Source organism: Scophthalmus maximus, chromosome 11 (genome assembly GCF_022379125.1).
Source record: "Scophthalmus maximus strain ysfricsl-2021 chromosome 11, ASM2237912v1, whole genome shotgun sequence".
Classification (NCBI taxonomy): Eukaryota; Metazoa; Chordata; class Actinopteri; order Pleuronectiformes; family Scophthalmidae; genus Scophthalmus; species Scophthalmus maximus.
In genome coordinates this window covers 12,895,714-13,001,720 of record NC_061525.1, presented here as the reverse complement: position 1 = coordinate 13,001,720, position 106,007 = coordinate 12,895,714, and the positions used below count along the sequence as shown (strand labels likewise).

Genomic DNA, 106,007 nt, shown 5'->3' with positions numbered 1-106,007 from the left:
AAATATTGTTTGGTGCTTTATATTAATATTGGTAAAACCACAACAAAAATACTTTTCCCAACAAGAAGCATTTATTTTTTTTACTATTCTCTGTTAATAATTTCATCACTTTCATGTTTAGTGTTAAATATTCACAATGTGAATCCTCCAAAGTTCATAGGTTAGCATCATATCATGTGCCAAGGAAATTATGTGAACAAAGGATGATCTTGTATCTGGCACGGAAATATAGAATCAAGTATATTATGTGTAATGGATTTGAAATAATAATGAAAGCATTTTTGTGAAGACTATTGTTTGCTTGATCTATGTAAAAACCTTATATTGTCCCCCTGCTGCTTGACAGAAAATCCCATGAAAAACAAACTTTTTCTTAAACATGGACTTGCAAGTCACCAATTCTTCCATGATCACAGAGAACAGATTACAACATGTATGGGCAGAAAAGTAAATGGAAGATAAAACAACACAGAGAACTACAGCACAGAACCAGACAGGAAAGAGCAGAGCAGGGGCAGAGATAAGCCCTCAGCCCTACAGTAAAGATTTACATTCCTCTGGTTGTTGATGGAGGCACAGCTCTGTAAACTTGCCTTACCTCATTCACACCTCAATTGCAGGTCATGTATTTTATAATATCTTCAAGACCATGCAAATGTGTGACTCACATGCAGTGTCCATTAAATCTCTAAGTTTCAAGTCAAGGCCTGGACATACAAATGAAAGTTTTAAGTTTGTATTGTTGTAAAAAAGAGGGAAAAATAAATATTAAGGTAAGTCCTCGATTTTCTCAACTCGTCCAAAGACCTTTACCTGATTTACAGAAAGTTTCACCGTTTTGGTTACATATTTATCACAAAGACGTTGCAATGGGTTCTAGGATGATCTCTCCAAACATTTAGCAAGATGTATTAATGTACAGTTTGGCTTAATCATGTCATGTCTGTTTGTACCATTGGGAAACCGCCTCAGACACACCAAACCGTGTGATCCAGAACTGAGATGACAACAAGTCTCACCTGAACAAACACTGAAACGCTATCTTACAAAGGCCTTATTCAACACACACAACAGGTGTAATTTGAGAGTGCTATTTTTAATCTCCATAAAGAAGATTATTAAATGATCCCAGGGATATTTAATTAAGACAAACATGTTTATCTTTATGTTTATTTCTTTAAAAGAGACAATGTACCATGTCCAACATGTAAATTATTAAGACATTATTACTTGGATATCAAAATACTGGCTGTAAACATGTGTAGTTTTAGTAGGGTAAAGTCCTGAATGCAAGACTTTTACTGCTATTGCAATATTGTAATATTGATTATTTTACTCAAGTGAAATATCTCATCACCCTCATCAGCCAGATGTTTGTGAAACTACTACTACTACTACTACTACTGATAATAAGAATTATAAGAATAATATTATTAATACAATAATAACAATGAGCTTTATTTGTACAGCACTTTTATCAACAAAGTTACAAAGTGTTTCTTAAAAGGATAAAACGACAATGAAACAACAATACGTGTATTGCCATGCGACAAGTATCAACCAACAGCAAATGTGACATTAAAGATATTACAAAAAAAACGTGAATGTTTCGATGTTAATCTTTGTTTGGACAAAGGCGCGAGTTAGAAAAGGGGCGTGGCAGCTGGTCGTCTGCGGGCACATTCAGGGTCTGGTGGAGAATGGGAGAGCGCAGCGCTGCAGAGGGCGGAGGAGGAGGAGGAGGAGGAGGAACTACGGGTGGAAAAAAAGTTAAAGTAAAAATGGCTTCCTTGTCTTTGGAGTCTACAGAACAATCCGAAAACAGCCCAGAGGAGCCGACGGCGCCGGAGCCCAAAGAAGAGAAAGATGCGCTCCAAGTTTCGGAGCAGTTACTCCAAAGTTTCCAAAAGTCGGCTCTGAGTTTTTCCACTGACCAAGTAGCATGTCTGTGCGAGGCCCTTCTGCAGGCGGGCAATGTGGATCGCCTGTGGAGATTTCTATCCACCATACCGCCTTCGTCCGAGCTGCTACGTGGCAACGAGACCATGCTGAAGGCGCAGGCTCTGGTGGCCTTCCACCGGGAGGAATTCAAGGAGCTGTACGCCATCCTGGAGAGCCACGACTTCCACCCGTCGAACCATGGGTTCCTGCAGGACCTGTACCTGAAAGCCCGCTACAAGGAGGCGGAGAGGTCCCGCGGCCGCAGCCTGGGCGCAGTGGACAAGTACCGGCTCCGGAAGAAGTTCCCCCTGCCCAAAACCATCTGGGACGGAGAGGAGACCGTGTACTGCTTCAAGGAGAAGTCGCGGAATGCCCTGAAGGAGTGCTACAAGAACAACAGGTACCCCACCCCGGACGAGAAGAAGAACCTGGCCAAAGTCACCGGGCTGTCCCTCACACAGGTCAGCAACTGGTTCAAGAACCGCAGGCAGAGGGACAGGACCCCGTCCGGCACCCACAGCAAAAGGCAAGACCCTCCACACTGCAGACACAAGTCAGACCAATCTTTTAGGTTCAGGTTCGCATGACAAAGACAGTCAATAGTACCTAGGCGACAGATGCCCTAAACTGTCCCTCTTATTGTAAGAGCTATAACTTCATGTTGTGTTTTATAACTGGGGTCACTCAGTAGACCCGCTGGAGGCCACGGATCAAACCTTTATGGGGATGAAAGCCTACAGGCCGACACAGGGGGCCTACTGTAGGACGATGCACACATTAAACCTTTAAGTAACAAAGCCCACAACTAATAAAAGACAAGGAAAGGGAAACAAAGTAAGAGGATGGTTGAACAGAGGAGCTGACTTTTGACAGCAGTGAAGCCACACAGGTCTGAGACCAAGAGCATGTTGCTTTGTTATGAAATGTGAGCTCCAGGCGGCCAACATGGCTCAAGTTTCCTGAAAGCCTGCACCGCGGCTCAGGGCCTGCAGAGCCGGGGTGACTCGGGTTAACGGCAACCAGCTCATTCTCGTGGAGGGAAAACCCTCTCACAGAGGCCGATATCTCTGAGTGATTGTTTCTCCAATCGGAGAGGAGGCAAGCTCTGAGGAGATAAGAGAGAATAAAGACTTATCTTATCACACTCGAGGGTTTTGTGGTGGTCTGCAGAGAGGGGATCTGCATGAACGACCAGGGTGATGTATACTTTCTAACTTGACGGCCGTGGGGCCCTGAAAGAGTTTCTAGGAATCTGTCTTTCTGTCTTCAAAGAGAGTTTCTACTGATCCACTGCAGAATGTGGTTGGTTTAGTTGAAAGAAGGGAGGACGGTGCATAATGATAATAACAACAGTGACCGGTTGGTGTCTCTTCCAGCATATACCACAATCTATCCACTGAAATATCTATTCCTCCCAACGGAAGGCAAACAAGAAGAACATTTAGATTGTTAAATTGAATGTGAAAATGCACAGAAGTTCCATTTACTTTTATTTTGAAACGGATGATACACATTGAAAATGTCATAAGTTTGTTTTCTAAATAGTTTGGTGACTAATAATGGATGTTACCATTACATCTACAAACCGTGTCACACAAAATACTATACTACAAAAAACATTCAATAATCAACATTATAGTAGCCTGATCAAATATTTATTTATTTATTTATTGGTCTAATCAGCAGAGATGGGGCATATATATATATATTATAAAGTGTAAACATAGCAGAGTTGTCTAAAAGACAGATATTACATTTAAATGACTATTCAGTCATTGAAATATTTTGCCCTGAGTATCAGTTGTTAATTTGTTTTCAGACACGAACTCAAGGAAATGTCCGTAAAATTGGGTCTGGACATTTTCCGGAGTTTGCCATTTCCAGGAACATTCAGACGAGGGGTGGTGCCTTGGTAGAGCGCCCACTCGCTCGCCCTGTATATCCTGGAGATTTTCATCTGCCTTGGGGCTGAGCAATCCTACACTTGTATATGCTTATTCCCCCAAATTCCTATCTTGCAATGATGAAGAATCCTTAAAAAATTAGCTTGATAAAGATCAGGATTCCTCTCAAAATGTATTCACATTTACCACGACCAAGACCTATATTTGAAAAATCTTTCATGCAAATCCCTCAATAACTCTTTAACAAACCCACAGACAAACCAAACCAATCCAATCACATAACCTCCTTGTGGTGGTCATGATAATCAAATTGCTCTGCCACCCTAATGTCATGAGCTCAAAGCAATAAAAGGGTAAAAAAAATGTGCTCAAGTTGAGCTCTGACAAAAGGATTGAGCCGAGTATGCAGCACTCTAAAGCCGAACACATTCCCCTTTTTATGTGACCTATTTGTTTTTCCTCCATTTCAGTGAGTCTGATGGAAACCACAGCACAGACGATGAGGCGAGCGCCATGGACGACACCCCCGACAAGCCTGAGGCTGCTGGCTCTGCGGCTTCCATCATCTCCCTCTCTGCAGTCCCTTGTAGCACGGGAGGCCAGCTCATCCTCAACGGCTCCAGTGGCTTCCTCACGGCCTCCCAGCCATTACTGCTCAACGGCAATTCCCTGATCTCTAGTACTGGTGCTGGTGTCATAATCAATGGGCTGAGCTTGGGGGATTGCCAGACAGTCACACTGAGTCCCGTCACAGCCAACCCTCCTTTGATACTTAACGGGGCTCAAGTAATAACCAAATCTGGTATCGGTGTGCAGCAGCAGCAGCATGCCATTTCTGTGGCAGAGCAGGTATCTGCCATGGAGGCAAAGACGGGCAGTCTTCCATCAGTTGTTTTTAGCACTAACACCACAACAGTGTCAAACCCTCCATCCATAATCTCTCTTCCACTGCAAACCAAGACGGACAGTTGCAATGTAATAGATTACATCGGTGTGCCTGAATCGGAGGGCTGCAGTCAGACAGTATCTTCCTCCTCCTCTTCATCTTTATCCCCTTCTTCGCCCACTTTGTCCTCCCCAAACAGTCTCCCTTCGCTTGTCTTAACACAGAACACCCAGGAGTCCCTCGCTCTACCAGCCTCTCTGTCGTCTGCAGGCATGGTCATCTCCAGCTCTGCCATGCCTCTTTCAAGTCAGCACGGGGAGTATCTTGTGTTTGCCGGCTCCCAGTTAAATCCCTCTAGCTCCGTGGTTTCCACCAGCAGTTCCACCCCTCAGGTGTTCTCTTTGCCCCAGGTTGTGCCTTCCATCCAGGGTATACCCGTATCCCAGCTGGTCCAGCACTCTTCAGGAGCCCAGGTGTCGCAGTGCCCTCAGTTGGTCCCAGTATCGCCCCTCACCCCTTCAGCTCCACACTTTCAAACCCCACAGACAGTGAACACAGGCAGCAGACTGGCGCAACAGCAGCAGGATGCTCCAATGACCCTGCCTGAAGGTGCCACTAATATAGTCTCGATCTCACAGCTCAACAACAGTCAGCTTCCACAGCGAATAGCACACCAACTGGGGGACCAAACCACAAACTCCACATCCAGCAAAATCCACGTCCCTCAGGTTATTTCCATCTCTTCCCCAACTCAAGTAGTCCCAGTCCCCCTGTCCAAAGGCAACACACCGACACAGCTCGTCCCGCTCTCCATGCCTCAGCTGGTCCCAGTCTCCTCCATCCAAACATCCTCCACCATCTCTTTCCCCCAAGTGGTACCTGCCAGCCCCTCTCTCTCCATCCCCTCTGCTGGAGTGCCCTTACAGATCCTGACTTCAGCTCCTACAGCGGGAGCGATCGCACAGGGTCCTCTCAGGATAAACCAGCTGCGGCCCTATCAGAGCGTGGGGCCCCCAACCAGCATGGGCCCTGGTGTGCAACTCCTCAACTCTGGGATCATTCAGCTGCCCTCTGCTGCTCCAGGTAAACTGAATTCAGATGTAAATGTTGCAGAACTGAAACCATTATAGGACAGAAAAAATAAACCACCAACTGTTTAGATACACAATGAAGCCTTTCAATTATATATTTTTTAAAGCAAAACTGCTCCAGCCTCACAAATATCTCAAAAGGTTTGTTTTTCTTTGTCATATGTGACACTGGTTACCTCTAGGATTTGGAATACTGGTCATAAAGCAAGTAATCTGATGACATGAATTTAGCTCTGGGGGATTATCGCATAATGAAGCGTGGTGCATCCCTTGTTTGAATGTTATTACACAGTCTTACCTGCTGTCAATCTATCATTTGTCACAACTGTAGGTAACCTTCTCCTCGGTGGAAGCCCCTACCTGAGTGTCCAGCAGGGCAAGCTGATTCTCACCATCCCAGCAGGCATCCAACTTACCAGCTTGCCCCTGAAAGCTGTTCCAGACACTCCAACCGTCTCTACTAACGGACTGAGCCCCGCTCTCGCCCTCTCCACCCCTCCTATGGCCTCCCAGCCATCAACCACCTCAGGACAAACCCCCAGTGGCCTCACATTATCTCCTCTGAACTTCATCAACTCCTCTCCACCGTACTATGCCCCAGAGACTGGGCTGGCAACCATCCAGTCACCTGCCGTCCCCCCCCCTCATACGCTGGACCCTTCGGTTGCCTCCACATTGCCAAACACTCTCATTCCAGAAAGCATGCTCACCCTCAGTCCCATGTATAGTGGAGTCACACCCAACAGCCACTTGTCCCAGCCGGCGTGGAGCCCTGTGCCCCTCTCCACATCCGCCAGTCTAACTCTGTTTGATGTACGCGGCAAGGGGGACTTACCCGTAGACCCGGCTTTGTTGGGCCTCCCTGGAGGAGAGTCGCTGCTCTTGGGCAGCCCCTCTCCAGAGCAGGACGTGGAAGCCAGCTCACCACTGGGGAACCCAGAGGATATGGATGGGGACTCCAAGATTCTCACCCAGCTCCAGTCTGTCCCTGTGGACGATGAGCTGGGCTTGTGAAACACACGTGCATCGAAAAGATGCAGCATACAGAAGGGTACAGACCCTGCCATTTGTTTTTTTTAACGTGATTTTATTCCATCTTGTCAACCCTCAAAGACTTAAATGTCCTTTACAATATGCCGAGGTTCTGACGCGTACAATGATGCCCTCCCGGCGGGGCCTGATGCCATCATGGCCTATGCTGGCACTTTTGAGACAAACCCTCTGCAGCTCTTTTTTTCACATGGATGTGCCGGGTTGTATGGCATATTCACCTGCTGGTTAACATCTGAATATTCTTCTTTTAATTTTTTTTATCGGTATGTGCCTTACATGTTGTCAGATCCAGACAGAAGAGCGGACACACGAGTCAGCTTGCTTTAAACAAAGCATCATGGCTCTATCAAGTCTGTCAGATCTTCTTTGCAGTTTTGTGTACTGCAAACAAAGCTCAGCTGTCCTTGGAACAAGATCCCTGTTTTTTTTTTTCCTCTGGCAGTAGAAGTAGTTCATTGAGGATCCAACAAGATAACTATCCCGGACTGTCTGGCTAAGGAACAAACCGTGAAACAGTTGCCTGCCTGTCCAGAGGTCAAGAGATTCAGGAGTTTATTTTTTTCTTTTTGTTGCTCACAGCCTGAACACATTGTTCTACCAACACTCCAGGATTATAGTGAAAGATCATATTCTTCACAAGCGGAAGTGAGCTGAGTTGGTTGAACTTCATGTGAATCGGCGGAAATTTGTTTTCTTTTAACTATAATTACTGAACAGCCTCAAGGGCTGTACAGTGTTTTATTAATACATGTTACTGAAGTCTGGGTTTAAACATGCAGCCTATTTCCATTGAATCAGTAAACTGTTTTAAATGACTCTCGCAGTTTTCCAGTGAGAACGCTGCTCTCTAAATATACCACAGGAAATAAAAGGGTTCATACTCTATGCAATGCATGTTTAGTACTTTATAGGACACTAAGTGGCACAGTGGCTGAGTCAAAAAAGCCAAGTGCACTCGGGAGATGAAATGGAGCTTTGAAATACTGGTCTTTTAAATGAAGCGCGACGGCGCATTACACTAAAACGTTTGCTGTGATCCCACTAAGTGACACTTGTTGTCAAATGCATAGAAAATCTGTCGATATTGATAAGTGCCTTATTCTAAAGCTTACAGGTTTGATGTTTTAAAAAAAAAAAATCTGAAATGTTTGGATGTTTTACGTACACCCACATTTCTGTAAAAGTTTGATCTCCAGTGAAACATAATGTGACAGCTTTGGTTGCATAGTCAAAGCTCGATCTCCTTTTTGTATATTTTGCACATTTCATTCACACGATGTTTACGTTGTGTTGCCGTGATGTTATGACAGTGGTACAACTTTAATTCGGTTTGGTAATGTCCTACTGTTTCTTAATTGGACAGTTGTAATCCCTAATTGGATGAATTAGTTGAATCAGAAAACAGAAGAATGATTTCCTGATGAAATCTGTGGTAAATTGATTCATTCTATTGAGTTCTACTGTCATAACACAGGTAGCGGTCAAATATTTGGCCAGTTATGGTACACGAAAAATATACTTCTAGTTACAGTAATGGCTTATGTGTTGTTGTTGTTGTTTTTTATTGGTATGTTTGTTGTGTTTGTCTTTTTGTACATTTAATCTATTTAAAGCATTTATCAATCAGTTTTTGAGTTTTAACTAAGAAAATGAGTCATTGGGGAAAAAAGATGATAGGAAATGATATTCATTTTCACTTGGAACGTCACATTGTTGTGCAAACTGAGGTTTTACAATCTCAGACTACAGGTATTAAAACAATGTTTGAGGTCATTAATACTTATTTTGAAATGGGTCATCCCCCCAGTTGCCTTTGGATAGCTAGTTAAATGGCTCCGACAAATCAAATGTAGTTTGAATTTTACTGAACAAATTCTTTTAAGGGTAAAGGGAAATGTGCTCTTTCATATATGAAATATGGTAGCTTGCGTTTGTTTATACGAGCCATCTCTTGCCAAAGTATGTTGACATTAAAGACAGTGAGGGCACATGCACATTTGTGGCCCTATTTGTTTGTAGTGTGACATTTACTCTCCTTCCTCACATGTAACGTATATGACTCCCAGTGTAACCAAAGATTTTGTATGTTGATCAACTTTTTTTATTGATAGCTATGAAAGGGATCATTCGTGTCTGTCGTTCAAGGGTTTAGTTTTCTCATTTTTGTATTCAAATGCATTCTATTTTTTATATCATATGATATTGTAATAAACTACATTTAAAAGATGGCTGTGTGTTCACAAGTGTGAATTATTGGAGGTTTACTTTCCTTCTAATTTGGTAAGAACATTTTATTCAAATGCTTTTTCTATCTGCTTTGTGAAACCGCCATGCCAGTACAATAGCAAAGGTCCAAAATGGTTGTGAGGGTCTGTGAGTATGTGTTCGTTCCAGAGAGGGAGGGATGAATGGGGTGTTGTCACAACCCTGATGGTCTCATATTACCTGTGATTTGATTCTGCCAGGGCACAGTGATGATGAATAATGACAAACACATGCAAGCCACAATGCTCCGCAGAAGCTTCAGACATCGTCACACAGCCAGGTTCGGTTCAAATTGCATCTCGGGGCTTTTCTGGACCTCAATCCACTTTCCACCGCAATGATCTTCACGGCCGAGCAAGGTGGTCTGTGTGTGCGAGGTCCTACTGCAGAGCAGTTGGATGGATCGTCTTCCTGGCTTCCTCTGCGCTCTCCCTGCTCCTTCCCTCTCTCTCGTCCTCTTGCCCTGGGGAACTGGAGCGTGTGCTGAGGGTGTACCCATCTAAACTTCAGATGTAGGCTTGGACCGCGCTACACCTTTTTGGGCTTCGCTATATTCATTCACTTCCTAAAAGGGAATAAAATCTCGGAAGCAAGAAGAGAAAACTAGCAAATATTCACATTTGACAACCTGGAATTGGTGCATTTTAGGCAATCAGTTATCAAAAAAACAAGAGTAGTTTAGTTTCTAGTTCTAGAAATTATGCTATGCTAACCTCTGTATTATTGGTTCTAATGGACCAAGGATAACTCATTGATTTTGGAGAGTTAAATCTTCATGATGCAATGCTGTGTTAATCAAAACCATATTTATAGCACAGAGCCCAGTGGTCCATTGATATTTTTAGTGCCATTGTTTTATGGTTTTCCTGTTAAAGAGTGCAGTCAGGTTTTTGTGTGTTAATGTTACCGGAGTATCTGTAAGACAAATACAGGAGAATCGTCTTTCCAGTTCAACCAGCCCTTGCAAAACTGTAAACGAGACGACTGCCAACTCAAAGTAAAATTGGTATGTTTATCAAAATTGTACACAGAATAACAGCGCTCTCTTGTGACTGAATTAGGACATGACTTAATATTTTTTACTTTGTGGTCGACAAACACTTTGCAAGTAAAACAACGCTCAGCAGACATTGTACCTCGTCTTATACGGGCATGGAACACGATACAAGACGGACATTAGACGCAAGCATCATATGACTGGATTAAATTCAATGTACCGGTTCACAGATGTGCTGTAAAGCCAGAGCGGATTCAGCTGGTTAAATGGAACATAAAACGGGATTACGCATGTGAAATGTTCCGGCATGTACCGTATCTGGAAGTTACAGGACTTTTCCAGGAACAGTGTTTTTCACTTCCCAACGCTGCGTCGCATTCTGCGAGAAACTGAGTAAACCATTTAAACTTTATAGCAGACATGTCACCACACCTTTCATGTGGTGAAAAATGCACATTTGTTGAGATTCTTCACTCTAATATCATTAAACTGACACAAAGTGTGTGCAGCACAGTCACATAATATAGCGAGCAATGTAACACAGCTGGTTGTAAGGCCAAGAGGATCTTCGGTCAAGTGAAGGAGGCTCACATCAGATCAGCTCAACTGATTGTGATGTCTGTCTTTAAGAAGACATTAGTGCATCTCGATGGAATTTACAGGCTAAATAACGGTATTGCTACGATTGATTTAAAAAAAAAAAAAAAATCTAATTGCATTTAAAATTATAATGATATGATTCCCAGCTGCTTCTCAGGCACCATGCTCATTAGTTAAAATATTTTAATCATTACTCTGTATCCACTTCACATGCCCCCAACATTTGAATAAAGGAACTCCCAACTCCTCCATGATGTGAAACCAAGGACCAACCGTTCAGCAGAGACAAGTCTTTGGTAAAGTTCAGCTGGTATCTCAGTTCAGTTCAGTTCAGTTCATTTCACTGGGGGCTCCTCTAGTTCATCTGGTCACTTATTGGTTACCAGTGTGATCAACAGCACTATTACTCCAGTGCAGGGTAGAAGTGAGCAGAGGTCTTCAGATAACAAGTGTGTGGACCACAAATATACGTCAATGTTTGTGTCCTTTGTTCAGAAGCCCAGGTATTCAGCCAGAAACACGGCCATGATCTTGGTCAGGTTCTCGACGGTGGGACGGTGCATGTTCTGCTCCGTGTCGTCCAGCGTGTGCCAGAACTGTGGGAAGGGAGTGGCGATGACATGTAGCACGGGGACACCTGTGTTGGATGGACAGAGGCAGGTAGTGATGATATAGTATATAGTATAGTTTATTGAGATAAAGTACAGCTGGCACCAAATTTTATACACCAACCATTCCACCTTCGCCTCATCACATTTTTTAGATATTTCTTTAATTGAAAATGTGCAAAAACGGGTAAAAACCTCGTGCTATCACTCACCCTTGTGAAGGAAGGGGATGTGGTCGTCCTGGACAGGCCCCAGATACACATCCTTCCTAAAATACGTCTGCTCTGAGGGATGAGACGTCAAAAGACCCTGTCGATGGAGTCTCTTCTCTGAGAAGGAGGGATGAAGACAGAGTTAGAGCTTGTTAAGTTACAGTTTCGTTAAATATTACAGCCAGCGCTCACCCGCGGCAATCAGACGGTCAAACCAGCGCGCTGTGTTGTCAAAGTGATTCGCAATCAGGGGATCAGGACCGCCAAGCAGGTCGAGCAGCACAAAAAGGTCCTGGGGAGAGAGGTCAAAGTCAGAAGAGACAGGTCAGTGGCTGGATGTGGCTACTGAATACTGAGTTAACAGTAGTGTTAGGTTACATGACTAAAGCTGCCTTCAGATATAAACCTTTCTGTTTGGCATTCACATATAACAAATGCAGCAGGAGATTGTCCAGGTCAGATGCGTTCACACCACTCACTGTGAATCTTCCTTCTCCAGTTGTATTCTCACACGGGCTCACTCAGACATTTTGAAGACATTTTATAGGAGGGCTGGCATGAAAAATGTCCGGTGCAACATTTGTAGACATTTGCATTGTCACTTACAGCTCCTCCGGAGAAGTTCATGAAAATGTCTGGACTACAGTGCATTTCTGAAAGCAGCTTAAATAAGAGACAAAAATATCTGATGTTGCCCGTTGAACATGACTCAGCACCAACTATTGGGCTGTGTTCCTGCTAAATTTAGCCTGGTCATACATCATTTAGCATGTTTCTGGATCAGGATGAGAGGACGATGGTGGAGGACGTGGAAACACAGTTTCCTCACCATGGCATGGAGCATGGTGGTGTGCGAGGAGCCTGCGGGGTGAGGCGTGTTGGCCATGCGCTCAGCCAGGTGACGAGAGCCGTACAGCGAGTCAGTGGCAGTCCACTCTTCAAATGACTCCTCGCCATCAAAAAACACGAGCTGAAGGGAGACGGGGAGTTTCTAAGAAAGGGAGGAAAGTTAATCAAATTAAAACGAAGTCCCGTTTCTATTTCTGCAGGGTTGTCTCAGTGTGTGATATGTGTGTAGTTCGACAGTGACTATATAAAGCACAGCCTCTGAAAAGACACTGCTGTACACAGATGACTTCTGCACCCAATAGAACAGGCTGGAGTCAGCATTTACTATCCTATACTGCAGCTGCAGAGGCAGAGGGACAAAATGAGGGTCTACGTTAAAAAAAGGAAAGAAAATACTCGTCAGCAGCTTAGATCTTTACTATTGTCATGAGAAGGAACAGAGGGAAGAATCAAACAACAATGATGGCGCATACCTTCCCCAAGACCCAAATGTCTCCATATCAAACAACATTTAAAGCCACTAGATCCAGATTTTTATTTGGATACGCAGAAAACTGCACACACATAGATATCAGCCCCCAAAATATACCTAATTGTTAAAGAAACTGATCAAATATCTAGCATCTGCCCCTTTTGTCCATATCCGCAACAATGGGCACTTTCTTGGCTCATGTCTGATTCTTCCACCAAGTTTCATGGAAATCCATTCAGTATTTTTTGCATAATCCTGCTGATAAACAAACAAACTAACCAAACAAATGGACATGGGCGAAAACATAACCTCCTTGACAGGCACTAATAATTATAACTCAAACAACTTAACTAATAGGAAACCAACCTATCAGCATCTGCTCCGACTGAGACAACATCAAAACACATGGGAGAAAACATTACGGCTCATGTACCTGCTGTTTGAATGATCTGAGCTGGGCGTCCAGAGAAGTGGCGAGCTCCAGGATCATAGCACAGGGCACTGCTGAGTCACTGGCCCCCAGAAACACCTTTCCCGGGGCACGGGGGTCTGGAGGCAGGACCTTGGAGTCGTAGTGGCAGGCCAGAAGCAGTCTGCGAGGAGCTGAGGGGTCCAGATTGGCGATGATGTTAGTAAAGGTGACCGGGCCACGAGGGGTTGGAGACTGGAAGGAGTCAAGGTCAACGGACCAGCCGGCAGACAGCGAGGACAGGGTGGAGGTGATGTGCTGAAGCAGAGCAAGATAGGTTTGATTAAAGATAAGGGAGATAAAAAAAAATAAAGAAAACGTGCATGGAAACGTTTTATTTTTAAATACAAACACCTGCTGTACAGCCAGGCTGCCCTGTGTCCCCGGGAGCCTCTCTATCAGGATGGGCCTCAGGTGAGTCTCCCACAGACGAGTCCCGTCCACCTGAGAGGCCAGGCGGCGGATTTGTGCTGGTGAGCACTTACTGGGTTTGTGGGACAACTGGAAAAGAGTCGATGAGATCAGTGATGACAAAGGAAGAGAAATCTTAATCTAATTTTGATACTTGATTAACTATTGGGATCATTTTCCAACTAACATTTGCAGGTTGGACTAAATATATATATATACACTTATTCTGAAGGACTAGATTATTACATATGCACTACTGTAGATGAACATTTCATATGATTAAGGTAGGTTTAATTACATTCACTGTTGGGTAGTTTAATGCATAACAGTGCATCATAATTAATAAATTGGCCATACAGCTTGTATGTAAATCCTTGATATATATATATATATAAATCCATGAAGTAACTAAAGCTGTAAAATGAATGCAGTGGAGAAATAAGTACAGTAGATGCATAAGGTAATAGATGATATAAATACTCGAGTACAGCCAGTGCAGTACTTGAATAAAAGTCCTTCCATCGGACTGTGATTATTGTCCTCCATCCCTCTCACCCTGTCTTTGGTCAGGTCTGCAGCGGGCACGCGGCTCACGTGTCCACCGCCGGTGTCGTTGGACAGGTACACTCCCAGCACCACCGCCAGCACCAGCACTCCGAGGAGGCAGAGCAGCAGCACCCGAGCCCGGGGCATTCGAACCCGGTCACAGATGGGCAACGAGCCGCCGCCGTTGCTCTGCTGCAGAGGCTTGTAACGCCGACTGGACCGGGACATGACTCGTGTCTGTCCACCGCCTCCGGGCGGTCCGCCGGTCCGCAGGGCGACGTGTAGCTACTGACGTGTGGGGGGGATATCACACAGGAAGTGGAGTGCTACGGGCAACGACAGTCTGTGGCACAGCTTCAACAGGATGATCCATCCTTCGCTTTCAGGTGTCTGTGTCCTGCGGTGCAGATGTCAGGGCGACTCCACGAGCCCCACTCTCTGCGTGCGTGGCAGACTTCACTACACAAACATATTATGGACAGAGTTTTCTCTGTCGATCTCTGGCTTCTGCTGCTCCCGTCACAGTTATCGATGAGAAGAACGACATCACTAAGTGAGCAGGCAGCGGGAAATTGTCATCTCTCCCCTGCAGCTGACTTCAGTCTTAGTCCCAAACAATTGTACAAATGGTAGTTTTTGATCAAATGGCGTAACTTCTTCTATTTTTATTGTGATTGTGCGATTGGAAAATAACAGGGCGGTTCACCACCAGCACCACCTATCGGACGGGAGTAGAAACTACAGTCATTTCCCCCCCGATCCACAGCATTTATCATTGATAACATCAAAAACATACGTCCACAGGGGCGCGATGCATCAAACTGAATAAATACATAAAAAAAACGACCGCAATAAATTAACTGCGTAATATATAACAACAACTTTTCAAAACCTGAAACGTTCTTGTGCTTGCTCTTGCTTTTCCTTCACACACACACACACACACACACACACACACACACACACACACACATCCAAATCATCACCATAATATTATCCATATATAATTTCCCCACGTGTTTTGTTTATTAATCGAGGATTAGCATACTGTTAGCATACACCGTGTACTACCGTCCCATAAATTTACTAATAATACCGGATCGTCCACATCGAAAATCACTGTTTCCGGTTCAGCCGCGGAAGTTGCGCCCATTATTCACGCAAGGCATCATGGGGACGAAGGTCGACTAGCTATGCTATTTATTTACTTTTTCCGTTTTTTAAATTTACAATAAATTACCATTTAAGCGATGACACTCAGACATATTACCGATACTTTCTTTTTTAAATTTTTCAGCTGAAACAGGGAGTTTCATGACCTACCTTTCTTTCTCTGTTTAGATTAAAATCTAAGGTTTGTTGAAGACATATGTAAATATATAATGCAAGGTAAACATCGGGTACTATATTAAAGTGTGTATTTAAATATAAATATGCATAATTATATATACTGTAATTTCTGAATCATTTGGCATAAATGAGGAAAAAAAAATGACCTACTTCTCTGCCCCGCCAAATTTAAGGAACAAAAACGGAAGTTGACTTTGTAAACGCTTCTGATTGGTCCTCAGGCTTGAAGGCCCGTGTTCTCTTGCTTCGGATTGGCCGAAATAGCTTGTCGATCGCCAATGTCATTGCTGACGCCTTCCGTACATAAACGACGTTAGCGGGGTTTTCGCGAGTCGTTCGCGCGTTCTCCACTGGGTCTGACCGGTCGTATCCCTCCTGCTGCACACCGTGACACCGACGAGAGGCTGAACGTGAAGCCGGAGAGCTGCTGTTGTCCCCGGGAGACGAGTAACACCACACCACCATGCACGTGTTTAAGCGAGGTGAGGTATTCTCACGTTGTTGTTGTTGAGCAGAGTGAGCAGAATGAGCCACACCTCTGGTCGGTTTTATAAAGTGGATCTGGCAGATCAGGTTTTAAAGAAAACAACCGAAACTAACGCGGTGCTCGAGTCAACTCATCCAATCGGATGTTGACTTATCAAATTCAGATGTAATGCCTGAGTCCATATACTTCTGGGCTTTTAAAAAACCCCAAATCATTGTTTATGACTCAGCCATGTTGAGCCTTTGTCACAGTTGGCGCCAAAAGCTAAGTTTTACAGTCCCACCTCTGAGTCCCAGTGGACCACAGCGTGGTTCTGATCGAACACATGCTGATAACCGTTGTCCTCTATTAACAATCAGGACCATTATTAGAAGAACCGCAGAAAATATCAGGCTTTTATTAAAGACAGGCTTGTAACAGAGGCGGGTCCTCATCTTTCCCTCCTCAGTTGGATCCTCCCCCATTTGCCCAATTAAAGTTGCTGCATCATGGTGTGAATAATAACTCAAGCATTCATGTAACTTTAATCTCCTGTAGTATTTCACTGGACAGAACCCCATCATCTATTAACAGTGCTTTATTTAATTTCAATGCAATGCAAATATGCCATTAAAATAAAGACAATGTTTGACAAAGAGTCCAAACTTGGATCTTTGACTTTTTTTGTCATGAATTATGTTTTTGCTGACATTTTTCCTGATATCAGAGTGTAATTTTTGGTTTGTTTTTCAGATGGACGCCAAGAGCGTGTCATGTTCGATAAAATCACATCTCGTATCCAGAAGCTTTGCTATGGACTGAACTCGGACTTTGTGGATCCGGCCCAGATCACTATGAAGGTGATTCAGGGTCTGTACAGTGGGGTCACCACGGTGGAGCTGGACACGCTGGCTGCAGAGATCACCGCCACTCTCACCACTAAACACCCAGACTACGCCATCCTTGCCGCTCGGATCGCCGTCTCCAACCTGCACAAAGAGACGAAGAAGGTGTTCAGCGAGGTGATGGAGGACCTGTACAACTATGTTAACCCCCTGAATAGATGCCACTCCCCCATGATCTCCAAGGAGACCCTCGACCTGGTTCTGGCGAACAAAGACCGCCTCAACTCTGCCATCATTTTCGACAGAGATTTCTCCTACAACTTCTTTGGCTTCAAGACCCTGGAGCGCTCCTACCTGTTGAAGATCAACGGCAAAGTGGCCGAGCGGCCGCAGCACATGCTCATGAGAGTGGCAGTTGGCATCCACAAGACGGATATCGACGCAGCCATCGAGACCTACAACCTGCTGTCGGAGAAGTGGTTCACCCACGCCTCTCCGACGCTCTTCAACGCAGGAACCAACAGACCGCAGCTGTCCAGCTGCTTCCTGCTCGCCATGAAGGACGACAGCATTGATGGCATTTATGACACGCTGAAGCAGTGCGCCCTCATCTCCAAATCGGCCGGAGGAATCGGTGTGGCGGTCAGCTGCATCAGATCAACAGGGAGCTATATTGCCGGCACCAATGGCAACTCAAATGGGCTGGTCCCCATGCTGAGGGTTTACAACAACACGGCGCGTTATGTCGACCAGGGTGGCAACAAGCGACCCGGAGCCTTCGCCATATACCTGGAGCCGTGGCACTTTGACGTGTTTGACTTCCTGGAGCTGAAGAAGAACACGGGGAAGGAGGAGCAAAGAGCCAGAGATCTCTTCTACGCCATGTGGATCCCCGACCTGTTCATGAAGAGAGTAGAGAGCAACCAAGACTGGTCTCTGATGTGTCCCAACGAGTGCCCCGGGCTGGATGAGTGCTGGGGGGAAGAGTTTGAGGAACTCTATACCCAATATGAGAAGGATGGGAGGTTCAAGCGAGTGGTGAAGGCTCAGCAGGTGTGGCACGCCATTATCGAGTCCCAGACGGAAACTGGTACGCCTTACATGCTGTACAAGGACGCCTGCAACAGGAAGAGCAACCAGCAGAACCTGGGCACCATCAAAAGCAGCAACCTCTGCACAGAAATCGTCGAGTACACCAGCCACGACGAGGTAGCGGTCTGTAATCTGGCCTCTGTTGCTCTCAACATGTACGTCACCCCTGAGCGGACCTTCGACTTTAACAAACTGGCATATGTGACCAAAGTTATCGTCAAAAACCTGAACAAGATCATAGAAATCAATTACTATCCAGTGGCCGAGGCCGAGAAGTCTAACAAGCGTCACAGGCCGATCGGAATCGGTGTCCAGGGTTTGGCAGACGCCTTCATCCTGATGCGTTTCCCCTTCGAAAGCCCCGAGGCGCAGCTGCTGAACATACAGATCTTCGAGACCATCTACTACGCCGCCCTGGAAGCGAGCTGCGAGCTGGCCGCTGAGCTCGGCCCCTACGAGACGTACGCAGGCTGTCCCGTCAGCAAGGGCGTCCTGCAGTACGACATGTGGGAGAAGACGCCCACGGACCTGTGGGACTGGAAGCTGCTGAAGGAGAAGATCGCCACGCACGGCGTGAGGAACAGCCTGCTGCTGGCCCCGATGCCCACGGCCTCCACCGCCCAGATCCTGGGCAACAACGAGTCCATTGAGGCATACACCAGCAATATCTACACCCGCAGGGTGCTCTCCGGAGAGTTCCAGATCGTGAACCCCCACCTGCTCAAAGACCTGACGGAGAGAGGACTGTGGAGCGAGGAGATGAAGAACCAGCTGATTGCTCACAACGGATCCATTCAGGTAAATCCACGAGGTCACATCATTCACAGGAATAACACTTTTTTTTTTCAGGTATTCTCAATATGCTAGTTTCATTTTTTTTCTTCTATGGTTAAATTTTAAGATGTCACAATAGAAATAAAAGCTTAAACTTGTCGCAACTTGACTTCATCATGACTGGAACTAAACCGCCCAAAACATTTGTTGTGACTTTGACTTTTTGATAAACAAAAGATTTGAAGAAATCACTTTGGATTCTAGCAATTGTTTATCGATTTAAGAAGATGAGCGTTGGTTGCAGACTTTTCAGAGTGTAACACTAAATAATCCGACGTGTTTTTTAATTTGAACAGGCCATCGATGAGATCCCGGAGGATCTGAAGCAGCTGTATAAAACCGTGTGGGAAATCTCCCAGAAGACCATACTGAAGATGGCCGCCGACCGCGGCGCCTTCATTGACCAGAGCCAGTCCCTGAACATCCACATCGCCGAGCCAAACTACGGCAAACTGACCAGCATGCACTTCTACGGCTGGAAACAGGTGAGACAAACCTGCGGGACAAAATCGGAAAAGAAGGATTAAAGGGTAAATGCAAACCAGTGTGAAATTCTCTCCTTCCTCTCACCACAGGGTCTGAAGACAGGAATGTACTACCTGCGAACGAAGCCCGCCGCCAACCCCATCCAGTTCACCCTGAACAAGGAGAAGCTGAAGGAAGCGCAGCCAGCCAGCGCCTCGGAGCAGGAGATCAAAGAGCGCAACACTGCGGCCATGGTCTGTTCCCTGGAGAACAGGGACGACTGCCTCATGTGTGGATCCTAAGTTTCCTCTCCTCACTAATTCCACTCTTGTCCTGCGAAAAGCTTGAGGTTGTTAAAGTGACTGGTGATGGTGAAACTTCGGGTGACGACGTGCCTGATGTTGTGCATATGCTTCTCTTAAGATTCACAAAAGGACAAGGCATTTTTCACTTATCGTTCTTTGGTTCACTGTGGGGAGATTGTCTGAATGTTATTAAGTGTCTTGTTAACTCACTGATGTCAGGAAAATGGCATGTACTAACTATAAAATGTATTTTACGATGGAAATAAAATTAAAATTTGTGATTAAAAAAAGTTTTATATGCAAGTGGTTTTGTGTCTGTCGGTCAAGAAAACTAAATTGACTTGATTTAAAGTAGTTATGGGAAACAAAAGTAATTGGTTCTGGGCTGATGATCTTTTCCATCAATGAACTGACTGATTCAACATAAGCACAGTGAAAAAGGTTTATCACAACATTTTAGAGACTGAGATGATGAACAGTGACAAGTCCATAACTCAAACTGAATGATTTGCTGTAATAAAGATCACATTTCAGAAAACATCAGGGCTTTTTCCCCCCTTGAAAAATAACTAAATCAATTGATAGACCAGTACAAAATATTAGGCACATACTGGGTACACAATTGTTCCAGACTATTATACCTCACTTATTTTTATATACAAACAGAATAAACTTATTTTGGTGTTTTAAACTCTTGGTCACAAATATCCAACAAATAAACTGATTGCATCCATAGTTAACTACCACTTGTCTAACTTCAGAGGGAAAGAAGTATTTTATATTTCAAAGAATGAAAATCAACAAATGATCTGATCTGAGTTACTTTTTTAATATATTTTTTATAAAATAATGAAAACATAATTTACACTTTTGAATGTACAAGTCATTACAACCCAAAGAAAACTGCTCAACCGAAATGTTTGTCTGAGCGCCCCGACGCACAGATGTCATGAAACGAAAAACACAGGAATCATACAAAATCAATTTTGTACGGAAATCAGAAGTAAAAACGGCACACAAATAAAGACAGCCCCCTCTCGTCGTCACTACCGTCTGCAACAGTGGCCAATGTGTTAAAAAATAAATTATCAAAATATTTAACATCTAGAAAAACAAACTCTGCGATACAGTATTACTATTAACCTTAATAATGCATTATCGATTTGTTCAACAGGGTGTGGTCGTGTATGCTATAAATAGCTTAAAATTATACATAACATTAACAAAATTTATATATATAAAAGAAACCTTGCACCTTTTACATAAGCAAACTAAAGATTAAGACTTGCAGATACTAAAGTCACAGCTACACCTGCGAAGCTGCACGAGTGGAGGAGCAGGAAATGTGTCGTCTGGAATCCATCCCATAAAAAATCCCAGACTAAACACGGGAGATTTCTGAGGCATATTTGAACCACATTGATGCATGAATTTGTTCATGACGGACTGGAAAGAGAAGTATTTCTGAATCAAATTAAAAAAAAGTCCTGGTATCAAAGTCACATGGATGAAAACTGCCCAACTTGAAGTTGTAAAAGACGGAGGAGGTGGTGACATCCAATCAGATGCAGTATTTGGATTTTTTGTTTTGTTTTTCTTTATGGGCTGAAGAGAAGCAGGAGAGAAAAAATAAAAGTTGTCTGTCTCTGTGATATGGATAAAAATCCCTTATCATAAACTGTGTGGAACATCTATTGAAGAACTGTTCATTTTTATCAATTCTTAGAGCGGCAAATTAATTGCAAACCAATTTGCCTACAACAAACTGATAAAGCCAGAAATATTAAAGGGATCGCCACAAGAGTACAAATTAAAATTGTCTCACAGTACAAAGCATCGTATCGCCCTCCTCTACTTGATGGAATAGAGTTATCTTCAGCATATTGAGAAACCTGAGCGAGTTGATGAGTCCAAACAGACGGATCCAGTCGGACCAGGGATGAGACCTCCTGAGGAGGGAGGAGAAGCTGTTCAACAGGGCTGAGCAGGAGAGCAGAGTTTATAACAAAGTGGAACAGGAAGAGAAGTTTCATCCTCTCCAGGGTACCGGCATCCAAAAACCACAGGCGGACATTTCTGTATGAAAAATAGATATAGTAGACAATATCGTTCAGCGAGCCAGCAGTATAAATAGTGTCCCATGTGTTCATCACAGAACACGTGGAGCGAATCCTCACACACGCACACGGACTGGTTCTGATATGAAGGAGCTTCAGTGTCGTCCAGTGAGTTTCATGTACAGTAAATGTTTTTCCACACACTCCGGGTTACGTAGCCTCATCCTGATTAGTGCGCACAGGAGACTGAGTTACGCAAATAGTCGAGGCAATTTTGAGAAACACACTTGTTCGCTTTCTTGCAGAGAGTTAAAGGATTGATGCCACCCCCTTGTTGGTTATGTAGTTTGGCCCATGTATCAACACCATTTGTCATAACTCAGTTAAATATTTATGTACAGACACGATACACATATTTTTAGACTCATTGTGACTTGAGCTGTCCAATGGCAGTCAACATCCATAAACCCATGCAGAGATCATAGAAAAGGACTCTCCTCATGACTCCAGACGTTGCCTGAGAACCATCACATTTTTAAGATTCCTATTTCAAAGTCATTGAGTGATCGTTTCATGTATTTAAATAACACACAGCATGAACAGGAACTGCTCATCGAAAATTCAGGGAACTTTATTTCCCAAAATGTAAACAAATACAGACTAAAAAAAACAGGCTTAATACAAAGCCCACAGAATAAATTACTGAATCCAAGTGAAGACCTTTTAACATTTGAATAATTTAATTATACTGATATTTAAGCCCATAATATATAAGATGTACTAAATACATCCCTTTAAGTATGTAAATATGTAAATGGTCACGGCTTTCAAACTCAAGTATGTCATAAAGTATTATGTTAATAAATATTTGCTGTAGATACTTAAAAAAAAACCCAATGAGATCACATCATTCTGTGTAACACCAGGGCCAGTTGCCAGGCAACCAGGACAGACTCCAGGAGGTTACTGCTACTAGGAAAAAAATAAAAATAAAATAAAATAAAAGTGAACGTGTCATCAATCTTTTTAACCAAATACTCTGCAAGAAAGCGAGTAGGTGTATTGTTTAAAAAACAACAACAACACGATTCTCTACAAGTACTGAACTGTAATAATGTCCCAAAGTTAAAATAATCATTCAGTACTTTGAATATGAGATGACGCGTCACTACTGGAAACAGTGATGATTAAAATCAAAACAACGGACCACATCAGATATGATTCTGGTTTCTGACATGGACCAATCACACTCACACACTCTGATGGCTTGTTTCACATCTGTGGTCCTCGGTTCATCCGTCGTGTTCGGAGGAAAAGGAAAATGTTCAGGCCCACAGGTTTCATGTTACAGTAAACTCATTTGATCAGTAATCATTTGTCCTATAACAGACCATCACATTCAAACACTCTCTCTCTCTGACTCATACACACACCTCTTTAGTATTAATGTTATGCAATATCAGTACGGTATAGATCAAATATCGTTACATGACAATTGTACCACACAGGCGTCTATCTACAGTACCATGTTTGTCGAGCTTCCATTACTTCTAGTGCATTCTGGGAGATGCAGTCCGTGATGAGTGTTTTTTTTTTTTGGCTGATTCACTGCAGGAACAGTATTAGGCCTCTCCAGGTGATGTAGTGTTCTCAAAAACAGTCAGGTTCTCCTCTCCAATTCGCTCCTCTGGCATAGTAGCATACACAGTATATTTATGCATATATATGACAAGTACTGTATATAAGACTTTTTGACTTCAGTTTATAAAAATAAACAGGCTCAGAGAAAAGAGAGGGAGTGTTGCTTCTGTTTCTTCCTCTCTCTGGTTTAAGGCGGTCAAGTGGAGCTGAGTGAGGTAACGTCACGTGACCTCTGCCCGCTGACAGATGATCTCTCACACAATCGCCCTCCCTCTGGCCTGAATCACACACTCCTCTTCTTCTACTCATGCCGTGGCTGATCACTCCCTCTTCGAGTCCGCCTCGTGCGTTAAGGAGTGAGCCTCGTTGTCACTTCCTGTCTTGTCGATGTTGGTGAAAATCCTGCTGAACTTGCGCAGCTGCTCGCTGGCCGTCTGGCTTTCCTCCTGCAGACGCTGGTTGTTCTCTCGCAGGTTAGCCATCTCCGCCAGCAGGACGACTTTATCCTGCTTCTCCTGATTGAAAACAATGAGGAGCGAAGAAAAGAAATCACGACTGTCAGCTCAGTGTGACAGAAGGTGACTTGAACTTTAAATAATCGCTGTTATTAAAGAAGTGATAGCTTTTATTCCTTTTCTTGATGAATGAGAAGTTTGTACATATATAGTGTGTGCATATAATTGTATCATGTTCTGGGTTAAAATCTGGCCCAAGACTTTCTACTTTCAACTCCTGAATTAAAAATAGTTATAAACAAAATATTCTCACTCTCTCCAGATCATTGTTCAGCTGTTTCAACATGACCTCCAGGTGGAAGAGTCGACCAGACACATCGTTGGGCGCCTCGTCACTGTGAACACACAAACACACATACTCACACAAAGATGTAGGTGATAAAGACAGACAGGGTTTCCTGATGTGTTTGTGTTAATGACGTTTTTTACTTTCTAAAAAAAAGCTCTTCAGTTTTACGAGTGTGTTCTTACTCTTGCAGCTCAGAGAATAACCAGAGGCATAAAACACCCCGAGGATTCATTTTAAATTCTGCCACCTGTGTGACAAAGTAGCTGCACAGCATGCACTCCTTCACAAAAGGAACATGTTGTTTCATGTGTTTGTCGGTGAAATCGACCTACCTGCTGAGAATCGGTGTTGTTCGTGGTGTCTGAGGAGTCTGGAACTGAACTGGACTCACGACCGGCCTCGTGTCGGGACCTTCGACCTGCGGCTCAGTCAGTGAGAAGAGGGAAACTGCTCTTTGTGCTGCAACAGAGACACATGATCCTACTTTCAGAAAGGTGCAGAGAATGAGCCTTTTTTACGAAAGAGTCCCTCGAGATACATGACAGAATTACACCTAAACGCAGGAGGACCTGGCAGCAGGTAGGGCCGCGGCTGAGTGTGATAGCTTCAGTCTTAGTGTGTTTGTCTGTGCTGTGATATTCTGTGGTGGCAGAGGACACAAGGGACAACAGAGAGACCTGGATTTGGGAACAAGGTGGAGATTCATTCACAGATTCCTCTTTCTTTCCCAAGATAGTCATGTGACAGCAGAGACATGGTAAAACCAGTTAACTCCCGACACCCAGACAATACTGTAAATCTCACAACCACCAGGGATTTAGGATTCAAAGGTTAATGAATCCTGCTTTTTTTAATCTTGCAAATTCATCACTAAAACAAAGTGATTAGACTTTTGTGCAATTTAGATTTGTCTAACATTTAAGTGGCTAATAAAATCATATGTAACTCGGATACTGAGTAGTTAATCAAGCAGTTGTGAATGTGTGTAAATGTAAATGTAAGGACTCATTTTAATAACATCTGCACTCAGCCATGGCAGTGCAGGTTTCTGGTGCAAACTACAAGGCAATCTTGACGATCTACTGCTCTTTCGTTTTAAACGCATCACTGCTGCTAGCAGTGAACGTAAAACATTGTAACCCCTACTCAAACTTTTTACCACTTTTGTTTCTCATTTGTACTATTTTCTGTTGCTAAGTAACCAACTTCCTGTTATCATCGGTACTCTCAGGCCCAGTGTACGTGAATGGTCAAGTGAAATAGGTTTTCAGGTGTGTCAGTATTGATACAGAACTAAAACGCCTCTGGACGGAGACCGAGTAAATCGTGTAAAACTTGCATTATTGATGGAGCCTGAGCTGATCAAGTGTCTCCTTCCTCACCTTCGTAGGCTTTAGCGGCGCAGACCAGGCTGGACCACTCCAGTCCACAGGCGGTGTCAGGAAGAGGCATCAGCCCAGGGTCGAGCCTCCTCAGGGGGGGAACTTTGTCCCTAACTTCTGTGAGGGACAGCTCTGATGCAGACAGGGGCCCTGGGGACAGTTAAGGACAACAGTTGCAATGAGTCAACAAACCTCTGCATGACATAAGGGCATCTACTGAAGGCAAGAGAAGCTACGGTTCTCGTCGACCTGCCTGAAAACAAAATGACAGCAGTTGTTGTAAACGCACCCTTCTTGCTCTGCATGTGGTTGGAGGAGATGCCGTGTCTGCGTATGGGCAGGGTGCAGGTGAACAGCACGTCGGTCGGAGTCGTCTGGTTCTCAGAGTTGGCGAAGCTGGCGTCTCTGCGGCCACTGCACAGCGATTCATCGGAAAAAGTGCGCTGCAAAGTTCGTCTGGGAGACTACAGGGAGACAAGTGAGAGAGATCAGAGCTGCGCAAGTACAACGGTTCACTTAATTTTTATGTGATGTTAGCATCTTCCTCACTGGATCTCTTTGAGGCAGCTCTCCCGGGTCCATGATGATCAGTTTCTTCAGGTCGTCCTCGATGGTGCTCTTGTACGTCCGCCTTGGAGAGCGCAGGTCCCTCAGCGACGCTCGGAGTCGAGGTTGTCCAAACACGTTCTTTGAATTTGTATCCAGATGCCTGGAGACACGAGACATGAGCATGAAGAACGAATGATCGAACAGATTTTCTTAGTCATGTCTAATTCATAAGTCTCCTCACACTGACACAAACCATCTACAGCTCCAACTGAGGAGGATCATTAATGTTCCATGTTTACAATTATTTACTAAATGACGTGAGAAACATGGTGTTTGACAATGTTTCCCAACCTCTGGCTCATGGCTCCAATAAAGAGCCACACACCTATGTGTATATTTTCATACTTGCAGTAAATCTTTTGAATTGTTATTTACTTTGTAACAATTTTACCGTTACAAAGCTCGAAGATAATGCTGTTTTAGATTCTGGTTCGCAGAAATTATGGTATAATCAGACCTTAAAAAGGAGATTGTTTTTCACTTGCCTGCTTTGCAAACTCACTCCATTACAAAGATTTATTGTATCATAGATTTTCACCACTTCAAACTCTCAGCCTGTTCTTCCCACTGAAAAGCTTGGTTAACCCAGGTACTTGAAACCAATGAATGAAGATAATGTTTCTGTCGAGGGAAAACTGCACTCAATCAAAGCTGATTGTTTTAAGATCTCCATCTCTCTTACTTCTTGCCGTTGCTGCTGTCGGAGCTGGACCCTGTGGTCGTGTTTGATGGCGATGGGCTGTTGTCTTCAGTCTGCCATACGGTTTGTTTGCTCTTCCCGTATAAGGCCTTTGGGGCGGAGCTGGACAGAGGGAGGGAGCTTAACTGAGCAGAAGTGGGAGTCATTGTAGCGGTTCGGACAGGCCTCGCTTTTTCCGCCGTCGGAGTCTTGTAGCCCTGCGGCGTGTAGGCCCTGAGAGGTTGGACAGGACACACAGACACACACACGTGTTTAATGCATCTAATTTAGCAACAGTATCGACAAACCGCCACCGGAAGTTAACTCTGTTTGCATTTCACCGGCTAACGCCGATTAATACACAAACGACCTGACAGCAGGTCGACAGCTACTTGGTATGAACAAGTAGCTTTGGTTTTAGAAGCGTAAAAAAAATACATATTGAAATAATAAATAGTAATGTCATAATCATAATAATGATGGTTATTGTGGTCATAATAAGGGGAGTATAACAACTGTTATGTAACAGAACTTTTAGTTTCCTGTCCAGGGAATTTTCTGATTTTTTTCTTATTATATAACTGTGAGTGAGTTAATTCAATATTCATTAGAGGACAGGAAACATCTGCCTGTCTAACCCCTGTTGCATGATTTTTTTTAAATTTATAGTCATATTAGCTCAACAGACAGATGTCACAGATGGCTTTGGACGCAAGGTGCATTAATCAAATTGAAAACATATTATGATCTCAGGAAGCAACAGAACAGCATCTACGGTGATTTGTTCTTGGCTCGAATACTGCATTCTACATAAATTTGAGCAAAAAAATATTTGCCTTTTGGAATAATCTATAAAATATTTCAAGTAACAAAAAAGACATGTCTGCAGCTTGTTGAGATAATAAGAAAGATGAAATACTATTGTGATAGCATGCTGTAAAAAAAAAGAAGGGTACAAATACTATTTTACTAGTTTTGGTACTTTAAGGGTCACATATATGCTATATAATGTGATTTACAGTAATGATGTGCGACTGAGGGGTAGTGTGTGTGTGTGTGTGTGTGTGTGTGTGTGTGTTGCACTGTGCTTCCACCCTGCAGGGACAGTGAGCGTGCCAACCGCTTCTTGTTTTCATGGTGACAACAAGACGAGAGGTGTGGCTGCTAACACAAGTTTTCCTGCTGACCACTCACGGCTCGTCAACAAATCAGACGCGAGAAGCGAAATATGGCATTAGTCGGGCGAGCCCACGGACACCAGAGAATTTGTCTGTAAAAGATTTCTAAAACCTGAGCAGAGCGAGAGGGCAGACACGTCAAACCTAGCAAAGCATCTCGGCATGCAGACAAAGACAAGTTAGCAAATGTGATGGATAACGTAATTACATCACGCCCTCAAATACAGCCAGGGATGAAGCATTAGTGTCTTCAACAGTTTGTCCACTGATGGTCTGTCACAACCAAAACACAGACTGCAGCATCAGAGTCTGTGGCGAGCGGGTTTAAAACAAATGTCATTAATCCAACACGGAGAGGTGGAAGCGAGTGTGCGTGTGTGGTAAGGGCTGTATGGGTTTATGATGTGGGATCTGGCAGTGACATGTCCACGAGCAGAGGAGATCACATGATGACCTGTATGTTTCACAAGGATTAGGCTGCTATAATCCTTCATGTTCCTTCAAGATGCACGTATGGTGAGACTGTATCACAGCACAGTCGCACATTAGTGATCTGTGACTTGCTGGTGATACATAGCTGCTACTTGATGGATCGTTCACCTCAAAAAACTTGTTACTACTGAGTGCACACCTTCTCCATTAGGCTGAGCAGCATTAAACTGAAAGATTCACTCTCTCCATGCGTTAAAAAGCAGCACATATCTCTTCTGGAATAAAACTGCCCTCTCTTTTTATTGAGGTGGATGTTAGTTAATATCAGCTTCATAAAATGTGCCATAAAAGATGCATCTCATCAGGGAGCTCGTCTCTTACCTGGGTTTGAAAGCATCCATTTTATCTGCACTGGAGCCAGGAGGCGGGAATGTCCTCGTCCGGTACCCTTTGTTCTGATTGGCTTCGGCTAGCATGATGGGTGAAGACTCTCGTCTCCTCGCTTCTCCCCCCCCACTGCTCCTTCCCACGGAGAGCTCCTGGATGCCACCGTAGGTCACAGAGCAGTGCATGGGCTTGTGGGGCTGGTTGTTGGAGACGTTTCCGTGACGGGTGTTGCCATAGTGGGTCGAGGCGTCGATGCCGCTGTCGTTGGACCCACCCTTGTTGAGGAGGTCGGGGTCAGGGTCAGCCGGGTCACCGAGGCAACCCCCGCCTCCTCCTCCTCGCTCCGCTCCAGCTCCTCCATCGAACCAGCGCTCGTCGCTGTGGCCGCTGGAGGCATTACTCGACAGAGTGTTACTGCTGGAGTGACTGGAGTACTGAGTCTCACCCTGCAGGGGTCACGAGGGCTGAAGTCAGACTGAGAGGCAACGAGGCAGAGAGCGTGACAGATGAACAAATGAGACGGGTTGAAGGCAAGTCTGACCTTTGAGTGTCTGTTTGGAGAGTCTTTCCCCGGGACATCCTGTCTGGTTATTCTTCTCTGACCAACTCCACCACCTGGTCCCCGAGATGACGATGACACCGGGACATGCCAGAGGGGTTCTAGGCAGAAAACACACAAAGGCACTCGCTGGATTAAAGCAAATTACATTGAACCCCCATGGTTGGCAAAGAAGATTAAATACTTATATCACATTTAAACACGGACCTCCCCCATTACACACTCATTCACACTTATCTTTCCTCTACTGATACACACTCTTTGAAACACTCTACAAACCATAAAATAGAGAGAAAAGTCAGATTGAGATACAACCTGTGTTAACAGATGTTTAACCAAGTATCATCGCATTTTAACGCAGCTACAATCAGCATGTATTTGAGATCATGTTTCTGTCCACCTGAAGATTGGAAGTCTGACAATGTGGAAGGGCTTGCTCATGAACCTGCACAGAATTGTCATCTGAATTTGTAGCTGTGCTTAGCTTTACAGAGGCTGTATAGTGCATTTCAGCTCATTGTCTGCACCCCAAACTTGACCTTTTGGTTCATTCTAATAACCTAAGGTACACTGGTTGCTCAGCTTTAAATAGCAGACACACACAGAGTTAGCAACCAGCTGGTGAACATATATTTCCCTCCGAAGTAGGTAGAGACCAAAAGCAAAAAAAAACAGTGAATATTGGACTTGTTCATTACTCCCAATGAAAGATATTTTATAAATCCTGTTCAGTACATCAACTTTATAGTGATAATATATCAATGTTGTTTTACAACTTGATACTTATTTTCCCAAATGGCCAAAAAAAGTATTAGAGCTGTAAAACTCTCATTGTTTTCACTTTACTAACTCCTGAGAGAAAAAACTGGCTCTTTAGCTGCTAAATGCTCAATCAGCTGCAGCTGAAATTGCTGCTATGATACTGTTGAGAGTGAATAAAACAGTCCAGTTGTGGGCTGTAAAACTAAAACCATAAGCTGAACCAAACACATTTTTTTTTTTTATTATGATGTGGCAAGGGTGATGAACCTGTTTTGCAGCGCTCCATTGTGCTGTCCTGGCTGGTGAAGCCTGAGGAAGACTCCCCACTTGAGTTGATGTCCACACTGAGGTGGGGCTCATAGGGTAGCAGGGGGCGCTGTCCTGTTCCATACCTACACATATTGAGTACAGGAGGAGGGAGGTTGAGGGATTAATGAACACATTCATACATTCATGCCAATGTCTGTAGCAAAGCTATTTATTCATGCCATAGACAATTCAAAAAACACATTAAGCACACACCCATAATCAACAAGAATCAACTACAGTAAAGGACACACAGTTTACAGTTTGTTTTTTTCCATCAGAGGATATTTTCAGTTTCTGTTTTGCATCTCTATGGTGGTTGAATAAAACACGTTCCTCTGGTTGGACGAGATGTTATCAGCCTCCACACTGTGAGGAAAAGCCACCCACACAACAGATCCTTCCTCTGGAGCTGCTCTCTAGACAGTGTGTTCTTACACATCTAACGGCAGACCTGAACACGCTACATTACTCAGCCTGTCTTCTGAACCCATGTAATCCGCCCCGAGCACACGGAGCAGTTGTTATGAGTAACACTGGACAGGTTCGTTCAAGATCAAGGGAGAGACAGAAGAGAAAACAAAAGACCACACAAACGCACCTGTCGGGGGAATGTTTGTAGCGTACGGAGGGGCCTGGCGTGATTCCAGGCGGCCCCATCGTGGAGAGGGCGAGTAGGCCCGGGGAGGGCGAGGAGAAGCTGGCCGAGGGGTTTCTGTAGGGCAGCACTCTGTCGCCTCCTACAGGAGACATAGTGTAGTGGTTCTCCGGGTAGCTCACTGGCCTGAAGGACACAGATGGTGGTGGTGGTGGTTAACCAAGACAAAAACAAACACCACACAAAAAAAACATTTATCTGAATTAAGCGAGAAACCGTGCTGCCACAAAAAAAAAAGCGATCCAGTTAGAAAGTTTCAGGGTCTGATTGTGGTTATTAACTTTGGGAGTGGGCAGTGTGACACTCGCTCCAAGTAACGTGTGGTTGGCAACTGAGAACAGAAAGGGTAACAACATAACAAGCAACAGGACATGTCTGTGAATATAGGAAGATGGATAACATACTGTAGATTACACCCTGTTTAATTCTTGATGAATCGAAAACCCTCACAGTATAGTAGTATCATGTACCTTTATTTATTTGTTTTGCACTTTAATTGTTATACTTGTGCTACATTTATTTTCCTCATTATATTTTTTCTAAGATTATCTATGCATGTACAACATGCCTGCGTCTCACCTCTTGGAGTTGACATGCTGGGGGTCTCTGTATGGAACAGACATTAGGGCCTTGTGTGAGCGGGGCAGTGGCGGAGGCGGGGGGCCCATGAGGGGCCAGCGTTGCGGGTTGGGGGCACTGTGGAGTCCTGGAGGAATAGGTGGGCTGTCCCATCGCCATGTCGGACGAGGGGATGGTCGGTAGCCTGCCGCCAGAGGCTCAGGTTCTGACTTCTGCTCCATGGTCTTCATCTCGTACTCCTCTGTGCAGCCCCTGAACATAAGACATCCAGCACAATTCAATCAAAAGCTTGACTCTTAAATGTCACCACCACCAAAACACCCACTTTGTCTTCTTCCTAGTGTTTGATCCTCGGTTGTGGGTCATTAAAAAGCAGTGATCAGCAGCAGCAGCCTCCTCTGTGAAGAGGACTACATCTGAACCAGAACTGTGGCTTCAGCAAATAAAGACCTCTCAATACATTTCCTCAGAATGACTGCACATTATCATCCTCTCATAAAACACTTAGTGGATGCTCAAACACACAGCCGACAGGTAACAGAGCTCACTAATGAGCTCCCCTGACACCGTCGTTGGGAGAGAGAGAGAGAGGAAATGAAACTTATTATTGGCACGTCAGGACTCCATCTTGCCTACTGTGAGACTGAGGTCAAATGTGTTTGCGTGTGTGTGGGTGTGTGTGTGCGCACGCACAAAGTGATAGCACTCTAATCTCATCAAAGAGATTCTCACTCAAGGTCTTAGTATAAACAGAAGATTCATATATATGCCTGCACAAGGTCACAGTCACTGCAATTAAAATTCAAGTTCAGTTAGAGTGTTTTTCTCTCTTAAAAACAGTACGAAACAATGATTCTTAAATCAAAATAAAACAGCTCCAAAATTAAAACCATCATGAAAGGAAAACAGCCCACGAATGAAGATACGCTGGCATTTATTCTCATCAATTATGAAATCACAGAGAGCTCCCAGCTGGAAGATTGGTCATCTTTTTCTATCAGCTCAGGACACAAAACAACACTCAACTAAAGATGTTCTCGTTCTCATAGTAGCCTCATGCCCCGAATCTTCTACACATCATTACTATTGCATTCACTAAGCCTATTACAGGAGGGCAGGAGACATCAAATATGCATAGATGATGTATTTAAGATGAAGGAAGAGGGAGAAAGAGGTGAGGGGAGGGCGACAGAGGCTGAGAATGAATGAAATATTATCAATTATTCAGCATTATTCAATCAAACAATTAATCATTTATTCTACGACACCTCAAAAACTTCACTCCAAATGTATATGACAAAGATGTCACACATCAACTTGAGTCTGTAGAAAACACTATGAATCCCAGCTGATGACATTTGTCTATTAAACAGTTACATTTTAAAATGGACATTTTAATCAATCAAAGAATAATGCAGTGAATCAACATTCATAGACTCACATAATAGTAGTACATGCTCTGATTGCGTACACGCGCACACACTAACACACACAGAAACAGAACGAACCTTAGAGCGAGCAGAGCCTACATCTGTTGACATGCAGTGTGTCTTCCATCACACCGGCTGAGGTGACACAGCTGGGGCTCCCCGAGACACACACTCACACACAGATGGTCAAACACACCCTTGACATCTATCACACCTCTTCTCCACTGTATCCATCCATCTTGCATTGCACAGCAGAGCGAGAACGGCAAGAAAGGACACTTACAACTCCCGTCTCTCTCTCTTTCTCTCTCTCTTTCTCTCTTCCACCCACTTGCTTACTCTCCGTAGTGTTGAGACATGTCGTCTCCACAAAGCGCTCAACTCAATACACTCAGCCCTGCTGTTAACTCTCTCTCTCCAACCCTCCCTCGTTGCCGCCCTTTTCATTCGCATAGGGCATGCATTTTTAATTAATCACTTCCACTCATTTATTTATTTATTTTTCATGGTCTCTCTTTTCTTTTTTTTTTCCTATCGCAGATTCCAGGCCTTAATCTCATGCAATCTGCTTGCTTGGCACACAACGACAAACGAGTCAGAGAGAGAAGGGAGGGGAAGGGGGGAAGAGTGAAATGCAAGACTCTAATTATCAGCTGCTCCAATGCCACATTAGTGTGTGTGTGTGTGTGTGTATGTGTGTGTGTGTGTGTGTGCGCGCGTGTGCAACCGCATTTGTGTGTCAGAGGGATTTAACTTGGTGCAATTAAGGTGCCCGCTAACATTAAAGAAATCTAACCACTATGCGATCACACATCCAGCCACAATTACTGTATTTAGGAGTTCTCCATCATACACACACACGCACGTTGTGGTTATTTCTTCACCTCTGTTCTGTTCTCCAACACCACTTCAGAGTCTCAAGGCCTCGTTATTCTGTCTCAGTCAAGGTCTTACGAACAGATGAGAGGTTGGGTGAGAAGATGAGAACGGTGAGAGCGGAGAGGGAAATAAATAGACGGTGGGAGGAGAAGAAAGGAGACAAGATGATGAGAAAATCTAGACGAGAAATCTGCCAAAGAACGGCAGATTTGTTAATTCAATAAATACGTCTTTCTTTTTTGCATCTGTGCCCCCTTTTCGCCGGTTTCCTCTTGAACTACACTTGGTTCTTTCTCTCTGTTTGCTCGCTTCCTCTTTTCACACACTCCCACACAGAATCCTCTCAGAACATTGGAGTCTGGCCACTATCTCACCCATGCCTTTGTATGTTGTGAAAGCATCCTGTACTCACTCCTGCTGGCTGTTGTTCTTCCACTAATGCCTGCTAACGCCTGGCGCCCTCCCTCTCCCCGAACATCTGCATCTGACTCACTCGTATTAGTTCAGCTTTGAAGAAATTAGAACATTCAGACTTTAACGCACCTGCGAGGCCCCCCCTCTTCATACGGAGGGATGATCACCACTTTGACCGTGACCGACGTCCTGAGCAGGTCGATCATCTGTTCGTGAGTCAGCGTCACCGCGGCCACCTTGCAGATCTCCACCAACCGGCTGCCCTGCCTCAGTCCCGCCTGCCAGGCGAAGCCGTATTCCTCCACCTGCATGAGAAAACCAAAGTCTTCAAACAAAACCGTTCGGTACAGCATAGATTCATCACAAATGAGTATTGGTGTGAAAGATGGTCATCTGATGGTACCTCAGCCACAGTGCCGTCCAGGCGAACATGGAAGCCTAGTTGTCCCAGTCCGTTTCTCCTCAGAGTCATATCCACCGTCTCACATCCAACTGTCAATGACTGAACAAAGAGAGGGAAAGATCAAATACTTTAAACGAGTTGTTCTTACATCTGTAATAAACAGTAAGAGGCAACATCACCTGAAACTATATCAATCATTTTATCAGTCTCCAATCTGTCTGTATTTGATATATTCAGAGAGATTAACTACTTTTTTGATATTTTGTTTTCTGTTGGATTAACTCAAAGCTCACTGGAGTCCAGGAAATCTCCTTTTCCCAGCATTTAATTCATCACATTTTTCAGGGATTATCACAATATGAAATACTGTTCATCAGCCGGCGTACAGCTTCATTGAAAAATTGCATTACATCGCTGCATCGAGTACATAATTATTATATAATGCCCAGGAGCATTTAATATGACTGGAGTTTTGAAGATTATTTAATTTACAAAAAAACAAAACTGTTTTTCAAAAGGAACCCCATCCTTCATGTAGTTGTCATCTCTGCCATGTTAATGTTGTTTTCCCTAAGACTTTGATTTTACAGCTTTCAGGAAATGAAAAACAATACCCACAGTGGAAATCCCCCAAGCCCAATACTTCAAAGCAGATATAACATAGCTAACATTGTAACCAGTCTTGAAATGAAAACAGTTCCAATGAGTTTCAAGATAAAACTGAAATAATCACAAGCTATTAATCACAGTGACCTGACAACATATAATTAAGGCCTTTAAGTGATTTGAAGAAAAACGTTTGCACTGTGGGGTTGAAGTTTGAGTCTTTATCTCTTAGTTCTTAAGGATTTCTGTGGATATTTGTCACTTTAATAGAGCAATTTTTTTAGAAGTAGACTTCCACTTTGTTTGTACTTTACAGAATCATAAATAGGCACATGCAGATGCGTGAGCATTTTTTTATTTTTTTTTGTAGGAAAACTGTACAGGGCAAATTTAAGCTCCAACTTCATGTCCCCACATATAACACAAGCTGCCCACAGAGATAAATATTTTCTGCTTACCATCTTCTCCAAAACTTGAACAAGCGCTAAAATCTCACCTTTAACCTCTGCACCACTTCCCTGATGTCCTGCGCACAGCCCTCCAGCACCCGCACAGCGATGTGGTCTCCTCTGCCGTAAAAGATCTTCAGCGCCAGTCGCTCCGGTGTCCAGCCAATCACATCCGCACAGAAACAGTTAAACACCACCTCTTTGGTGGAACAGTCTATGAGGAGGACGTATTCAGCCGACAAACCCAAGGCACAGGGCAGCTCCGTCCCACCTCCGCTAAAGTCCTGAGCCTGGACCCTCCAGGCGACGGCCCCCGCAGCTCCCAGCTCTGCTCCGTCTCTGGCTTTCGAGCGCTCGCGTTTTTTGGATGCGAGGGAGATGAGGTTGTTAAGCTTGCCAGCTGAGTCGAGCGGCGTCCCGCTGACGTAGTTCTCAGCCAGGTCACGCAGGTACTCCTGCCGCGTTCGTGTCGCCATGGTGTGGAACTTCTCCGACTTGTGTGCGGCATTTTCCGCATTGATAACTTTGGCTAGAAGGAAGTTCCGAAAGGTTTCCGCGTCACGGAAGGTGACGCCACTGGGAATGGATGGGCCAAACGGGGGCACATCCTTCATCCTTGTCACAGCAACACTGAAATAAAACAGGAGACAGAAAAAATCTTAAGTGTTAGAAACTGATTTTTTACGATCTTATTACATGAACATGCGCTTGTTCAGTTGTAATCGTTTACCTGTAACACGTGTTATCAGAGCAGGGGTTGTGTACACGCACAATAACGAAGACGTGCTGGAAGTGTGAACGGATATTCTGAGGGGTAAAAGGCAATGCTCCCGGCTCCTGAAAGATTATGGTGACAATGTCGTTCCCTATGTGCCTCTTCCTCAGGAGCTGAGGAGGAGAGGAGAGAGGAGAGGAGAGGAAAGGAAAAGAGGCAAATTAATAAATGACATAATTGGCGCTGACTCAACTGACTCAGTAAATGACAAAAAGTCTGACAAGCGAAACAAGAGATTGAGACGCTCACTGCTAGACACCAAACAAAAGCTCTTTATGTAATTTGTTTTTCGGATTCTGTGTGAGCTATTTGTGTCCGATTGCATGCTGGTCTGTCCGTCTATGTGATCGTGTAGGAAACATGGCACACAGTCCGCAGGCTGTGTCTGTGGACTGTGCTTGCCAATCCTCTCTTCAACTGCAGAGAGAAGTGTGAAAGTACCAATTATGTAATCCAGCCCACTGTTTGGCCACAGATACAGATTCTCCAGCATGGTGCAACACTCGCATCCTCCACTCGCACTTTGGCTGCAGTCTGATTAATGTGCTTGATGGAGCGTTGACTAACGTACACAATAATTGTTAGAATTTTATCATTTGGATAAAAATAAATTAGGTTTATTTTACATTTGGGATCTTCTGTCAACATCTTCTACAACAAGATCATTCTAAATACAACAAAATAAGGAATACTCAAAATCATTGGTCCTATATTCTAGATTTATTGTACCCCTGATTTAAAGATTCCTCATACTGTCTATGTTTCCCCTTCATTCCAGATAAATGCTGTTAATCCACGGCAGGTTGTTTTTAATGTCAGATGCTGCCACCTAGAGGTTCATTTGAGCATGTGACTGTCTTTGCTGCTACAGTCTCTCAACCTCTGGATGGAGTTATTGTGCTATCAATGAAATGTATAATTTTAAAGTTGACATTAATATTAACTGTTCAAAAAAACATGCTCAATTAAAAGCTGCAACCTCTCATTTCTTTGTACATTATTTAAACAAGATGTTTAATAAGATGATGTAACTGTGAAACACACTTGTTTCCTATAAAATTCAGTTCAGTACACTCATTAAAGTATGGTTTTCAGTTTGTGACAGTTTGAAGTGTTTGAAAAAGAACAAATAAGCCTCTACACTGCTCTACACCGATTAGCAGACCCCGTTGCAAAGTGTGTGTACTAATCCTGAGCACCCACAGGGCCTGTCTGAGCACATATTCATCCCTGTGAGCCTCTCACGCAAAACACTTATGCAAACTATTAAAAATACTCACCCACACACATAATGTAATCTTACACACAGGTCACTCACACATGGCCCACGCTGCAAACACTCAGGAGAGCGTGCCCAAGGAGAACATGTAGGAAGGCAGATGAAGTTAAAAGAAAAGAGGGAGGAAATAAAGGAGCGACTCACTACTGAACCCCACCCAGCCCGGATCCAGTTAGAGAAAGAGAGAGAGAGTGAGAAAGAGAGAGAGAGAGAGAGAGAGGGAAAACGAAAGAGCCAGTGAGTAGGAGACAGAAGCCAAGACACAGAGGATAAAGACTATAAAAAGAGGAAAGAGACTCCAAATGAAGAAGGCAACACAAGTCACAAGTTTCCACTTCAGGAATTCCTGCTGTGGTTTATGACCCAGAGCAAACAGCAGAGGCTTTAATTAACAACCACTTTGAAAGGCTTTGGGAGACAAAGGGAAGTCGTGGAGGCATTTTCAGCCGAACACGCCCGTGTTTGACCTGCAACACAGCACACAGACTCAGGTGATGCTGCTGTTTTCAGGCAGAGGAAGCTCTTACCTGCTGTGGGTTGCTGGGCATGTAGGGCAGCATGGTGGACACGTGGAACATGACCTCGTAACCCTGGTAGGTGGTGTACAGGGAGTGGGTGCCCGTAGAGTCGGCTGGAGGAAGGAGGAAGAGAAAGATATTTTATATTTTCACGCCAGAAGTTTTCAACTGCAGATACACACTGTGTGGATTCACTGTCACAGGGATGACGAGGTTCTCGCAAACGGACACTTTGCTTTTCCCTGGGTTATGAAACTTGGGCCTATCTTGTTGTTTCATGTCTCACAGCTGACAGGAGCATTACAGGACAGTGTGAAGAGCTGTGAGTTTCTTGTTTTCCCACGGGCTGCATCAGGCCACATCCATAGTACAACTCCATGGGAGTGTTTTAGTATGGAACTAAGCAACCGACTGCAGAGTAGACAATTTGCTTTCTGTTTACACCGACACACACATGCCTAGTGTAAATGAATGTTCATGTGATATGAGTTTTCAGGTGTGTTATTATGGACGGAGATGATTACTGATACAAAGCTAAAATGTTTGTCCGGACGTCGATCGTTTTAGTAGTAAAAAGACATTTTATAATGAAAAGTATGGATGTGGTAAAGGTTATAAAAATGTGTTCTGGTATTGATGATGTAAATACTTGTTCTTGCTTCACACTAGTGAATTTCCTAGTAGATTTATGATCCATTTCCTCATTGAACATAAATAGGGAGTGATATTATTGTTACAGTAGGAGCTGTTTGGTTTGAGGAGGAGGAAAAAAAAACAAATTTTCATGGATTGATCTGCTAAAAATAATCTCCATGGCGACTTAAAACTGCTTATTCAGAGCATTTCATATTTTCTTAAACTGATTTTATAGACAATTCCGTGATACATTTTTGTGGTGATATTAATAAAGGCAAACAAGACGTGCATGCTTTCCTTGGCGCTGCTCTGGCCGGTCATCATTTAATTTGGACATCAAGTGATGTTCAGTGTCAGGAAAATGTCACCAGGTCAGCAACCACGACTTTCACCGACATGTGAAACTGCCATCACATTTACATAAAGAGATGCGTGTCAGAAAACGGCTCTCACTCTTTGTGTCGAGCTGTGCGGCGTATTTGGCGAATCCTTTGAGAAGCACCTGCTCCCCGAGCAGCTCCAGGAAGGCAGAGAAGGCGGATGACGCCTCCTCGTTGTTGTACATCTCTTCCTCTGTGCTCTGGCCTGCACGGCACAGCAGAACACCCACCTTGTGCTTCTGACTCAACTACAGGGCAGAGTGAGGGGAGATAACACCAACATTACAAGCACCCTCACACAAACCAAATAGAAACAGCTGAAATATCACATTCAATGTATATCACGCACACGCACACAATGAGAGGACAGTTTCATTGTTGTTTAAACCACCTGCACAGACAACAAAAAGCCTGCTGCTGGCAAAACACCTCCAGCTCGCATGTCAGCCTCATTAGATAAAAGGTGAGATAACATGGTTAAACATTAAAGTTTCAATGGTCATGCACTCATGCTCAAACACACCACGCCCCGCTTCACACAGCTTTCACCGCCCTCAGCCCAATTTTGTACTTTTCTCCGCCACTAAATCAGGTAGACGGTTTGCTTCGCAGTCGTTTGCATCTGCCTGACAGGCAGGTAAACTTTCTGAGTTGTGCGAATTCAGAATTTGAATGGAGGCATCGCTGTTGCTGGGATTAACAGTCCAACTGCTGCCTTTGTTGCACAAGCACAAAAATAAGACGCAAACACAGGCACAGACACGCAACTCACCCCCTGTTCGTCCAGCTTGAGGAGCTGCTCTGTGACTTTGGGTGTGTTGAGCGCCAGTCTCAAACAGGACACGTTGAGCTCTGGGACGACCTGCTCCAGGACCTCTTTGAGTGGCAGACCTCGCACCGTGCCGTGTTTCCCCGTAGACGCCACCGCATCTTCTAAGATGGAGCCTCGCAGGGTCACCAACTGAATGTAGAGAAACAACAACAGATGTAAAACTGGAATATTAAAGATTAATTCATTTTCTGCAAACTGCAACTGCAAAGTACATTTTTTACAGCTTTAACCAGAGAATCTTTGGCATTGTTGCTAGAAAAAGAGATAACAACTAACAATCAATTAGCAAAACAGTTGTCAGTTAATTTTCTGTCGGTCATCTATTGACTAATTGAATAACCATGGCTGGTCTGGTTATAATTTTCACATTTTGTACTGTCCCACTTTTTTAGAGCTTTGTCAGTGCCTTTCTTGTTAAAAACAATAAAGTCAGGTGTTTTTTAAAGTAGATTTTTTTGAAATGAAAATAATTACATGCAGCACACAGACATCAAAATGATCTGTTCTACAAACGTTCAGGCTCAGTTTGGGTAATTGTGTAATCAAAAATCAGTAATTGTGGCTGGGCACCACACTAAGTCCCTACTTACATGGGAAACTCTTTATACTCTTGATTTAGGATTTTTTCCACTTCAAGTTCAGAGATGCTGATCTTTGAATCTTGTTTAATATCTACACGTACATGACTGTATGTGATAATGTTACTGGTTGTATTGATCCTGGTCAAGGGTCAGGCTCAGCTGATAATTAGATAGTGTCACAACTCATAACAGTGACCTGCTGCTCTGGAGCTACAATGTTACACGCACGCATGCACGCACACACAAAGTACTCTTTGTGGAGGGGTTTTAAGTCCAGCACTATTGTGTTTTAATATTCTGCTCAGCATTGTGCTGCCACAGAGTGCTGCTCCCTGGTGAGGGGAAATTGACCTGCTTCAACAGTGAGACCACAATAACCTTAGATAGTATGCGCGCGCGCACACACACACACACACACACACACACACACACACACAGACAGACAGACAGACAGACAGACAGACAGACAGACAGACAGACAGACAGACAGACAGACAGACAGACAGACAGACAGACAGACAGACAGACAGACAGACAGACAGACAGACAGACAGACAGACAGACAGACAGACAGACAGACAGACAGACAGACAGACAGACAGACAGACAGACAGACAGACAGACAGACAGACAGACAGACAGACAGACAGACAGACAGACAGACAGACAGACAGACAGACAGACAGACAGACAGACAGACAGACAGACAGACAGACAGACAGACAGACAGACAGACAGACAGACAGACAGACAGACAGACAGACACACACACACACACACACACACACACACACACACACACACACACACACACACACACACACACACACACACACACACACACACACACACACACACACACACACACACACACACACACACACACACACACACACACACACACACACACACACACACACACACACACACACACACACACACACACACAGGTTTATAAAAAATGCATGGCAGTCTCTGGAGCTGTCAGGGGCAGGAGAGACAGTTGAACCTGATTGACACACAGTAGAAGTTATGAAGCAGTCATTTCAAATCCTCTGATTCTGTGCGACAGCAGAGAGAGAGAGAGAGTGTGTGTGTGTGTGTGTGTGTGTGTGAATGACGGAAGGAGAGAGAAAAAGGAACATCGCTCCACCTTGCTGTATCATCGCAGCTGCACAGAATTCGATGACAGAGGGGAGGATATGTGAGAGAGGCTGTGGCTTGAGTGGGAAAGAAAGGTCTGCAATCAATCTCTTATTTCTGTGGGAACTGGTGGTGTCTGTTAGCTCAGCTCTGTGTACTTAGATGGCAGAGGGGCTCCATTGTTGTACCAGAGCTAAGTGATGTGGCCAGGCAGCCATGTAATCCAGCTAAAAACAACACCTCGACAGAAACACACTCAGACAAAGACCACATTAACACAATGAACTTAACCAAACTCTTCTGTTTGTCCGAGTGACATTGGCAATGCCAGACAGGTGTTTTTATAAAACATCTTGAGCAGATTAAACAAAGATAGAGGTGAGACCTCTGCGACCAAGATGTCCAACAACAAACACATGAATCAATGATGTAAATCAGCATTTTTTGCAGCCCTAAACAACATAATTATATTCTTCTAATTGTGTCTGTGATCAAATGATGAACTCAAATACCAAACACGGCCATGAAAAAATAAGAGAAAACTAAGTTTGATGCTTTGGAAGCAGAAAATCTCTTTGAACAAAACTCAGTCAGAATCTTGATTAATTCTCCATAATCATCAGCAGACAAATTAAATACGTCAGTATATGTTCCATCACGGTGGCAAAGTCCTTGGGTGCGCTGCCTCTGAGAGCAGCCAGTGTTTGGTTTGTCTTTAATATGCTGAAACTGGGCAGGTGGAATTTTCCACTGAGGAACGAAGAGGGGGTGAGGAGGGTGGGGGTGAAGTTTTTAATCAGAGCCGAGAGGGTGAGAAGAGTCACAGGTGGAGAGGCTGGGTAAAATGAAATTAGGTAAGGAGTTAAGTTGAGCGTTCACACTCCGACTTATTACAGCGGCATCACTCACAAACAGCCGATTGTGCTTACCTCGCTTGTCCTGACGACGAGGCGGTACAAGTACTGGTCTTTCAGGTCTTTGGTATCTTCCAGTTTCTCCCTGCGTATGCTCACAGCCACAGGACCCATCTTATCATCTGTCCCAAAGTAGTCTGAGTGCTCTGACGAAGGAAAAGAGAACACGGTTAGAGTCTGTGCTGAGGTCAAAATCTTAATTAATTCATGTATGTCTAAACATGGGCCATATATGTATGGTGGGGTATATGATAAACGACAGGGGATGGGTTGTGGGTTTTATAAACAGAATTAGAATTAAAACCTTGTGGTTGAATGCCTCTGTCAACCAGTCAAGTTTCAGCTTATAACCATGTTTTTGTCCAGACTCATCTTTGAGTCCAAGTGGACATTTGTGCCAAATTTTAGGAAATTCTATTTTCCTGTCTTCCTGAGATATTACTTTGACGAGATTGGAGGAAAAAGGACACCTGCGCACACGGCTGTTGCCAACAAGGAGGCATAAAAATGAAGGCTGAGTAAATTTTGAATTTTATTGATACTAGTGCTGATGTAATACTTAAATATTAGCAGTTCTTAGACACAAAAATTACCTTCTTTTTTTTTTTTTTTAGAGCTGAAGAGCAACAGAAAATTAATCTGCAATAATTCCGATAATAGATGCTTTTAGCTTCTAAAAAGCGAAGATTCACATCTTTCCTTTTATTTTCTGTGATAGTAAACTGCATCTTTTTGATGCAGACATTTAAATATGTAATGTGGGCTCTGGTAAATTGTGACCTGCATTTTTCACACTTATTTATAGACTGAACAATGAATTAAGAAAATCATTATGATAAATTCATTATAATGATAATGATAAATTGTTGATAGTTGTAGCCCTTGTTATTTCTGTAAGAAAATGTGCAAAACTTCTCCTGTTCCTCAAATCTGATTATTTAGTTACTAAATAGAGACCTTCATATTTTTATGAATCTAAACTGCTGTTCGTAAATATGACTATGGTAAACTATGATGGCCTTTCATAGACCAAACAATGAATCCTAATATTCTTTGACTCTTTACTTTGAGAAACATGTTATTCAACATTTTTTAAATTTAAAAAAATACGTTTCAAATGTTTATCATGGCACTGAATCACATGCAGCTTTACAAAAACTAAGCCAAATAAAATTCAGTCTTTAAATGGAAATATATGTTTTGAATCGGCAAATATTCAACCACAGATTTCAGTAGTTTCTGTTATTACAGCTACGAGCCCATGAGCACCAGTAACAAACGCATTGAGGTTCACAACCCGACATTAAAGCAGAGATGAAAAAGTACAAAAAATACAACAATATGTGTTGTCCGACTGTTAGAGGAGGGACATGAAGTCAAGGACAGGGCTGACATAATGACATGTTATCCAGTGATCAATACTCAGGTAATTAACAAAATCGATTCAGCTGAAACAAGAATAAATCACAGAAAATGATAATTGCTGCTACAGAAAGGTGAGACTCTCACACACAAGATGCTGGACGGTGTTTAGAGGAATCATTTAAAAAAAAAAAAAAATGCAATTTGATCATTTGAATTTATCTTTGCCAACAGCCTGGATAAACTATGAAGGAACAAATATGCCCTCAGTCTTGTAAATCCAGGAAATGGACAAAATGTGGTGGTAACATTTTGTTGGCTCAGTAGCCGTGTTGGTATAACAACGTACTCATCCATTAAGAGGCTGAGACACTATCAACGCACTTCACAAGCATCTTGCACGTACTCCTCTAAAGCTCTTAAGCTAAGCCGATCTAATGCCAGCACCAAAGGCAGCAAGGGATTCGAAAGAGGAAACTCGCTTTATGAGTCTTCTTCCTCTTCCTCACCCCACTGACTGGAATTAACCAGGACGACATACACGGTAAGAGAGTCAGGCCTGCTTTTCCTCAGTGCTATGTCCCGTGGTGAAAATGTCAGTTATTTTAATGAAGCTTTTCTGACATGCACACAGGGCACATCACATCAACCCCACGCATGCACGCGCCCACTAGCGTTCAGCATATTTTTGGAACTATAACCTTTATCTGTTTGGCTTCAGGCCCGTTTCACTCACTCACGTGTACACACACACACGTACACACTTCTTTTCTGTTACTTCTGACACTTGTTGACAATGTTAAGTGGTACTGTGGTGATCGTGCAGAAAGGCAGGTTGAGTATCATCAGCTCAGAGTTTGCCAACAGTGCAGCAGCAGGTACATGTGGAATAAGAACTCTGGGAGCGTTGCCAGTTTGGCCGCTCTGCTCAGGCCCAGCTGGCTATTAACAGACTCACGATGACATGTGAAGAGTGACACTAGGGAGACACCGGCTGGACAAACGACATCCACGCTACGTCTGATTCACAGTTGGCTATCGACTGGTTATTTGATCAATGAACTAATCCATCATTCAGCTTATAAAATGTAATAACCATTCAACAAAGAAGCTGGATCCTGATTGCATCAATCTTTGAGGGTTTTGTTGGACAATGTATGATTAATGATATATATTTTATTATTATGGTTATTAACTTCTATTTGATTTGATCTGTTTTTCCTCTTTAAAGCATTGTGGGAGCATCGTTGAAAATGCTATATAAATTGTTATTATCATTATTTCTAACAAAGAACATAAGAGATCTCACCTTTGACTCATTTTTTATTATTTTGACATTATTTTAAACTAAAATAATTATTTCAATTATAGACTAAACAATTAATCAATAGTACTGACAAGTACTGATAATGATAGAAATAGTTTGTTGTCGCCTATTTGGATACAATTAATCAATACTGACTGATAAGTCGTGTGTGTGTGTGTGTGTGTTTGTGTGTGTGTGTGACTTAGTATTACCTTTTCCATGGAAGTAGTCTCTGTAGTACCTGGCTCCCAGGTCTACATGTTCGATGCTGTACAGTTTTAGTCTGTCCAGTCTTGTAACCTGCTGTTCAATAGGCACCTCCAGCACTGAGACACTAGCGTTGCTCCTCCTCAGCCATCCCCTTCCTCCGTCTCCTCCTGCGTCTCCTCCTCGCTCTGCGGACGAGCTGAGGAAGCTGATGTTGCGCTCCCCGTGGCCCCCGGTCTCATTGAGGAAGTGTGGGCAGCAGAGGAGCAGTGGACTCGAGCTGTGGGCACCGGGAGGGACGTCCAGAGGGTCCAGGTTGAGGGAGGGGGTTGTGGAGGCAGGGTCGAGACTCAGGGTCAGGTCTTCAATGCTTGAGTAAACGGGGTCGTTCACACTAGGAGCAGAGGACCTGGATATGGACAGGGACACTGAAGCTGCTGATGCCCCCGTGGCAGTGTTCCTCCTCTGGGTGACATAGACGCGCTGAGACGCCGCCTCGTGGAGGTCAAACAGGACGCTCTGAGCGTCAAAGTGGACAAAGCTCTTGGGACACACCCACTGTTTATAGGAGGCATCAGTTGAACCCCGCCCTCCGTCTTCACTACTTTCTCCTTTCCCTCCATCCAGCTCCCCCCTGCTAGAACTTCGAAGTTTCCTGAACAAAGAGGAGGTGCCCAGTGACGACTCTGTGCCTCCACTTTTCTTCCTCACTCTCTCAGCTCCATCCCTCTTTCCTGTCCCTCTGTCGTCTCCGGCTGTGGGCCCAGGTGAGGGAGCAGAGGGAAGAGGAGCGGACTGTGGCAAGTCTGGAGCACGCAGCAGCTCCCCGAGCCGTACGGGTGCTGAGCTGCGCTGGTCAGGCCTCTCCTGGTGGAACTGGCTGAGCATGTCAAAAAAGCTCTGCTCAGGAATGCCCTGGATGTCGATGGAGGAGGTGCTGCCGTACTCTCTGAACAGGTTCCCCATCCCGCAACCTCCACGAACCTCCACCTTGGAGCAGAAAGTGGAGACATTTTTTAGTCACAGATGACAAATATAAAGTTAGGTACTTCTTCAGCCAACCTGTTTGGTTAATTTTAATCAAACTCTGGTGCATTTGCACATTTGGTTCAGCTTGTTTGGACTGATGTTAAGGCTGTCAATCAAACTCTAGTGAGGTCCAAACAAAGAGACAAAGATTGTCTGAAAAGGTGAGCTTCAAAACGAACAATGTTGTGGTTCATTTGTCGAGCTAAACCACAGCATTTTCTGGTAGTAGATTCCAAAGAAATGATCTGTATGAGCAGCGTAAATATTACAAGTCTTAACTAAAAAAGGTCATTCTTAGTGAGCTTTTTGTGACAACATAAACATATGACTTGCTGTCAACCATTTGAGTTTCCTCTCTGGGTCGACGTAGCACTGATAAAGGAGGATGACAGTCACCAAAACAGACCAATCAAGAGAACACATACTGATCTTGAAAAGGCAGCCCGGTATCATATTTTGCATAGTTCGGATCAAATAAATCAAACTACATGCGTGAAAGAGACCTCAGGGAAGATTTAAGGCTTACCTCATTCTCATCCTGTTCGCTGAGCGTCACTTCACTGTTGGAGCGCTGTCTTAATGGTGGGAACACTCTTAGGCTCAAAGGTGAACCTCTCTCACCTCCAAACCCTCCCACTCGAAAGTCTACTTCCCTAGACCGTCGCCGTGGCAACCTGGTGACTCCTCCCCGCACCAACCCGACGTCAGATAACAAAATTGATGATGAAACTGAAGTGGAGCAGTCATCTCCATAGTGATTGCTGCCCAGGTGCCCATTCTCGAGCAGCGACTCCCGGGACTGTGCACGACGCGGAGGCCACTCTGCGATCCGCGCCCGAACACCCATTTTGGGCACAGACATGCGTGGCTGGATGGCCGGGTCTGTGGGGGCGAGGGCCGGGTGGCCATTGGGCATATTACGAAATGGATTGTGCTGGGGAAACCCTCCTCCTCCTCCTCCTCCTCCTCCTCCATCATCCAGAAGGTCCGAAGAGGTGCAAGTGACCCCTCTGTCTCTGTAGTTGTTCATGGCTCCCCAGCAGAGCTCAGGGCCGGGGGGCAGGGGCCTGGCATCCCATGTCAGGAGGGGTGCTAGGGGGGAGGGAGAGGAGGGGCCCCACACACACTCTACGACCTCCAGCTCCCAAAAACATTGCTTTCAACTGACAGGCCCGAAAAGATTTCACTGGTCCATGATGGACCAGACTGGGTCAGCACCGGTTCTCTTCCTTTGATTATTTCCTATCTGTGAAAAGAAAAAAAACATGGGAAAAATAATCATTCCAACAAATCCGTTTCAGACAATCGCCACAAAATATATAAATAAATAAATAAAACCAAAACAAATTTGATTTGAAACACATTTCTACAAACAAAAACTGAGCTCTGAAATCAGAAGAGCAAGTCCGATGCATGAGGCTGAGCCAGAGAGGGAGAGAAAATAAGGTGAGGGATGTGACGCAGGATTTCTCCCATTGAGGTTAATCTTCAGGAGGCTGACAAGGGACATTATTATCACACGCTCTGTGCCTTCAAGTGCATGTGCATGCACACACAACCACTCATCTACCCACAGGACATGAGTGCTGTGGTGATGACTTGTCTTTGCTAGTGACTGTTTTTTTCGTCATGATGACACTGATCTCCACGTGGCTGCGACACGGAAGCATGTTTTCTCTTTGTCTGATATTAAATCTGTTTACGAATTTTCACCATTTCAAAATAACCAAAAGCATCTTTTAAGTATAATGGTCTGTGAAAAAGTTTTTCTAGGCTCCAATATACCTGTGATAGGCCAAAATAGACCAGGCTCTGTTACACTGTCAGATCAATTTCTGTTCAATCCTCACACTTAGCAATGTCCATTATAGCACAATGAGCTTCTACTTCTGTTACTGTTGTGAGCAGTGGTGAATGTTAAACAAGTTTGAGGGAGCTAAATGAAGTTCTGCAGAAGAAAGTCTTGTGCAGGACAATCCACAGTCAGAACAATTTCACCTTTAGTTTAAAGGTTCATAATGTCTCCCAACAGCCTGCAGCTGGAATCAAAACATATTATATAACAATTTGATACCCTTAATAAAATAAACCTATCAAGCTCAAAATGCAAAACCGACAAAATGGGGTGGATATTCTGAATGAGACTTCAGCATGAATGTCTAAAATATAAACATGCTCAATCCATTCATTTTATCTGTAAGTAGTGCTACTACTTTCCAGTTTCTGTCTAATCTCATTCTCCATTTAGCTCTCTGTTCCTGGATTAAAGTTCCTTTATATACAAGTCTCTCCTTGAATCCAAAATTCCAGATCCACCTTTTCCCCTATTAACTATACCTTCATATTTCACTTAACACAACCCTCATGAAATCTCAATGTTTCTGGATCTATTTGGATTGTATATTACAATTCAACCATGACATTTAATTCAACAATCGACAATGAAGCAGTTTCCTCATCGGCTTTTGTTCAGATCGACATTGACCTTTTTAAATTTCACAACTGTAAAGCTCTTTTCCATGATGAATCAGAGAGAAGCGGCTGGAACCCCCACACACTCACACTTACACATCATTTGGACTGACATCTAACCACATTAAAATTCAGGCACTCTTTTTCACCACTGATACACACAGTGGTTTAAGAACTAAGCTTTACTTGTGTAAAGAGAGGAGCTAAATATTTGACTATTTCCAGTAAGTCTAACCCCCTGCAGAATGCGCACAACACAATTTTTCCATGAAAACTAATCTGTGCTGGTTTCTCTTCAGGTGCCTCCGTTCTTGTGCATCCTACAAATGTCGACTTTTGAGCAAATATCTTGTATGAAGTCCAATTTGCATAAAGTTGAGCTTTTCATTGGTTCAAAGCATTTCAAAGTGGTTTGTGTGTGTTATATGATACACAACGTCATCTTTTATGATATGCAATGTCTTTTCTGAATTAATTTATGACCCCATGACTGCATTACTCATTCACGCAACATCAACAAAACTCATTCACAGGAAAAAAGAAATCCCCAGATCATCATACGGCCGCGCCAATGTATCATGTCTTTGTTCATGGAGATCCACAGGCATTCTACATCTAAAGGCTACCGCTCTGTTCATGCTTTCTGACAGAGTCTCTTCTCATCCGGAGAGCTTTCCTGTGATCCACTATCAGGCCCAATCCTAGATTAGCCAGCCCCAGCTGCCAGAGCTACCTGCAGAATGGTTTCATTATGTGTCTGAGGTGTCTCATGAGAGAGGCAATGGAGAGAGTGTGGTTTGCTCTTTAGTGGTGACTTCTGTCAGCACATAGCCCATCAGCGAGGAACATACACAGGTTTAATAGACAGCCACGGGGTGACACATAGAGACTGGGAAGGGTGTTTTTTTCTTTTCTTCGTGAGACGAGTTGACATGTGAGATTGTGATGTTTCCCACAATATCAACACAACAAGACTGTTGACATCCAAGCTAGAGGCTCCGCGAAGTTGCACTAATGCACAGTGATGCTTTGAGGTGAATACTAACGTCAATATGCTAACACATTCACTTTGACAATGCTGACATCCTTGTGTGGAGGTATGCACTACACAGAGAACAGCTGACGCCGTTGTAAGTTTTACTTGTATTTGGTTGCACACCAAAGTAAAGTGTGAACTTTCTCGCAACTTCTGAATATTAACCATTAAAACCGTTACAGAGCAACAGTTTTGATAATTTGGAATGTTTCTGGTCACCTGATTAGTTCAATATTCACTCTCCTTTTAGCTCTGGTTTTGGTCCATACCAAATATAAACATCTGGGTTTTAGCTAGTGAATACTCCACTATATTCATGGGAGGTCGCTAACTTTGGTGTCGAGCAGGTGGTGTACGGTGAGTTGTTGGAGCTTTGTAGCTGAAAACCGCTGCCTCCGGCAGCCAACAATGATACTTAGATAGTAGCAGAAGTGAACCAAAACAATAAAGTTGTGCTAAGGTACAAAGCTCTATAAAGCTCTGTCAAGCCATGCAAAGCATACAGTTTCTTTCTCTGTAACTCTACAAGTCAGTTTTCTTATAGCAACTTTTTCTTATAAGTTGAATAAGTGCATGAGATTACAAGGTAAAACGGTCATAACGTATGGCAAAGGGCAGTAAGTAAATTAATGTGATCACAAATGTGCCAGTCCACAATGATATTATATATATATATATCTCAGGTATGATGGGCTGCTATCTAAATCTCAGCAGATAATACAGAAGAAAAAAGGAGCCAAAATATGGTATCAGAAAACAAAATATTCAGATTTTGACAGAAAAGTATTTTGTGTTGTGAGATAGAGCGGGGAGCAGGAGGCTTGGGTGTGTTCAAAGAGTGCAACTTCTTTTTAAGCCAATCAACCGCATTATAAAATATGCTTGATGACTACATAAGGATCTGGACAAAAACACATAAGAAAGAAAGAATAAATCTTCATCAGCAACAGCAAGAATTGGGCAGACATCCAGCTTTGGTGCAGACTTCAGTGGATAAAAGCACAAACATTTAATGCTTGTTAATTACTCACATATAGTAATTAGTTAGCTCTGGGTTGTATCCAGTCATGTTCTTTCCCTCTCCCCCAACGCCCACACCGACTTGCCCTGCATGATGCAGGCTTGGCCCGTGCACCACAAACACACACGGAGGCTGGTAATTACACTGGTTAGATGGTTGTAATGACAGAGTTAGCACAGGAGTGCAGGTTCCAGAGGAATGAGTGTTCTCGACGTGGAGGAGGTGTCACTGCTGCTGCTTACTGCTATGCCACAGCAATGCGGACAGACCTGAGATCAGCGTGGAATGTTACTGAGAGCTCGTCACAAATGGAAGAGGAACAGAGATGAGGAGGGATTGACCAGACATGCGTTTCCGTTTCTGTCAGTGCCAAACAGCAGAGTCTAATTATATCTGCAGCAGGGATGTTGGCAGCATGAACACATTTATGTATTATACATAGACCAAAAGCATCTAAATGCTTATAAAAATGCAAACAGCAACTTGTGTAACAAGACGACATTAAACATCAGCAACAGGTTCTGCTAAATATTTTAATTTAAATAAACAATGACAGAGTGCGAGCGACATTATGAGCTGGTTAGAAGAACAGATGGTGGTACATATGACTGGCAGACGGCTGACAGGAGCAGAGCAGAGCGCGACACTGTAATACAACACAACACAGCTCTGGCAGCCACACAGAGGCATTAATTCATACCACCATGACTCTTGTAGGACAGGGCATCGGGTCTCAGCAGCACCTCACCTCATTCAGAAGTTAGAGCCAGAAGATGAGATGAATTAAAAAGAAAACTGAAGTGAATCTTACACAGAAAATAACATTGGCCATTACAGAACATTTTGAAAGGTGTGTACAATTAGCAACACAGAACCTTGTTTCCGTTAAGTCAGCCAAAGAAAATAAAAAGCAGAGCTGCAGGCTTGCACCTGTGGGAAGGTGTGTTTTGTATTAAAAGTAGTGTAGTCACTTTCTTCCACTGTCTTTTCGCCCAGACCCTCCTGACCTCACTGTCATTGTCTCCATTGGTTTCCGTCTACATTGTTTTGCTGAATCCTGTGCTGTTTGTCTTTCCGCCGTCCCATGACACTGACACAGTTCAAGATGAGGAAGACCAGGGGGTTTGTGTGAAAACAGCAAGACTCATTAAGCACGCACGCACGCACGCACGCACGCAATATATTCCTTTATAGCTAAAGGAATCCTGCTCATTGTTTGCAGCACGGTCCACACTATACTAATACAATCAGAGTTGAAATACCTGCGAATATTTTTTTGATGATATATTAAACTATTGATTATTGTTTTTAATTATTTGTTCGGTCCCTCGCACACAGTGTTTTGCTGATTTCAGTGATGAGCAGAGAAATGTTTGTGAAGAAAACGGATCAAATTGACCCAAAAGAAATGTTGGATAAAAATCCTGTTAAATGTTAATTGGACTGTATTTATATAGCCCAGTTCTTGTCTTATCGACCAATCAAAGCACTTTATCGCCACTCATTCCCTCACACATTCATACAGCGCTTCTATACGCAGCGCTTTTTCTATCACGTCATAATAATAATTATTATTTTGGGTTGGTGTCTTGTCCTACGAGACCTCGCCAATCAGATTGAAAGAACTGGGGATCAAAACACTGACTGTCTGGTTAGTGGATGACCCACTCTTCCCATTGAGCCACAGCGCCCCCGTATTACACTCTGATAGAGCTGTACAAACAAGCCTCACATTACAACTGTAAACACACAATGGTTTGATGAAGGATTAATTGCACAACGACAGACACACAACAACATAGTAGGTGCAAACGTTACCTTGTTCTGACTTTAGCTGTGCAGGTGAAACAGGTGTGGTGAGGTCTGATGTCACAGTTCAGGAACTGGAAGCTCAGTATTTACCCTGTAGAAAAACAGATATGGACATGAAGTTGGACACAGTTCAGCTCCTTCAGTTCTAAACTTCATTTGTGACAGTTATTAAAAATACTTTTTGCTTTTGTATGAGGTGTAAACAGACACATAACATACAAGAACCACTGGGATTTCTTTTTATAGGCTTGTCTCGGCAAATGTGCCATATTGATGTTTTTAACCTTTTGCATTTCACATAATCTGTGAGTGGCAGTAATAATTTAGGGCATGTGTGCATGCGTGTGTGTGTGTGTGTGTGTTACAGCATAGCAGCTGTATTCAGTTCCATGCTCATCAGATCCTCCACGCAGTCACTTCTATTGTTTGAGAGGAGTCTGAACAAAGAGGCCTGAGGTGGTCTATCTGTACTGTAAACACATTTGCATACACACAGACCGGCTGCATACACACAAAGCAAAAAACACCACATCTGTCTTTGCAAAAATGGATGTGGTTTTAATTTCAGATCAAATACTGAACCAGAAACATTGTGCATAAAAAACAAAAACAAACAAACAGCTGAACCTCAAATCTCTGTCCCCGAACGTTTGTCTCCATCAACCTCTGTCTCCATCACCATCTTCCACATCCAACTTTCAACCCTTTTTTGAACATGGATGGATGGAAATACAGAGGAAGAGTGGAGTCAAAGTGAAGGAGGCTGCACACTATGATTGGAGGTCGAGGTGCCTGAGCTCAGGGGGAAGGGCTCCTAAAGTACAAGTAGGACATAAAGAGTGGGCGAAGTGGGGCCAGAGGAGGGGGCTGGTGGGAATCAGCAGACATAATGTCCTGAGGGGGAGGCCCATTACTGTCTGAAAAATACATTTCCAATCAATACCGATCAATCAGGGTCCACTTATCCTGCCAAGCAAAACAACACTGTCTTTAGCAGAGGGGGAGAGCACGGCTGGACAAGGGTCAGCTATTGTGTGAGTTTCTATTTTCTGCACGGATCTAAGGCTCAAGCTTCAATCCACTGCTCTAATTATGAAATTAAACTGTAAATGAAAACGTCCCAACCATGGTAGAGAACAGTAGACTTTGCACCACAAACGCGGGGCCTCACCCAGTCTGTGTGCAGGCACAGTATGTAGCCGTTATCACACTCAAGGACACACATATTAGTGAGATCAAATCTCAAGCAAACACAAGTTCATAAGCACTTTGAGCTGCAACTATTGGTCTATTGACCAAAAGTTATTCTGTAATGATATTGGTATTATAATCTGCGGATTAATCAATAATTGACAATAATCATAGTTGCTGTGTCCTACTCGCACTAAAATGTACACACAAAAACAAACATTTAAATTAAAACACCTCATGAAAACTAAATGAGTTACATTCACACACTCTTATTTGAGCATTAATGTAAAATAGTAGCATGTAACATTGTGTAAACAGAAAATTTCATAAATGTCTGAGCTTATACATATGATATGATATATAATGTATTTGTAAGCAGATATAAGGGCATTTTAATATATATTAATATATGTGTTATTTCTGGAAATTCTTTTCTGGAGATTTGAACCCGTGAGGCAGTAATAGGTTTCCTCAGAGGCCAGTCGACACCTGACTCACAAGTCACAGCTACACATGTCATTTGTAATTTGGGCAGAAGCTCAACAAGAGAGACGGGAATCATACATCGTAAACCACACCCACACACAGCACAAAACTACAATGCCACAAACTGCCCCCAGGGTAAACCATCACCCCTGTGACACAAACTACGCTTTAAATGTTTGGTGTGAGGATCAGAGAGCTGTTATCTGTGGCATTGCTGCTATTCCTAAAGTACCTGTATCTGGGCCATGTTTTTCCCCCCCAAAACATTTTCTTTGACATCACAACATGTCTCTGAAAGGCCGTGGATCTGTGACAGCGACAACCTGTAAAGTCCTGTGGGTCTCATAAATGTTTGTGTCACAGCAAATGTCTCACACACACTGCAGAGGAAGAGTGGACACGAGGATGAAGACAAATGACCTCTGTGGCTCCACAAACACCACCACTCAAGCATCAGAGAAGCTTTTTCATGAAGCCGTGCAGACCCGTGCCAGATGGAAAGTTGAATTGGTGAGACTGGGAGTTCAGTTAAGTCTGTTGTGTATTTACTTCCTCTATGTGTACATACATACAGTATGTCAGGAAAGTGGGACTCAGAAGGACCGTGAGTTCAGCATAAATAATTCTATAAATAAATAAATAAACCTGCGGTATCATCATTACAGAAGAAGAGCTGCCTGCCACCACTGATGGGATAAAGAGAGAGGCTGTGTTAGAGTCTGCAGGCGTCTGTGCCTTCACCATCACTGGTATTATGTTGTGATTAAGATGGGATTACTGTCACAAGTCAGATGCATGAATATTTCAGAGCATTTACTGTGTCAGTCCTCCTCCAGAGCTCGGCCTTGAAGTATTCTCACACACTGTGAGTTGAAAAGCAGCAGGCCTTTTTCTAAAGGGGAGAAAGTTCCAACAATATCTGTGAATTGGTGCTCCGCTACTTTCAGGTCTGGGCATCAGAGAAAATGTTGCATGAAGTCAAAACAACAACCTCTCAAATCTTTAAAACATGTAGCCGATAAATATTTTCCAAATGTACAACAAGGCCTTTATCCACTGAGTTTATCCATCATGTCTCTGTACTTCTGGAGATCTGATGTCCATATCAGCTGGTGTAAAAGCAGGTAAATTCCACCTTAATAGCACTTGAAATATCCATTTATAAAAGACTTAATACATATGGCACTTGAAATCCAGAATAATCTCATTAATCTTGGAATATTATATTGTTAAAAATTGCTACTGTCACTAAATGCATAAATATGAACCGTTTACGTTTTTACTTTGACACTGAAACTGCACAGACTGATATTAATCACCTCTCACTTCAGTGTTCTCTACATATTTTCCATATCTCCATGTTACATGAGAGTGTAACTCGTTCACATGCTGCAGGAGAGAGAGGGAACCCCTTGCACTGAGGGGTGGGCAGCCCCATTCACACTCCAACACACAGGGGTGGGGACTACTACACTTTCATCACTCTCACATCTCAGTTACTCTGCACACCTCGGTCTCCCGCCTGTGATTCTCACCGCCTCATCTTATTTCAATTGAAACAGAGCAATAGTTTTGCTCACCGATAATAATAAAAAAAAGACTGTTGTGCTAAGTTCCTCCTAAGTGAATGAAATTTTCTTTCCTGCTGTAAAGATCTTCAGTAAGATAAAATCTGGATGAGTGGGAGTGTCTCAAAATGATAGAGAAGCAGCATAATGAAACCAGACAGAGTGCTCGACAAGCATCACTACTGTGAGTGAATCAAGCTGATTGATTAGCAGCTGATCAATACCAGTGAAGATTTATTCTAAAAATGAGATTGGTCCTCAGCTCGATGGAATTTCCAAAGCAAGCACATGCATTACTTGAGTCAACAAACACCATGTTTACTGCCATCCATCAAAACTTTTTCAGGCTGTGATTATTTCAGGATTTCTACAGCGTTGGTTTGAGAACAATCAGAGCATCCTCACCTCAAACAAAAACAATTAACTGACTCCAAAGAAATCAGACGTTTCTTGATTTTTACATCGACTGGCTGTGAGCTTTAACGTAAGGTGAAAATACAGTGATGAAGTCATATGCAGTACACAGAGCTCCTTCCATCAAAACCATTTGGCTGTTGCTGTTTGATCGCTACGCTGGGGCTGGTTGCCATGGGAACGGGAAGGTGCACCAAGAAGAAGATGTATGATGTAGGCGGTGGGCCGCAGGCAGCCAGGACACAACCTGAGAGCTGCTGTGCAGAACATAATAAGACACAGCAGCACAGTAATCCACAGAACATGGCCAACAGTTGGTCACTCTGCAGCCTGGTGTGGGTGCTGCTACTGCAGCAGACTCACACACACAACACACCGCATGGGCTTCACTGCAACTTTGAGCTCTGTCCAAATTGCCGCAGTGGATCGCTCTGTTTCTTAATTTGACTTTTCTGTCTGTGAAATGTTCGGCATTCTCCCCCTGTGGTCATCTCCCCTCGCTCTGTCTCTGTAGGCTACTCACAACCACGTGCTACGAGAGCATCAAAGCACGTCTGAATGGGCTCTAAACTCCTCAAAGACATGAAAAAAGCTTAGGGCTGTAAAAGTGCACTCATCAGCAGACTTCCAGCATCTGTTACTTGTTTTTGTTTCCGTGGCATACTCCAGTCTAGCAAATTCCTCACATTTTCTATAGATGGTCATCTTAGACACTATCTGTGCTGAATTAAGCAGCCATATGCCGAGCTCCAGAGCCAGCTGTATGAAGAGGCTTTTCAATTACATTCTGCAGAGTTTGAACCTAGTGACAGAGTAAGTAAGGAGGATTAGCAGAGGAGTTTAAAAGGTGAAGTTAGCTGTACAGCTGGAACTTACTTAATGAAGCAACCACCAAAAAAAACAAAAAACTCAGACCTTGCTCAATAATAACTTTATGAGTATCTAAGAAAAGGCCTCAACTCAGAGCCGCTCAGTCCAATAAAACAAGGTATAGCGTATATATCCTGGTCATACATTTGTGTTTTTGTGAGTATGTGTTTTTGAATAATATAGCTGCTGCAATCACTATTAACTATAATCAAATAATTATTTTAGTCATTTTTAAACAAAAATTGTTCTCCTCAAATGTGAGGCTTTTCTGTCAGCTTCTCTGATTCTTTGATCCAAGTTGAGGCCACAAGGCACATTTATGACAGGACTAACACATGTATCTTGGCTGTGAAGGGGACAGTGTGAAGATGATTGTGATGATATTCCACATTTAATCTATTGTGTTATAAATCCCAAGACTTAAGCGTTGACGAGTCACTCTGACGTCCATCGTCACACTGTTCACAAGTAAGTATTGTATAGTAATATCCAAATAAACAGTATAGAAATACAGATTACAATAAAGATGCTGACCTGATGGCTCACAGTGTAAAAACATACAGAAGAGAGAAGTTAAGGAAATCAAGCTACATGCACCAAACCCTGCTCTTGACCTCTGTCGCCATGGATGCTTGGCCGTGAGTGTGAGTGTGTGCGCGCACACTCAGTAGTGGATCCTTTGGGTGACCTACTCCGCCACAGCTGTTGCAGCTCCCACAGAGACATTTAAGGGGAGAACAGCGGACTCCACACTGATTAACCCGGGTGTGCATAGGGACCATTGAGGAAAACACACACGCACAGCTGAAGTAAAATATTTAAAGTATAAATAATTCAGCCGTGCTCATCTTCTAGAGCAAAGGGTGATGGTCTTGTATCTTCTTGTGTGTTTTTACTTTTGCTTTTTTAAATCTATTATTATGAACAATTTCTTAGCTTTACCTTCATCACTTTGCTATTGAAATGACTGTCTGTCTGTCTGGAAATGCCTGTCCTGTCCATTCTTGTTCAGTTGCAATGTATTTGTGTATAATTGTGTACATTGGAAACCAATCAGGCTGGAAGACCCACATTAAACTTAGCACATGATCTGAATGATGCAGAACTTATTGAGCTTAATATAGTGACATTTTTCAATTAGGTGAACAAAAATAAACAAAGGCTGTCTGTTTAAAGTACTTCCCGATAGTAGGCTCATCCATGATCTCTCTACCTGGTCACTGCTCCCTGCAGCTGGATGACACAGACTTTCTTGCTATGATTAATCATTGCATACAAAAAAAAAAGGTTGATGCCTTATACAGAGACATTTGGGCAAGCACGCCTGCCGTTGAACTATATCAGTTACATGTGCTTCTACGTTGGATCAATGTTTGCTCACCTGTCGACAAGATGCCTCAGACTGCTCTGAAGGGAGATTGTGAGAGTAATTCCAAGTTAATACATCTGTCATATTCAATCTGTCCAACACAATAGTGATTAGCTGGCATTTCCCCTTTTGTACTCAACAAGTGCAGTCTGCCTGGCAGAGCGAGAGCAGACAGCAAAACTGAGTGAAGTGGCAGAAACAACAGATTAGCTCCTGTTTCCAAACACTCATCGCTAAGTTAAAGGACAGAACAGCAGAGACAGATTTTCTCAAATGAGCCTGAAATATTTTGACCAATCATTAAGCTGTGCGTTGTAATTTGGTTGCACTCTGAGGTCAGCTACAGTGCTTCCAAGAAAGAAAATGAGCCATCTGATGGCTATTAAGGGCTTGGTAATCATTCGTCAATTATTATAATCATATAAATATCAACTAAGCAGCAGGAGGTCATTTTACCATCTGCAGGTAACAAACCACGGCTTTCTATAGAGCTTAATGTTTCTAACACAGTTTTGATTCTAGATTGTAACATTAATATTTAGTATTGATCCTCATTTTTCTTTGCACATTTGGTTGGTAAAAACAAAAGTATTGAAAGCTGAAATAATGTTTTAATTAGTGAGCTTCAGAGTCAGCCCAGCGGTTTTCCTCTGTTTTCAGTCTTTATGCTAAGCTTACTAGCAGCTGGCTCTTGCTTCTTATTGACATGAAAGCAGTATCATTGTTCCCATCTAACTCTCAGCAAAAAAAATTAATTAAATGTCTACAATGTCTGTCTCAGAACTTTGTTTCTTCATAATTACTGTATGTCAGCACAATTTTAATTACATAAGCAGACCCATAAATGTAAGCATTACTGTACCATTGAATTGGTTAATTAAACAAGCAATGTATGTAAAAAGCACTGTTTCAGTCTGCCATGCATGTTCTCAGGTGTTTTTCTACAATAATGCCTCCATACAAAGGAAGCGGGGGCAGGAGTGTGTTGCGTGAGCTGTCGGTTATTTCAAGGTTCTTCCTGTAACCGAACCAGGTCACTGACAGACTAATGAGGCTAAATGATGATGGAGCTTTAGGAGGACGAGGCCTCCAGCAGGGAGAAGAGAAGATGTGTCAAACAACTGGGAGAGCGTCTGGGCTTTCCTCCGGAAGCTTTACTTTTGTAGAAACACTATATCTAGCAGAGAAATTCTACGGTCAGACCTCAGGTGGGATAGAAAATGTCTTAAAGTCATGTTCTGATGATCATGTGATAATTATTGATCCCCTAACAGGGGGCTAATGGCTTGTTCTCCAGTCCTTGAAGTACATCTCTGAGAAACATATATATGTGCTGCTGCCGTCCCCTGACAGAAACAGATGTAGGCTCTCATTCAACAGCCCCCCCACCCACCACCACCTCGTCCCCCAGATTAGACTCCCAGCCAAGCAGCAGTCTTAAGACTCCATCTCACTACTTCCAGTGACCGGATCAGCCAGGGTCAATCACAGGGTACGCTTCAATCAAAACATTCCTAAAGAACATTCCTCCATGCACCTCACTGAAAACAGATTATTTAATCAGTACAGGCACAGAAATGAGCCAAAGGGGGTATTTAAGGCTAAGAAGAGGATCCGGCAACATTAAGGATTCAGTATAAAAAAAAGGGGGGGGGGGGGGGGGGGGGGGGGGACAGGCCGCTGCAAGACAGTCAGTGTTTATTGACTTCAAATCACGCTGTATTGATCTCTGACATTCTGTGTCCTTACACAGATATCAGACTACAGGGTTGACTGAATGCCTTGCTCAATGACACTGCAGCTCATGAACTGACTTTGGACCTGATTAATTGATTGGCGGAGAATTTATTAAGCTGGGGCTGCTTCAATTAATTTACAGCTTCTCAAGTACGAGGATTTGATGTCCCTCAAATTGAAATGTGTCTACCTAGTCTGTCAGAAATTAAAATGCACATTTTTTGCAATTGACTGAAATGAAAATAATGAATACAAAAATAACAGATTAGTCAATAATAATTAATAAAAACCTTAGCTGCAGCCCTAAATTCAAATAATTATAAAATAATTACTAATGCTGCTATGGGAGAGCATAATGTCATCTTGCCCTCAGCTGAAGTTTTTAAAGATGAAGGAGATGACAGGACTTTAAGTGACAGTCAGTTCCATCAGTTTAAGTTTTTGACAGTGCTGTCTTCTTTTCTAAAACCTCTTCTGCATGATGCATGGTGGTGTGTGTGTGTGTGTGTGTTTGTGTGTGTGTGTAGGGTTGCAGTGTGGTCAAACAAAGAAGGCCTCTGACACAAATCCAGCCAGTCTCTCTCTCTCTCTTTTTCACTAGTCTTCTCACTTTTTCAGATTTTTTCCCCTGAATGGTTCCATTGAATGACACTGAAAGAAGAAAGAGTTAGGACCTTATTCTATGAGCTCCCAAAGGAATAAATGAGCTCTCAGAGACAAACCTGACTGCTGCAGATCATTTTCCCCTCAGTCATTGTCTCTACAGAATTAAAAGACTCTCACAGAGTGAGTACAAGCTCAAAGTTTGTACTTGGCTAAAAAGGTCAAGATTCTAACGATGTGATTTATGATAAAAGTCTAATGGCTTGAAAAACGACAAGTGCAGCTGCCTCCACTTTGCATTTGTGTAGCTGTATGGCCCAGATAAGCTCAGCTGGTGGGAAAATGTGGCAGGGAGGAGAGATAGCGGTCAGAGATAGTGCCCGACGGTTCCATACACTGCCTGTGAAATGATGGAGTACTTTTGGGGTTTTCTAATCAGACAGTATGTACTGTGGCTGGATTTGTACCACAGTCAGAGGTTGGGTCAACACAAAGTTTGGGAAAGTCTTTGGATACAGTGGGTGAAATTCTGTAAGGTCAAATTAATCTCAGAGCAAGAAAATGGGTTTAAGTTGTGCAAACTGTAAAATCTATTAAGGTACATGAAAACTTTCAGCCCAAGAAGCTTCTATGTTTTGTTTCAATAAAAAGTTTGAAAACAGTTCCAACGACCACTTGGTCCTGATCCAATATTGTATCTTGAAAAATAAAATCACATGGGCCGCTCTTCATCGCAAAGCGCCCTGTGGACCTAACTTTTGAACATGCAGGAGCTAGAAAGTTACAAAGGTTTACTCGTTAGTTACCAGAGTAGCTAGTAACGAACGCTAAGCTAATCAATTCAATAATCAATTTAAATAGACCGGGTGCGACAGCCAATAGTGGCAGAGAGCAGGGATGATACTTGATGTGGATCAGCCTGGAGGGACCTTTAGTGGAGACTTTAGATCCCAGTCCATCCAGCGTTTGACATTTAAAACGATGTTGAAGCAGAAATAGTTACAATCTTGTGTACTTGTAGATTCAGAGAAACTTCAAGCCCTTGAGTGCATTTATTTTTGATGTTTGCTGTCACCTTGAACATCCTTTTAATATAATGGGGGTCAAATTTCCCCAGTCCCCTTCATGGCATTAACGCATTCAATTGTTCAGTCAAAGCTCATACGAAGGGGAAACTGGCACAATAAGCCAAATAAAAAATAAAAAATTGGTCCCCGAGTCTGTTTTTTAAGAGCACATGTACACATGTACCATAATGTAAATATGGGACACTCATAAACAAAAAGCTGCACTGCCAAAGAACAACTTGATCTGAACAGCAGAACTCACTCACATGGTGGAAATACTGACCATAAAGAGCAGCTGACATAAGGCTTATAGACTCTGGTGGGTACAGGCAGTCGCAGTCTGCCCTCGCTGTAATGTGGAGAAACTGCCTGACTGAAGGGGAAAGGGTTGTAAAAATATGTAGTAAACTGAACTACTCTTGAGAAATCTCGGCTTTTAAACGCCGCTCTGCTGTCCTCGCCTCAGGCGGATGGCACAAACCTCACCCCACCCCTCCACGCTGTCCTGAGGTGATCCTGATCCAGACCCCTTCGATCCACCACAGGGTGAGCTGAGCAGCAGCAGCAGCAGGCCGAGAGCTGCGAGAGGAAATAAAAAACACATCTACCACTCCCTTGTTCCTCCCTTTTCCTCCCTCTCCTCTAGAGTGGGGCCAAAGGCTGGTACCTTTCGGTAAAGCCTGAGCACTAAGTTTAAAACGTTTTTCAATATTTATTGCCACAGTCCCAGTTAATAAGAGAGAAAGGTCCATGGTTGTGCCATATCCAAAAATCCACACTTCACAACTGCTTTACTACAAACTCTCGTTTCAGTGCACTATAGGAAAGAGTCAAAAATTTCACAATTACCCGAACAGCCTGAGTTACATCTCTTCTGTCTGCTTCTGTGGTCAGGCTGGTGAGAAATTTCTGGGTTATTTGACAGACAGTCAGAAAAGGCAGGGGAGCCGCAGACTTGGAAATGTTGAACAGGAAACACAGGCAAGGAACATGGAATATACAAGGATGAGGAATGCTTTGGGGAACCCCCAAAATATGATCCTCTATGATTTTACAGCCACGACAGCACATTTTGACTGACTGAAGTTTGCCCTCGTCTGAAATTTGGTGAGCTGGAATGACAGAGCCATGAGAGAGAAGCTGGTCCTACAAAGGTGATCACACTGCAGTGTTCATCATTGAAAGAGATGACTTTTTAATTTTTCTCTTTCACGTCACAGTTTCATGTAAACACGTTGAAACAGCCCAAAGAGACAAGCCCCAAACAAAGCCACCGGCTGTAAGATGTCCTGGCTGAACAGGAAATACAACTTCATCGCTGCAGCATGCACGACACAGCAAGGAGGACTTTGAGCAAACCAGGCAATCAGGTTTTCAACGGCATGAGTCACTGCGCACCTCTAAGGGCAAAGAGTAGCAATTCTTTTCTTCCTCAGTCATAACAACAGCATGTTGGCCTACATACACAATAACCTTCTGACAAACAGAAACTGTTTTCATAAAACCCAGGTCATCTTTCTGCTGCAAGTAGAAGAAATATACAGGAAATAAAACTAAAACTCTCGAAAGATTTTCATACTGTAACTTGAGTTGGACTGGGTGGGGAGTGTTCAGCGACCGGGGTGGTGCTGCTTCCTTCAAAGCCTCAGTGGAAGCAGGTCTTGTTAATAAGACGGACGCTTTATGTGCCACATGTTTTGTAGAAACGCACAAACTTTTACCCTCAGTCCACACCTTTCTGCTTATTAGTATCTCTGTTTCTATATTTGTTTCTCCAGTTTTTGTTGGCAGTCGCCTCCTCGTCTGCTGTCTTGTCCTGACATTTCTTTTGTGTCGTCCTGGCTGCTCTTCCCACCTGTGTATTACTGTTCATTACTCTCGTTCTCCCTGCCAGATGGACAGAGCTGAGAGAGAGAGATACACAAAGAGAGGAAGACAAACAGTAGAGCATCCAGTTCTCCCTAGGAGGCCTGTGTCCAAGCTGTTTGCTGATGGCATCTCACAACAGCAGCACGCACGCACACACACACACACACACACACATGCACACGGGCGCTCTATGCTTGAGCATCTAATGAAGCTTCTGCTGCAGTCTCCCACTAACCACTTAATGCTGTGGTTTTGCTCTGATGCTTTTTATGAACACAGACCTGGAGAACATGAAGAACAGGTGTCACACACTCAATATAACATGTAGGAGGTGTACCACTGACAGAGGAGAAACTCTACACCTCTGTCTGTGAGTCTGTAGTGATCCCCTTCCTCCGGAAAAAGTTGCCAGACCTTTTTAGTTTGTTCTCCTGCCAGCGGCTGTTACTCACAGAGGCAAATATTGACTGAGGGGCTGGCTTGGCTTCTTCGCTGTGCTCGAACAAATCACCTTGGACTTAGGCTCAAAATGCTAGAGTACACAAAGCCACCCAATCTGTTTCAGTTAAAAAATAAATAAATAGTGAAACTGTTACTTCCACATTTCTTTAAAAAAAGAAAAGGCTAACTGCTCTCTCGGCAGTGATTCAGACAGTGACTAGTTTGGACAAGCTTGTAATTTCTGATAAACTGCAACCACCTCTAAATTGACTCATACATTAGAATCCAGGATGTCTGATTTGGCAGATGCATGCTACACCAACCAAGCTTAACCAAAGGTTATTTCGCAAGCAAACTCAGTCTGTGTAGCTTTATCCTGAAATTTTACAAGATCTACAAGAAGAAGGACAAATAGACCACCTGAGAGTTAAGGAATTGTAGCAACACCTCGTTATTAGAATAAGTAATTTTTAGGAAGATTTTAGGAAATGAGCTAAACAGTTTTTTTGTTGAGAATTTCATGAAAAGAATAAGACCACTAATGAATGTAAAGTAAATGTGAGGCTAACACTAGCAGTTGACTAGCTTAGCTTAGCACAGAGACTGGAAACGTGGGGGAAAAACTAGCCTAACTCTGTTAAAAGGTAACAAAGCCCACCCACTAACACCTCTAAAGCTCACAAGTTAACACGTTATATTTGGTTTGATAAACTTTCTAATAAGGTGCATATGCTTTTGTTGATTAATCAAGGAGCTGTCGGGTCTATAAAATGGCAGAAAATGCCCAGTAGAGTTTCAAGGATCCTAAGGAGAAGTATTCATTTCAATGACTCCAGGAATTCATCAAAATAGATTTATTTTCCGTTGACTGGTTAATGAATCCATCATTGTAGCTCTAATTACCTGTGAGATGATCTTTTATTCACATTGTTTTCTGCAAGAAAAACAGTTTTTACTAGAAGGCAGCTACTCTGATCGAGGTATGGACAGAGTAGCTGTCACAGTGTCACTAGGAGCCCAGATGGTTTAAAGTCTTTCTGCTTTGCCCTTCCCTCCCACTACACTGGCCTTACTGAGCCATCTGTTTAACCAACCGGACCATGCCAGGCCGGGCCAGGCCCTGCCCTACAGCCGCAGAGCAGGCCTGCTTCTTCAGAGATGTAGATGGTTAGTTTTGGATTCCCTCTTTCAAGTACTATATGGGGTGAGTACTAAATGCAGTACATGAGGAGGGATATTGTAAAAAGTGAGGGGAGAAAAAAAACATTGATTTAAAGGAGGTTTGATAGAGGGTTGACAAATATGAGACAGGACACAAAGGGGGAGAGAGTTTGTTCAGGGGAAAGAGGGATAGAATAAGGACCGGGTAGCATCTGAGGAAGCATGGCTGACCCCGATTCTGCCATGACTCGTCTCTGCTCTATACAGGGGAGGGGGGGAGTCCTGACATAAACCTACAGTGACAGCGCTGCTGCTCCAACAACACAACCCCACCACTGAATCAGCCTTCACTTGCTCCTGCTCCACCCTCCCCCTCCTCCTTCTGTCCCTCTGCTATTCCACTTTCCACAACTTTCAAATGTTGAGTGGACATCTGCTATGATGTGAATGCACAATATTTGCATATAAACCGATCTAAAACTCGAGAACATTCAGTCTGTTCCACTAAAAGCATTATGCACAATTAAGTTTCATTATCAGCATGTACATTTTGCAGTGCAACCCATCCATGCATGTAAGAAAAATAAGGGGGGCAAGAATGCAAGGAACGTGGCGTTATGATCCCGTTTTATTAAGAGAGGCAGCCCAGCATTGTGTGGAGAAAACAGACATGTGGTCCTGGCAGTAAACTGGGAGAGGATGAGGACTTGCTGGAGCTCAAACTGGACCGTAGTCAGGCCCCTGGGGCAGAGGCCAGCCCAGCACAAACCAGTTCGGAGGGGGGCAAATAAACATGCCTGTCTGCGAGCGCTGGAAGGGCCAAGAGAGAGCCTCACTTCATACCACAGCAGGGCCGCTTCACTGGTGTGTTTATGAGCAGGAAACTGCCTGACAACTCAAATACACAACTCTTACAAACTCCTCAAGATGCACCGACCCAGGCTATTATGCGTCCACCCATAAGACAAAAAAAACATTGTTGCTGATATGAAGAATCAAAAATTGTGAAGGGAGGATAAAAAAAAAATCCTCATGAAGATAATATTTCTAGGCAGTACGATGAGAGCAGCCGCAAGCAACAAACTATCAGCTCACTCTGGGGAGCGGATTAAAAGCACTAAGCTCACCGTTTTGGCAGGAGACCCTGAGATGGTGTGCTAAGTGGGTTAAAGCACACCCCAAGTCTCATAATCACCCTGCTCCTCCCCCTCCCTCTCCCCCTTCTGTCTGCCAGCACCAGCTGAGAGGAGATTTCAAATCCCACAGAAAACTTCGAAATGCAGAGTTCGATGGAGTTAGATCAAAGGGAGAAGACATGCACCGAAATGTGAACATGCAAATTCATCTGGACTCAACCATGCATCAGGATAATGTGGAGGAAACAGCTGAGTCTTTCTTGCCTTGGGGAGGAAGTCTTTTTTTATTCTGCTACTCCTCTGACCCCTCTCCAAGCTAATACTTTACATCATTGTGACTCTTATATTAATCTGTGTGAGCTCAACAACAAATAATACATCTGGAGTCCTCACTGAGTCACAAGCCGACACTTGTAATCACATATCCCCCCCCCACTTCTCACACAACGTTACCAGCCAGACACTATTGTAACATGAGTCTCTGGTAGAACAGTCTACCTAGCACAGTCCTAGGCCCCAGGGAGACCAGGCACTGTTTGCCTGCAGGACTTTGACTAGTGAGAGCAAACACAGTATAGTTGGTCCATTGAGACCAAGCTGAAACACAGAGGTGCGGAAAGTACTGTACAAACTGACGCTGTGAGAAAAGAGAAACACAGAATGCAGCCAGCGGGCGGGGGGTCTTCCAAACCCACAGATCACAATTTTTGGGAGCAATTGCTACGGAAATCAATCCTGCAAATATAAATTCAATGCTTATACCTTTTTGTCTGCGTTTGCCAGAAGCCTGATCCTTCTAAACTGGGAGATGGAAGCAACATCCCACAACTCCTGGTTCCCACTGAATAACTGAAGCTATTTTCAAATGTATTGCATGTCGTACAATTTTTTTTAAATGATTGCTATAAATTAAATATTAGTTTCTGAATGTTCGTTTTATGATGAAAAAGTGTCAGTAAAGTGTAAAAAAAAGAAATGCATGCAAATACAAATGGCGCGAGAAGGAGCGAGAGGCAGGTGGTGAGCACAGGTGAATGCTATTCAGAAGATATAATAAAAGGGGGGGTTGTCTCGACTAAAGAGGATTACAGGAGCAAGGTGTGGTTCCTTTTAACTCAGAGTAGCATTGAGTTCCTGTGTTTGTCCTAGAACAGCCCTTATGAACACCCCATTATGGAAAAAGCGGAGTTCTTTAAACACCTTCCCTTCAGAATCCAGAGGTCTACGTCAGCCTAAAACCTGTTTCCCCTCAAAAACAGTGTATGGTTTTTAATGCTGAAGTAGCAGTGATAATTTATGTGTGCTTGTTGGTTTTCAGGTTGCAGTATCAATCACAGCGGGGAGGTGTGGGAGAGTTTTACACGCCAACAGAGATGTCAGCCCCTCCAAACTATCTCAGGCATCTGGATCGACAGCAGCCTCTCTGAAGTGGCATTCGGACAGTTTCGACAGCCGATCGAAAGGTGTGTCTGCTCTGAACGGCCTCGAATGAAACTCCAACATTGGGACTGTAGCACTGGATCACCATCATCCCTTTGCTCCTCAAACTTGGCTGGAGCAGGGATGGTGTCGAGGCCCTGCGCTGCTGTCAATTCGCTCATTCTTCACCCTGCAATCCAGAGTCATCGATGTCCCGGCCTAAAAACTAGTGCAGAGGGCTGTCAAAACAAGCTAAATCCATCAACAAGTCCTCTCTCTTTCTCTCTGTTTTTAATTTACAGCCTGAAGTAGGTTTAGGGTGTTGTTCTGCAGACATGCATGCACTCACACATGCATGTGTGCACCCACTCCGAGCAGCAAATGTACTCACAAAAGCACGCACTGGCCTACTTGTCTTCCAGGTGCTGACAGCTGTGGTGTGGAGTACAAACATTGGACTGATGAGAAAAAGTTTAAAGAGAAAAGGGAGGACATGGGAAGAGAGGAGAAGGAGAGAGTATATCAGGAATAATTTGACATTTTAGGGAGATATGCAGATTCAATTTTGCTGAGAGTCAAATGAGAAGATCAATATCTCTGTGTACATTAACTCTGGAGGTACAGCCGTGAGAGGATAAGGTTAGCTTCGCATGAAGACTGATAAAAAGGCTAGAGAGTTAGCCTGGCTCTTAAGTCAGTGTGCTCGCGAGCTGAGACACACTGAGTTGAAGGTGCTGGTAGGTGGATTTTGCTGCCTTTGGGCAGAGCCAGGCTAGGCTGTTTCCCTCTGCATTGTTATGCTAAGCTAAACTATCCACCTGCTGGATCCAGCTACATCTAACTATTTGCAAGAAAGCAAAAAAAGTGTATTTTCTAAAATGTTTCCACAAAACTAGTCTTTTATAAATCATGAAGGGAGAAACACACACGCACACACACAGACAGACACACACAAACAGACACAGACAGACTCACACAGACACACACACAGCCTCGAGGCTCCCCGTGGGGCTGCCAACATTCCTGTCAAAGTCAGACATGGGAACCACTGGAAAAACTCAGCCTTCTGTAGACAACTGTGCATGTGAGTGTGTACATGCACATTAAGGAAAGGGGGAAAAATAGCATCTGCAGTAGTTTCATGGCAGAAATGTGCTTAATGGATGCAGCTGTGTGTGTTGAGGTGTTTTTGAGCTGAGAGCAGTGACAGAGTTGATGTCTCGGAGAGGGAAGGGAGCACAGAGGTTGCCTAAGTGAACGTCTGAGACAGAGGAGGAGGCTGCTGTAGGTGATTGAGCGCCTTCAGGCAACAAAGTGGGTCAAGTGGGTTTTTACCAGGGGCGGGATGATAGCAGTGACCTTCAGCACACGCATAAGCATACACCTGGTAGCTGCACACACAGAGACAAAATGTCCACCATCTCCTACCTCTGTCTAGTCCTAAACCTTTCTTGCTGCATGTCTGAATCATAGGGAGAGGAGACCTGCTGCATAAACACAATCTCTCCAGAGACAACCACACAACAGACTGGGCATTTCCTCTGCAGATTCACACACACAATACGCCCTCGCTCGCACACCGAGGCCCTCACCTCTCTCTAGGGGAGATTATATCACACTCACAGAATTTTTATCCACTGTGTTTTGTTCTCCTTCTTCTGATTATCATTATTTGTCAGGTTAAGGCACACTGAAGCAGAAAGTTATCTGATCAGAGCTCGGCTGCAGAGGTCATGGGGAACAGAAAGAGAGAAAGGGAAGGACAAATCAGGGAGGTAAAAGAGGAGAAGGAAGCACATGGGCTGGCTTTCATCTACCAACAGACCTCCCTTTTAGCCTCTCCCGCTGTCTATCCTCCTCTCCCCTCCTCCTGTCAGGCCATTTCTCTCCCTCTCACTTATCAGCTCATCCGTCCCCTCCTATCCCACGATGATAACAGCCTCCGCTGTTGTGCAGAGCAACACCCAAACTTCTGTCACTTCCTTCTCCCTTCAACCGCTCTCTGGCCTACTCCTATGGGACATTTAACAATGCTGTCACTGTTGCACTCACTGCAGCCATGAAACACAAACAAACACACACACACACACACACACACACACACACACACACACACACACACACACACACACACACACACACACACACACACACACACACACAAAAAGAAGGTTGAGAAAACAGTGGGTTTTTTTAACAACACAATCACATACTGATAACTGACTGTATCGGGAGCGTAGTTGGTTTCAGTACAGATTGCTACTCCTTAGCACTAGATTGATTAAAGTTGTATCTTATAAAAATACAGTTTACAAACAAATTGCGTTGGTATGATAGACTAACAATACTTATTACAGAATTTATTTTAGATGGAAAAAAGTTAGCATCAAATCACAACATATATAATTTCAAAATACTTTACATTGTAAATACGTGTCATGTGCGACATTAAAGCCTGTGATTACAAGACAGCACGTCATGTAGTATGGACGGCACACAGATCCTATGACTTTGAAAATCGTGTAGTGAGCCCAAGGCATAAGTGAGATCTGGTCACGATCAGGGACACATTTTAATCCCAGGAGTGACTCAGGTACTCAGAGCTGTTCATTTGTGATCGGATCACCCAAGACATGTGTTCATGCCAGGTATGAACTGACAGTACAGACTTAACATTATCTGCACTGTCCTGTCTCAGCAACAGGAAAAACACATTAGCATATGCCAGAGTCTCCATGCGCAGACACACCACATCTACTTGTGTGGAAACAGCCCACTAAACAGCCTCCACCCCAGTATCAAATCTGATTTGGAAATGAAGAGGGGAAAAAGGCAAGTTTTTGATACAGTACCATAAAATGCTGGGGCCAAGAGGCATTCGTGGAATGACCACATGCTATACTCAATTAACATTAAAACAATGGCTCCACAGTCAGCAGTCATAGTCCAACATTTGAGCTGTGAAGAGGCAAAGGGAGGGAGAGACCATATGTATGCATGCTTCTATGCACACATACCACAAAATGAGGGGGAAGAAAGAAACACTGACTTTTGATGTCCTTTCATGAAACATTTCACATCCAGACAGCAGAAAAAGTAACTGGAAACATCTTTAAATCTCACCCATTCCCCTCCACACTCATAACCACACACACCGGGCTGTATGTGTGTGTGATTATCTGTCTGTCAGTGCTTTGAGAAGGACATGGAGGTCAGAGACAGAGGAAGGGGGAAACATCCATATCTATCTAGTATCAACACCTTTGTTGATGGTGTTTGTTGTTACGCCCTTTTCTCCAACCGTTTTTTTCCTGGCGTTCAGTGGGATTCCTTGGAAAAGACGATTGATATCAGCTGCACGCTAGAGACAAACTGCTTCATTTTTCTGCGCTAAGAAAGAATATTTTTACTCACGTCCTGTGAATGGGTCATTTGTCTTCATGACTGATCTCTGCAGTGTGTAAGGCCACTTCTCTCCCTGATGCCTAGTGCCTGATTCATAGGAACACTCATCTCCACCACACACCCGCATCCTACTCAGTACTCACTCACTTCCTGTCCAAGCTTGACCTCTGACAGGCAGCACAGAGAAAGAGAGAGAGAGCAGACAATAGTCTCCAAATAAAATACAGATGGAATTTCACATTAGGTGTCTGGGGGCTTTGATGCTTTTATACTGCTCTGCAAAAAGCAACAAAAATGTGGTCACTCTCTCTCTCTCTCGCTCACACACACGCTCACACACACACACACACACACACACACACACACACACACACACACACACACACACACACACACACACACACACACACACACACACACACACACACACACACACACACACACACACACACACACACACACACAGACTTCACGATGTAGCATTGACTCACTCCTCAGCTGTAGTGTACTTGATCATAACAACCTTTTCTTGTTCCAGTGATTCACATAGTGACTCTAGATAAAGGGCTTAAAGGGCTTTTAATCTTACTTGTTCACATTTAACTCTTTTTTGATCATAGATTCATGATCCTAAGTATCTCGAATCATTAATTATTGGTCAGTTAGTTGACAGAAAGTTCATCTTCAACTATTGTAATATTGTGTGTGATCATTCAATTTCATTGAAAAAAAATGTCACTGTGTTTCAGTGTTTCAAAGGTGAACATTTTGCTTGTTTCTGTGTTTCATATGACTAAATTGAATAACTTTGGACAACTTTGCTTTTGTAGCTTCTCAAATGAGAAGATTTGACACTTCTGTTTGACACGAGACAAGAATATTTAAAAATAATTTAATAACTAAATGTGTCACCTTGGGAATTTAACAGGCATTTTACACAATTTTCTACAAACAAAATTATTAATTGATGAAAATAATTATTAGTCACAGCCTTTGAGGGATCAATGGTCAAAGTAATACTGAAATCAGAACTGCAACTAATGACAAATCATTATAGATTAATCTGCCGTGTTACATTAATTGTTTAGTCTGTAACATGTCAAGAAATGGTGGAAAAATGCCCATCGTAATTTCTCAGGGCCCAAGTCACATCTTAAAAAATGTCTTGTTTTGACTAACTGACAGTCTGAACCCAACCAACACAAGGCATAGCAAGAGAGCTTATGACTTGAACAGGTGTGTGATGGTCAAGCTCATGTGGATGTTGGCACATGGCGTTAATTTACTGTTCACTGCATAAAAACAGATGGATACACAATCAGCTGTTTCTTAATCCCGTCATGCAGGATTTCCTCTTTCCAGAACATTTCTGCCATGAGAGAGCTCTTTGTGGAAGCGCGCGCGCGCGACACACACGCGACACACACACACACACACACACACACACACACACACACACACACACACACACACACACACACACACACACACACACACACACACACACACACACACACACACACCTGTCAACCTCATGTGTGAGGCCTCAGTTAGGGACAGATATGAAGCAGGTGTAACAACCTCGGGCTCTTGAAGCAGCAGACAAACTCGACTCCCAAGACACAATAAACAAAAAGGAAGTAGAATAAAGAGATTATAGAGAAAGGTGGTGGGTGCCCCTCTCAGCTCCAAGACAATTCATGTAAAGGGATGTGTATCTGAATGCTTTGGAAGTCTCTGGAACAAAGACTGTTCCCCAGAGATCAGATGCATGATCTGTGCTTCTATCATGACCAAAAGTCTCTTACAGCAAAGCACTGAAACAGAGTTTAACATCATCAGTTCCTTTTGAGAGACGCATATAGGCTGGAGGGAAACATTATAAAGGGGGGAAGTGACAGATAAGAGCTCCTAATGTAATGGAGATGAGCACATTCAGTATCTGTTCAGGGACTAAGCAGGTCTACAGCCAGATATCGCAGCGGTCCCTGCCTCTCACGACCTGGATTCAGTGTGAGAATTCAGAAATAACCCAATCAGATGTGGTTAGCCACACACTTATCTGTGAACATCTTCAAGTTCTCCTCTATTTCAGTAAACACAGATCCACATATTTAAGTTTAAACTCACCCCCTGATAGGGCTAACTACATCCATTTGGAAAATTCCAGAGTGGCCTGGACAGGCCTGTGTAAATCAGTACTTTGTCAGGCTGTCTAAGTGCTTTGTACACAATGTATACATCTCCTATAACCCTGTCAAGAGCTTAGTGTTAAGTCCAATAACCCTGTTTAAGTGTTTCATGGAGGGATGGGGAGGCATTTTCCTCTAACTGTCTCCCTTTGCTACCAACGTTGACCAGGGGGAGGATGCAGGCGAAAACCTGTGGCAAGAAAGACCTCCTCAACATCTGTGTTTATCCTCGAGCTAAAACCAACAGGCTATATTTACCCCGGTCAAACATACCCAGCACAGAGAGGAGTCAAGAGGAAAAAGATGGAGCCCGGGATGTAGCCGGTAGATCCATTCTTTCCTCTATCCAAAACGAGAAGAACCAATGCTCTGAGAATAAGATAGAAATTGCGGCGCTATTGGCCGAATGGACATTTACACATTCAGTGCTTTGGTTCTGATTCATCCTCTCTCCTGATAAGACGACAGATTGGTACACAACACCTTGAGGGAATTTGACCTCTGAGGGAGTGAGCAGAACTGCCTACACAGAAAATGTTTTATAGTGGCACAAAAGGCCATAAAGCAGAGACTCATTTCAGGAGACATGGTGCGCTCCACGTTCAGTAAATCTCTGGCCTCATGACACTGCTATGCTTGCTGACTTATGGATAAGACCCTCTAGGGAGGCGAATACATCAAAGAGAGTGGGGACGGGGTGGCTGCAATACTGTTGGTGGTCTAATGGTGTTTCATCTTAAACTGTACACCTGCACTCTGACTAATACCCGTCAATGCCGCAGGTTTACTTAATGCACATATCAACCTGCGTTTGACCCATATAAGAGAGAACATTGACACAGGTAAATCCCAACAAGTTCTGCACATTATCCCTATCTCTGTCACTGCTTGTGTTTTGATCAACATACTTCAGGTCTGCACGACCTTCATCAGGTTCATGAACAAGCGTCATCATATTACAGAATTACATAAAACTACGTTACATAACAATCAAATAAAATTTTCTCTCTGCCTGCACGCTTCTCGCCCACACAATGTTCTCCTGGTTTCTGTTTTGCTCTTCTTCTGTCCTTCTCATCAGACAAGTCTGATTTTGTTTAAACATCAACAACATGGATTTATGTCAATATTCTGATCTGAATGCTGAGCCTGGCAATATTACTACACTATAACAGTAATTCTAGTCTATAAAGTTTTATTTAAATGAAATTGAATGCTATTTTAACAAAATTTAATTATAATTTTTGCTGTGTTTCTAAATGTTTCTAATAGCTTTTTTCTTTTCTTTTTTGGCTTATGTAAAGTACTGTGAATCTACGAAGGTGCTGTACAAACAAACGTGCCTCGCCTTGTTTCGCCTACATGCTGCCTTTTGTTTTCAGCCTTAGATCATTCTATGTTCATTCCATAACACAAACAGTATAAATGAGTTTTATCACTGTGACAATATGACTCACATATTTTTAATCATGTCCAGGGTGAGTTTTATCTGATTGTTACAGATCGAAATTGAAAAAACTGCTCACACACTGAACTAAAATTGTTGACCCCAGTAGAAATGCTTCTTCACTGCAGTAAATTTATGTCCCAACTGCAGTGAACCATGGTTGGGAGTGGGCCGTGTGATGACGTGTGGTGATCCATTCAGATTTAATACTGACATGGGTTTAAGAAGCAGCACAGTGTTGGTTTATAAGGAGCATAAACCAACAGCATGAGGCAGCAATAAACACAGGGAGAGCAGCTTGAAATAGACTTCAATACGAAATGAATGTCTGTAGCCTGTAGCAAGAATAATATGAGCTCAAGTTCAAGACTAAACTAAATGTTCAGCCCCTCAAAACACACACGCACGCACACAGACACAGAGCTGTCACTGTGCACCCTGACAAAGACCAGATGGCATCCTTTGCCTAAGGTACCATCCTCCCGCGCTCTGTGGCCTATCAGGATACACCCAATAAGTGCAATGCGTGTTGTTTGAAGTACATGAATGTGTATGTGTGTTCTGGCGCACACTGTGAGGACACGCAATCATTCATTTCTATTTAGCTTTATTTAACTAAAATGCCTCCAGTGATTAAATAGAAACCTGGCAAGAGCCTTATTGTTGTAAAATTACAAACAGCAGGAGGGCTGCCAAGGTGCCGCAGTTGGGAAGAGAGAACTTCAACCACAGCTGGTGTCAGAATCTTTGCCGCCTTAAAAACATCGTAAGAGACCTTCTTGGAAAACCCAACAGAAAAATAAAGAATAAAGGAACAAGGGGAGAATCCACATCTGATGAGTCACGTCCAGCATGACAAGACATGGTGATTCACCGATATGTTTACAGGTGAAATAACTCAGGTGGCCCATATTCAGCTCTCTTTGAAGTCAGGATCCTTTGTTCCCACAGCTGTCTGCACTAAAACTACAATATAAGTTGCAAAAAATATGAGATGCTCCTGAACATCACAGACTGTAAGTAACTGTCATCTGGTACCCAGCGGAGTCAACTACAATGATAACTGCTGGAGGGGCCTCCCGTGTGACGAGGCTCCAAAACTATGACATTGGAGTATTAGCATGGATTGTGTGATATCATAGTAAAAATGCCAAAACAAACATGCAAATAGAGATATTATAGAACTAGAGGTAGTTTACAACAATATTATTAGTACTTTAAGAGGAATGGATGAATATATGTTGTAATTTTAAAGACTGTGTTATTGTTGGAACATTTTAACAACCTTCATTAAAACAAAGCAATATCACACCTCACAGAACAAAGTGGCACATCATAGTGAATTTAAAGACAAAAGTTTGATATTCTCATCGCAACATACTAGTGATCATAGGCTCTTGTTGTTTACAAAAAATGTATCAAAATCAATGCAGCATATAAATATGTAATTCAACACATGTATTACTGTTTTTTTCTACCACTATCTATGGTATTAATGCTTTGGCAGACAGGTAGAAAATTAGTTGCGTTTGTGAGATACAACAGTAAAGGTTGTAAACAGTAAGGCGACCTCATGGATGTAGATTGTCATTAAATGTAAGTTCTCACAAGACCAGTGTGTCTGATTCAAGTATAATTGAGTGTGACATATAACATCTACATACCCAATAATTATAGCATGCTTTGGATTTTCGGCTAACAACAAAGTCCATAAATAGCTCATAAATAAGCGTCCCTGCTTTGTTTAACACCGATCAAAAAAATGTAAAAGCTGCCTAGCCTTTGATAAGAGGAAACTGGAGTTACCATAAGGAGAACAGGAACCATGTCATTACAATTCAGAGTAAACTTCTCTGTTCAAAGCTGTACTGACTGCTTTCAAACAGAAGATCAAGTGAAGGATTTCCCCATTTTAAAGAAGACAGAGGGCAGTACCATGCTCAACAAATGCTTGCAGAGGCATGGACGAATGACTGAATGAATCCACAGGGCACAGGCCCCGGGTGGCCCTGGACCAGAGCCTCAATATGAAGTGACTGCTAATAGTTCTTGTTGGAAAGCAGCCAAATGGAGACACACAATGACAGCAAAGAGACATAGAATTATCAAAAAGAGACACAAGAAACGACTACATCAAGATAAAATGACCAGAGAGATGCAGAACAATCACAAAGAGATGGAAACACCATTAGAGACAAGAGACTACAAAGAGACCCCCCCCACACAAAAAAAACGCAAGAAGACCAAAAGAGCATCTCAGTGAATCTGTGGCTCTTGCTCCTATATGTGAGGGGTGGGAGGGGGCCAAGGAGCCCAGTGGCTCATTATCCGTCCACGGTGAAAGCGGTGGAATTGCAGGGTAAGAAGATTTGATCATTATTACAATTTCCCTGGGAATAATTACTACATTAGTCCCCAGATGGGAGGCGACCAGGGCGAATGAAGCCCAGGTTGCGTGCGATCTGTGCCATGCTCTGCTGCTCTAGCACCACGACAGATCCATCATCCTGATCCTCGACGTGTCATCTCCTGAGGGCTGAGGGAACACAGCAGCAACACGGCGAGGCATCATCATCACCTCCTCACACACACACACACACACACACACACACTGTGTACATGCTAATCCTGCACACCGTCTTTTGACAGCTGAACAGAGTCTGACTCTGCAGGTCCGCACATGCAGGGGCACGATTTTCACCTTCATCACCACGATTAAGACATGTTTCACACCCTATTATGGAAAACCACTGTCATTTACAACTGTTGCAGAACTCCTACCACAAATAAATAAACAAAGTAAACCAACAAAAAAAAAAAACGTGTGAGTAAACAATTTCCCACGCAGCTCATTCTGAAACAAACCCCCCAGCCGAGGCAACTTCCGATCGCAGCCCAACTACTCGGAATTCAAAGCTCGTCCGGGCTAACTAGCTGGCTAGCTGCGCTCCTAAACAAAGCGCCCATTGTCTGGAACTTGTAGTTTTACGGGTTCCTCTTGGCCCTCCCAGCTGTGATTAACTCAGGTACGAAAAACTACAAATCCGAAGTCTGCAGAGCGCTACACGCATGCGCACTGGAGCCCTGACGACGAGGAAGGTTGTAGAATATTTCGGGGCTAATACATTCTTGCGGTTAGCGCCGCGGTCGAGGCGGTACGTCTACTCTGTTGAATGAGAGGGGGGCGCCGCGGGGCACCGACCCGGTGTGAGCGGCCCCAGGCGGGGGAGAGCCTCCCGGCGGGGCATAGTGGAGCGGCTGCTCTCTGAAGTTGTTCGGCTCGGCGGCTCCGTGTTTGCTCGCTAACGTTTAGTTCACTCGTCACTTTTCAGCGCTTTTGAATCGCCCGCACTGTTCCGACTAAAACTGTTTACGGGGGGGGGGGGGGAGAAGGGGGAAAAAGCACACACCTCACCTGACGCCGCTCCGGTGCTTCCGCTCGGCTCCTAATCCGTTAAAATTAATCCTCCAGACAGTTTTGGAAACACTCGCAGACCGACGCTCGACTGGCTGCTCACCGAGCGAGACGCTGCCGAGAATGCTCGACCAGTCAACCGACACCTCGGCGGAGCTGCGCCCGCCCTCACTGCGCCTGCGCGGCTCCGGCTGGTGCAACCTACTGATAGTAACACACAGGGGGCAGCACACTACTACTACTACTACTACTACTGCTGTCTGTGGGCACGTACAGTATAAACAGTACATACAGTACACTCTCTGGATGAAGTTCATCAGGTATGCAGACCTGCTATAGACCCAGGCTTCATGTTCTAATGTTGGATTTGTGAATTATTGCAGGACTGTTGTATCAGATTAGTTTTAGCTGGGTGGACCAAGCAACTGATTGTAAAAGGTAGCACCAATTAGGCCTACATATTTTGTTGCTATGACAGAAATAAATGTCCCCGGCAACAAACAGACATTAGAAATGAGTGATGGAAAGTATCTAAGTACATTTACTCAAGTACTGTTCATAAGTATTGGTCTTAGGTATGTGTACTTTACTTGAGTTTTTCTATTTTCTGCTACTTTATAATTCTCGCAGGAAAGTATTGTACCTTTATACTCTTACTCCAGTACATGTATCTGATAACTTTTGTTACTAGTAACTTTGAGAGGTCAGATTCAGTATAATAATATGAAATTTGATTGACAAATATACTCTATTTTAAGTACAGTTGTGATAGTTTTGAGTAAATGTCAGTTTCACCAATGCAGAGAGCTGTGTCGATTGTACATTTTGATATAAACATATTTGGTAAAAACTTAAGAGAAGCATTCTCTATATTTGTCATGCTTGCATGATAACATTGTAATTTTATGCATCCTCACAAACTAGTCAATAGCACAACCTTGTGGCCGCTTAAAATAATCAGTCCTTTGATGCCACCTGTTTAAAAAAAGTACCAGATTCAAATTCAAGCTGTTATGTATTACATTCAGATGATTAGTTGATTGTTAAATGTCATAATCATGCACAACACAAAAAAATATCTGAATAAAAACTACAGTTTTGTGTTTCCTTTTTTGTGATTATTTTTGTTCAACTGAGATTGTGGTACTCAAGATGCAGACATATGCCTTGTACAACTATTAAGCAGAGTTATCTTACAAAAATAATCTTTATTATTCAAAAATATAATTTGTTGGACATAAAACAACTTTAGGAGCAATAAATACACCAACATGGTGCAGGAGGAGCACACGATCTAGCAATATAGCAGACAAGATGTCAGCTTACAGAAACATTGAGGCACTGATAAAACTCAATTAAGAAAAGGGTAAACCACCAAGTGGGTTACTGGCTTCAACTAAAACAAAAAAACGATTAACCACATGCATTTCTATTCCTCATAATTATCAAAAAAGAATTAACTTTTATCAGTTGTCAAATATTTTTTGGGGAAATAAATTGTTAAACAACAAACAAAACAAAATCTGAATTTGTGAATTTTTTTGTTTGCATTTGTATTCAAGGTTTATGGACTTTGAACGTGTTTTTCAGTTGTTTGGACATTGAATTTGTTGTTTCCTGTTTTACTTTGAAATCACTAACTTCCCGTGTCTTTTGTTCATTCACTTTTTGTTCTTGTCTGTTTTTTTCATGTTTGGTTGTCTGCCACACCTAAATGTGTTTCATCTGTGCCTATATAACCCTACCTCCCTTGTGTATTTTGTCTCTGTGCTCCCCAGTCTGTCTATTCAGTTTGTCTCTCTTAAGTTCAGTCCTGTTTTGTTTGTGCACTGTTTCCTATTCATGTTCCTGAGTTTCACCTTACCTGAGTATGTTCATGCCTGCCAACCAGCCACAGAAGCCTGCTAGCCTGATCAATATTAAATACTCTTTTGTTTGCAACCTGCCTTATCTGATGTCTGCAATTTGGGTCCAGTGAACTACACAGTACAACACATATCAACCTCTACATGAATACAAAAATAAACATCCTTATACAGCGAAAGTGTTCAATAGATACAGTAAATGAAAGAGTTAATAATTCTGCTTCACAGCTGACTAGGTCTTATTAGTGTGCAAAGCCAGTTTTATTAGACTTAATCAGGACATCTTTATGTACAAGTTCATTGCCTGGTTAAATAAGATAAACGAAAATAAATGCTAAATAGAAACAATGAGAACTGGAGTGTCTAAAAATGCTTACAATGATACCAAATATGATATTGGAGACTTTGTGTTTCCCGTTATAGACACCAGGGGCCAGTAGAGCTTTAAGCTCTGTACATGTGAATTCTGTGCTGTACATTGTCTGAATAACCAGGTGATTTATTAAATTCTGATTATTTGTATTCTGAATTGCAATAAAAATCTGACACAGTATATTTCTAAGATATAAATAACAGGTGTGTTTTTTGTTTTAATGTAAAAATTTGGGTAAACCTTTTCAACACAGCCTGCAGTGTAATTAAAGTATGTTGTATGTTTCAGGTACCAATACAATACTTACCAGTTCCTAAAAATAAACTGTAAGACAACAATGAAAAATGACTATTGGGAGCCCCAGAAGAATGATTGAGCATTCTAATGGAAGGGACAAACAGGCCGATATGACTAAATCTACTGTTACATGTTGCCCATTTGTTACTCCAATCCCCATTGCTTTCTCCCACACTAGCATCTTGTGTCTCTGCTCAGTGTGCACATGACCCTTAACCATGTCATGTAATGTAATTTCCTCAAACAACATCAAGCAAATTATGATTACTCCTACACCCCCCACTTTACGCTCTCCTTGCACAAAAGAAAATCATAGGGAGAATTTTTGCAGGTACGTGGTAAATTATATTCTTGAAAGTAGAGTACTTATTTATTTCAAGAAGGATATTAGCTTCACGGTTCTTCAACAAAATGATGCTCAATCTAACATTGCCCGCTTCAGGGCTGTCGTTCATTTGCTGACCTTTAGCCACTGACGTGGAGAGGGGTAAAAAAAGAAGCTACATGTACATTACATAACAATGTATTATTGTCTGCATATTGCAATCAAATGAAGAAATAATGCTCCTAATGAAAGACAAATCTCTTATATTGCCAAATAAATCATACTGTTTATTCAAAAGGGCAATACATGATAGTGTAGAATAAATGGACTATATCTCATTTAACTATATCCTTAATGAAAATGAGAATCAATAAATTCTTATCTAAATCAAAGATCAAATCAAAATAACTCAAGCTGTCAAATCAATGTAGTGAATAAAGATGGCCTACAACATAAGGCAGAAACAAAAACAAAAACACTATTTTATGAACAGGATCTTCAACATTCTATTTGAGTACAGTACTTGAATAACTGTACGTGCTTACCTCCCATCATTGCTCATCCTTTTCCTTATCGTTGCTAATTATTTCGTTATATGAGCTGCCAGAATGATGTGGGTCAGCGGGAGACACCTTCAACACTACATTACCCACGTTGCACCAGCACGATCTCACCACCGACGCAGCCTCCAGTCTCGTTCCATCGGAGAGCGGCGTCCTCGTCTCCGCCCTGCGCGCCGATCTGCCCCCGTGCACAGGCGGCGAGTGCCCGCACGAGCCTGCGCGCCGGAACCATCCCCATGACTTGTGCGTCCGCGACAGCCCTCGGCACTCGCTCCCCCGCGGACGAGAAGTGAGCACCGACCGGTGTGTTCGGACGCGGAGTCAGCACGCAGACTTGACAGCTCGTCACGGGGAGGAGAAGCCTGTTTGACAACGACGGACCTCCGACGACGAGGACTCCCGCGAGCGTTGCATGCGTCGTCGGATTGGGATACGGTCATCACGGCCCTGGCTGGTCCTTCTGACTCGGATGCAACCACACGCCCATGCGACGATGACGGCGGATATTGCTGCCTTCACTGTCCAGGTTAGGTTCTAGTAAACGCCAAATGTTTACGGAATGAAATAAAGCTGTGTCGGTGGTTTGGGTCGGAAGACGCAAGCTGGACCTGGATACCTACACCATTTATACATAGAGCATATCATTATTATTATTATTATTATTATTGTTACTAAGGGGTGTCGCTCTATTGATGAAGGCAACATGGAACCGGAGTGGCTCTCTCACTATTTCATCTCGTCCCCGAGCATCATTCTTCGTGTAGTGCTGCAGAGCCGCCGTGCAAACCTCCGCTGATCACATTCAGTATCACCGCCGGGATATTGTTTCTGTCTTTTCCCAAAGAAGAAGTGGCGGACTACAAGAAAGAAATTCACACCCTCGCCGCGAGACTATCGATCGGTGATCCGCAACTACAATGCAACAGGATAGCGACAAATGCCGGCATCCCTTCCCTCCCTCCGCTGCACCAGAGGACCCGGCGCCGTCACAGGTGTAGCCCGGCGACGGAGGCGACTGATTGGGCCGCTGCACAGACACGGAGGCAGGTCTCGCTGTGTTCACACTTGGCCGGATGCTGACCGCGGTGCCACTCGGCCGTCCTGTATTGGACACCTGCCGCCCGGTCGTCGGCTCGTTTCTGTAATCCCCCAGCTGTCTCAAAAATGGACGGGGCCTTTTGGTGAAGGCTGGGGACGCGGTTGGGATTTCGCCTGGACCGGCTTGTCGAGATGTAGGGCGAACACCCGCGGATATACCCAAACACAATATCAGAAGAGAAAACTGCTCCATGTTCATGGAGATGGCTGGCGGGGGAGGTGCGTGTGCACTGGGATGCATGAGCAATAATGAGGACCCCCGCTCAGAGGATTTCACTCAGCTCAAACACAGACTGCTGTTTTTACTGGCACCATAAATATTCCATTCCATTAATCCGACAATCAGCTGTGGCTATTATTATCAAATGTCTCTCAGATTCAAGTCACTGCTCATCAGTGGGATGATATTAACTACAGAAGAAGTCATGTATTTATTAGACCAAGGGATTGAAAACTATAAAGGTAATAGGAGTCCAGATTTAGCTTTTGCTAAATTCATAAAGCAGCAATGTAAGTATGCAACTGTTTTATTAACTCTAGAAATTGAGAGAAATGATGTCTGGATTTAGTGTCACACTTCACTCTGTGATCAGGACCTCGTCAGACTGACTGTATCTTTCCAAAGGATTTCATTAGATAAACACTTAGATAAACACATATTCATCTACTGTGAGTCATTGGCAGCTTTTCAAAAGACACCACAGTGAAAACAATCAATCAGGTTTCCGGGGGGTTATGCTCATAGATCTGCTCTGCTGAGAGTCATTGTTTGACCTGATGTGCATTGTCCCTAAATGAACTTGCCTTTGGGAATACATGTTACTTACACATTGCGTAGCAACAGCACAGAAGCAACTGGTGACGGGATTTTTTGGCACAGTTTCAACAGCGAGATGTGGAGATGGGGGAGAGCAGTTGCAGCTCTCTGATCCTCTGATCCCCTCTCCCCCTCACTGGTGGTCGAGGACACCTCGTCTCAGTCAATGGGCTCTGTATGGATTTCGTGCCTGAGTTGACAGAGGACAGGCCCACAACGTCAAAAAGCAGTCAGGCTGCCATGAACCCATACGGCAGAGCGAGCAGCACAGCAGCCCCCCTGTCCTGCACCAGCTGTGGGGGCTGCTGCTCCCCGCCTCCTCCTTCCCTAATCCCAGCTGGGCCCCCCTCCTCTACTACCTCCTCCTCCTCCATGCCCCTGAATATGACCCCTCCACCGCCAATGTTTCCTGCTCCGGTTGTGCGGGTGGAGAACGGCAGCAGTTGGAACTCCTCAACCATCTCATCCTCGGGCTCCCCAGACTCCCACCCTGGTCACTGCTGTGGGGCCAACAACCCTAACCCCTACTGGACGGCAGTTTTTGACTATGAGGCCACAGCAGATGAGGAGTTAACACTGCGGCGTGGAGACCTTCTTGAGGTTCTCTCCAAAGACTCTAAAGTGTCTGGGGATGAGGGTTGGTGGACAGGTAAGATCCAGGACAAGGTGGGTATCTTCCCAAGCAACTATGTCACAAGGGGGGATGCGGCTAACTACCAGCAGCTGACCGCAGGAGGGCTGGTGGCAGGTGGGGTGGGTGACTGCCCCGTGGAAATAGACTTCTCTGAACTGCTCCTGGAGGAAGTGATAGGGGCTGGTGGTTTTGGGAAAGTATATAAAGGAGTGTGGCGGGCAGAGGAAGTAGCAGTAAAAGCCGCCAGGCAAGACCCCGATGAGGATATCAGTGCCACGGCTGAGAGCGTGCGGCAGGAGGCCCGGCTGTTCTGGATGCTCCGGCACCCCAACATAATTGCACTCCGGGGAGTCTGCCTGCGGGAGCCCAACCTGTGCCTGGTGATGGAGTACGCTAGGGGAGGTGCTCTGAACCGGGCCCTGGCTGGAAAGAAGGTTCCCCCGAGGGTTCTGGTGAACTGGGCAGTCCAGATCGCTACAGGGATGGATTACCTGCACAACCAGGCATTCGTACCAATCATCCACAGAGACCTGAAGTCCAGCAATAGTAAGTACTGCAAACAAGTGTCTGTAAATAAGTAACATATATGATAATATCTGATTGTTTGTTGAAGTTTTATAAAGTCAAGTGTCAGAAATATTTGTAATTGCAACACCCCTCAATTCTTAACGCAGGGACCACATACATGATTTTCAGGAGCTCTCAGCCACGTCTGATTGTATTCATCAGTTGTCATGAAGATGTTTCACTTATGCATAACTCACATGATTGAATGTGGTAGCAGTTGGGTGGGAGATTGAAACATTGCTATCACATGACCATGATGTGTCCAAAGGAGTATTAACGTTAAAGGGGCAGTAAGCGATTTTAATCCAATACACTTTTTGTAAAATTCAGCAAATATTTCCTCACCGTCTGCTAGTTGTCATTATTGGCTCTGTAAATTGAAAACAAAAAAATAATGCGGACCACACCCCCCAACACTGTGTGCAGTCGGAAAACATCAGTCCACAAAATTGCTCATTGCCACTTTAAGTAGAACTTGTGCACATTACAATCTCCAAGGTCAGTACTTAACCTGCAAGCTCACCTCTCTGTAGATGTCATCTATCTCTAGCTGTATAGTCTGGAGTCAAACACCAAGTACATGCAGTATGTGAGAGGGCACATACAGGTATGTAATATAGACCCAAATATCACTAAAGTATTCAGCAAATACTCAAAATACATCTGTAATGTGCAAGCTCTATTCTTTTCATGAGATATTTACACTCGGTTGACAGTTAATTATATGCACTAAAAGACTAATATGCAAATAATGTTGCAGTTGACTTGAATTGTGTTGGGCTAAATATGTTCCTGTATTGATTTATTGTCTCACTCCGAATATTTGGCCTGTTTGCGGTCTAGATGCTTGATTTGTGGCCACAGATGTTACTTTGTCCATTCAATTATGTTTTGCCATATAACATATGACAGATCCATTGGGGCAAATGAGTGGGTCGTTATGAATATAGAAACATTAAGTCAAGAAATGTGATTATCAAGTACTCTGTACAAAGTGAGGTTGTAAGAAGGCTGACACTCAATGGGAGAACTTGAATTGAACACAGCAGGGAGGCTTCAGTCCTGAAGAACCGGTCTCCTTCTGCCATCTTTTACCCAGTCAGCCTTCTCTCTGCACCTCCTCATGCCTCTCCTCCTCCTCCTCCTCCTCCTCGTCCTCAAGGAGAGCAGTTCTGCTCTGCAACTCACTGTGCTATTTTTGGTCCTTTGTGCTACTTGCTGTTTAAAGACGCAGTTGCAGTTGTTGGTGCATCATAGAAATAATACACAGCGGGCATCTTAAGTACATTTATGTGTGCGTGTGTGTGCATACGTGCAGGTCAGACTATGTGTCTTTATTCCAAGACACACGAGTGATGGGGGAGGTAGTGTTCAAATATGGGTGGAGTGTGCAAGATGCTGCCTAAAGGCATTTTAAAGAGGGAGTGAGTGAAGCTTAAACACACTCACAGCTGATCTGCTGACATGTCTCCTCTTAATCTCCAATCATTCACTTGGTCTTCTTGAGTCTCCCACTTTTCGATCACATCTGAAACTCAACTGCTCCATCTCCTTCTTCTCCCTCCTCCCTGTGTTGGTCCAACAGTAACGATGAGGGATAAGATGCGTATTGGACAGCAGAGCCTTGGCAACAACACCACAACACTGCCTTGCCATGGTGACATGGGCACTGCTTCTGTGTTACTGAGTCAAACAGCTGCTAGCCGCTGTCAGCTGCAGCGCAAAATGTCAGTCCCCCCAATTTACAGTATTGTCTGTGTGAAAATAGCAACTGAGGAAATGCAGGAATGTCTCAGGAAGGGCTTGGACCCTGTTTTCTCATTGAATGATGAATCTTACTTAAAAATGTGTTGGTGCTAATCGTTGTGATTATATGACTCACACGCACACTGAGGGATGTTTGCATTAGCCTGCCGATGCCCAGGAGGAGAAAGCATCAGAAGAAAGTGACACAGAGTAGAGAGGTAGTGAGTCAAAAGATTGGGAGAATAACAGGGTGGAATAGATCAGGTTGTGGAGGGGAAATAAGCTCGGGGACCAGAGAGAGTGGAGATGTATGAAGCCAGAGAGGAGACTGATGGGAAAGAACAAGAGACGGAGAGCGTGGGGGATAAACAGCAGTTCATCTCAGTTTAGGATTACACCTCAGCTCATTGTCCAGGTGTGCTGGTCTCGGGTGTCCTCTTCAAACTGCCGACCACTTGGCATCACTGCGGTTACAGAGCAGCTCAGGCCCCCGAGCTTCTCCTCTGTCTTGCATCAGCCGGGCTCCTGCACTCAGTAAACAATCTTCGTTCCCCCACTTAGAAAATCATCATAGCAAAGCATGACACTGCCGCTCATAGAGGAACATGTGTTTGAAGCTTTGCAAACATTTGTACAACACAGTAGTTTTATTTTTGACTCGCTCAGATGCTTTCTTCTAAAATTATCCCGTCCCCAGTTGACAGTTTTCAAGGTGCATCTGTGAACATGTGTGATTCTGTGTTTTATCCCGCTGAGACTCGCTGTGGCAACTGAGTGAGTGAGTGAGTTTGTGAAACGGGGAATAATCTGATTATAGTGACCTCCTTAGAGTGATGTCACAGCATGTTTGTGGGTTGGCAGGTAATTGCCCCCGTGGACATGCTTACCTGTCAAACTGACCCTGGATCAGCGTTTGGTCTCTCAAAGCATAGGGCACCAGTCCTCCTCGATGGCTCAGGTGAAAGCTAGAAGAGAGGATGGCAAGGTTTACAGTGCTCATGATAACAGATACTGTGCACTGAGTTTGAGACACGGTTCGCAATCTTCATCACTGATTCTTCTGATCAGTCAATGGATGAATTGTCCAGCGTCATCACATAGTCCTCATTTTGAGAAGTACAGGAGACGTTTGCAGTCTTGGACATTTTGAGTGTCTTCAGCTTTATGACAACTGAGAAAAACTCGTGGTGTGCTTTTGAGAACCATGTGATACGATCAAATGCAAGTAAGTGCACCTTTAGTAGAGTTTTATTTCATTTCCACTGCCAGGATATGAGTCATGTTTCCTTTTTAAGTCACTGAGAGTCACTGACACTTCATGTAGAGCTGCATGGAGGCTGCGTGTCAGCTGCAGGTAAGACAATCCAGGTGAGCTGATCACCTGTTGCTAACAACAGCCCGACACGGGCCGCCCATATCTGTACCTGCAGCCTGCTCCTACACACAGACTCCGGCTCACTGTGGACATTTATATACGTACAGCATACATCCAATATTTGTCTTTCCCCTTGAGTGTCAATTAATGTTAGCTTTAGGGTCCAAGAGGAAGGTTTCGGTGATGTTAATAGTGACTGCAGAGGCTAATAGACCAACACAATGAAGACTGAGTGTGGTTGACATTATCTGCTGTTTTGACTGCTGCAGCTTCAAATGGAGGCCATGTTGACACAGTCAACAACCATCTGAATAGTGGGAGCCCCGTGTCTCGAAGCAGGCTCGTCAAGTATGCTTCATGCTCAGAGTATTTCAATTACAAAGCGAGAGAAGAGAAATTAATTTACTGAAACTTTAATTTCTTAGCTTTTCTTTTTTCTTCTTCTGTAAGTCAAACCAGTCACCATGACATCAAAAACAGCACTGCAAATGCCGCAATAGCTACTAAACAGATTAGCGAGGCGCGATATGGCATATAGTGGCTGTCATTGAAAAGCTTGTGTCTGGCTGTTGGTGTGAGAATCTAAGAGTGAGTCTGTTGAGGAAAGGATTAGAGTGGTGGCCAGTGCCGGCTGCTAATCCTCGGAGAGACATAGTGGTGCAGGCCGAGACTGTGACCAACTGGACTTGTGCGAGCTCGCGATGGAAGGAATGGGGTTCAATTAGAGGAGAAGAGACCAGTATCACTCCACAGTCTATTAGACTGAGGTGTCGTGGATTTGAGGAATGATATATATTTATATATTGATATTGTGTATAAAAAACAACTTAACTTCAGATTTATAGATTACACATATCGATTTAGAGTTAATGGGACCTTGTCTTACCTGGTGCTTTATTAAAATCATATTTAATAACAATGTAAACTGTGTTTTAAAATGACATGTCACAAATTAAAACAACTCAAATTATTCCAAAAACGTGAGCCAAAATGACTAGTGGGTTATCATAATCTTATATTTACAGATTCTAAACTGTATGAATACTACTAACTCTGAAATACATATTTCTCTATGAATGTCTAAATTACACGAGGGTGAGGGCTCCTTTTGAATAGTGACAAATGTGAAGGATGACAAACAGTATTATCTGTTTCTGTTCTGTCTATCTGATACTCTCCTCTTCTTCACCTCTCCAGTACCTTTCTTCATCTGTCTGTCACACATCTCATCTCCTTTACTCTCCTCCAGTTCTCCTCTGTGATCCGGGGGTTTTCATAAAACACATTGGAGGCTGGGGCCTTGGACGGCCAGGCCTAACGACATCCATGTTTCCTAGCATATGATTTTCACTCTTCTGTAACAGTTTTCAGACATGAACTCCTGAAAATGTCCGAAAATTGGGTTCCATAGTTTGCTGTTAACATATGAAGAACACAACAGCGAGTCAGACGTGTTCACAACAGCAGGAACATTTCCAGAACATTCTGGTGAGGGGTAGCACATGGATTGAGCACCAACTCCATCGCAGTGAATCTTCTGGAGATTTTCCTGCTGTATTCTCACATGGGATCGCTTGGACATTCCCTTCTAATTTTACCAGGGGGCTGGCAGGAAAAGATCCTGAAAATGTCCAGAGCAACATTTGCAAACATTTGCCTTCCCACATAGAGCCCCTTTGAAAAAATTCAGGAAAATGCCCATACTTTAATGCATGTCTGAAAGCAACTTTGCTGACCTGGAGTCTGATTAAGTACATAATCAGTTACTTGGAATTTAGGACTTTAGAAATAAACTTGGCTATGGATTACCCAATAGCTGACCTATTCCTGATGCCTAGTTTACTGTTGTGCTGTCATCATCTTTGATTGTTGTCCAATTTATGATATTTTAATGAGACAATTTCAACTAAAAATACAAAGTCTATAGATCTTCATCTCAGGCTACTGTATATTCAGATTGTTAGCACAGCCAACCCTCAGAGGCAAAACTGAGGGCAAAACAAGTCAATAAAGTCCTCCCTGTACCACCTCATTTTGAGATCATCTCAGGGGTGTCTCAACTAGATTTTGGCAGCTGTGCAGCAAAAGGGTGCAGTTTGAGAATACTTCACAGCAAATTAAAGTGAAGTTTTAAATAGGGAAAATTGGATTTAAAAAAACAACAATGTTTGCGTTTTATTGGATACATTTACGAGCTTGGTGCATGTGCAGTGAGTGTGCACAGTAGGCCTGTGTGCGTATGGATGTTGGACAGCCTGACATGATGGCGCTAGGGCAGATAACTCACACTCCTACTATCACACAAACACACACATGTACACACACATAGACACAGTCATGTAAATGCTGCAGCAGAGCAACAATGACCCCATTCTCACACAGCAGCCCAAGACAGAGTGAGAGCAGGGCTCACAATGGCAGGAGTCACTGCAGGGGGGATGGGGGGGGCGAAGGATGGGAGATGGAGGCAGCGAGGGGCGATTGTAGGCTGTGAATGACAGAGCGATGGATGGAAGCAAGGCAGGATGGGTAGAGGAGGGAATGCAGTGGCTGCAGAGAAACCCCTGGAGGCTCTGTCGGGAAAGGGAATGGAAAGATGGATGGGGGAGGGAGGGATGAAGGCAGGGATGGGGAGAAGTGGAAGGCAAGTTTATTAGGAGGTCAAACCATTCTTCTTCCTCAAACGGCTACAGATTAAGGTTAACATCCATGATGGAATGTAGGCTGCAGTCTTTCACTATATGTGACTGTGCTGTTGGCCTCATTGTACCAATAGTCAAATGCACATATTAAACAATTGCAACCATATGAAAGCCAGCTTGTGTAGTGTTTGTAATAGGTGAGGAATGAGGAAAAATCATTGAACCTGTGAACAAAAAGCGATGTATTTTTGTGTTTAGAGCGTTTAAATAACACCTTGAGGCCTCTTTTCAATATTTCAATAATAAAGGAGAGTTAAAAAAAAAAGGATCAGGTGTGACAGGCATATAAATAATAATAATATATTTTTTCTGCTCTAGCTCACTCTACGTGAACAACAATGAACCATTACAATTTAATGCCATATGACAAATTAAACATTAGCAAAAAAATGTATATGCAATACGTATATTTGCACCATTAATCAAAAGCTTTTAGCCAACAACCAAAGCTCTTTTTCTTCCACCATAACCACCATGTGTATGACGTCAGCAACTCTGCAACTCATTTACCAACATTTTTGCTGACTTTCCCAGATGTTGTTCCGACCTTTAGGTGGCGTTTGAATTTGTCCAGTGGCGTTGGAATTGTCCCAGTCGGAAAACTAATCTTTCAAATTATTCAGACACCACATGATTGTTGTCTCAGTAACAGTTGCCGACTCACAAGCCATGTTGAGGGGGATGGGGGAGGGAGATGGGGCGCGGGGGATTGTTTTAAGGGCCTGTGGACTATGCCCAGATTTCGGGCATCGTGTGAACCCAGCCATACCGCTAACAGATGTTTGAGTCATCTGCTGAGTTCCAGTATATCAGTGAGTGAGAGACGGAGTGACCCAGCTAAGCCAAAACAGTGACACCAGTCAATGGCTGCATGGTTGCTAATGAATACACATAGACACAACCACACACTCACACACACAAACACACACATGGCGATTATTTTCTCCACTGGTCAATAAAATTTTGATTTGACGCCAGTTAGCTGTAATGAATTCCTGCTCGCTTTACTGCATTGCAGCTCAGACTCCCCGTGGACCTGCCAAGCACACTGACACACATTTCCTCCTGTTCTATGTTGTTGTACACTATGAATTTCATAACACAGCTGACTAACAGTTTCAGCCATTAACACATTGTTGTGGCTCTGCAGCACACACACTGTTTGTACTGTGTGGTTTGATTTAGCAGCTTCTGATCACTGTTCATTTGTTTATTAAGATTTTGTCATGTTTTAGTCTTTGAACAAGCCCAGACACTCACAATCAGGGGTGGAGAGTAATGTGACTACTTTTACTCAAGTACTGTACTTACAACTTTGATGTACTTTATACTTTACTCGTGTATTTCCCATTCTATGATGCCTGATTCTTTTACTCCACTACATTTACATGACAGCTGGAGTTACTATGCTGATTGATCTGTTATTATGGGTTAAGATAAGAAGTTCTGATTTTGAAAAGCATTTGACAAACTACTAATTAGTAAGTTTAGTTTAGTAATTCTGTAAGTAATGATATATATGTATATTTTTATTACAAAGGTCTAAGGGACACTGTACAACTTAAACACAATAACATTCCAAAACAATGCATTGGAAGACAAATTAATAAATGTATTATTAAAAATAAAACTTCTAATAGATATTTCATTCTCAAAAATTTTACTTATTTAACCAATCAACACAATCGCACAATTACATGCAAACAAACTGTACACCATTGGATTATGTAATTGTGCTGTATTTGCATAAAAAGACAGACAGACAGTGGAACATCTTACAGCTTCTAGTCAGGAGACAGGCAAACAGTGGAGCAGTAAACAGTAATTTAGCACTTTGAGATTGCTTTTAGCAATGAAAAGTGCTTTATAAATGAAATTTATTATTATTATTATTATTATTATTATTATTAACAGAACCGATGAACGCCACAGGCAGTGTGTAGTCAAATGGAGTGTCTGAGAAGCAGAGGTCGTCTAAAATTAAAGTCAACATGACTGGAGGGAATAAGGGTTGCGGAGAGAAGCAGAAACACATTTGCATTTCTTAAAAAAAATTTAAAAAATTCTGCAGGAACATGCGCCTGAGGATAAACACAGTGTTACTGATTCTTACAGTTACAAAAACACACAGGGCCAAAGCTGTACATTTCAGTCGACAAAGTGATAAACAAAGTCAAACACATGCAGTTACACTGGCACCTCCTGGGCTGCTGTATGTGTCGTGGCTGTTAGAGGGTCATTGTTGTTTGCCAGCAGCCTGGCACGGAGAGTGGGCAGTCAGGCCAAGCCGAGAAGGCACCGGGTGTCCCCCCGTGCCAAAGGTCCTTCACCCACTTTCATAGTGGAGTCAAGCGGAGGACACTTCAGTCAGACAGGCAGCAGTACACTGCATGTCTGGAGTGTACATACGGACCCAAGAGACAATCCTAGTGTGTAATGTTTTATTAACTGTTGATGTGCACCAGTAGAGAGATCTGAAGTATGAACATGTTGTCATTTAGTGCACTTGAGTTGATTCAGCAACTTCACCCACTGAGATAATGAATGTTGAATGAAATAAGAAAGATGTTTCAGACAAAGACTGCTCATTGTTATGATGCTTTATTTGGTTTTATCAATCAGATCTCATGCAGCCACACATCTGTTTTTAACATATCTAACTACAAATGGAGGAATCTCTGTCTGCCTGTCTGCCTCTGTTTGTCTGTCTGTCTGTCTGTCTGCCTGTCTGCCTGTCTGCCTCTGTTTGTCTGTCTGTCTGTCTGTCTGTCTGTCTGCCTGTCTGCCTGTCTGCCTCTGTTTGTCTGTCTGTCTGTCTGTCTGCCTGTCTGCCTGTCTGCCTCTGTTTGTCTGTCTGTCTGTCTGTCTGCCTGTCTGCCTGTCTGCCTGTCTGCCTCTGTTTGTCTGTCTGTCTGTCTGCCTGTCTGCCTCTGTCTGCCTGTCTGTCTGTCTGTCTGTCTGTCTGTCTGCCTGTCTGCCTGTCTGCCTCTGTTTGTCTGTCTGTCTGTCTGTCTGTCTGCCTGTCTGTCTGTCTGCCTCTGTTTGTCTGTCTGTCTGTCTGTCTGCCTGTCTGCCTGTCTGCCTGTCTGCCTGTCTGCCTCTGTTTGTCTGTCTGTCTGTCTGCCTGTCTGCCTCTGTCTGCCTGTCTGTCTGTCTGTCTGTCTGTCTGTCTGCCTGTCTGCCTGTCTGCCTCTGTTTGTCTGTCTGTCTGTCTGTCTGTCTGCCTGTCTGCCTGTCTGTCTGTCTGTCTGTCTGTCTGCCTGTCTGCCTGTCTGTCTTTCTGCCTGTCTGCCTGTCTGTCTGTCTGTCTTTCTGCCTGACTTCAAACTTGGCAGGTGTATTGCTCAGGACCTAAAGAAGCGCAGTGTCGAGTGTAAAGTTGTTTGGAAAATGTCCCGAAGAAAGCTGCAAGATGAATTAATGCAGGCCAAGCAAACAGCCCCTACGGAAGAAAGTTAAATGCTTTATTATAATTATTATTATAAATAATAATAATTATAATAATAATGATAATTGTATTAACAAGTTTAGTTGTGAAGCTTTAATAAGAGCATCTTACTCAGCTTTTTATGGATGAATGCTTCATGACAGAACTGCTCTTTTGTCTGTTGTGTCTTCGTTGAAAATAAAATTCAGCAAAGTGATGAATGTCTGAATGTCTGAAATATTAAGATTCATAATTGTGGGTCACAAACAATTATGGCTGCTTGCTATTTGTCTAAAGAACATTTATGACTAAGGAAGACATGAAATTCCCACACTGTAAATTTTCATAGAACAGACACACACACACTCATAGATACACACTTCACGCCAAAAAAAAGAGCCAAAAGAAAGCCGCTACATTTAATACCACATCTCTTCTGAGAGAGAGGCTGCCTGGTCACACGAATCTGGCAGCTGCGTTTGTGTGGAGACAAAGTGAATGACTGCAGGGTGAAACTGTGCCACTGTGCGGCTCAGGATTAGAGCCGTGATGGCCTGTGGTTGTACAAGTTGAGCCAAACTGGGGTATCGATGACATGGGAGCATACACACTACAACCTCAGTATCAAAGTACGGGGGAGCGGGAAGAAACCCAGCGATTTTTTTGCCTTACTAGAGTGTTGTTTACTGAGATGCTCTGAATTCAGCACGTGTGTGAGTCAAACGTCTTCTCTGCAGTGTCACTGTGAAGCAGATTCTCTAACGATATATTTGAAGGTTTAAATAACGAATCTGAATTGTTTGAAAGAGAAACATCAGTTTTGTATAAAAAAAAAGAAGAAGCGATATATAAAAATGTTCATACTGTATTGACGTTATGGGGGGATGTGGAGAGAAAGAAAGAAAGAAAAGATGAAGAGACCTACTGAGATACAAAGGCATCTGGTATGCACTGCCAGAAAAATTACAAAAGCTTTCCCCCCAGTCATATCTCTTTACTTTTATCAGCCTGCATCTTTTCATCCACTCATTATTTCCATCTTTCTCACAGTGCTTGTGCCTCCTCTCCTCCATCTTGCTCTCTGTCTCTTGCCTTCTCTTACCGTCGTGCTCCCGCTCTCCCCCCTTTTTTTGACTGCGTATTCCCAATATTTCATTTGCCCTCATTTCTGCAGCTCTCTTCTCTCGTCATTTCTGTCCCTCTCTTGCCTCTTTTCTCCTCTTCATCTTCTGTCTCCCCTCCCCCATCTCACATCCTCAGACTTCCACCCCCCCACCACCTCCCATGTTACATACACACAATCTACCTCTCAGTTACTCTAGTTTTTTTTTTTTTTACTCCCTCCACCCTCATGCTTTCCTCTGTGTTTCTTCTTCCATTTCTTCTCCCTGGTGTGTTATGATCACAGCCAGGCTGGCGACAGCTGCAGCAGCAGACAGTCGGGCAGTGGGCGCTGGCGGCGGGAGGGAGGGATGGAAAGAGGGGATATGGAGATGATGAGGCAGTAGGGTTGGAGGGGGTTGTTACTTTTTTGTTGGCAGGGTTTTAATCTTTGAAAAAACAGAGACGAATATGTCAGGGCCTGCGGAGTCGGGTTGGGGGGCGGGGACTGGCTGCTCGACATCCCATGGGTCCGAATCTAGTCTGTGTTGATGCACCATCGGCTCACTGCCATGTCAGTCAAGCTGCCGTAGGTATTTGTCACACTGACACATACCAGCAGAGACAGACGGCCGGAACCAGCACTGAGGTGGTCTTGTTGTACCTGAACAACCAGCAGCTCTCGAAGAGCAGGAAGATGCTGCAGGTAGATGCTGGGGAGGTGTCGGGGGAGTCTCTCTGTGGTTTGCTGGGACCTTTGGACGTGATTCGCTGACTTGGTGCCGTGGAAACAGCTGTAACACCCTGCAGGCTACACCTGTTTCTGGATAAAGGGCAGGAGGCGGGGCCAAAAAGTGGCTAATAAAGGGAAAGAGAAGAAGAATGGGCTAATGCTAGAAAGATGGAAAACAAAAGTGAACCTTCCCTGTGGTTGTAGAGATTAACATTTTCTAAACACTGTCATGCATACAGAGAAATCCTGCTCTGTAAAATATCATGCAGGAATGTGGTGGAATCAACAAATATTTTCTTGTATACCTATTTAAGTTTCGTTAATTCAGCTTAAAATGTCTTTCTTTTTATTTTCACACTCAACTTCAGAAGTTGCATCACTAGCAGACTTCATGCGATGCATTGTTTGAGAGACTTGATGAGAGGCAGTGTTTCTGGTGTAACAGCAACATGGTGGGCAGGTGGCAGGTGTGTTTAAAGTGATGGTCTTCTGTGAAAGATCTAAATAAAGACAACGTTAGTTTTTGAGAAATGGGTCAAACGCAAAAAACACAGGATGCTGTTAAGCCCATTATGCAGCTTGACGTTGTAGCATCATGAACCCGGCTTACACTCCATCTGAAGTACCTCAAAAATCCCCACTCCCAACACTGGATAAGGGAGGTCTGCGTCTGTCGATTTTTTCTATAACTTTCCGAAAAACTGACAGTCTGACATTTGCTGTGATTGGTGAGCTGTGTGGATGTGAGAGAGGAGCCGGAACTTGACCTTCTCTCTTATTTCATATGTTGCACGTGCTATTTGTGGCACCACTTGTGCGAACAACCAAGTTCAACACTATACATGTCTTCCACGCACGGTCAACTCACTATTTAAATGAACACACGTCTCATCTCTCTCAGTGATGGGCAGCTTTTCACTTGGATCTGGTGTAAAACACACAGTTGGACATCTCACGAAGCAGTTCTGACGGACCATAATCCGACCCTACTGTCGCCGGCCCTCCCGTGTTAATGAACAGACGACATTACACACCTTATTTCACAGAGTGAAACAGCACATGATGACTGATGTGTAAAATGAAGAGAGGGGGGTAAAGGGGCATGGGGGTTTCTCTTCTCTCAGGCGCCTCCCCTCTCCCTGCGTTGTAGTCTTAGTCTCCGACCTCTGCCCTTGTTATCATAACAACAAGTTAATGACACAGCAGACTGAACTGGTCGACAGCCAAAACAACACTAACAGCGTAAGTTAGCCGGCCGAGCTCTATGTGTCCCTCTCTGTTCATGGTAGAACTGAACAGGGACATTAGGTCGAGCACAGACACTCGGCATCTGTGACGTTGCCCCACGAGCCCCGGAAAGTCGACCCAGAAGCTCTTCTGGTTCGTCTGTTGTATACGCCGTGTTCAGAAATACAAATGAAGTGGAAAAGCGCTGCGGGCCTCAGCTTTTACTGCTGATTCTGAGTTAGTCACAGTGTGAATGTTTTCTCATATAAACAACCTTTCAATTTCTCATATTAGTAAATTATGAGAGTAAAATGTGAATTTAAACGGTTGCCGTTACAGCTTTGACTCGCACAGACCAGAGCTGGTCAGTGTAGAGACACTGTATTGGTCGAGCTTATAAAATGCACCATAATCATCAAAAGCTTTTGTTTTTTTCAATCCACTTGTAGCAGTTTTATGAAAACAATATCCTGTATCCCGAAATTTTGGCACAATGGCACAGTTTGTGTGTTTTAAAGTAACTATGGTCCTAATTTTAAATTTGTCAAGACTGCTTGAAAAATAGGTTTAAGATTAGAATTTAAGACATCAGATTAAAACATGAGAATTTACAGATAAGCTGCACGTGAAAAAAGTTTAATCTAGACATGTCATCTGAATAATTCATGTTTTTTTTCACTGAATTTGAAGCCTTTATTAGAGAAGTTAGGTTAACCCTAACCCTTAGCACTTAGGTCTTCTCTATGCTTTCTGTTTCTGTGACACACATGATGTCTCACTGCTTGTTTAAAACGATCATGTACATGGCTCGCACAGAAACACCATCAATGGACCTTTGAGTGAATTCCTCTGTGTTGAAATGTCTGTGCGGATTGTGGGACAATGTGTCACCTGTGCTTAATGCACTGACTAACCAGTCTGGAGCATCAATAGTCAGGGTAAAGGCTCTCTTTCTCGAACACTTCTCTATCAGTGTTTAAACAGTGACTCAACACTCAGCTGGGGTCAGGGTCCAAGGATGGAGGAATGTACAGCAGGAGGCTAAAGGTTAAATCAACACACGGGGCATAAAAACTGCTGCTCGGCTTAAATCTTTGGGCTAAAAACTCAACTCCCTTGGCCACACCCCAAACAGCAGGTGTCTTTCACAGCTGATAGTAGGAGGCTCCGTTCTGATAGTGATTTGTGAATTCTGTCCAAAGCAGCCTCACAGAGCTCCTTGTGTAGCTGTAAACAGGTTAATCCGCTAGTTTACATTTATTTTGTGGCTCTCTGTCTCAAGATATCTCAGGTTATTAGTGATAAGATAAAGTGTCACTGATACTGAGCAGTGGTAGCTCATGGCGGGATAGACAATGAGAAAGACATTTAATCATTCAAGTAGCAGCATTTTGTCCCTGTTGATTTAAGGCAAAATTATAACCAATGAAACTGTGTTGTAGTATTACACTCTCACTGTATCTTTATGATAATGAAGCTGTGTGATTAATAATTGACATATCCAGGCCTGTGAGTAATGTTTCCCACGAAGCCTGTTGCTATGGAAGCCTTTGTGGTAACCATGGAGCTTGTCAGGAGTGTTTCTTGGTGCCGTCTCTGTCATACGTACTCTCTTTTGAGATAACATTTCAAACAGCGGTGGCGTCGCTCTGTGTAAAAGCCACAGTGTCCTCGAGGACTTTGGTTTTCACTGCCATGAAATATATGCTGCGTTGCTTCCCACAGCCTTGTGGGTGTTATATGTGTTCCGCTGCACAGCAGGTCTCTGTGCTGCCAGCTGAACCCAAACCTGCTGATTTTTCGTGTTTGACATATGGATGAAACGCCGACAGTGTAGTGAAGAACTTGTGGCAGGAAGAATGAACGCGTGCAGGTGGTGTTAAGACGCAGCACGGAGACGCTCTCAAGGTGTGAAAGTAACACAATGTTATAATTACATCAGGAGGAGCGAGGCAGAGTGGGAGCAGGTGGACGTGCTGCCTCGCTCACGGGTTTCGGTTTCTGTAAACGCGCCTCCATTCAGTTTCTGTTTTCCCTCCTCGCTCTGTCATCGGCCTCTCAAACAAAAACAGACCTGAGAAGGTAAAACTGTGAGGACGACACACCCATCTGTGCATGCAAACACATCCAACGTTGCTTCTCAGAGACGCACACACACACAGACACGGACACAGACGTACGCAGAGCGAGAGAGAGCCCTGAGGAGACTGCTGTCCCTCACTGAGAGGACTGTATCAGAATAGAAAAGTCGATGGGTTATTATCACTGTCGGCAGCCCTCACTCGTTCTTGTGCCTGGAGACTAGACATGCACGCACATCAGCCCAGCATAGTGGTGGGAAGTAAGTTACTACTGTCCTCAAGAACTTCTCCACTTCAGCATCCCCATTGTGTGCTTTCTATACATTTTATGTTAAAGTAAAATACACTTATTAGTCCCAATTACTTTGTAGATATTATTTTTACAGACGGCTCAGCAGTGTCAGCAGTCAGGCTGCAAGTAGTGAATCATTTCTAGATAAACCTGCTATATTTTTATTCATATGTGTCAGAAGTGATAGTGAAAATCATAATTTCTTATAGACATTAACAGGTTAAAATTTGTTTTGTCTAATGATCAGATAATATCTTAAGTTTACATCAATAGACATTTTAGATCTTTTGTGAAGATCGAACCAGTGAAGTTTTGTCATTTGTGTTCAAAACTGTTTCCGATTGATTCTGTTCTGCTCCACTGATTGTTTTCATTCATCAAGCCATCTGCAGATGATTTTGTCTATGATGTTGTACTTCAACAATGTACTGAAGTACAGTGTTTGAGTAACTGTACTAAGTCACTTTCCACTACTACTTGTTTTATTCAAAAAAATGTCCAACACCCAAAGATATTCACTTTGCTATAAGACAAAGAAAAGCGGCAAATCTTAACTTTTGAGAAGCTACAACTTGCAAACGTTTGATCTCTTTTGATTAAAAAGTAACTGAAACGATTTTCAAAATACTTACAATGAAATAATTAATCAACAAATGATTTCAACTCCAATATAAAGTAGTTAAACCGCCACAACCAGCTACATCAGTCAAATACTGCTCACGTGTCCTCACGTGATATTATTACTGATAGTATTATCAGTAATAATATCCAATGTATTCTGTCTATTTCCTATTGAAAATAAAATGTTACTCTACTTGTAATAGTACTTTTACTGTATGACATTGGTACTTTTACGAACAGGTAAAGTTACTTACTTAGTGTAACTTGTTCATGACTGATTTACAGACTGACCTGAGACCAAGTCTTTATCACTGAAACTGGTCTGCTGGCCAGTTTGTGGATAGAGCAGAGCACAGAGAGGCACACCTTTATCACGTGAAAGATTGTGTGTGTGTGTGTGTGTGTGTGTGTGTGTGTGTGTATGTGTGTGTGTGTGTGTGTGTGTGTGTGTGTGTGGGGGGGGGGGGGGGGGGGGGTGTATGTATGTGTGTGTGTGTGTGTGTGTGTGTGTGCTTGAGTGTATGTGTGTGTAAACAGAGACACTGCTGTGTGTGCAGCCTTTCTCCGCCACCCTTTGCATACGCCTGTAGATACGTGAGAGAGAGAGAGAGATAGAGGGAGAGAGAGAAAGAGAGGGAGAAAGAGAAAGAGTGAGAGAGGGAGGGAGAGAGCAACCTCCCCCTGGCTCCTAGTGCCTTTGAACTGCGTACACTATAAATATTTCCATAGCCAGTTCTCACACGGAAATAAAGGAGGAAGTCATACAGGGCACATGGAAGAGAGAGAGAGAGAGGGACACAGAGAAAGATAGAGGGATGAAAGATGTGAAAGTCTAACATAAACACGTACACGACATGTCACTGTATGGAAATGATTTGATTCCGACACACGCTGCAGACTGCAGGGGCAGAAGTGAGAGTTACGACTCAGCAGAAACCAGCACAGCACACTGGTCCGACCACACCTGTACTATAAACATGAGTGTGTTTTGAATTTGAAATATCTACACTGTCTACATTTATTTATTTTTTGGGATGTGAAAGGTTAATTGGAGTATGAAACTGGATTTCATGGTTTGGTTTTCAGTTGTTGTTTTAAACATTTGCTACTGCATTTAAAGCACAACATATTTATAATGAGTAAAGTGGTGTAATACATTTCAATCTAAGTGGTTGTCTACAAGAAAAAAACTACTTATGAAAAACTACAAATATTTTTTTAACACAAATATGAGAAAAAAGAGGAAAATGTCCATCGCAAACAGATTTCTGTTTGTTTTGTTCATCTGACATCGGAGCCAGTAAATGTTTGTTTCAGTTTACAAAACACTTAGTTTACCTATAACAAGATTATTAGTCATGAAACTCTCTCTGCGGCTCGTGTTTCTACTGTTTCCCTCTCTGTAGTTTGACCCCTTATTGGAGAGAATTTCTCAAAGAGAACAAGTATTTTAGTATTTTCATGCTGCTGTCTGACAGGTACCGTCCTTTCTTTTCTCCTCTTCCTCAGTCCTCATTCTGGAGCCGGTGGCGCGGGACGACCTGAACGGTAAAACCCTGAAGGTCACAGACTTCGGCCTGGCCAGAGAGTGGCACCAGACGACCAAGATGAGCGCGGCGGGGACCTACGCCTGGATGGCCCCGGAGGTCATCAAGCTCTCGCTCTTCTCCAAGAGCAGCGACGTGTGGAGGTACAGCGCTCGTGTCAGTGTGTCACCTTATTCCTCTGACAAAGCTCCTGGCTGGCAGGCCGTCGGGGGGAAACTTGTGTGAGGCAGAGTGAACGTCCATGTGCTTGAGATGTGCTGCATTTGTTTAGTGATAAGAAACCAGGCAGAAGTTGAGAATATGTTCCTTCATTTTGCTTCCAATAGTCACGGAAGGTTATTGAGACAGGACAGGCTTTTTTGTGCCGTTGCTATGAGAGCTTTTATTAGCCACAGTTTCACAAAATAGAGATTCAGTAGCAGATGTTTTATAGGTACATGGAGGTTTATGTCAAATTTGAAATCTGATAAAATCAAGACTAAATGATTTCACAATCAAATTCAAAAGTAGCAATGCTGCAGTATAAAGGAAAAACTCGTTACTCATTATGTTAAAGTCCTGCATAAAATGTATATTCTGTAGAAATCAATTACCTGATTTATTTTTATTTTTATTTTTATTTGTTTTTTTATTTTGCAAAATATACTCAAAATATCAAAACAAAAAAATATTAGAAATAAAAAAAAGGCCGCCAGTGAATTTGACATTTAAAAAAATAAAAAAGATTTGAATTCTCTCCTAAACATATTATCATAATATTTGTTTTACTTCTGGATTGTTTTGATTGACTGAATGCTTGTTGCTGATGTATTCATGGGTAAGCAGCTGTTTGAGTTTATTCTACAATATCAACAGAAATTCACTGTCTCCCCTCGTAGTTTCGGGGTGCTTCTCTGGGAGCTGCTGACCGGCGAGGTTCCTTACCGGGAGATAGATGCACTGGCCGTAGCTTACGGTGTCGCCATGAACAAGCTAACGCTTCCAATCCCTTCAACCTGCCCTGAACCTTTTGCTCAGCTGCTGGGAGGTAAGCAGGCGACCGCCTGGACACTGTGAGAGATTAGTCTATTTGAACTTGTGCTTTTTCTTAAAGGATGTTACAGATATGACCTTAAACATGTCACACTCTGGGTGTTCACATCCACTGACTTTAAGATGGTGTAACCTTGATTTGTTTTTCAAGGTTACAGTGGTTGAATTAAAAACCCTTTCCCACTGAGTCCTGCAGCTCAAGTGCACTAAGAGTTAAAATGGATGAAGATTCATTAAGTTGCTTTTTATGTGCAGTCCTGTGCTGAGCTCCCTCGGGCTGGATTTTTCCTTTTCACCTTGCAAATAATCCCGGCAGCGCTCTGTGAACAGTGGTGGAGTATTACGCGTCTCTTGTTTCACGGTTCAGGTCATCTCTGTTTAAACACACACCTGCTTTAAATCCAAAATTGCCTGGATGTGCTTATTCCGAGCTACTTCCTTGTGTGGATGGTTAAGCTGCACACTAGGGAGAGAAGGAGGGAGGTGTTTCTCAAACTGTCAACCCAGCATCAAACTTCAGTCACCTCGCTCCACTTCCCTCCCACGCCTGCTCCTAAAGCTCTTTTCCTCCTCACCCCCCCCCCCCCACCCCCACTCACTCCACTCATCTGATCCATGTTCATCCGCTAATCTCTCCTTTGTCATCCCTCGCTGCTCTCGACGCTGTGTTTACTCCTGTCATCATCTCACTTTCATCTCCTCTCCCTCCAACTTTATCCGCACACTCTTAATGCTAATTCATCTTAACTAATAAACAAATGTTACCTGACTCTATATTTCGACGCTGTAATGGTTGTTTTACACAGTTTTCAGTGATGTGAGTGATGATTATTCTAGGTGTGCACCAGGTTACAGGGTCACTCAGTGTTTGGCTCATGAACGATGCCATATGCTGTCCCATCTTGCTCTCTGTCGCTTCTTCTGTTGCCTTCTCTCCAACCAGAAAAGACTAAAGGAAAAATATCCAGACTATGGTTCAGTACATTTTTTTATCAAATTGATAATTGGCAACTATTATTAATCTTTATGTAATTTTTAAGCAAAAAGCTAAAATATTTCATGGTTCCAGCTTCTTTGATGTGATAATTTGACACTTTTTTACATGAAAAAAGATTAAATAATATGAATTTATTGTTAATAATTATGAGTTACCATGAGCTCTGGCTAACAGGGATTTCTCACTATTTTCAGCTTCTTCTTTATTTTTTCACAAAATAAATTATTCAGCAAATGAATTCTTAATGAAAATACTTACGGTGCAGTTCTATATAAATTTGTATAAATGATGGCCACCTTACAATAGTAATGACATTTTACTGCTATTTGTAGTTTTGTGTGTAATACCGCACAACATTGATTGAGGCTCTTAAATATCGAATACACAACACTAAATCTGTGAAATCACCTGATGGTCTCTCCCTCTCACCTCTTGTCCCTCAGAGTGCTGGAGCCCCAACCCCCACAGCCGGCCCTCGTTCACCAACATCCTGAGGCGCCTGCTGGCCATCGAGCAGTCGGCCATGTTCCAGATGCCTCTGGAGTCTTTCCACTCCTTACAAGAAGACTGGAGGCTGGAGATCCAGCAGATGTTTGACGAGCTCAGGGCCAAAGAGAAGGTGAGAGATCTGCAGGTCCAGCCTGGTCCAGGACCGGTGGAGACTGGCGAGGCCTCCTTTTTTTGGAAAATACAAGAATATGTGAAGAAAATAATCAGCAAATGTCACATCTAGCCGCACCACAAGCAACTCCAACAGACAACAGTAATATGCTGCTTATACATTAATGCATAAACAATGTAATCCTGTTAACATTCATTGTCTTTAGTTGGAAGGAAAAGGGTATAACAGACTGAATGACTTGATATCTTCAAATCTAGTCTGAAAAAAAAGAAAGAAAACCTCTTAGAAGGTTCCAGAAATGTCACTTTCATCTGTGTTTCATCAGAATATATTTCTTCCAACAGAAGTACGTTTTTCTGTCCGAGGTGTTTCCGATAATTAGACTTCACTTTGCGATGTCTGTTGCAAAGGGGAGTGTAAGAGGAGGCACTGCTGAACTAATAACCTCTTCTCTCTTCTCCTCTCCTCTTCCTCGCCTCTCCTCCTCCTCCTCCTCCCTGCAGGAGCTGAGATCATGGGAGGAGACGTTGGCTCGAGCAGCCGAGGAGCAGAGGGAGCAGGAGGAGCAGCTGAGGAGGCGAGAGCAGGAGCTGGCGGAGAGGGAGATCGACATCGTGGAGCGAGAGCTGAACATCATCATCCACCAGATGTACCAGGAGAAACCCAGCGTGAAGAAGAGGAAGGGCCACTTCAAGAAGAGCCGACTGCTGAAGCTGGGCAGAGACAGCAACTGTATCAGTCTGCCCTCAGGTGGGTGCAAGAAGGAACTGCAGTTTGTTTCAGTCTCATGAGATGGCTTGTTTGCTTTAATATGCTTTTATGTTACTAGTTAAAAAAGGTCCTCTGCTCAGTGTGATCAATAAGACGTATTTATCAAGTGACTCACTCCTGCTTACAGTAAAATGACCATGACTGATTACATGTACGTTCAGAGAAGAAATGGCCAACCAGAGATTAATCCTACATCTGCTATATCAAATATTGTGTGAAATCTTCA

General features: G+C 43.4%; 5 protein-coding genes across 7 annotated transcripts in view; 3 read left to right on the top strand and 2 right to left on the bottom strand.

Annotated features, from left to right (window-relative positions):
* Positions 1-1,713: 1,713 nt before the first annotated feature.
* six5 (SIX homeobox 5) lies at positions 1,714-9,103 on the top strand. The gene is made up of 3 exons (XM_035623901.2): positions 1,714-2,467; positions 4,316-5,814; positions 6,154-9,103. Exons 1-3 carry the CDS (start codon positions 1,782-1,784, stop codon positions 6,834-6,836), a joined length of 2,868 nt encoding a protein of 955 aa, XP_035479794.2. The 5' UTR covers positions 1,714-1,781; the 3' UTR covers positions 6,837-9,103.
* A 1,029-nt stretch (positions 9,104-10,132) lies between these two features.
* Positions 10,133-15,939, bottom strand: qpctla (glutaminyl-peptide cyclotransferase-like a). The gene is made up of 8 exons (XM_035621648.2): positions 15,805-15,939; positions 14,314-15,022; positions 13,702-13,848; positions 13,312-13,605; positions 12,387-12,548; positions 11,750-11,849; positions 11,558-11,674; positions 10,133-11,374 (listed from the first exon to the last, which is right to left on the bottom strand). Exons 2-8 carry the CDS (start codon positions 14,530-14,532, stop codon positions 11,229-11,231), a joined length of 1,185 nt encoding a protein of 394 aa, XP_035477541.1. The 5' UTR covers positions 14,533-15,022; positions 15,805-15,939; the 3' UTR covers positions 10,133-11,228.
* Positions 15,940-15,973: 34 nt separating this feature from the next.
* On the top strand, positions 15,974-19,951 carry LOC118294455 (ribonucleoside-diphosphate reductase large subunit). Its single transcript, XM_035621647.2, has 4 exons — positions 15,974-16,136; positions 16,874-18,855; positions 19,188-19,376; positions 19,467-19,951. Exons 1-4 carry the CDS (start codon positions 16,118-16,120, stop codon positions 19,656-19,658), a joined length of 2,382 nt encoding a protein of 793 aa, XP_035477540.1. The 5' UTR covers positions 15,974-16,117; the 3' UTR covers positions 19,659-19,951.
* Positions 19,952-20,469: 518 nt separating this feature from the next.
* Positions 20,470-79,123, bottom strand: sipa1l3 (signal-induced proliferation-associated 1 like 3). Of its 3 annotated transcripts, none has more exons than XM_035621646.2 (24): positions 78,964-79,123; positions 53,185-53,269; positions 47,364-48,083; positions 45,814-46,798; positions 42,949-43,079; positions 40,236-40,424; positions 39,537-39,711; positions 38,457-38,560; positions 36,606-36,763; positions 35,923-36,505; positions 34,821-34,919; positions 34,547-34,722; positions 31,695-31,946; positions 31,059-31,241; positions 30,419-30,543; positions 29,372-29,490; positions 28,825-29,276; positions 26,837-27,067; positions 26,095-26,254; positions 25,835-26,009; positions 25,546-25,695; positions 24,496-24,622; positions 24,128-24,209; positions 20,470-23,874 (listed from the first exon to the last, which is right to left on the bottom strand). In XM_035621646.2, the coding sequence occupies exons 3-24, from the start codon at positions 47,865-47,867 to the stop codon at positions 23,680-23,682; spliced, it is 5,355 nt and encodes a 1,784-aa protein (XP_035477539.2). In that variant the 5' UTR covers positions 47,868-48,083; positions 53,185-53,269; positions 78,964-79,123; the 3' UTR covers positions 20,470-23,679. The 3 variants fall into 3 exon arrangements, with proteins under 3 accessions (XP_035477539.2, XP_047191797.1, XP_047191798.1); XM_047335841.1 differs by having other exon boundaries at positions 78,969-79,123; XM_047335842.1 differs by lacking the exons at positions 53,185-53,269; positions 78,964-79,123 and adding an exon at positions 51,377-53,112.
* Positions 79,124-82,532: 3,409 nt separating this feature from the next.
* The window catches only part of map3k10 (mitogen-activated protein kinase kinase kinase 10), a 29,654-nt gene continuing 6,179 nt past the window's right edge, over positions 82,533-106,007 (top strand). Inside the window, exons 1-5 of the mRNA XM_035623521.2 lie at positions 82,533-85,486; positions 102,322-102,502; positions 103,238-103,386; positions 104,832-105,007; positions 105,514-105,760. Coding sequence (XP_035479414.1) covers positions 84,484-85,486; positions 102,322-102,502; positions 103,238-103,386; positions 104,832-105,007; positions 105,514-105,760 — 1,756 coding nt within the window. The 5' untranslated portion in view covers positions 82,533-84,483. The remainder of the gene's footprint in view (positions 85,487-102,321; positions 102,503-103,237; positions 103,387-104,831; positions 105,008-105,513; positions 105,761-106,007) is intronic.

Bases quoted from the DNA above. Each gene is read 5' to 3' on its own strand.
- six5 (XM_035623901.2), top strand. From the start codon at position 1,782: ATGGCTTCCTTGTCTTTGGAGTCTACAGAACAATCCGAAAACAGCCCA. The intron at 2,468-4,315 runs GCAAGACCCTCC...CCTCCATTTCAG, and splicing joins TCCGGCACCCACAGCAAAAG to TGAGTCTGATGGAAACCACA. The intron at 5,815-6,153 runs GTAAACTGAATT...TCACAACTGTAG, and splicing joins GCTGCCCTCTGCTGCTCCAG to GTAACCTTCTCCTCGGTGGA.
- qpctla (XM_035621648.2), bottom strand. From the start codon at position 14,532: ATGTCCCGGTCCAGTCGGCGTTACAAGCCTCTGCAGCAGAGCAACGGC. The intron at 12,549-13,311 runs GTACATGAGCCG...TCCCTTTCTTAG, and splicing joins TCAGATCATTCAAACAGCAG to AAACTCCCCGTCTCCCTTCA. The intron at 11,375-11,557 runs GTGAGTGATAGC...CATCCAACACAG, and splicing joins CATCCCCTTCCTTCACAAGG to GTGTCCCCGTGCTACATGTC.
- LOC118294455 (XM_035621647.2), top strand. The intron at 18,856-19,187 runs GTAAATCCACGA...TAATTTGAACAG, and splicing joins CTCACAACGGATCCATTCAG to GCCATCGATGAGATCCCGGA. The intron at 19,377-19,466 runs GTGAGACAAACC...CTCTCACCACAG, and splicing joins ACTTCTACGGCTGGAAACAG to GGTCTGAAGACAGGAATGTA.
- sipa1l3 (XM_035621646.2), bottom strand. From the start codon at position 47,867: ATGAACAACTACAGAGACAGAGGGGTCACTTGCACCTCTTCGGACCTT. The intron at 31,242-31,694 runs GTGAGACGCAGG...TGTGTCCTTCAG, and splicing joins CAGCATGTCAACTCCAAGAG to GCCAGTGAGCTACCCGGAGA. The intron at 26,255-26,836 runs GTAAGAGAGATG...TCGTGTCTCCAG, and splicing joins GACAGCAGCAACGGCAAGAA to GCATCTGGATACAAATTCAA.